At 39.1% G+C, this 124,971-nt stretch overlaps 1 long non-coding RNA gene across 1 annotated transcript; it reads right to left on the bottom strand.

Annotated features, from left to right (window-relative positions):
* Positions 1–4,451: 4,451 nt before the first annotated feature.
* On the bottom strand, positions 4,452–122,963 carry LOC116183305 (uncharacterized). Its single transcript, XR_004147905.2, has 6 exons — positions 120,917–122,963; positions 65,436–65,515; positions 53,954–61,594; positions 53,606–53,744; positions 19,387–19,507; positions 4,452–4,482 (listed from the first exon to the last, which is right to left on the bottom strand). It is a non-coding gene; the product is annotated as an uncharacterized LOC116183305 (long non-coding RNA).
* Between the last annotated feature and the right edge of the window lie 2,008 nt (positions 122,964–124,971).

Below are 124,971 nucleotides of genomic sequence, written 5' to 3'. Positions count from 1 at the left end.
GGGGAGGTGCAGAAGGATGGGTGGGGGGCAAAAGCCCAGGCACAAATACTCAAGCAGTGCTGTCAGCCCCAGGTGACATAAATCTGTCCTCCTTTCATGATAAACCAGTAAAAATGTTTCTTTCCAAAACCACAGGCTGCCTATGGGAATTCTGAACACAAGTTCATTTCCTTATGGAAAGACTCAGGAGATTTCCTTTTTCACTCTTTGTTGGTATTCTTCAGTATTTGGTTGCAAAAGCCACATTCAAACAAAAAGGTTACTGGGAAGGAGAGGAAAAGCAATGAAAGAAAAAAAAAACAACAACAAAAAAAAAACAAACCAGCAAGGAAGACTCCATTCCTAGTTATGCCAAACCAGGCCAAAGCAGGACACTAATAGGAAGGCAAATTACCTTTCATAAAACCTTAAAGCACCATAAAAAGCACCATAAAAAAAAATGTGTGGCCACACCCCACACACTTCCTAACTTTGCTTTCATAGGTTAAAGGTGCTCAGGTTAAATTAGCAGACTGGAATATGTCATATTATGAATAAGCAATGCATTTCTGACTCTTTCCTCTTCTCTGTAAAACATTATGCAATATCTTTCTGGGGAAAAACAAAAGCAGATGGTACCTGTCTTTTCTATAAGTTTCCACAGTTATAACTAGTTACTGCAGTTTTCTGCTGAGATCCAATACATAAAAAGAGCTCCTTGGTTCTCCAAGAAAAGAGAGAAATAAAATATTAAAAAAAAGTGCAACCGTTTGCCACCCAATTCAAAATTGTATTTTTCCTCCATGACAGCTTGTTTGAATTTTCTCATTGAATGCCTGTCATCAGATGTGCCAAAGAAAACCACTCTTTGAGAGGTTTGGTGGATTCAGAAGGCCCCACCCAGCACACTGCATACCTGGGCCCCAGCCCAGTGCCCTCTGAGAGGGGACACCTGTGCCCAAAAAGCCCATTGACTTTTGTGGGAGTCCATAAAGGGAACTATGTACCCAGAAGGTTTTGTAATAAACAACCATGAGTTTAGATTTAGTTCAAGTGATAAATTTCAGTGCCAAACTATAGTTCGGTTACAGATTTGATCGAATATTCACCTCTGTTGTAAGTGAAAAGACCCTAAATAGGTGAATCATTAAGAGGGAACATGAACTTGAAAAGTGTCAACCTCTCCAGTGTTAAGCCCCCAAGTGAGGACAAGCTGACAGATCTTTTGCTTGTGAAAATATCACCCAGCCTTTAGAGATTTTAAGCTGCTATTTCTAAAAGGCTTCTCAGCAGTATTTTTATGCAGATCATGGTCCTTGGGAATTTGTCAGAACAGCACAACTCCTGCAAGAACAGAAGCCTTATAAATGACTTGTGTACCTTCTTCACTGGCATCCACACAGGCAAATCCTCCTATTTCCACAAGCAGCATGCAGGAATCATATGATCTATAGGGCCCTGGATAATACTGTCAATGCAGAACTTCCTGTGTGGTGCACTTTGTTGAATCTGCTGTGGGTGGTTTCCCCAGCTGATGTTTAGTGACCATCACCTACCCCTTCAGTGACACCAGAACAAAGCTGACAGTGACTGACTGCAGATGTGACCCTCTGGAGAAAAGAAACACTACCCCGCGTATCTCTTTGGAACAAAAGGAAGAAAATTAGTGTGGTTAAAAAAAATATATATCTGTCATATATATATAACTTATGATGTATATACCATAATATATAGTATATATTTGCTGTCATATATAATGCTGCTAATATAAATATATTACTCTATGGAACTCCAGATGCTGTTAAAGAGATTAATCTATGCAGTTAAAACTGAGGAAAGAAGTGACAATTTGTAATGTAATGACCTGGTAAATAGTAAGTGTTATACCTCATAGAGGTCACAAGAGTAATTGCTCATTCATGCCTTTTTCTAATCCATTTCTGCAGATTTGACAGTGATCTGTAAACATTATATCTCTCTACAAAGTTAGGTAAACAGATTTGAAAGCCAAAGAGATTATTATGATCATCTTGTCTAACCTGAATATTGAAAGCTGTAGAATTTCCTCCAGCCATTCCCACAGCAAGGTCTTTCTGTAGCTGTTTTTTTTAAAAAGGCATCTTCATTTTATTTCAAAGAATAAAATTTGTTATTTATTTATTTTTGAGAAATGGCCAATCCATCATTGCACTTTTGAAGATTTCTCAGTGGTTATGCTAACATGTACCACACTACCTTAATGTGTAAAAAAAACTTGATTGAAATATAAATGTTGTTTGAAAAGGTAAATTCATCTAGCTGCAGCATCTGTCCATTGCAAGCCTGCTTCTTGTTAACAGAAATATCTTCCTTTTGAAGATGTTTGTGAAATGCAGCAGATTTACTCCTTCACCTTCTCTTAACAAACTGTATGGATTAACTTTGATTCTGCACTGTATAAGTGCCTTTCCAGAACTGTTTTCTGAATGCCTTCAAGCTTACAGCTGTTGCCTAAATTTTTTTGACATGTGAACATCCAAACCAGACCTTCTCCTACTCTTGTTTAAATTTGTGAGGTGAATATTATAACCAGGGAAATCTGAGGAACAGGAAAATCCTAAGAAGCATAAGGTTGAAAATGACCTTAAGAAATCCCCCTTTCCTGTTATTTTCCATGCCCCAAGACATGATCTTTTGTTGCAACATAACTGCTTTTTAAATCTTGTTCTTAAAGGCTTCTCAGTGTGGTGCTTTTGCCATCTCCTCAGGCAATTTTTCCCAGTGTTTCTCTACCCTTATCACTAGAGGTCTTTTTTTCTAATGTATGTTCTAAATAGGTCCCCTACCGGAATTTAAGTCCGTTAGTGAAAAGTCTGTCTTTCCTGGCCTGGAGAACAGACTCTTTGCTTCCTCCCTGTAGCTGTCTTTTCCATATTTAAAGACCCTGTATCTTCTTTGCCTCACTATTACAAACTGTCCCATTAATAGCCTGATATTTAATGTTGTCTAGACTGGTAATCAAGCTTGAACTCCCCTGCACTCCTCTGAAGACACCCAGTGTCATTCTGGAAGCACAATTCCCCAAGCCAAGCATGATTCAGATGAAAAACTTAAAAAAAAAACCTACCCCAAACCACTAAAATTTAAGCTGTACCATGGGGTAGCAGAGCAAAATAATTGCTTTGCCTATTTTGCAGGCTGTTTCCCTGTTTCAATCCCATTTTCCTTTTTACAACAGCATAACAGTGATGACTCGTGCTTAGCCTGTGATTCACTCTACATTTTTTCCAGGCAACTATAATCCTGTTTACTTTTCCCCATCCTGTATCTGGGGAACTGATGATGCTATGTCTATTGCACCTATTGAATACCATCTTTTGTATTTTTCTTAAAAAAAATCTCCTCATAACCACTTTGTCAAATTCCCTTTGAATTCTAATTCTGTTCTCTAACACTCTTTTATTTGCTCTCTTTTTCATGTCCTCTTCAAATGTATCAAGCTTAGTCTCTACTCCATTCTTTGGATGTTTATAAAGAGTATCAGATACCTTGAGAAACCTCTTTCAATACATCTCTCCTTTTGATAATGACCCCATTTTGCTAACTCTTCCTCAGAAATAGTCTTGCCTTTTCTTACACCATGGAGCTTTCAATTTGGACCATATTGTCTTTGCATATTCACAAGAAACATTGTCTACAACCTTACTAAAATGAAGATATATGAATTTTTAATACTTCTCTCCTTTGTGTAACACCTATTACCTTATTTTAAAAGGAGGTCTTACTGGTTTAATAGGATTTGTTCTTGACAAATCCATGGTCATCATTATTTGTCCATCTTGTAATGCATACAGATGGTTTGCTTCACAATTGCCAAAAAAGGAACCTATCTGATTTATAACTCACCATCTTCTATTTTCCTGTGTGTACATAACCTAAAGCCTGTTTGAAATTAAGAGGGCTGCTTCCATGACCATATCGTGTCTTCTGAACTAGAAATCAGTAACCTGCCAAAGCCATGGCAGCAGAATCAGGAGCAGAGCCAAAAAGCCCAGCACGTCCTCAACTGCCCTAACAAATCTATAATCACTGCACAACCTTTCTTTGCCTTATTGGTCCCACTTCCTTTTATTTCCTTGAACCATCAATGTAACATCCCTGTGGAGGTTGGTTTCTAGAAGTTCCCAGAGATTTTATAAAAAATTCATAGAGATATTTCAATTTCCAAGTAGATTTCCTGCATTATATTTTGCTCACAAGACCAGCTGCTTTCTGCTTCCTCCTAAACTGAAAATCACCTGGATCTGAGTTGTCAAACCAGTATCCAGGAACTGATTTACTTAAATCTTATGTCTCTATTTCTTTATTTAATACATAGGTTCAGAAATAAATTCTTTGACCTTGGCAGCCTTTGGCGATTATCTGGGAGCTTAAGCCAGAGAAATATATTTATCTTCACTGAGAGGCGAGAGAGAAAGAAACAACTTACCGATCAGTGTTTTCTCCCAGATGATTTCTGGTATGCTTCAAGAGAAACAACATATAAATTAATGCACACAATATTTTGAGTTTTCTTCCAGAGCATGCACAGTCACTTTTTCCACATCAAACAAAAAATATAGTCTTTGCACTTTCAACCATTTCCAACAGTACACAAAATTCTCTCACTCTTTTACTTTCTTGGCTAACACCACACTAATTCTTCCCTTTCAAGACTTATCCAAGTAATCTGTGCACTACTGACCCAGAGGCATTGTTTCTCTAAACAGCACCAATGAAACAAATTACTAAATTACTTCGTGCAGCTAAAAATACTGAATGCTGAATACCACAGCTCTGTCAAGGGTGTCACTACTAAGTTGCATCAGTTTAAATACTTCTTGGGACCAGTCTTTCTGTACTGTGGGTATTGTTAAAAAATAGATGGGGAGAAGTTGAAATATAAACCAACTTAAAATTTTGCCCCTTTCTCAAAGGGAAGAAAAATCCCACTTCAAAGGCTGTTTGGGGGTTTTGACTTTCAAATTCCAGGTGAGATTCTCTTTTCCACAAGAACGAACTCTGACACAACTGCTTTAATTTCCATACTTTGGGAATAAGCATGGAAAAGCTATTACTCAGATATTTTCTCTGACTTTTGAAATCACGGTGAGTGAGCTCAGAGATCAGATCCACTGTTGTGAACTGAACTGTACCCATGGGACTGTCCATTTCTGCCTGATCACCCCAGGTACACTCTACTGGAAGGGGGAATATCTCTGCTCCAGTAGCAGCCAACACTTCCTAATGTGACTAGGGAAAATCAACTTGAGTAACAAGGAACTATTAATTAATTTTCAGTTTGACTCATTTTAATGGAACCAACTTGTTTCCCTAATTTTCCCCATTCAGTGTCTCTGCAAAAGTGTATTTATTTTAAAGGAAATTATACAGGAATTCTTGAATTTAATATTACAAAGGTTTCATCTATTACTAAGTACCTTTTTGTTTGCTTTATTTTTTTCTTTCTTCATAATTCTCCCTATCTGTCTCTTCTTTCCTCTCTTGCTTCTCCTGACCAACTGATCTCTAAGTCTTTTAGGGTGAAAAAGAAAAGGCAAATTACAAAATAGGGCTCAGAAAAAGGGGATGAGAATGGTAAAAAAGTAGATAAACTATGCAACTGGAACAAGTATAATTGGTTTTTTAAAACTCAATTTTTAGGTAATTTACATTAAGATTAGTATCACAACTATGCTGCTAGCAAGAGGTTGCATTTTATATCAATTAGATATAATTCTTAAGTTGCTTTCAGAGAGAAAAAATATTTTAATATCTCAGACAAGCAATTGACACTAAAATGTGAATCTTGTTCTGTGACTCCAGTGTATGATCAAAGGTAGTAAATCATCTGAAACCCATTAAACACATGACAATATTTAATTTTAATGAACTACAGTTCTAGTCTTTAGTGTTTCTTAGTGACATTTATTCTTAGACACAGAAGTTTAAGGGGTGTTTGGGCTTGACTTCAGATCTTCAGCAATTTCCACTGAAATTTCTGAGAAGAATCTTAGCCAATGTTTTAAAACACAGAGGCCTAAATTTAGACTGTTAAATCTGTATTTAGCCCTGCAATGTGCTGAGCTCTTGGGCTGTGATCCAAGAAAGCACTTATGAGTTCCCATTAACTTGAAAACACTTTTAGGTCTATTATTCACTTTACCAAAAATACTGAACTCAAATACTTAAAATTATGCATGCACATTAAGTAGCCTTAGCCTTATACAGTCCCCAGTTCAGGTCAGCTTGTACCTGAGACCCTGACTCTATGCTTTGAGATACACATTTTAAAATATGGTCAATATCTGAATACATTTATAATTAATATTCTGTCCTGTTTCTACATTACTATGATATAATGATAAGAACAATGACAATGATAATTATAGTAATAGTATTTTGCACACCCAAATCCTGTTTGTGAGAAATAATCCACTACTTCTGAAGGCTGGATAAAAGTTGCACAGCAGTGGCTAAGAGTTAGTTTTCCATGTCTGGGAGGGACAGGGTGAATAGGTATAGGAAACAATATAGCAAAGGCATTTAGAAAAACTGAAACACTGAAGACAACGAAATACTGGTATAGATTGTTTAGGGAATCCATTGAACCAGGTTCGTTGGAAGCCTTTAAGAAGTGGCTAAAGCACCTCCAGGAATAACTCTATTCCTGGAGTTATAGTCAGTCTTTCCTTAAGAGGCAGGATGTACTAGGCACATTCATGAGGTTCCTTTTAGCTCTGTGCATCTTTTAAGTTTTGACATCAGGCTTGTGTTTGCTCTTGCTATGTACTGGCTAGCTTTCTATGCTGATATCATTACATTTGCCCACTTAAGACCTGTGTCATGATTCAGTTGTGAGCAAGCAGCAGGAGAAAACAATTATATACATATATATATATATATATATATATATATATATATATATATATAAGTATTTCTAGCCACAGAAAAAAAGGCTGGTACATGAAAACTGGCTAGAATAGTTTCCATCCCATTTGTCTATTTCCCAAATAGAGTGAAAGACAATGAAAGACAACATCAGTTGTGATCTGACAGGAATCCTGGTGTTTTCTCTAAAGGCATTTGCAAAAAAAAAAAAAAAAAAATCAGAATTAGAAGAGTTAGTAGCGATCATTTGTGACTGTGACAATCACTAATTATTGTGCTGTGCTGTAAGAGTTACAACCTCAATGTGCAGCAAGCCCATTTCTAAAAGTGCCCATATGCCCACCACAAGATCCCTCCTGTTCTGTGCTGTGTTTCATTTGTGCCAAAAGCCAAGCTGATGGTGTGACTGTATCCTCAACAAGGTAGACAAATCCTCATGGAGGAGAGACAAGGCTGGAGGAGCATCCATTTCAACCCATCTTTCCCAATTGATTACTCTTATTTACAAGGCAAAATTAACCAGCTATAAATAAAAAAAGTGAAGTCCTCAATTACTCACTTGTGTTGCCCTTCATAGAATCATGGAATGATTGGGGTTGGAAGGGATCTTAAAAATCACCTAGGTTCAACTCTGTTGCCAAGGCCAGGGACATCTTCCATTGGATCAGGTTGCACAGAGCCCCATCCAATCTGGCCTTGAACACTTCCAGGGATAGGACACCCACAGCTTCCCTGGGCAACTTGTTCCAGTGCCTCATCACTCCCACTGTAAAGATTTTTTTCCTAATATCTAATCTAAAGCTTTTCATTTGAACCTATTCCCTGTTGTTCTGTCGCTACATGCTCTTGCAAAGAGCATTGCCACATCTTTCCTGTAAGTTCTCTTCATGTACTGTAAGGCTGCAATTAGGTCTCCCTGAAGCTTTCTTTTTCCAGGCAGAACAACCCCAGTTCTCTCAGCCATGCATCTCAGGGAATTTGTAATATCCAGCTGAAACAAAACTCACTGTTAATTGTAATGAGGCACAATATGTGCATGCAAGATACGCTTTGATTGATTGCTACACAGCCCTTAACTTAGGGCACTTTTTAACTGACAAAATCAGCTTTCTCACTGGGAAATGTATCATGAGGGAGTTTGGAAATAGGATTCAGAACTGGCTGGAAAGGCCCAGTTAAAATCTGAACTTCCCCAATGGGTATATCATGACTTTTCAAAGAAGGAAATGAGAATATGGAGGAATGATTGGGCTGACATTTTGATTTGAGATTGCTTTTGTTAAAAAACCAAAGCCCCCCTAAACCCTCAACAACAACAAAAAAGGACAAACAACAAAACCCCAAAATAAAGCCCCACAACAAACGAACCAAACAAAAAATCCCACCCTGCTTATTTTGTTACTTCACTAAATTGGAAGAAATGTTTGATGCTTGACTTAAAGGTCTCCAAATGTCACTTATAGATAAAACCCCAAAATAAGATCTTGAAAACTCAGAAATAGAAGACACATTTTGTTTTTTCAAATTTATTTCATCATCCAGTTTTATCTCCATTCTAGAACATTGATAAATTAAAATATTTGGGTAATCCTAAAGATGTGTGCCTGTAGGTAAAAACAGACTCCATCTTCAATTCACTCTTCCTTCAAATAATTTCTCAGACACAGATCAGCACCTTAATTGTATATTTATTTTTAAACATTTCCTTATGCCTGAATTCTGGGAACAAAACATAATTCCCAAAAGACTTCAGTAGTTGCACTTAATGTATCAGGAAGAAAAACAAACAGGATCATGCCAACCTTTAATTTTTGCACACACAGTAAAAATCACCATAAACCAAAACAATTAGGCATGAAGAGAAAAGAATTCTGAAGACTTGAAATATTGTCAAGAGATCAGTGAATTTTTTTGATCAAAACTTGAAATTTGCAACAGGTACTCATGCCCAAGCATGTTCATCTCCAAGAAAGGAGGTAACAGTGACATACTAATCCTGTCTGCTGTGGAATGACATTCCTGCAGAAATCTGGGGAGGCAAAGCACAATGCTAGTGCCAATGGCATATCCAGACATAGCTGGAATTTTCCTAGAGAGGGCAGGGGGGCTGTTTCTCTTTCCCTCCACACACATTATGTAGCTATTGAACTCTGCAAGACTTGCAAAGAACACACTTTATATTATCTTTTCATTTCCATGGCATCTGTACATTTAAAGTTTCATGCCTCATTGTGTCTGCATGTGACCATCTTGTACATGTATTTAAATTGCTTCTCTTCCCTCTGATCTTGAAAAACAGAAGCAACATTGAATTCTTTTTCCATTATATATTTTTACAAAAGAACTACTGTAAAAATTAATCAAAGATATGCTGCTTTTTATTGTTATTTTTTTAATTTTTGGGGTTACTTTTCCTCATATTGCAGTGGTTTTGAAATTGAAACGTTGCACTGCTGAGAAAGTGCCATGAAAATATAACCCACTACATTCCAGGAAAATAAATAAGCAAGGCCACCCAAATTTTCAATTAGTGCTAGTGCAGTATGCAGGAAATGGCTGGAGAACCGTCAAAGGCAGCCTTAGGCTGGGTCGTGGATACGGAACAGTGACAGGAAGGTTTGAAGCAGGAATACAGGCTCAGTGTGAAGATGGCTCTTCTCCAAGGAAAACTGCATACTAATAGGTTAATACTGATTTCCTGAAACATACAGCCTGGGTATTACATGCTGGAATTTACATTCTGACAAAGGCAATTGCTGAGCCTCAAGACTTTGCTTTTTTGGTGATGAAATAACACTAGAAAGTTCAAACTGCATTATATATTTCATGTTTTAAGCTTATCAAACATTCAAAGTACAAACTGTGCACATATTTTTAAGCCACCTGAAATAGCAACAGCCTCACTAGTTTGGGAAACTAGTATGAGAAACGTTACATTTCAACAGGTCAAGTTTGTTTGGAATAATCCCAGCAAAAGATACTGACCAAGGTGGAGTAATGACACTTTTAGAATTAACCTGCCTGGAATCCAGAATTACTGCCCAATCAAGCAGATATACACAGTACCAGGAATCAAACACTTCTGCTTTAGCACAGCCTTTGTAGACAAAGTGGTACTTGGAAGGTATCTGAAGACTGAGTTGGACAATGCACTTCAGAACATTGAAAAACTGAAAATCAGAAATGAAGACACTACCTCTCTTTCTGTAAGTCAGAGGAAGGGCTCCCATTGATGACAGAAGATGCTGTGCCAGACCTTCATCCTGAAAGTAAGTGCCTAAAACAAGGACAACATTAATAAAGCAGAGAAACTTAATGAGAAAGACCAGCCCAGCTAAAGAACCCAGCCAACCTTTCCTTATAAGTGTCCTCCTATTCCACTCTCTCCAACTGATGTTGCAAGTGTTAGCTGAGGGTGGCACTGCAGCATCACAGGAGACCCTCATCCCCTCAGCCAGAGCCGTGTTCTACCTCTGCTGTCTTTATGGAAGGTGGCTGGCACAGGAGCAAAAAAACACCAGTGGAAGAGAAGAAGAGACAGCGGGTTTTTCACCGGCATCTGCGGGGCTTAGATTTTCTTTTGATCCATCTTAATATCAGCAGGTGTGTTTTTAGCATTATACTACTGCAGGCATGATGCCATGTCACAGCGAGCAGCCAGCGGCGCCCAGCTGTGCTGCCCGGACCCCGGGCACCCACTTAATTCACAGGCTGTGCCTCCATATTTATGTATGAGGTACACACCGTTTTCATTGTCTTTCAGTGCCCAGAGAACTGGAAGCCATCCTGCAAGTCTTTTTAACAGTTTTAATTGCACTAAAGTCACTGGGAAATCTGCCCAGATAGAGCTTGGAAAAACTGGGCCATGAAAGGAGGCCCATTATAATTATTTGCAGTAGGAGGCAGAAAAAGTCCCTGCCTCTCCCTAGGAAATGTTCTGTGGGATTGAATTTGCTGAAAACTACTTGGGGTCCATTGAGTGATGCACTTTCCACTTCTTCTCAGGGAAGCTGTTTTAAATAAGCTGTATAAAAATTTTAATCAGCACATGGTATTTTAAGATCTGAGTACCATCCCTACCCTGGAACCTTTTCAGTTTAAAGTCCGTAATTGTGTCTGTTGCCTATGAAGGAGAAATTAACAGAGCAGGGGAGGAAATGGAGGGAATTTGGGGAGTTTGTGTTTGTGTTCACACATAATGATACATTGTTTGGTCATATGTGATAATTATTTAATCAAATGGAATTTGCCCTGTGGTGCTTTACATGACACTGCTGCCAATCACCCCAAAGCAAATAAATCTTTCAGGTGCTGAAGGGAGTGTTTACTCGCCTGTCTTCTGGAGAGCTGCATGCTGTGAATGCCGAATGGCACATCTAACACTGCTGAAGTGATCCCTGGGCAGCTATGTGGAATGGACATCAGCTCAGGGCAGACTTTATGCATTCTGGGGAGTCTAGACAACTTTTACAGAAACTTGGATATCTGTGTAAGGCTGGATATATTGTCAATAATTGCCCTTGACAAGATACTCTGCTGAACAGAGGACACAGATTTAATGAAAAGGTACTTCGCTATAGGAGAAAGCGCCTCATTTTTTTTTTTCCCACATGAACACTCGATCCACGATAAATGTTTATAAAGTTCCCCTTCACCAAGTTTCTTAACTGCTGAAGAATAAATATTTAAAGAATCACAAATGCTATAATCAAAACCACGTAAGATGCTATAAGAGTGTCCCCTTTTGTACAAAAAAACAAAGGAGCTCAAGCTTGCATAAAACTCCATTGCCTGGTTTGAAAACTGATACACTATACAATACAGCATGTATTATCTTTGTGCAGTATTTTTATAACAATACCTTAAATGCCATTGGCTTAATTCTTACCATATTACTATAACAAATCTATGGAAGCTCTGCAGAAGACCAATGGAGAGGAGGCTTGGGGGTCGCATCTGCAGGATCTTTAGTCTCTGTTTGGTGAAGTCCTGGGGATGAGACCCATGTTTGAGATTAAGGACATGCCTAAGTGCCTCGCTGGATGGGAACTTACAGGACTGAGCCCTTTGCTGGCACTCAGGACAGAAACTTTCAACAGTGAACAAATTCCTTACATGGAACAAGTTATTAATAAAAAGAAATTAAAAAAAAAAAACCAAAACAAAACAAAAAAACAACACAAAAAGCCCAAAAACCACATTTCCTAGTTTTAATAGGTAACTTACACCAGTAACGCCCTGAGAAGAAGGGGAGCACCTGATGAAATCTACCAGCTGGTTTCAGAATATAATTATATACATAAAGTTGAACAACAAGACTTTTAGTTAAGTCATTTGGGTAAAAATCCTGGTTCCATGGAGCAAAATGGGATAAATTTCCATTTTTGACATGGGGCCAGCATTTTGTACATCAAGATAGTCATCCAAAAATTTACACTAATTTGGAGGTATTGTAACCAAACATTTTTTTCCAGGTAGAACTTTCTTAATTATTTGTCTTTGTCCCTTTTCTGTCCATTCTGTCCTACAAGTATTGGAAAAAAAAAAAAAAAAAAAGAAGAAAGGGAAGAAAAGCTCTTCTATTTAGGAAGGCAGGAAAATCTAAAGGAATTATAACCACAATACCTCAGAACTCCTGGATATCAAAGGTACTTTCCTGCTTTCCTGTCCAGACCACCATACAATTGCTCTGAATGGGGGGGAAAAAAAAAAGATAAAAAAAGAATATAATAAAAGGTGAGGGGACTGTCCTGGAGACATTCCTGTGCTCTGGCAGTCACCTGGCTGCCCACATGCTCCTGCAGCACTAGTGCAGCAGATGCACAACCAGCACTGAGCATCTCAGCTGCAGATTTTGGGCCACAGTGCCCTGCATATACCTGCACTGAAATCCTAGCCCACTGCCAGGCTGCTTGCAAACCAGCACTGACTTTGGCAGAAGCAGAGAATGATCAGAAGCAGTTTTCACCTTTGTGTTCTGTATGTTTTTAGTAATTATCTGTGCATTTATGTGGAACATTTCTATACAAGTTCTCTTTACTTCACCAAGAAGCATACCTATGTATTTGAGCCTGGGGAGAAAGAGAAACCTCTTGTTGAGGTTGACGTTTTATTATTTTTGTTTTCCTTTAAGTCTCCCAGCATAAAATCTAAATTGAGAAAATAAAAATTTGAGAGTGGGGTCTGACTTTCCATTTATGGTAAACCTAATTTTCACAATAGCCATCAAGAATGAAATAATTTTACCTTATTTTTCAATAGTAAAGAGCTGTGGACTAATTTCAAATCCAGTGCAGGAGCTGAAGATCTAGTAGGAGAAATAGATGAAAAACTAACAGACAGGTTTTGTAGGTTTTGTTTGTGAAATCACTAATGAAAGCACAGCCCCTTTGCTGAATTTACCTACTTCGTTGCTTTTAGATATATCACTATGCCTTTCTCCTCTCTCAAGATAAATCACCATAGCAAAAGATCTCTATAAAAAAAAAAGAATTGTGGTAAAAGAAAGAGGAGGAATTAGGCAAGTATTCTTCTGCAAATTATAAGAACTTCTCATGAACATAACTATTGTTTATTTGATTTACATTCTGTTTAAGCTTTCTGGTTTTCAAAGACCACCAGAGGGAGCCCAAAACCTCTCATAAATATAAATTAAGGCGTGTTGGAGTCAGCAATGAAAAAATTGGAGTAAGAATTAAGCTGTCTTTGAGTTTCAAAGGAATACACTAATTGCTCATTCACCAAGATCCACATAGATGCAAAAGTTCTGGACAGTGATGGATGAATCACATAAAACTATTTTAGAAGAATATTTTAAATTTAGTCCTGACAATTAAGAATGCAACCCAGAATAGTCTGAGCATGCCAAAAGACACACATTAGAGGTGAGGATGAAATTATGTAGGCGGCCATATACCATACAATACATAATCACTTAGGAATATACTTTTGAGCTCCACTGCTGCATCTGTTTAACACTATCGGGTGCGAAAACCGTAAATGAAATTATTTATGAGATGGAGTCAGGGCTGCTTCTCATGACTGCCACTGTTTACTTCCTTGTAAGTGCTGATGGCTAAGGTAATCCCTAGGGAAAAGCTGATTCTTTGGGTAAGAGTGTGAGGAGCACAGTGTCATGATTGCATGACTATCACAGAGAAGCACTTCAAAACCTAGACTGACATATTGTATGGCTTGCAACTGATTTGGCTTTTCATCAGCTAGTCACTGATTGACCCAGCTAAGCATTAGCTTGACTAGAAAACAAAATAAATAAGGAACTATGTGGATGGTACAAGTGGACTTACTGGACCACTCTTAGCACAGAAAGCTAAAAATGTCAAGCATAAGTTGTGATTTCTTGCTACAGGTACCTTATATGAAGGTTCTTCCAGAAGGTTGAAAAGCATCTGACTAAAACAAAAGTAGACCCCTTTCCAGGTCAGTATTTTCAGGATACACGTCCCAGTTTTATAGATATTGAAAAAAAAATAAAAATTCAATTTGCAGAAAAGCCTAAGAAGAAGATGGACAAAGGATAAGATCTGATAGCAGGACCTGACATATGAAAACACTGTTTCTTTGAATAGCCAAGTGAAATTAATGAAGATTAGATGAGCTCCATTTGCTGTAGCCAAGAACTGATTATTTACCTTTATTAGCTCTCAGGGAATGCTCTACAACACACTCCTTTTTATTTTTGGCATAGAAGGAAAAACATCTTTGAGCACCCTGGTCTAATGGAAGGTGTCCCTGTCCATGGCAGCAGTGTTGAGACTAGATGATCTTTAAGGTCCTTTTCAAGTCAAACCATGCTGCGATTCTGTGATAATATATACTTCTTTCCCTTGATGAATTGTCACAGGTTTTAATTGCAACATTTTTCAAACCAAACTTCAACCCTGGTTCTGGAGGTGCACATGAATATAATTGCCCACAGCTTTTACAGATGTAGCTATGGAGCATAATTTTCATATATTACAGCAAATCTTTCCACTTGTTTCACTCCTGTGACCTCGGCAATGGAGGAAATAGTTCTTTCCCAGTTTTAGCTCTGTAGTGCTCTGGGGAAGAAGTTGCTTTAAACAACTCAAGAAGTGCTTGACTAATATGCAGTTCTGTTTACATGCATATTACAAATAGGCTGGTCAATGCCATAAAGCAAAAGCCAGTAAAACTTGGATTTATAATATTCCTGCAGCGCACATCTTGACTACACCAGTGAGTTCTGTGACACTACTGATCTCAACAAAAAAAGGGTCTAATTCAAAAAGGGTCCAAAATGAGCACTCTATCTGATCCTACCTTACTTGGTCCATAGGATAACTCATTAAAGATGCTTAAATAAATAATAAATAAAAGGAACAAAAGGTAACATCATGTTATCTCTGGTTCACTTCCTTTAGGAGACACAGGACAGAATTGCAGCCAGTTTATTATTTGAGTACTCTGCAGATGAGGGATCAAGTAGAGATCAGTTAATTAAAAAAAAAAGAGGATATTATTAGAACATCATCATTAAAGGGGGAAATTGTTTGAAAGCCAGGAAATTCCTTGTTTAGTGTTCACAAAGACCTGACTGCTTGAGCTTCCTCATTAGGAGAGAAAACTTACTCTACCAGAGGGCACACAGATTACAAGGTGCAGAAGAGGACGAAGGAAAAATGCTCATTCTTGCATCAGGTAGAAAAGGGCATCAGTGGAGACTAAGTCCACCCTGACAAAGCTTTCTGCAAGGGACCAGTGCAAAACCCCCAAACATGCTCTTACTGCTTTAATGTGACAAAAGATAGCTATTTGCAAAATAGAAAACTAGGGCAAAAATCTCATGTTTTTCATGCAAATTGCAGACACCTTTCCTCCCCTCGGACCATCCCCAGAAAGGCTGCATCCAGGAATGCCACAGCAGGTGGTGGTGTGCCCTTGAAGGTGGGGAAGGCAGGGTGGCCACCCCAGGGTGAGCATGCAGGGGTTGCAGGCACAGTGGTTGGCACCTTGCAGGGCCCAACAGTGCTCTGCTGACTGGGACAGCAGCTGGAGTCACCTCTAAGGTACAGGCATAGTGCAGCCAGGCACGCTGGTGAGCCTGAAAGCCGGCTGTGGTGGAATGCATTAAAAATCCCGTGCCCAAGAGGCAAGTATAGGACTGTAGCTGTTCCTGAAACTCGGCTTCCCCAGCTTTAGGCTCCTTCCTCACCCCCATTCCCACGACTCGGCACAGTTGGGGATCTCTTCTGCTGCCTCGGCCAGCTGTCACTCCCTGGCCATCTCTCTTTGAGCCCATGAGTCACTTCCTCTCCTCAGATCCCACCTTTCAAAACTTCCTTTTTCCTTTTCGGGGGTATGTGTCTGAAAGCCTTTTCTGAAAGAGGGCATTGGGCTTACCATGGACAAAAGCACTTCTGGGAAGCAGCATGTTCTCCTGTCTAAGGACACATAGACACAAGACCTTACAGTCACATTCCTGTGGTCCCCATGGTGCTGGCATGCACAGCTCCACACTGACCTCCTCCAGTTCTCTGCCCTGACACACTTCAGCTGTGGGGACTGGAAGAGGGCTTCTTGCCCCATATTTTGCCTGCAGGTGTGCATAGACAGAGGGAAGAGGAGAGAAAGGAGAGGCCCAGCTCATCCCAATTTCCTTTGCTGGCACCAGCTGCTGCCTCTTGTTCACAGAGCAGCAGGCCTGGTGTTCACTCATAGCTGGAGAGAAGCAAGAAAGTAAACCAAAAATCCTTTAACTTAAAAAATGGAGTTCCTTTCTTTTATCCTTTTTTTTTTTTTTTTTTTTTTTTTTTTAATCTGTTGTGAATTCAGTTTTTCTCTACAGCTATGAAGGTTAGAGATCTGTTTCTTGGAGAGCAACAGTGAACCCTCCTAAAATTAGTGACAGTGTCAGAAACTCCTCTAGCAAGCCAGTAGTGCCATACCCTGGGAAGCTCCCAGGTCTTCATGATACCCCCCTTGTGTGGGATGCAGAGTTTATGTGTTCCTACCCCTCATAGGCAATGGGTACCAGGAAATTTAAAGGGATGTGGGTGGAGAGGTGTGTGGGGGAGACCTGTCAGGGTTTGTGTGGTGGTTCAGGCACAACTTGTTGCCTTGGAGATTTCTGTGCTACCAGCAAGGTAATCTTATTGGCTAACAACTTAGCCTGCAGGTACAAAGGCCAAATTCTGCCTGCACTTAGAAATTCAGAATGAAGCCATTAGTTTACTATCCTATTTTTCACTGTATTTTCAGGATTATACTTTTGAATGAGAGTGTTTTGACTTCTTTAGGCTTCAAACTATTTGAAAAGATGGTGTTTTTTTTCTCCAGGACCTCTGAGGCCTGATGTTTTGCCTACCTGTAAGGCTGTTATTGCTTCTTTGCCATGTGGTAAAGAACCTATTAGGACAGGAAACATAAATTTTGCATAAAAAGATTAATAAATTGCCATAAAGTCAAAATAGGAACACACTCCCTTTCAACAACACTTCTAAAATGTTTTTTATGTTCACAGGATTTTTAAAAGACAAAACCCACAAAACTCATCTTAGCCCAAAGTCTAAATAAAAATATATTTTTCAGATGCAACTTTTTTCCAACACAGTGTTGCTGTAAATTTCTTATCAAGAAGTAACAAAGAAATGGATTTCTCTTTTCAGATCAAGAGAGAAGCTTTGGTAATGGCTGTATTCATTCATCTTTCCATTCCAAACATCATCCATCATGCCTTACATCCCTTACACCGGACTGCAGAAAACATACCACAAATTCTACTTGGAATAGCAATGCATCTTGGACAAAGCTGACTAAATTCAAAATTAAGTTTTCAACAACTGCATGTTAAAAAGAAAATCAGTGAAAGAAAAACAGCGAGCTCTACTGAACAAACATCCCACAGTTAAAAAAAATATGTTTTGATTGATGAAGGAAAAAGCCATGACATTTTAGGTGGCTTAAAAGAAATTTCAAGGATCGTATTAAAAAGAAAGTTGGCATTCTATTAAAATAGAGTTATCCCAAGAGATAACTGGAATATACTGGGAAACAAGGACATAGTCTGGCTTTTACCATTTCTCAAAGCAGTTAATTAAAGTTTCTTTTCTTCATCTCATGTCCCCAGTTGAGGGAGTTTACATTCAAGATCATCAACTTTCTTGGTTGTGAAGCAGCTCTAATCCACTTACTTGATCCTCCTGCAATCAATTAAAGCCATGCTAATCCTGTGCTGGCCATGTACAACGTGGAAAACTAAATGTATCACATTATCTACAAGAAAAGTATTCAGGAATCTAGATCTGAATCCAAGACACTTTTACCTCTACAGAAAGGTCAGGATGAAATACGCTATAAGATTTATGGTATCTACAAAAACAGCAAGGTAAGCTCTAAGGAGAAGCAATATCTTTCATCAGATCAACTGGTCCAGCTGCAAAAAGCAGACAACATTTCAGGTACAACTACGGGCAACATCAGAATTTTACTTTAGATTAGCCCTGCAGGGAAAAAAAATTCCTTTAGCATTGGAAATTTACACAAATAACCCTTAATAAGGCAATTTTACAAAAACTCTTTATGAAAAACATTTTTGTGGTGTAATTAGAAATAAATTTTCAACTCTTATTTTTATTAGAGCAACCCATAGGAATTTGTATGCTAGAACTAATAATGCTGATGCCTTTATCAAAATTTATTGTATTTGTAGGATTGGAAGCCTCTGTCCAGTCTCACAGATTTTTAAACTGAGTACATTGATTCCAGAGGGTTGATGGTACTTTTCCAATGACTTAATTTCTATTCTTACAGACAGTATGAATCACATACTTTCATGAGAAAGTGTAGGTCAATGGAATTACTATGGAAAATGCAACTTCCTTTTGACTGAACTTGCCAAACGAATGTCTTCACTTACAGTACATGAATGCTACTCTAAGGGCATCTTTGCAAAGCAGTACCTCTTTGACAGAAGCAACCTGCTGCTATTCTTTCTTGTATGTGCCTGAGCTTGTTTATCTACTTCCAGTCCTTTATGCAGGCAACAAGACAGCACAAGTGTTGCCATGGGAATATGATGCTTGTGTATGTCATCCTCCCTGAATTTTGTCCTGAATTTCCACTACTGTACATTTTGGGTGGGATTCTTGATTATTTGCGCAATTGTAGTTGCCTACTCCTGGACAAGGCCATAACAAGTTCCTCCTCTGTGTATATTAGCTACCATTGCTGTACTGTATCCTATTTTATTTCTCTTTTACATATAGAAAGAGGAGTGCAGTGTAAATTTATGGAGACAAAAAAAAATAGAAGCCATATAAACACTGAGCAGCTCAATGCAATGGTATTGTTTGGTTCACAGACAGCCTCTCCAGCACAAAGGAAATGAGGTGTGCCCACACTGAAAAGAAACAGATCCCTTCTGCGTGGCCAGGGCCCTAAGGATTCTGCCTGTGAGGCTGCTGGTGCTCATGCCTTGGGCCCTGGAAGAAAATTGCTGGGACCTTCTTGTCTTACCTCCTTCCTGGGCAAGTGCAGCTTCCTCCTCTCTGGGTGGTCTTTCCAGCAATGGAGGTCTTGTCCTTCTGCGCTAGTGTGACCCAGGAGTGAACTCAGCTCATTAAATGTACTTGCTTTTCTTTTGAAAAAGAAAAGGGTAGAAATAGATAGATCCAAGTTATGACAATAATGCATTTATATGAAAAAAATAAAGACAGTGCACTTGTTGTTGTAGAAATCAACAGCATTTCACCTCTGTGATACTTCTTTTTTGAGAAACTGTGCCTGTCAGATCAAGCATTTCAAGACACGTCATTTCCAGAAGAGAGGAGTTAGACACACTCTTGATCGTGTGCTTCTGTTTATTCTGCGTAAGGGATCTAGGACACCTGTGTTAGTTTTAAAGCTACTACATGTACAGCACTTGACTGCTATATTTTGGCAAGTCCCAGCTGTTATTTCACATGTGTGAACTAAGAAAATACCCAAGGTAAACACAGACTTAGAAGAAGTACCAAAAACATTTACAATAAAGTGCAAGTATAGCCCAGTATGTTAACCTGCTAATATATACAGTGTGCTGGCCCTGATCTATTTCCCTTTAGAGAGGCAAAGGAAAAGAGGTGTAACAAAGCCTGTATGAAGCACCACAACAAGTTACCAGTTTTTTCTCCTAAGGTAGCAGCACCACCCTGAATTGCTTTTCTCTTACTTCTCTTTCCTCACAGTTATTACTAGTCAAGCTTACCCAAATGCAGGCAATGCAGAATAGAAACATTTTTTTCTGTTAATTTTGCACATCTGACAGAATTTAATTTAAAAATCAGTTTAAATCCAGATTACTTACATGTGTGCACATGCTCACACTCCCCCTCTACATACACAATGTTAAAAGGACATTACAGATGATAATTTATTTTGCTCTGCTCTTGCTGCATTTCATAATATCCCTTCTCTCTTGAAATACTGCCAGAGAAGATTGTCTTTAATAGACTTCAATGGTGTCAAAAGAAACTCAGGAAATGAGGACTGAGGTGAACCTAAGGTCCACTGTGTACCACCAGGAGTCTGATTATACACACTGCTTTGTACAGGAGGCAAAGATCTGCACCCCTGATGTCTTGCCTTCAAAATCCAGTATTCTGTCCACTTTCTGTCTCCTATAATTAAAGCCCATTATTTTGACCTGCTTGGTTTCTTGTCCAGAAGTGATGTTCTTTTACAACCTCCTCTTGCTCACGCTCAGTTTTGAGTTACGTCTCAGAACCTCTTAGATTTCATTAGAGATGAGTTTTACTAGAAAAAGAGGGCTACTTTATTTCCATCATTTCCTGTATGTGGGTCACATCCTTGTAAGTACAGTCATCATCTCTGTAAATACTATCCTTAGAGGTAAGCTTTCCAGCTGCCTCCTGACATGTCCTGACGTAACCACCCTGTAGTCTGTGAGCCGAATCTTCTATGTGGCAAACAAATAAAAAAATGAGCTATTGATTCAAATTAAATGAGTCAAACAAGGAAATTCAAGGCAGCAACCTGAACCCAGATTAATGTTTCCTAATTTATTTAAGCCTGGAGCCTAGCAGATATGAAAAGCTGTAGTAAAAAATCTTAGCTCTTCATTAGTGACAAGACTAAATTTTTTTATGTGATTTCAGCACTTTGTGTATCCAGGATCAGCTCAAGAACCAAAGGAACATTTCCAAGTGTTTTAGCTCTCACTTGTTTAATTAGTTCCTGATGTAAATGAGACCTGTTCTTACGAAGTTATGCAAGCTTGCTGTGTAATAACCACATGCCATTTTGTGATTAACTAATTTCTTGCTCAAAAGCTTTCAGAAGTAAAAGACAAGTATTGTATTTGTCCCATGTTTGACATGGCAACTTTCAATTGAAATATCATGACCCTCTAATTATAGGTGCTTCAAACTCAGTAATGTTTTGCTTACATCACTCACTACTTCCATTCATCATAATCCAGGATTGTTCTAGTTCACTCAGCAGTAATTCTAGCTGGCTTTCATCATTCCCATGGAAAACATATACGAACAATTAAATCTCTCAGCAGAAGGAATCAAACTCATCTGGAGATTTATGAAAGCATTGCAAAAAAAAAAAAATCATGTATATATTTATGTGAACAATAGCAATGAATAATTATGTTAAGTATCTGATAACAATACGGCTCATTTTATCAATGGTGAAACACTGATTTGGTTTGATTCTGGAGAACTTGCTGCATAACCTAAAAAGAAGGAGAGGAGGAGGAAAGACAAGGAAAAGGTTTATGTGCTTATCAATAGAAGTTCATAGAAAGACCCCTATCCAGTGCAATCTAGAAAAGATTAATTTACTATAGTTATATAACCATGAAATATTTAAGTATATATTTAGAAACAACAAAGTACATCCCATTATTTTAAGACAATGAGAGCAGGTGCCCAAGGCAGAGAAAATTTTGCCTTACTCATTTCTTATCCTTACAGGTTTGTGCATGCTGACCTCTGATCAACAATCTGCATTGTCCATTCTGCTCCACCTGCTCTGATGACTTGTTTGAAGCCCTGCAGAAAATTTGTGTGAGGGCAGGCAATGAAGAAAGGTCTCCCTGCCCCATGCTGTAACCATGAGACCACTCTTCTATGTAAGAGCCTGAAAATATCACAGTATCAGGTGAGAGGTACTTTTATAGCTTTCCATGTATTTTAGTCAACATAGCTTTGCAATACTAGAGAACAAGCAGTAAGCATAATGGTTTGAGGGCTGATAGCTCTTTATGAAATATTCACATCAGGTTTATACTGACTTAAGGTTGTCTTTACAATCTCCCAATGTGTCCTTCCAAGCCTTTAAAGAAAGAAATTAGGTTTAGCATTAGCTTCCTAAAGACTACAGTTGTGTTTTTATAAAGAGGGAACATAACTGATGGATAGCTCTCTACGTGTAGATAATGTTAGTAATTGTTAGTGGTGCTCATTTTGTATATGCACATGCAACATGAAGTAAAAGGAACATGAGAAAAGAGGTGAAACATGAAGTAAAAAGAACAAAATAAAAGAGAACAGAGCTACAGAAAGAAATTGGCAAGGTTGCAAGATGTAAAAAACCACTCTACAATACAGGGCATACCCAATAAAATAGCAAAACAAGATTTGATCAAGCTAGTGCACAGGTCTCCATCCTATAGATTTCTATACAAAACAAAACCTTGTGATGTGGTTTTCCCTCGTGGTAGAAATTTTTATAACTCACCAGCAAAAGACATTTTGGTGTAAAAAGGTGATACTTAGAGTCACAGAATGATTTAAACCTTCAGAGGCAGGGCTGATGTTAGGACAGATTTAGTGTTTGCTCCTGAAGTTCCTAAACCAGGGATCACAGGCTTATTTTAATTCTATCCTTAGATAATCTGTCAGTACTTCAACTACAGCATATACAAAACAACTGAAAATGGATAAACAGCTTAGCCCTCTTCGGGCTCCCAGTGGTCCTTCCATTGACTTCCAGGATTGTTCATCATTTGCTCTTTCTAACGCTACAACGTTCATACAGTTAATGATATATTATCCATGCTTTGATCCTTCTAGCTTACAGATATAATGGCTGAGAAAGAGGAATTGACTTTAATTTTCTGCTTTGCATGACATGACAAAAAGATGCCTCTAAGGACAAGTAGGCACTAAGAAAAAGCTGTTTTGGAGATACAAAGCCTTATAAGGACCTTTTCAAGGAGTGAGATCCATGTGGAACTATCAGTGAGAGAGATTAGCACTGAGTAGGGCAGAACAGGGATTATGAGTTAGGAAAAGAAAGTGCAGAGTCTTAAAAGAAACAATCTATCTTTATTGCCTTTTAAATCAATTAGGGAGCAGACCACCAGCATTTCTACATCCTGCTTTTGCTCATGGTACTCATAGATTATTGAAATGTTGACATTTCACTTATATTTGATAAGACTATTTTTTTAAAAAAAGGACATTATTTTTAGATGCGTTGCTTTTTTTAAGTAGTGTTGTTGCAATGATGGTCTAAGGGTAAAACCAAGGTCAGATGTGTACAGAGAGGTATTGTCTTTTATTAAATTAAAACAGTTGAAAAAATAGACAAGATTTAGAATGTGCCATCATATCTGGTAAAAGGAATAAAACATCCTCAATTTCATCTAGCTAAACTGTGGAGATGAACTACAAGGTGACAGTCTTGTTCAGGCTTACTGGGAGAAAGAAGCATGCAACCTGTCTATGATCTGCACTATTCAAGAGAAGCACCCTTTATGGTTCCTGACTGTGATGAGTTTGGGGATTGATGTTCCCAGAGACTGTAAGGTACAGGAATGTTTTTTCCTCTTTTCTGAGTCTCATGTGTGACAAGCAGCTTTTGACAGTATTTTTATACCTGCAGTGGGAAGTTAGGAGGCAGAGAGGCATCTTGCTGGCTGATGCACACATTCAGGATGGATTAATTCTTTGAAAAAAAGGAGACCTGGAAGAACAGAATCACTGTCTTTATAAATCCTGCAGATGGCATTACTCAAGTAAGCATGTTTGAATACTGCATGAAAAGAAACACATACCTGAATAAAAAATATCCAAGCAAAAAAGCTCCTAACAGTTGGTGTCTTCTACTTTCTAGTATATTTTGCCTTGGATTCAGCTACACTTAGTAACTGTATATAAAACAAAGCTTTGTGTCCTGAAAGCTAACTTCATAGCCTTGCTCTGTAAAAGTCAATAAATAAATAGGAACACTAATAAAAGGTTAGAATTTGGATGAAGAAGTAGGGATTTAATATATGGTACGTAAGTATAGTCTTAAAAATAAATACTGTTTGGAGACTATTCTGTTCCCATTCTAGTGTAATTTACAGAGATGTGATCACAAACATTTCACAAGGACACTAATCCAGCCAGGCAGTAGAAGCAGTGCTCTCTGTGAGCCAACAATGTCTGAAAAAGTAAGTAATGGCAAATGTTGTGCATTAGAAATCAATGCACAAATACTGCAGTTCTGCAAAATTATATGCCAACTGTGATCAGCCTGGAAATGTGTGGACAAAAAGGGCTAAAACTACAGAGAAACTAATAATTTCAAAAATTTCTCATGTGTTTATATAGTGTTAATTTTCTGGAATGCCTACCATCAGAAAAGATGGAATTTTGCAGAGGATAAAAAAATACTGATTATGTCATTAGCTTTTAATATTTCTTAGTGTTTGTATCTTGATTGACTGGCATGTGGAGAGATAATTGCAGAGTATTCAGCTTCAGGGTGGGAGATGAGCACAGACACGCCTCTCTGGTTGTGGGACCTATCTCATGAGGAACAATCAAAATGACAATATACACCTGTGGTTTCTCATACAATGAATGAGAAAGAGTTAACAGCACTTGGGAAAGGCTCCTTTGGGAACTCTGGCAGGCTGCTAGATTTTTTTCAGATTTTCAGATCTTGGAAAGTGTCTTAATTCTCCTTTGGCTCATAGTGTAGCTGTTCAGTAATGATTAGGCTGGTCATCATCTCCACAAAATAAAAAAAAAAAAAAAAAAGGATGTCTACTTTTGCTTCAGAGTGTTGAAAATGCTCAGAAACAATAAACAATGATTCTTTTTTCTCAAGGATTACACTTAGGCAATTAAATTTATTTTTCCTTTAAATCTTTTTAGGTAGATAATATTATCTTTCTGTAAAATATATACATACATCTATAGTGTGTGTGTATTTATGAATATAATTATAATTTATAAAAATATAAATGTGATTATAGTACTGTAATTTTTATAATGTTTAATAATGATATGCAGTGTTAAATTATACCCAGCATTTCTTGTTCCTCTAAGACAGAGAAAAAATATGGACAAACAGCCAACATATCAGGCCTGTTGCTTGCTATTGGTGGTACCTTGAGAAAAATTTTGCTATTTCTGAGGCTGAGGCCCTTTCCAGAAGCCAGAGACTTCTGGAGACTGAGGCTACCAGGGCACTCAGTAACCACTGCAAAAGCTCATCTGCCCCATTCAGCCCTCTGCCACAGGGACCCCCAGCCTCAGGTGAAACCAGACAACCCTGAAAGGGGGTGTGGAGCAGCACAGTGAGTGATGGAGACAGCTTCAGTCCCCACTGGCTGCTGCTTTTCTATGGAATCCTTTTCCCTGGGTCATTTCTATTAGCCTTCAGGGATGTATTGTAATGCCAGTGTATGTAAATCACTACAGAATAAACCACAACTCTTTGGCATCCTGATTTTTATGAGGACCAGGCTTAAACTCCATCCATTCACACACCTGAAATAATGTGAGCATTTGGTTGCCTGCAATGTAAGTTTTGTCCTCAATTTGATTTGAAAAAAACCTCTTGCAGTGAAAATACATGTGCAAGCTAGGTCATGGTGCTGTTCTGGGGGAAATAGAGAATCTGAAAACAAAAAAACCTTTTGCAAGCTAGGAATTATTCCATTTACATATAAAATTCTCTTAGTGGTAGCTTGTCGGTCTGTGAGTGTGTATGTGGACATGATACCTTGGCATAATAACTGAGTCCAAACACATTTTTATCATATGCTTAGCTGCTGAGGTGATTTATTTTCTGGATGTCATGGTGTCATTAGCAGGTTAATGCTGGGGGTGGCCAAAAAAGGGGTCGTGATGTGATCTCTTAATTACTTGCCGCCTTCCCAAAACTTTCTCAAGTCTGGTGAAATCACAGGATTGCAAGGAGAAAGGTAAGCTTATATCCAGTGAGGCAAGGGAATGTCAAGCCCCAGGGCAAAAAGTGTGCACATTCATCCTGTATCATGAATCTGGGAGGGAACAGTGCCAGACCCTCAAGTCATTCTGCTGTACAGCAGGCAGATTACTCTTAATACAAAAAATGTAAACCACGATAAATGGGAGCAGATTTTAGCTATGATAGTCCACGTAGACTTCAATGAGTGAGTTAGTTCTTTGATGGAAATCTGAGTTATTTGCATCATTGACAGATACATTTCTGTTCATATGGCTGATTTTATAAAAAGTGATGATATAAATAAAATGTATTGCTTCTCCAGTTCAGACTCCTGTAAAGAAAACATGTAATTCTTCATTTTTTTTTTAATGAAAAAAGCAGCTCAGGTCTATGATCTTTAACATATATGAGTTTTATTCTATTTACTTCTTCTTTAAAAAGTTGTAAAGCAAAAGAAAAGTCAAATACCCTAAGTCAGAAAATCCAAAAACCTAGCCAAAAGAAATGTATCTGTCCACTTTTTAGTGAATTAATGCATTGTCCAAAGACCATGTGCTTTGTACATACATAGGTCTTTCTTGCAGAGGTTCCAGCTGTGCAGTGTAGAACCACCTGGAATAACAAAGGAGCCACCGGAATTACTTTTTATGCATATACAGCAGCCAGGATTGGGTCCTAGCTACATACAAGAAAACTTTTGCTTTTGAAGATGTTCCCAGCCAGCAACTCCTTTATGAATAGCAACAGTTGCAATTTAAATACTTGAATTGTCTCTCACATCTGTTTGTGTCCAGCACACTGCAACTGGTTCTCTTGATTAAATCTACTGCATGACAGGAAAACCCTATGAAAGAAAGTCTGTCCCTAACATTCCAGTTAGATGGTAGAATTTTATACATATTCCTTTCTCTTAGCTTTCAGTACAAATCACATTATTTGAGTTATGGATAGGTCCGAAGGCCTAAGGGAGCCAAATTTCTGTCCTCCATTACCCAATAGAAAATGGGAAAAATTAAATGTACGCAGAGTGGTGCAGTTAGGCAACATCACATCTGAATCCTCCCCAGTAATTCAACAGAAAGATTTAGGGGAGGGAACAAATAGGGAAATTACTGTGCTACAAACCATTTTGCAAGAGTTTTACAAGAGCATAGGCCATTAAATAATGATAGGAAACTTGACTGGTGGCTGGCAGGAATATTAAGTGCATCTATTTTAATGCCTGTGTACTTCTAAAATATTCCAAACTGTACTCCCCCTTTTTTTTCCCCTTTACACTCAGTATAGTGACAAAGCCACCTTTTTTATTAAGGAAAAAAAAAAAAAAAGCATTTAAAATGTCTGTTTCATGACTTCCAGAGTCAGGGCATTTTTTTCTACTTTTTAATATGATTAATAACTCTAACAGGTATTTTCAAAGCCAAACAGCTGGGTTATTGCTCAAGAAACAGCTGTTTCATTGCTAAATATATCCTTATTCCACCAGCCATCAGCTTGCTGAAGCTTTGCTGGTTACTTGCCTTTAAACATTTGCTGATAGTGAGAAAGTCCTGGTACTTAATCATAGCTGGTGCTACAAAAGCCGGAGCTACTTTGAAAAAATAATACACAGAGAAAAACTTTGGCAGAAAGCTTTTTTCTTTGAGGGTGGGGAGGGTTTTTTTTAGTTTCAATGCCACACATTAGGTTGCAACCAGATGTTCACGTTATAGATCCTGCTTGGATTAAAAAAAAAAACCACACACACAAAAAAAACCCCTTTTCATTCAAAAATGTCAATATCGTTTAACAGCAAATGTAATATAATTACAGTATTCAATAAACATTTAACAAGACACAGACATTTTCTGCAAGAAAATATTACTAGAGTGAGCCTTTTAGCAGTTTAGCAGTTAAATTAGTAATTTCTTTTATAACATCTGGTGAGCAGTCTCTAATTTCTAAAGTTTTGGAACAAAGAGACATTGGGCAGATTTTGAGTTATGAATAATTTGCCAGTTGTTTACCTTTATGCCAATCTAATTCTCCACTGCATAGATGCAATTGAATACATTACAAATGTGTTTTCCATAAAAATCCCTAAAATGCAGGAGGGGGAAGGTAGAGAACAAGTTCAAGCCACTCTGGCCCTTCATGCCTGTCCCCATCCTCTTTCCTCTCTCAACATGTGATGGAGCCTCAGTAACCCACTCTGAACTCCCAAAATTCAAGAGTACCTCTGTGCACTGACTCAAACCAAAGCAGTTGACCTTAGTAGAACCTTTCCATAAACTGTGTGGATTTGGGATCAAGTCCAATGAGAAGCCTTCATGGCAAGAGATGTCTCTCAGGAAGTGGGAGAGAGGCAAGGGACCATCTACACGGAGGAGGACAGCCCCAGCCACCTGCTAATGTGCTTCTGGGCAGCTGGGGACACAACCCATGGAGTAGGAAGGTTTCTTCCACATGGAGATGTTGCCAAACCAATAAACACTTTGCTGTGCTGAGAGCTTTCCCTGGGTACCATTACTCCCTAATAACCCAATACTTCTTGCTCCATGTTTTTCCTCACTTGGCTGAAGATCTCGGATGAGTTTGTGGCAATTGCCCTCCCCATTGCAGCTCAATGCTTGCCTGCACCACAGCTGCAGGGGCTGCAATGACCTGGGCCAGCCCAGCACATCTGCTGTGCCAACTTCTGTCTACCATGGGGGTTGGATCCATCCTGCATTACATCTTTTGTGCTGCATTACGCAGTCCTGTGTGTTGGGAGAAGAGCGCCAGCAAGTAACAAACCTGCATCCAGTGCTCCACAAACCACATGCTGGAAACTGTGATAAGCATTTCTCTAAGCTGTGGATTTCCAGAACACAGCTAATTTATTGCCCCTTATCTTGAATGCATGATAATACAGAAATTAGTAAAAATTACTCTTTGTCATCATGTCATCCATCAAAGGTACAAGATTTTTGTATGTTTTAGATGAAAGGTTTAATTATTAGCCTATTTCTGAGTGCCATAATTTTTATTCTTTAATTCCAAAAATTAAACATGCAATATTTTCCAATGCATATGTTCCATACATGCTCATAAAACTTCTGGAAAAGTTTTGTCCATAAAAATGATCTTTTAAAATATGCCTCTTGTTTTTTAAAGTATCAAAGTTGAAAGCCCAGAAGAAAATATCTTCTTGTGGGTGCTTTTGTTGTGTGCTGCGGCAAAGTGTGACTGGATCCCATTTGCCTTGTGTTGTCCATTCAGTGACATCAGCTGAAACTGGTGCAAATATAGGCCAGAATGTTATCTGATGCAAACCACAATAGTGAATTTTTAACCCGTCAGATCCTTTCCTCTTTCTGCCTGCTTATTTTTTTTTCCCAAAAAAAGTTCAGAGGAGGCAAAAATAAAGCACACATACTTGTGGAGCTTTTGTGCCTTGCTAGATCATCATCTAGTGCACTTCCAGTTCCCCTGCAGGTCATGCAAACATAAACAGTCCTTAAAGAGGAAAGAGAGAGAAAAGAAGAAACAGAAGCTTAAGCTAGGCTTTGTTTTGCTCTCAGTAACTCACTTCCACATGTGAGAAGTGAACAATATTTTCTTCTATAGCCTTAAACCCCAAAGCAAAGCTACATAGCAGAAAGAAATAACATGTTTGCGAACACCAAGCAGCATCAGAAATTAGAGGCAGTACAAACCATTTTCTCTCTGGAGAGCAAAACCACTTTGGAGCAGTAGGAAAGGGCACCCTGAATTCAAAGTCTGTTAAAGCACAGAAGGACTGAAGAGAATTTTGTGCCTTTCATGGTAGAAGATCTGTTGTTTGCAATGGTAAAAGTGCACAGTTTGTCCAAATTCTGCCTTTACTGCAGATGGCTTTTGCTCTAATGACTTTAAGCAGCCTTTGTGGCCACTGCAGGTAACACAACTCAACCTTCTCATGCCTTTAGGAGTGCACCTCATTGCTACCTACTAGGCCAAGAAACAGGAATGCAAATGGAAATAGGCAGAGTCAAGGATAATTAATTCAGTGAGATGAGAGACATTTTAATGGAGAAGGTGATTTTTTTGGAGTGGTGACAGTTATGTGAGATCCTTTTTTCTTTCCTTCATGATTTGGCATTTCTGTGCTGCAGAGCAGCAGAGCATATCTGGGATGTGACTCTCTGTGGTAAGTGCTCCATCCAGCTGCAATATAAACAGAGCTTTTCACGGCACATTCTAAAGCTGTAACATTAAGGAGAATAATGGACGATGCCTTTTGATATCTTTGTGTAAACGAAGAATTTTATTACAGTGAATTACCATGTTAATTTATGAAAAGTAAATAAAACCAAGTGCAAAACTGATTCAATGTATAACCTAACTTTCTTGGTGCCTAATGAGGTGACAGTGATGGAATCAAAACAAATATCTCTATGTTTCATAAATGTAGGGAAAAATACTTCTGTGTTCAATCACTGCCTGGAGTCACTGACAATGCTGGCACACCAACACCGCAGGTTTTAAAGTAACTAAAAGTCACTTTGTCTACTGGCTGAGGATACAGGCGAACTCACTGAGGGCCACCATGGGTAGTAACATAACAAGGATGCAGGGAAATGGCAGATAAGGTTGAGAAGCAGTTGGACTATACTACACATAATATGTTTGGCCCCTGGTGTTCCCCCATTCATCTATAAACTATTGCAGAAGTAAAACTGTGCAAAATGCTTCATTATAGAGCACCTCCCTTGGGCCAGAGCTTTCCTTTGACTTCCAAGATTTTTTTTGAAAAAAAACCCAAGATTTTTAGGTTTTTTTGGAAGAAGACATCGAAATCTGGGCCCATGGCAGAAAAAGGGTTACCACTATCCCTAACCCATTATCCGTCTCCAGGTGGCAAGTTTCTTCCTGTGATGGTATTAACTAGATGCAGGTGCCCTGATAGGCCAGTTCTCCAGAAAACTGTGATCGTGGGAAAAATTGCAACTCAGGGTAAACCTTCAGCAGGAACATTGTCCAGACCTCTCTGGGACAACTTGGATAGACCTTTAGCTCTTTACATGTATTCTTTCAGATGTTCAAGGGGTGTATGGTGTGCTGATGTACTCCCTGCTAGGAGAGCCTGAGGAGGAGACTCCACCATAGCTGCACACTGAAGAGTATTTCTGTGCACAGATAGGAGCTAGCAAACTTGGCTCTTCACAACCATTTCCAGTCCAGTTCCATAAGCAGCCATGCAATACAGTGGAAAAACCAATACCCTACCAATTAGTAAACAACATCTGGATAAATTTATTAAGGCTCCAAGAGATGTGACTTGAAATCACCTGAATTCTTATGTCTGTGGATTGGACCTTTATGTTCTTAAAAGCCACCTGGAGAGCAGCCATTTGTGTCTCCTACACCTTCTGAACTTTTCCTGGGAAAAAACACAGAAGGCATAGCCTCCCTAGCAACGCTTTTCCCCCTCTCTTTTTTTCACAATAGAAATATTTGCAGTGAAAGTAACTTTTTTTTAATGGGGAAAATTAATAGAGAAACTTGGGGATCATGGCAGAGTTTGACATGGCAATTCCAATTGCCCTCTACACAGCCAAAGATTAATACCATATCAAAAGCTGTCAGTTGGCAGCAATGACAAAAATAGAGCTGGGAAAGAGTCCACTTGTCACTGTCCATGCATTTCTTAGTCTGATCAGGGGAATCCACAGTGTTGGCAAGAATCTAGCAAACAGTCCAGGGCCTTGGAGCCTTGGACTCAGCCTCTTCTTAAGCTGCCAAGACATAATCACTCTAACATCCTGGACAGCCTAACCCTGCCTCCTTTTTAATAAGCTCATATATAAGAAACCATTTATAGATAAAATAAAGGAAAATTATTGTGCTCACTTCATATTCCTGAAAAAGGAAATAGAAGCAAAGTAAATTAAGTCCAATTTGCATGGACTTTTGGACACTCTCAGTTTTGGATATAAGCTGTGGAGCAGACATAGAATGTTGTAGCCTTTATAGTCAATATTTTATTAAATTTTTCCTTGTAAATTTTTGTGTGTCTTTATTGCATTCATTCAATAATGGGAGAACTTTCCTGTAGCTAATTCGTTGCCTTGAAATTTCCCTTCTTGTTAACCTGTGACTGCAGTTGAATGCAAAGAGTGTCTGCCATGCAATACAATAAGGGTAGATTCAGGTACCAAGGTGACTGTATTTTTTATTAAAATACCATTTTATATGCTCAGTTTCCAACTGATTACTACATTTGCAACACCTAATTGCCACCAGTATCTACAAATACTTTGCATTTAATGAAAATATCAAACTACGTTCCTTATTTTGGTTGAAGCAGTAGGTTGTATTACACAGTGTAAAATCCCATTTTATGAAATTTCATAGAAATACAGATATAAATTTGCACTCTCCATTCTTGTTTGAACTTTATACTCTCTATATTGCAGGACTTTAATAATTTTTTCATGGTAAGTCTCAAAATATTTCTGTTGCATCAGGGAACTAGGCAGTTCCATTGTGGCTAATTTAACACCTGTAAATTGTCATGGCTACCAACAGAAAGCTTTCTAGCTTTATGAGGTAAGTATCTATTTCATATTTAAAAGCAGTTGTAGATCTGAATCCACTGGTTGCATCTTATATTAAAAATTCTATTAACTTTGTTCATCAACCCACCATTAGGGAGCACACAAATTCTCACACTTTTTAAGGCCAGAAGGTAAACACTTTGGTCAGCCAAAGCTGAATTTCCTCATACTCTTCTACATAGATCCTCACCTAATAATGGCTGAATTGGAATTGTTTTAAAGATTTAAGACATTTTGCTGCTTACAAGAGCAAACAAGAAAATAGTTGAGCTATATGAGGATTTTATTTGAAAACTTGGTTAGAACGAAAATCTGTGTCATCTTTGCTTCTGTCCATCATTCCACAGCTGCATCAGACTTCTGATAAAACCCAGCAAGGATCTGGAGGTCATCTTATGTGCAGCCAACCACTCCTCAAGTATCTTGTTAATGCAGCTTTAGACTCACTTGAGGCAAAGAGCCTTGTCTACATCAGGTATGAAATGGGCTGGTGTTCACAGCCATGTCACCCAGGCTGCAGCCTAATGGAAGGCATGACTCATGGACTTCAGCTTGCCTTATAAAGCACACACAATTCATAGCAGTAGAAAATAAAGATCATAATTATTCAAAACTAATGGGATAGGCAGATGCCATAAAACTGGGATTTTTAGTGCCCAAAGATATCCTTTGCATATCTGCAATGTGAGTATGAAATTCCATAAGTGATGCCTGACATAACAGCCTATCCATTTTACAGGGACAAAGCTGGAACCCAGCAGCTGGAGCACCTGCAGAGGTGAACCCAACGGGTCTCAGTTTCCTCCTTATTCCATAAGAATTATTCCTCAAGAAGGCAATGAAACTCCATAATTTGCAGAGACAGAGAGCCTTCCTCCATTTCTTAAGCAAAAAATGAAAAAAACAAATAAGGGTAAAATCACCAATAAAAAAGCTTTCTAATTCAGTCATTTAGTTTTGGGCCAAATTCTGGGTTACATTTAGGGGATATGACTGGTCAAGTTCATTACTGCAGAGGTACTTGGTATAAAGAGAAGTGTTAAGAGGACATGAAGAATGACTGAAAACACAAAACAAACTCTATCAAACCCTCTAACCTCTACTTTGTGCTTTGGCTGCTTCTCCTGAACAATTTTTCATCTCCATGGGTACAAGTACAGAGTCCTTTCAAAGGCTACAAACATTTTGCAAAGGGTGCACTTGGAGAAGGTTGTAACATAGCCAGATATATTCACTTCACCCTTCTGATTTAGTGGGAATTGGTCAGAAAGGTCTCATGAAAAATATACAACACTTTCAGATGGAAAAAAAAAAGAAAAAGAGCTTGGAATACATTGAAAGAAGAAATGAGAATGTGGGAATACAACTGCACTGATCTCTTTGATAACAAATCCAAGTAGGAATGTTACTTATCTTTATACATGTGACAGGACTGTGGGATTTCCTTTTTAGCAAGTTCCTTCAAAAATAGGAAATTGAGACATAAAATATTGGTGCTGCTAATTCAGATGAGGAAGGTTTCTGCCGGGCCTTACACATACTGTATGTATCTTGGCAACATTGAATGGAAATTAAAAAAAAAGCATGGGGAGATGCTTTTTGCAGGACACAAATGCAAGTCTGCCATTTCACTGGGTTTAGTTAGTTCTGCAGATTTTCTCTATTAAAATCAAACCCAAACAAAAGACCTAATTCTTCTTTCATTTATACACATATCATGTAAGTCATAAGGCAAATCCACTGAAGCTAGTGTTTGTGAGACTGAAACCAAGTGGTATATGCACAAAAGATGTGCTCAGGTCCTGTGTACCAAATCAGGACTCAGGTCTGGAAGTATTTGTGTAATATCAACTCTCTATATAAACACCTATTCATTCCTGACATAGAAGAAAACCTCAGCCCCTCCAAAAAACAGAATAAGATCCTTTCTTTAGGATTACACAGAATAAATCCATAGAACAAATATTGGTACAAAGGTGCATTACTAATCTTACTTTCTTCTACATTTCCTCTCTTCTGTTTTCATTTGTTCTTCATTGCTTTAACTGTTGCTCTGCCTTCTCCTTTTCCAGGTGCAAAGTATATGTCTGATTCAATGAACTTGCATTGATTTTGACTTCTCAAAAATAAATTTATTTTGAAGAATTTACACTGACAAAGTTTCTTTTGTGTTCTTATAAAAAAACCAAACCCAATAGTTGTTGAAAATCTGAAAAGCTTTGGGTATGAAAAGTCAAAAAGATTTGGTGTACTGAAAGGCAATAAATATGCATTTCTGCGCTTTTTTTCCCCAAGAAAACCTGAAAGAAGATGGAGATATATTTTATGCAATAGGGATTCTTAAGAGTGTACATGTAGTTACATTGCTACCTTTTCTGTGACAGTTTGGAGACATGAGTTTCTTTTCAATATTAAATATTTTTTCTTTGTGTATATAGAAACCTTTATTTAAGTACTAAAAAAATAGCAAAACTAAACTAGCAAAGATCCTATCAGGAAAAGAAAAAAACTGCGGAAGGATTCCAAGTCGCCTTTCACGCAAGGATAGCCTGAGATGCGAGCCCGCTGAAGATGATGGAGCGGGAAGCGGGAGCGGGGCCGGAGCAGCGCAGGGATGCGGGCCGGGCGGAGCGGCCCGGCAGCCAGCAGGGGTCAGCCGAGACCTCCCCAAAGGGCGCTCCGTGCCCGGGGAGCGGCCGGGACAAGCCATCCCCAGGGCCGGGGGCTGGTACCCTGCTCTGCAGCTATTTCCCAGGCTGCTGCCTGCACGGAGCGCTGACGCATCCTTTCTATTCCCTCCGCAGTTATGAAGCGATTCCACTCACAAGGGTTACTCTCAAAGCATCCACTCGCAAGAGTTTCACTTTGTGCTGATACAGCACGGCAAAGTTTGTTTTTTACTTTTTCTCTTTTTTTTCATACCTCTACAAAGACATATATCAATCAGGCTGCTACTTCGGGAGTAGTCCCACCAGCCAGCAAATTGATTGTGTAGGGAATATGTCTATATTATTCAGAAACTTATTCAGAAGTTACGGATATAGCAAGACAAAAAAGCATTCCAGAAATTATGGATATAGTCATACCAGGTGCCAAATCTGTGCTTTCTTAAAAATTCAGTTCACATGTAGCTTACTTTGTTCCAGATCAAATGCTTCACTGAAGTAAAACTAAAAAAGAAACACAGCTAGCCAAACAGCCCGAGATCACAACCCTACAATAACAACCCGGGACACACACACAATAGAAAAGCAAAGCTTCTGCAGCAGCAAGGAAACAGACTTCAGTCTCAAGCTTCCAGGGGGGTTAAAACAACAGCGAGTTAAACGTGCAACTTTGCATAATAAGAAAATAGCTCAGTCTTATATTCCACGAGTCAAGAGTTGCAGAATCAGAACACGAGGATTGTGTGCTGTAACAACCTGCATTACAAATCCTGGGTTTGTCTGCACGTGGAGGGACACGAGGGTTTGGCAACCCCAATTCAAGGAGAGGACCTGAAATTGGGAAGAATGCTTATGCACACTAGAACCTAGGAAAGTCCCTGAGACAGAAAAATAGAAACCAGCATGTATATAAAGACTTTCCTGAACCACAGCCAGTGTCTGTGGTAACGATTAGAGGACCTTAATGATCAAGCTATTTTAATTAATATTCAGATGGTTTTATTTTTCATGGAAAGAAAATACAAGCTTATAAACATACCCCAACATAAACAGTTTTGCCTTACATAAATAATTGAGTTTTTGAAGAAGGATTTCTTTCCTAAAATTTTTTTATCAGGACAAATAATAAAATAATACAAACAATGCCTCTGATGATCAAGCAAATTGAAAAAATTAATTAAATGAAAAAAATATTAATATTTTTTCTTATTTTCTGACTGACCATAGAATTGCTTGTACTTGGAAAAAACAATTCACTTACACATTCTGACCACAATGTAGAACACATACATATTCCCTCCTGCAGGGATACAAACTGTTTTTCTTATTAAATGCAATAGCTCTGTAAATATACTAACACACTTGTAGTATAATGAACTTTTCCACATTCTACCTTTTTTCCTGCTCTGAGTTATAATGACTACTTACTCTGAATAAAACACTGCTTACTATGCAGCTTGTTTGTACAGGATAAAACAATATCATATTTATCTAAAACACAGTTATAGCTTTATTCTGTCTTAACTAGAAAACCAGTCATATAATTATTTTAGAACAGTTTATGTCAGTGTTGGAGACAACAGAAGATGACCTCCAGATCATGAAGTTCTGTCTCTGTAAGTGCTCATAAAATGATGTAATTCAGAAACATTTCTGTCTGTTCCTCAGGAGCAATGGTTGTGATCTAAATTTGAGTCACACCATGAAAATCCAGAATTTGTCAACAGAAGACTGGAAAAAAACATGGCCATAATTCTATCAATGTAGCAATGGCCAACCTAAGGGTAGGATTGGATGGACCAGGCATTGACTTGCCAAGACTGGACATAAATTCAAAGCTAATCACACTAAGTAGATTAAAGAGTGGGGTGTCACTCTATGTTAAAGTTACAGTGAACTGAAAGTAATTCAGGTTTTTTCCAATAGCCATTCCCCATTTGACACATACATATATGTGTAGATTTTTTTTTTTTTTTGTGCTACAGGCAGTGAATTTCCAGGAGGAGAATATGACCTTCAGGTTTCTTGTCCCCTGCAGAAAATGTGGGCAGACAAGACAAGCTCTCTAACATCCTTGGAGCACTGCCATAGATCTTTCATTCTAGTAACAATGTTGAGAAACCAAGGTCTAGATGGCATTTTCCTATAAGTGAGCCAGTTCCCTCATGTGGGTCCCTCAAACATGTTCCAAATCAGAGTGCTATTTTTCATACAGACACTGCCTTTTTCCACCAAAGGCAAGGGCCCATGACCAGAATACTTTTAGAAGGATGTGTTTCATGGGAGGTTTCAAACATTTTTTTGGGAAAGCTTGTTTGCATAGGAAGTGGCTCAAAATTGAGGAACTTTTCACATAAAATTCAGCAGACTTGAGGAGTTTTGGAGGACTTAAGTCAGAGTAGAAACTTGTGTCAGAGCAAGATTTCAAAGAGACTGCTGTGCACAGGGTTTGTAACAGGGTTCAGAGGCAGCTGAATGGTTGAAGAAGGAAGTTTGTTTTTTTATTTTAACTGCTTGGTCACAGCAGCACTGCTGGGGAGAAGCACATCCTATCTGCTGCCTGCGATGTGCCTCTCTTCCCAAACACGGCACAAAACATGTCAGTCGCTACTGGCAAAAATTATGAGTTTTTTCTTCTACTGGAGAATTCTGTTGTCTCTTCTCCACACTTCTCTGCTTCCAACTCCCTTACACCTTCCCTCTCAGACCCCAGCTCTCTTAACCCTTCCTTCGACACCCAGAAATGCTTCTGTTCCTTGTGGTAATACCTTCTCATCATAGCTCATTGCAAAAAAGAGGTGGTGAGGAAAGAGGAATTGCAAACACACCTATGAAATTTTCAAAGATAAAAAGATCTCAAAAATTTCAGCCAATTGTACTTTCCTTTTTGCTCAAGGCAACAGCTCAGCTGACTCAAGCTTTTATGAAGCAGGAGAAGTGCACAGCTCAACAACGCCTGCACATACAAGTCTATATACACACACTTGTGTGTCTGGATATTTAAAAAAAAAAAAACCTGCTGCCTTGCTTTCCTCCCTTCCTTTTCTGCTGTCAGTGCTCCTAGATATGTTCCTAGAAAAGCCCTGTTTCAGACTGACCTCTGCTTCCCAGCATCCTGACAAAGAAACCCTGCCTGGTGGCTGCCCAGAGCTGGAGTAAGGAGTTGTGCCTCCCTCTAGACAATCCAGATGTTTGGAAAGCAAGCTGGCACTAATGTTTAGAGATGCTGTTCATAGGGCTGAAACAAAGGCACCTAACAAAGAGGACACGGTGTCTGCTGGAATGTTTCCTGCATTAAAATTGCTGCCCAAGAATCCCAGCAAGAGGTCTATCTACAGCAAATGAAAAAGAAAAACAACCAAGAGCTAAACAATGAGAGTCAAAGGCATGCAGCATCCATGTAAGCATGGTTATTGAGAGAGATAGCAAAGCCATGCTGCTACTGGAGCAAGAAGCAACTCCAAGGGACTTAACAGCTGTCAGTGCAACAAGTTGGGAAGTTCTGCCAGGCAGCCAGATGATGCTAGGGAAATGTATCCAGTATAGCTCAACATCAGGGACCCTTGGTTGCCACTGAAATGTAGGAAAGCTCTGTGCTATTATGGACAAAAGGCTTTTGGGGCTGTATGTACACCACCCTTCTTTTCAAATAATTGGGAAACATTCTTGGAATGGTGGGGTGCTAGAAGGGATAAGCCATGAAATACAACTGAAGAGTAACCTCAGCAATTTGTTTATATATTTACAAAAAACATATGTCTCTTATTAGAGCTTTTTATTATAAGAGCATTGTTTGAGACCTGGGAAACATATACTGAAATTAAACCACTGGATATTATATTTATACTGTGATATATATGTGGGAGGGGGGGAGTTTTCCTATAGGTGATAACTCTGAACCTGCTCCCAGTTACATCCAGGCAAAACTGCCATTAGCATTAATAGGAGGAGAACTGACCTGGTAAGAGTCAGTCAGACTTCCTCTGAGCTCAGCAGGGCCTGAGTGAAGTCCAAAGGATGACTCGGCTCATGGAAGCTCATTCAAACCCACTTTTCCTGAATATGATCATAAATCACTTGCGCTCCTAGGTCAGCTTCAAGGAAATTTGTAACCTCTTATGCTTATTTGTGTCTGGCTGAAACCAGTGATACCCTGTTGGTACATTAGGACTAGAGTTTGGTACGTTTCTTTTATCCAGTTTCTGTTTTATTCATTAAGGACACAAGCATCTATAAATGCCAGGTTTTTTTCTGTTTTCTGGGAAAGGTCTGATTTTTGAAAGCATCCTGCTTTTGCTGCTCCTATTCAACTTTTCTGTAGTGATTGCTCAGCACCTCCAAAAATCTCACAGGCTCAAGCTGAATAAAGTTTGCAGAAAACAACAACCTAATTCAAAAAACCCCACAACTCCATCTGAAGTTTTAATATTCTTTTCTTTTTCACCCAATGCTTCAGCACATGCTGAAGTGCTTTGCAAGGAATTGGATGTGTCTAGTGCCAAGTACACCTCACAGTGCTTTGGTGGTGGATGCTGAAGCCTGAACTTGCAAGGGCTACTGTGGGGAGTTCTGCAGCACAAGAGCTGGGCAGCAAGTTGTCTGCCCTGCAACAATTTGATTTTGTATCAACTTACACAAACTAGGGGCCTATGTATAAGTAAATAGAGAAACAGAGACAAATAAAAAGGTCAGTTTGTATTAATTCAAATTGCCTATATCTTAATTATTTGAGAGCTGACGTTAAAACAAACATAAGCCTAAGAATAGTTTCAGAGGATTAGACCTTAAATAGAAACAGGTAAGTAGCACTGAATAAGTTATTTTCCATAACTATTTAGACAGTCAGCAGCTCAAAACCCATCAGTAGGTAGAAATTTTTGTTGGCGGAAACAGCACTGAGAGCTGTCAAGCTCAGAACTTTATGTTATAGCTCCTGAACTGTTAGGTTGTTAAGAAGCTCCATGGATTTTTAGAGGTATTCTAGGATAACATGAAGAGATGTCCTAAATCATATGGTTAGATGAGAGACTACCATATAGGAGCATATTTCACCTGCACAGCCCTGGACACAGGAGACACCTTAAATGGATCCTCTTTAGTAACTGCAATCAAAATTATAAACAATAATTTAAAAACTATTAATAGTTTCCACTCATTATTTCAACATTTTTCTTAAACTGGCACAGTGAAAATTTGTCTCATGTCTTATTTAAGCTAGCAACATATCTTATGTGCCTGTTCTTCTAGATTACATTTACATATTTATGATTACATTTCCAGACTCTCCAAAAATGGCTCTTCTGACTCATAAGTTTCAAGGAAAGCTTGAGTAGCAAGAAAAAGAATTTTAAAATAGTACTCTTCAGAGACTTTAAAATATCTTAGGAAAAAAAAAAAAAGGATGGTGAGTTTTCTAAGTTGTGTCTCTAGACCTCAATGCATTTGAGCCCCTTACATGATTTTCACACAATGTTTTTCAAAGTTACAAATTATTAGAATCTAAATTGAGAGCAACTCTAAAGCATGGTGTGTAAAAGGCTCTATAAAGTAGGTTAGCCTATTTTTTTTTAACCTGAAATTTTTTTGGCTTCCATAATCTGTGCTTGGAAAACATTCTGGGAAAGATGAAGTTGGCTGACTCTATAGCCATGTGTTGTACAAGCAGGCATCACACAATCATGTACAACCAGCACTCCTAACAGTCTTCAGCTTTCAAAACAATAACCCCTACTAAGGGAGTGAAAGGAGCTGCTCTACTTGTGTGGAGGGAACCTAACAAACACCCAGGAATAGCTTTGATACTTTCCAGTTTATGGACACCAAAAGCACAATTAAAAACAAATAAAATGCATTGAAACTTTACTCACAATGTAGCCCTGATTATGAGAACCTTATTGATAAGAATGGAAGGAAGTACATGTAGTTTTGCTTTGCTGAATGGAGAATAAGCACTGAATTCTGATTCCTGTTAAATGGCAGGAATAGCACTCCTGCTATTCAGAGAAGATGTTTGCATCTGAACCTCATGATATTAAATTCCAGAACAGGCTTAATTTTTGACCCATACTCATTCATAGGAAACTCTGAGCATACATAGCAACCAAGCAGCTGGCCTTGGTGCTCATCTATGCCTTCCATTGACTGGGGATATGTTTGAAAACAGCACAAAGAAATACTGCTTTTGTTCTTGTTTTTAAACTTCCAAGTGGTCTAGACACAAAACAGTACTGTGCAGGTGTGAATATGAATGTATGAGGGCACAGGGTCTAACAAACCATATAACTGGGCAATGGCTTGAGGAAAGTTTTGTTCCTATGAGCAGTAGCCACCATCTCACGGGCTCTTTTTAACAAATTACATAAGCAAAGCAATACAGTAGGTACAGCACTTTTTTGTTTTGGAGTATCCCGGAATATGCCTCAAAATAAGCAGCCTTTAGACTGCTGACAGGCAACTCAGAGTATGACGGCATACTCTGACCAAAAGCAGAAAGGTTAAACCTGTTACAGAAAACAGCCACTGCTTTCAGATCAGTCCATCAGAAACCATCTCTGCTGAGCTAATTATTCTACCTCCACTGAAATTGATGAAAGTCTCTGATGCACTTCAGAGTCACCAGAATAAAGCTAAACATAATTTTACCTCTGCAAATCACATCCATTATGACCACATTTCACAAAAAGGGTTTTGCTCTCTATGCCAAGGCATCTGCACAGAGCTTAGGGAATCCAATACTGGGCAAGCTGAAACACATTTGTTTTATTTATATTAAATCTACTACATAACATCTGGGCTTAATGTAGAAGTACATCATAGCAGACAAAAACACTGAAATCAGAAAACAGCCCCTAATCTACCCTAGCACCTTCCCTGTGCATAAATAAATTTGCCATTTACAAAAAGGCCGGTCAGAGAAATGAGTATAAATGTCCTAGGCTGGGTTTGTCAAGCTGAAACTTTTCAAGCCCTTTGAAAATTTGTGGCCAGAAGGCAACAGCATGATCAGCAACAGTGCTTTCCTGCAAAACAGCAAGCCTAGGACTTTACTCCACAATTTTTGTAGGAAATGTAATAACTTGTGGTAGAAACAGAGAGTTTAGGACTTTGCAGTAGGTAATAGCACTGTTATAAAAATATTTATATTTGTCTTGAAATGAAACTACAAAGCAATGAATTTCAGCATTATTGATTGGAAAGAGCCTTAACAGTCTTTTTTTTTTTTTTCTACTTGCCACCTTTAGGATACTTGGTATTGACCCATTCAAAAAGTCTATCAACAAAGAACACACCTGCTGTGCCAGCTGATATGCTGAGAGGCTTTTGAAACATGTTTAAACTGTTTTCTACCTGCTCGTTTTTAACATTCATATTAAAAAGAAGAAAAAAATCCAAAGTAAGAAACAGCTTGCCATTTAACTTCCTATTTCAAAATTCTTGTCTCCATGAGAGAAACTAATTTTCCTGCACATTTTCTTTGGCAGAAAAATAAAATATTTCTGATTCATATTCCACACATGTTAAACTGTGATTGCTAGTATTGTTCATTGTAGAATTACAGACTGCTTTTAATACTTAATGTGATTTAACAGTCTTGACCTAAGCATGCTCCTTTCTGTGAAATACATTAGCATTGAACTGATTTAGAGTAAAAAGGTTTAGTGTTGTGCTTTTTTTGAACTAATGTATCTGGGGTTTTTTTGTTTCTTTGTGAAACAATAATTAATAGAAATAGCAATAACAAAAACAAACTAAAAAAGCCAAACAGAAACCCCACCAGAACAACTAAAAGTAATCAAAACAACTGAAATTTACACACTGATTCATGTCAGGAGGTTTACCTCAGAGATAACCAGCTTTTCATTATTTCAGATGGATTCCAAGATGGAATAGTGTAGAACTGGAATCTTTGGTGGTATGACCCAGACTTTCACTTACTTCTATTCTCTTATAAATTTCTACAGTTGATTAAAGTAAATTTCAGGCTTCCCAAACATTTCCATTAAAGTTTCTTTGTGTTCATGTAATGTTCTTTATGCAAATGCCAAACCTCAAAGTATATTCTGAATCAGCTGGTTCAGGCAGCTTTTAAACATTTCTTTGGGCTCAGGTCTATGAAGTCCCCAGCACTTATCTGCAGCTCACTCTAAGGCTGCATTAACCAGATGTTGTGGGCAGCACAAGATTGAATAGTCAAGCCTATATTTCTGGTACAGCAGTGGAATGAAAGGCATGGTTAAAACCCCAAATGGTTAAAACCCATTTCAGGAAGTTACGGGGCTATTTTGGGCAAAAAGACAAGAAAATTCTATAACACCAGCCTATTTTACAAAGTCCCATTAGATCACTTAGAAAACTTTTTGGCTCCTAAGAACAAACCCTCGGAAAAGAATCTCAATTACCTTCAGATGCACATGAGTAACTCATTGGTTCCAATAAGTACCAAGCCTGTGCACGTGCTTTTTGAGCATTTATGAATGTACCAGGCTGAGATGGTGGCAGATTTACATGCTGGATGCAGTTCTGCTTTTTGGTAGAAGGTGAAGGAAGATGAACACCTCCCACTTCGGAAACAACAGCTATTCCACGAGCACAGGAACAGATTTTCTCAAGGTGCATTCTGGTGGAGAGGAGGAAACCTCAGATCTGCAGCACTCCTAGTTTTCTATAAGACAATATACATTCATTGCAACCTTTAAATCAGTGGCAGAGCAGCTTTGTTTTGCCTGAATGATGAATGAAGATTGTTATTTCTAAATCACATGTTAAGAGAGTGAAAGTGTTATACACTTTCTTGAGGTTTGAATATATTTCTGGACTGAGATCTTAAAGGCACTGGCAATGCCAGAAAAAATTAAAGAGAGAAAAAAATAGAAAACATTTTGAATATTTTATCATCCTAGCTCAAGAGAAATTGACTCTTTGTTATTACTTAAATATTTGAAAAATGTTAATTAAATATTTAATATTTGAATATAATGATGTATTGTAAGAACTTAATAATGAAATTCCCACTGGTGTTTTACATTAAATCTGGTTAATTTTCCCCAAGATTTCTATGCAGGTCTGCTGGCATGATGCAGATGGATTTTAAGTCTAATCAGAAAAAAATAAAAGGGTCAGCAATTGCTACAGTAAAACTTAAAAGTAGGAAGAACTTATTTCTAAGTTCTAATGTTATGTCAAGGCTACTAAATAAATCAGATCCAGGGAATATTCCTGGCCTGAAGGCCAGTCTGACTGCATCTGCAGTATTTGGCCTTGGCACTTTCTACCACCCCACCTTTGTCCTTTGCACCGTGCAACGATGTCCCTAAGATATAGACACAATTTGAGTGGGCTTTTGTTTTTGTTTTTGTTTTGTTGATTTTTTTTTCATCCAGTATGCCTGAAATAATGCTCACCAAAACGGTGCTTTGATCATGTGAGTCTGATCTATATGTTTCATGAGCACACAGAGATGTTGTAGGGTGCAGAGTCTGCTCAATCCCAAAGGTCTGTCCTGGCAAGAAGTATTTAAATGTGGCTCAGGCTTTTCTGTATTCCCTCTTGAAACTGATTTCTGCTCTCTGCTTTCCCAGTGCCAGGAGTAAGCATTGCCTTAGAGAGCACCATGTAGCACAGGTCAAAACAACCAGGGAACATACTCAAAGTCGGGCAGCACGGATGCTCAGAAGTCAGTGCCCAAACACACTCCCTGGACAAATTTTATTTAGCAACAGAAACAAAGGCCAAATGTCTAAAGGAGCTTTACCACACCCACAAGAACTGTGGGTTGTGATAAAGGTCAAAATACCATTTATGGAAGCACATTTGGCTTTTTCAGCAATTTTGTTAGAGTTACAGCCCAGCTCTAAGGAACACACAACCAGCTGTTTGTGAAGGAAGCCCATGTGCCCTGGGGTGAGGAGAAGGAAAGGGCCACCCAGCCAGGACACCTTCCTGGCATTGTCCTGCTCTGCTCCAACACAGCTTCTGCCACAACTTCTCCACCTGCAAATGCAGGTGATGATCCGTTCTAAGGGGTTGGAGAAGGGGTTGGGACTGTTTCATGATACAAAGAATAACATGATAGAAAAGGAGGCACTAGGAGTTCTGAACATTAAAATGGTATTTGTGACCAGTGACAAAATTAAAATAGATTGTAGTTTGCTTTCTGCAAGAGCTGTAACTAGGATTCTATTTGATTTTTTGTTCATGTATGGAGCAATATTTTACCTCTTGAGGAAGGGGCAAGAAGGTGCATTTTCCATTTTTATACTCATATATCTGTATCTATCACATAACATTCACACTTTGTTTCTTTTTTGAATACCAGGTCAGCCAGTAATGCTAAACCTAAAAAAGCATTTTTTTTTTCTTTTTTGTTAGATTTCTTTAGTGTAAAATGCCTGCATAGTCACCAATTAGTGTTGAAACATCAGGAGAAAGGTTTTAAAATCTCAGGTAGGAAGAGAGATCAACAAAAGAAAATGATCCAGGGCCATCCTCAGCGCTGATTCTGACTGTGTGACTTAAAGCATATCACACTGGTTAACAGTTTTGAAAGGTATTTAAACTGATAGCTCCAATCAAAAGCAGTAACTTCAAAATAAATTTTTAAAATAGAAAAAATTTAGGACTTTCACTGAACTAAACTTAGATCTTAAATCCAAATATGAGTTCTAAAATGCCCTGAGTTTTTTCCATATTAACTCAGGTTAGTATGAGTTATGCTACTGCAAAAAAGGAAGATTTTCACAAAAAAATTCTATACGTTGTGGTTATATCCACAGTTATTCCCTAAAATTAGGGGAATTCCTCGCAATAAATAACACCTATAAAGTAATAGAAAGGCAGAAACTTCTTAAAATAAGTCAGAGGTGAATTGTATGGAGTACTGTTAAAGTATAATGGTAGGAGTCCTCTGTTCCATTTTTTCAGCTTAAAAATGAATAATGAAAAAACTATTATATTGACAATATGTAACACTTAAAGCAGATGTGATACATTTTCACTGTGGTCAGAGAATGGTCTACAGGTAGATTGGCTAAAAGTATATCTTTGCTTACTATTATATCTTTTCTTTTAGTTTAGTGATATATTTTCTTCCAAACATTTATAAATAAGTTTGTTCTGTCAGGTTTTTAGGATTTTTCTGAGAAGTCTGAGGCGTGGTACAGCAGTTTTATCCCCCTAAACTGAAGGGAGCTGAAGAGGTACAACAATTTTCTCCTGAATGTGGATTAGGTGGCACCTTCTGTGTAATTTCCTTCTTGTCTGTCTCACTGAAGTGGTTTGACCGTCACATTTTCTCTAAATGGGACTCCAAATTCTGGGCTGCCTGAGCTTTTTCCATGGAAGGACTAAGGTCTATGGGGGCACCACAAATGTTGCAAAATACCCTTTCTTGGAGCTTCCACCACAATGCAGCTAGGGGGATTTGGACACACCACTTCTGATGATCGAGTGGGAGGAAAGAGGACCTGAAGATTTGTGAAGTCAGAACAAGCTGCTGCAGGCAAAGTTGTTCCCTCTTTCTACCTCAATGATCTGCAATTTCCGAGAAACTTCCCACCACCCCACGAGCTGAAACATGAACCACACTGGGCTCTTTGGGCAGCCACAGTGCCATGTCTGGACCCTGAACACTTGGGCTGCCCCTTGATGCACCTCCAGCATATTCAGCCAACTCAAAGACAGCTGGAGGGAGACATGCACAGCAGCTGATGGGATATATCCAGCTTTAGCCCATTTCTCATCCCAGACTGCCCCAGCTGATGAGAGGCTGTTGAGGTGAGCCACACACATCACTTTCGTCCCAGCTACCTCCCTCCAGCAGGTTTATCCATAATGTTCAGGGGCTTTCTTCAAAGAAATTGTTGCCAAAGCTCTTTCCATCATTCAAACAACTCATCAGATAATGCCTGACTCATAACATATCCAACCCATTAATTTTGCTTTTAAGTGGTGTGACCATCTCTAAGAGTACACGGACTGCTCTGTCTCACAATTAAATGGTAAGACAACCTAATAGGGCTGCATTTTCAAAGTGTAACTTTGGCTTTTTGTTTAAAAGAACAACACAAAGCCTTTTAGCTGTTCAAACTTGTCGCCTTTCATGACTGTGTTCTCTAATCCTCCTGTTATGAATGAGCAAACAGGAGAACTAGATCTAAATTCTTTCTAACTCTTGTTATTTTATATACCTTTAATTTCTCCCCATTAAAACTTGAGAGACAACCTTTTTACTGTCCTTTTTCAGGTGGAAGGTAATGCAAGTCTCAGAACATCTTGGGAGGATCAGGGGTCATACATGTACAAAGTTCACTAAGAAATGCATAGTAGGACACATTCTGACAATACAGTGAGAAATTTTTGAAACTTTGTTGAGCTAAAGCAGAAAAAGCCCTCCACCTCATTGGTCTCAGCCACAGGACAGCCATTCCAAAACCTGTTGCCCTTTAACAACTTATTTTGTTCTGGGACAACATCCATATTTCATTAACTCCTATTTGTCATTTCCATTGTCTGCACATTAGGATACACTGTACACCACAAAATATCTCTTTGTTGAGAAGCAGCTCAATTATTGCACTATGATACTGACAGTGTGGCACATTTCATGGCACATTTTTTCAATACTTAGACTTAGGTAATATTTAAAATTTCTACTTTGCTGATATTGAATCTTCCCATTCCAGAAGGTTGAAAATTACCAGAGGAATCATATTTACAAGTCTGACTTTCTACAACCACATTTTAAACAACAGTGTTAATTTTATTTATTTCTCTATGTTTTCCTGTATAACTCAAATTGTGATCAAGAGAACCAAACTTTTAATATGAGCATTCATTAACATTCTTTAGTATCTAAAGCCATCATTTTTTACACATTTTACAGTGATTTACTTCAGGGAATAATGCAAAATTACATGCAGAAGAAAATGCTGTTTTTTAATATTCCTTTAATTTCAGAGTTTTACTGAGGTTTCTGGTTCTGTGTGTTACAAGATCTACAACAGTGACAATACTAAAATATTTTCAAATTCCCTAGTTACATTCAGATTTTTACCAGTTTACAAAAGGTTCCTCAGAGTGAAATCTAAGAAAGTACTTCAAAAGAGTAAAATAAAATAAAATACATTCTGGCTGGCCGTTGTTATCCAGATAACAAAGAAACAACATTGTTTGGACAGGCCAGTGGGTAAAAGTAACTGAATTTCTGGGGCAGATTAAGTGCTTAATACAATACATGATCTGTATCAGCTTTAATTTGTAGAAAACATATAATGAATCCAAAATAATTTTAAAGTAAATATATTAGAAAGCTTATGGAGATTGTCAAAAGGCTTTTTTTTAAATTAAAGACTGCATAGCTACTCTTGCTTCCAAACATCACATGAAATATTTTCCTACTTCAAGGACACAAAAAATTGAAAGTAAAAATGTTCTTTATGGAGTAAAACACAATGAATTCTGCAAAGACCTAGAGACTGTGCCACTTGAGGAAAAAATGAGTACAGAGGTTACAGTTTTATTGTTAGTTTGCATAGAACTGTATTTTACTTAAGTCAAAATTCAACTTTGTGCAGTGAGGGAGACCTAAAGAAAAGCAGCCCATTTAATGTGCACACTAACAGCATCCATAGAAGAGAAAGAAAAAGACTGAGGATGAAAGAGCACTCTGCAAGATGTGTGGCACTTGGGGAGACTGCACTGTTCCTGGGGAGAGGGTGACACCTCTGCCAGCCTTTGCTTCAAAGAATTGACTAGGACTGGCCTCTGCTAGGAGCCCTCAGATGTCCTGTCAGAAACCTCCCCTTGCCCTTCCAGGTGGGGCAGGTGCCTCCCATGGCCTTTGTGCTGTCTTCCCTCTCTGTGGAACAGGCAGATGTGGTGGTGCTTCTATTTTCTCAGCTCAGAGCTAGGGGCAGGACCCACATCTCTGGCCAATTTTTGCCTCCTCTTGGGCTTCACGCTGTTCTGGTTGGACTCAGAATTTAGGAAAACTGGTGGAACTGGGGCAGGTGGTCTGCATCCTAACTGGAAGACAAACGCTGCCAAACAATAGCATCCATGCATGGAACTGCCTGGGCAGAATTGCTACCAACCAGGTTAGCCAACCTTTGCTGTAGAGGGAAATCTGAATCATCTTTCCAGGTTCTACATTTATAGAGGAAATGGGAAATTATTCCAACTGACATGTAGAAAAATTGAAGCTCTAACTTCAAAAAAATGCCAGCCAACCCAAAAAGCACCAAGGAAAATAATATCAACAAGCTGGTTCACAAAACATAAATGTAGCAATTTCAAACAGGAAACACTAACAAATTTGAGTTAGTACAATCAGAATCACCACCAGCAATCAATATTGATATGTCACAGCTCTTTCCACATGACAACATTGTGTGTTTGGCTTAAACTGTAATTGCTCTCATATGAGGAAACTCAAAGTAAGGATGAATGACATTATGAAATCTGCAGAATGCTTTCAAGACATGCCAAATGGATCAATGTCATAAGAAGGGATTGATTTAGACAAAAAGATTAACACCCAGAACTATGAAGCACTGTATTTCATATCCAAATAAAGAAATGGAAGATTTAGTAAAGCAAATAACTGCAGAAATCAACACCTACTGACGAAGTTAAGATATACAAGCAAAGATAATTGATATGAGCAAAATTTTATATTTAGATTCAATTAGCCAGTTAAATAAATGCAGCACAGACATCACTGTCAAACTAGGACACCTTCTTTTATTGCTCTTGTTTGGCTTGTTTGTCACTATTAAGACAAAGTGCAGATAAGCACAACACAAGTATCACATGATTTGATATTACACCAGGAGAATCACAGATAACATAGAGCTCATGTGCTTGACAATTTGGGGTACACACAAGTACAGATGAAGATATTGGCCAAGGTTGCAAAAAATAATCAACTATATATTTGGCAAAGAAATGGTCTGCTGCTAGCATCACACACCTCACCCTTAAAGAAGAATCCTCACAGATCTTAACTCCAGCTTAAGTCCAAATGCATGAATCTTGAAATATTGAAGGGCTCTCAAAATATGAAATGAATTTTAGTGTCATAACAGGCAACAAATACACTTACTGGAGTAAACTGCATTTGTTCATCGAAAGTTTGTATCTTGAGAACTAAACTACAGATTTTCAACTTGATTAGCATTTCTATTTGGATATATGGACGTGAAGGCTGGAAATGCAACAGAGATAAAAGCACGTGTCTGTACACTTCTGAAGGCAAATAGACATTTAAGGGAACAAAACCATGGCAAGCATAAGGATGAATCTGTTGGCTTAAGAGAAAATTTATAGGATATACATGAAGAATGAATATAGAACATCTGCTAGGAGAGGGATATACAGGGGAGCAGGGCCAGAAAACATTACTCAACACAAGGAAAATTCATGGGACTTCATAACAAAAAGGACAGAGATCAGCCAGAAACAGACTGGACTAGCAGGGGCCGTGCTCATGCCTGTAGCACATCTAAAAAGAAAGGTTCACCTTTGATGTAGGCTTAGATGAACTCTGACTGGACTCTAGTACTTCAAAAATGCTTGCTTGTACATTTGTTTCTAAATGAGAGGAAGAATAAAAGGGCTTTGATAGGGCAGTGGCTGTAATTGTGGTTCTTATAACTTTACTGACCAGTGCTGTGAACTCCTCCCTCTATGTTAATCCACAGCCAGGAATAACTACAGGTACCAACCCCTCCAGTCACCAAGAACTGCAGCTCTCCCCTTTGTCCAACCCTTTATGTGTAGCTCTAGCCCATGCTGTTCACATCTGAAATATCATACCCAGGAGTAGGTGGTGGGAAAGCCCATCTTTGCTCCCTTCCTCAGAAGAAATGGGAAGGCCCATGAGTGAGCAATAAGCCAAACAACTGTATCACTCATGAACCACACTGCTGGGAAGCCATAGTTCCTCCCAGTGCACCAGAAAACTTGCATAGAAATTGTCACTGGTTGATTTTCCAATGAGAAATTTTCCAAGCAAAAATCAATCTGACAAACCTTGAGGCTGTTCTTGCAGAACTTGTATTATGCAGTATAGGAAGAATGAGGATATTCATTTAAATCCTCTTTGGAAAAGCAGCTTCAGTTCTACTTCTTCAGAGGATAATGGAAGGAACAAACTCTCACTGTCTTATGGAAAAAGTCCCCAGGCTGTGCTTCTTCTGTGAACTGGACACTGCTGCCCAGAGGAGTCCTAAATTTGTGGATTTGACCTCAGCATCTTTCTAACTTCACCATAATATGTCAGTGTGATTACATAAAACATATCCTGGAGCTCCCCAAGGCAACACAAATGACAAACCTACTCTAGTCTTCCTATTTGGAAGAGTGTGATTGCATCAGATGAAGCAATTTGATATTCTAACTAATTTCTAAAATTATGCCTGGAGACAGGATTTTTGAGTGACTACTCTCTCATTTACATGAAAATTCAGGATAACAAAAATAAAATGGGGTTGTAAAACATGCTAACAGTTTAGTTCATCCCTAAGAGAGAAACTTGCCAGTATGATTGCAAAAGAATAACCTGCCATAATTTGTCTTTAAGGATCTACACCCTTGTTGTGGTCTGAAAACTAAGGCAACCAGGACAAAACTAAGGCATTTGTCAGTTTGAAAGGGTCTCCCCTCAATACAATCAAGAAAAAGCCTCTCTCTGAGGGTACTTTTCAGATTCCTGCCCATGTTCTTCACATACTAACCTGGGATTATTACTTGTACGTTTATACATCGAGGGACCAAGTAAATATGTCTACTATCTTATTTTTACTGTGACTGACCTCCAAACAGAACAGGAAATCTCTTTGTAAGCAAATTCCCATAACCAGTCCCCTTGCTGTTTAGTCTGCATTGGATTTAGCAGTGACTTGCTTGCTTCTTTGATTGGCAACCATAGTACTATAAAAACAAATGTACAGAGCTAATCTCACCAGAAAAGCCTCCCAATCTGCAGACTCTTTCAGCTTTATTTGGACTGAAACTTGATGATAGCTCCACTAGACAGGAAACACTCACCCCTCCTTTCTAATATGGCACTACCAGGAGGACGCATTTTCTCACAGACCAAGTAGCAGAGCTGAGAGCAGGGGAGAGAGCAGGAACACCAGAGACCTCCTGTAATACGTCTCAAATTCAAGCTGTTGTAAGACAGCAGAAGCTGACAACACTATTTATTTAACCTGCATTTAATTCTTTAATTGAGAAAAAGCATGGTTTATTCCATGCTTGAAACTGGGTGAGATATGGAGAAAGCAAAAGCATCCCAGGCATTTTAAGCCCACCACAAAGTAGAAGCTGGAAGGAGCAGACACTTGAACAGCAAACCATTTATTTTGTTTTCTCACCAGATATAACACACTGCTTGTTAATAATGCTTTGCAATCCTATATCACTAGGAAGCCCCTCCAGGTGGTTAGAACTCTGCCTTTGGTGCAGTAAGAATTCACAGATATGCAGAAGGGCTCAATCTGTACAGCTCAATATGTACAGCACTCAACACTGACAGAAAATCTTAAGATAAACATACATGTGACAGAAAAGGAGTTGGAGGCATTATCCTGCTTTTCTCTAGTGTGTCTACCAAGTCGTGGTATTTATATGATGTGACCACATATTGAAAAGTCAAAGAAACGAAATATTTATTTTTGAGACCAAATAAGAGATGCCACCTGGTTAAACTATCACTAAACAAAGGAGCCACCAGCAGGTGTGAAGTGCAAGTCTTGTCCTTCTTACACTTGCATCATGTGCATTTGACACTGATGTCAAAGTCAAACCTCACCAGCCATCCCAGCCAACTGCTCCAGTTCCTTAGAATCTTAAAATAACCTGAGCTGGAAGGGACCCATGTGGACCATTGAATTCCAATCCTTGGCCCTGCACAGGACACCCCAAGAGTCACACCATGTGCCTGAGACCATTGTCCAAATGCATCTTGAACTCTGTCAGACTGGTGCTGTGACCACTACCCTGGGAAACCTGTTCTAGATCAACCACCCTCTGGTCCAAACATAACCTCTGCTACATACATAACATTGGGATGTCTGTTGGAAAATTGTGGATTTGCCTCCTCCTGCTACCAGTACAACCATGGTTAAAGAATACATCTAAGAACTGGAAACTATACAGGCAAGTATGTGTGTGTGTGTGCACAATTAATCCAAGTCTGCATGGCCATAGAAAAAAAATTCTTCTACTCTTTCTTCACCAAAATAAAAAATGGACCACTGACAGATTTGAAATTATGTAGCCACCTACCTGTGCACGAGAACTTGAATCCAAAAGAGTCCTAGCCCTTTGAGAAAGGCAAATCACAGCTCCATATCTGAGTCATTTGTACTCCATCTGGGCCTGTTAAATGCTGGTGCCCAACTATACCCAGGCTGAGGTCTCTTTCCTAAAAGCCCAACAGGAAGGACACAAATAAAACTTGTGTGAGATTCTCTGGCTTTTTTTAACTGAAGAAGTGGAGGTGGCCACTTACTGTGAAGCAACAAGGTGCTAAATCCAGGAAACACAAGGAAAGCCATCAGCTCGTCCTTCTCCCTCCTAACCCCAGCTATATTCTGACTTTTTATCTCACCTTCCTTCTGCTGACTCTCCTACCTGCTCCATTTGGCACTTGCTTTATTGTTGAACTCCAAGATCTCATTTGACAGGGTGAGAAGCAGGAAGACGTAAATGCCTCCATCCCATTCACCTGACTCCTATTACTCCGGAGAACATTTCCACACCTGTTTTCAGATTATTAAAAAGACACTTGAAGAAGTATCTTGCTGGCAAAAAAGTAGCTATCTCACTTTGGTCTGCACCTTCCTTTGGTGCAGGGTGCCCACATTAGCTACTTCTTGTGGACATCAGGTCCTGTGCAAGATGGTCACAGGCTGATTTTACAGATCAGCCACTGAACTTCTTCTCTGAAAAAGAAAGAAAAAAGGTTAGGCTTCTTAGTTTTCTGGGATGCCTGAAGAAAGTCTTTGCTGGAGCTGGCACCAGCTCATCCCCACCAGCAGGGCTGCTCACAAGGCTTTCTCCCAGCCAGTTCTGGGGGTGGCTGGATCCTTTCATGGGATGACATAACTCACTAAACCTGCAGAAGGCTACACCTGCCAAGGGTGTGAGGGGGAGCCTTTCTGGCATTTTAGGAAGTTGAATTGCCTCAGCAGAGGCCAGTGATGCCAGAACTGCCACAAGAGAGGGCAGGGCTCGTGACCGTGGGGTGAGAGAGAAGGGCCTCCCCATTCTTGGCAGCAGGGATGGCTGGTTTGGCCATCCAGAAGCACAGCCTGAGAGTCCTGCCAAGTGCCTGGATCACCAGGCTGGAGGCAGAAAGCTGCAGTGCTCCCAGACCCTCCCTGCTGAAGCTGGCACTGTGCCTGGCACCCCAGGGTGTTAACTGGGACAGGGAAGCAGAACTGCTGGCTGGACAGCAGGGCACAGGGACACTTGCCAGCTGGGGCAGAGCTCCAGGGACATCCCTCACACAGCCAAGAAAGGCAGGTTTGCGTCCTGCAAAAGAGCACCAGCCTCATCTGGGGAAACCCTCATGATGCCCTAGACAGATAAAAATCCTTTCCTTTAGCTTGGAGCACAGGAGTAAGCGGGAGTGTCCCTTCTCTGGCAGAGAAAGGACCTAATGTCAGGTGCCCTCTCACTGTGGAGAGCTTAGACTGAGGTTCAACTACTATTTCCAGCAGCTGCACTACTTTTGGGGTTGTGGGTTTTTTTGGGGGGCTTTTTTGAGGTCAAGGGGCTATTGGGGCTTCTCAAAGGATATTTGTCAGAACTCCCATTGGTGGATGCCGTCAGGGGTTAAATATGAGCTGAGTATCTACTTACTGAGCTCAAGAAGGGAAGAGAAGAAAGACAAAAAAAAAAAAAAAAAAAGAAAAAACAGAGGCAGTCCCAGGCATGCCCAGGAGCAGACCTTTGGGCACCTCAGGAATTTTACTGGCAGGAACATAGGCACTTGCAGACTTCAGACGCCTCTAGGGTTAGGCAGTAGCTGAACAGGGGTTTTGTGGATCTAAATATTGGCCACAAATGCCTACGAGGCAGTTAGGCAGAGCTTACATGCCTAAACCTTTTTTGTGGCTCTAGCCCTAAACTAATATTATGGAAAATACCAGCAATTATTAGGGACTTCTTATCAGATTGGATACATGTTTCCTTTGCATAACTTTACCATGGCCTCATTTATGTGGTGCTTGGAGAGGATGAATACCTGTTCTGCATGAGTAATTATGCCAAAGGCTCGTGTGAGGGAGGTAGTTTTTGACCGCTGAGTAAGGCCAGCTACGTTTACCAACACAGCTCCAGCACTCACAATTGGTCTTACCCCTTAATCTCCCTTGTTGCTTCGTTTGCCTGATTGCAAACAGATCCCAGAATATGCAGTTGCACTGAGATGATTGATGCCAAGATGCTGCAGTGAAAAGGAAGCATTCTTTTAAGTGTTATCACGTTCACGAGCGTAAGCAAAGCCATGTCACGTGACAAAATGTAAATAGAGCATTTCTTAGAAAAGCCATTTATTTGCCTCCATGATTTATTATTCAATGACATGTAGGCTATTTTTTCTTTGTTACTGGCACTCATGTTCATAATAACAAGGTACTTGACTTGAAGGTATTTGGCCAACCTTTCCAAAGTGCTATGTAAGCAGTAATCAGAGAGAGCTAGGTTCGTGAGTCAACAAATTGCTCTCCCATGCTGATCAAACAGTCTTGGCATCTCTATAAAAAAAATAAAAAGGCAGATTTTGGGCTGGCTTACCCAGTTTTCTCTCTAAAATTATTTATTGTATTTGCATTTGGCAGAGTTCAGGCTTAAAATAACCAAGAGTGACAGTTGTTTTATTAATAAAATTTTGCATGTGATTTTCATTTATGTTTAGAAGGATAAATGAGACAGCAAGTTAGCTGCCAAAGTTTTTGTTGCCATAAATTTGGTTTCATTTGCTCAACCTAAAGGCAAAAGATCCTCTAATTTTACACTATACCTCCACAGCCTGCAAGAGAAAGCAGCCTGATAATACTTGGGTCAAAGCTAGTCAGATTAGTAGAGCTGAGGTTTATTGTGAAAAGATTGTATTCCAGCCTACACCAGGTTATTACTGCTAAAGCAAGTTATAACCAGATAGACTGCACAAGCTGCAGGCTTTACCAGGAGGAGGAACTCAAATCTAAGTGGGATTTTTCCTCAATTTCCATCATATATGCTTACAAACCCAGGTCCTTAATCCAAAACATATATTCCCATGCTCAATATTGCTTCTTCACTGTGTAAATGAATGGGATTTTTAAAAAAAATCTTTAGTTGTGAATCATCTCTTCCGTGTGCAAAATGAGTAGAGTTGTGTGAATAATTGCATTTATTTCCACTGTGCTGAATTCAAAACATTTTGGAAGCTTGCATTGAACAGATGCAACTTCCCTTTCTCCCCCTACTCTTAATTTTTTCCATGAAATGAAAAGAAGAGAGCCTCATGTGCACTGAAAAACTCCTTCTGACCCCCAAAATGAAACACTTTGTTTCTGGACGCACGTAGTAAAAGCAAAGGAAATTAAAAGGCTAAATTTCATAAAGGAAGAAACAGCGTTCTCCCCATTCTGATTCCGTAGCCAGTATGCAAGAGACAAATACTTTGGTATCCGGAGGTCTTTGAAGCTGACATCTCCGTCCCCTGGAGATGTCACATCATCCCTCAGCTTAAGGGGGATCACCAGGCTGTGGCTTTCCATGCAGCCAGCCTGCTGTGCAGCTTTTCTCTGTGCTGCCTGTTTTGTGGTGCCCCAGACATGGAAACAGCTCCCAGGGAAATTACTGAGGTGTCACTGCCTGAAAAAGCTGCCTCAAAAGCAGCAGGTTATCCTGCTGCAGACAAGATGCTCCCCCAAGGTACAGCTCTGCAGGTGGAAGCTCTGCCAAGCATCCTCCTTTTGGCTTTGTTTTGGTCTGTCTGTGCACTAAGCTCTTCCCTGAACCCAGAGGCTCCTTTATTCTCAGTGAGGGAGCCCTTCCCATCAGGCTACACAGTTATGCTGCTTTTTAACCAAAGGGTTACTTCACCATTTGGTTTCTACCAAAAGGCTGTTAAAATATTTTCACTTATTGCAGGACCACAAACATCTGTTAATTATGGGTCTGGGGTTTATTTATTTATTTATTTTAATAGCTGGGTCTTATTGACCTTCACTTAAGCACTTTTGAATATTTTACCTCATATAAAGACTGCTGTGTTGAAAAGTGCTAACAATTACCATCATGGGAGTCTTGGATTCAAAGACAGTTTGCAGACCTCATTAAGCCAAGGGGCTTGCCAAGTCCAGTCTTTTCAGTTCAGTGGAAGCAACACTTAAGTCCCTTCATGTAGCAAAGCAGCTGCTAGCAATGGAGCCGGCCTGGCATGGGCAGAGAGAGTTCAGCTCACCCAGGGAGACTCATCAGTCCTGGTACCAGAAGATAGGGAGTCACTCTGGAAACAAAGGGAGCTGTGAGAAGAACCCTAAAAAGCAGCAGGATGGCTTTTTTGACATAGGGCTGATCAGTGAAGCAAAGTCAAGATCTCTGGGCTAGACAAAAGCCTCCTGGTTGTTTTGTGTCACAGGAAACATGACTTCTATCTTGTGTCTGTGTAGTTACAGTGATAAATCTTAACCAATGCAGAGCAAGACTGGTAAGGTTTTCCAAGCCCAGCTAGTGATGGGCTAGCACCCTAGGAGGTCTGCATCATGCCATTGAGAATTCTTGTCTTGTATAAGATATTTGAGAAAGCGGATATTTGAGAAGTTTTAAAAAAGTAAGATAAGCAAAATCAACTCTTCAAAGAGAGGTAAGATGCTTTAGGCATTCAACAGATTGAAAAGCCAGGCTCCATATTTGCATACTAAACATGGAGGTAGGAGAATGCCTTGGGTTAGACAACAGTGATTCTGTGCTTTTCAACTCTGTGTGTGAAGGATTGACTACAGGCACTCAACTACATCAGTCTGAGTGAGGCAGATCAATCTTACATTGGAATGTAAGATCTTCACAGGAGTATGAACAGGGCAAGAGCAGTTTAGAAGCTTTCAGTCTAAAGGAAATGAGAAGCATAGTGGCATTGGTATTCATCAGGGAACTCAAAAATAAGAAGGAAATTGACAGACCTACAAAAGAATTGAGGCTTCTGAATCCAGCACTATTTAGGCACTTTTCATCTGTGAGGGAAAGGAAAAGTTGTGCAAACACATGACAGGTATCCTGATTCCCAGGCCAGTGCTGTCCACAAAGTCCATCCTTCATTCTTTGTGTTATTTTCAGGTCAGGATGTTTTCAAATGAGTATTTTCAAAGGACAAATCCTCTTTCCTCTCTACTTCCAGAGAAGTTACAGAGATGAGCACTCATATTTGCTCAGCACAACCCCTCGGAATTTGTTTGCCCCAAACCCACTCTATTATATTAAGGATTCTCCCTATATTTGTATTCAGCTATACATCCTTGCAAGTACTATTTCAGTAAAACACCCAGAAGCTGCGCAAACACGGTGCCCAAGTGTAATGTAAGTGAATACCTCTCTGTGGCATAGCTGTTAACAAGTTTTATAGAAATAAGAAAATAACACAAGATTCACTCTGGAACAAAACTGAATGATAAAGTCCCTTAGTGAACATTTGTGAGACATTGTTTTTGCCTGTAATTTACAGCTTCCTAGTGTTTATCTCTTCAGGTGGGATTTTACAAATTAACCATGTGTAGAACACTCCCCACTTCACAATTCCCTTATCTTACTTAAATAGGAGACAGAGAGCAACTTCTATACATGCTCACACCTAGCTAATAGAAAACAGTGATATACTGAAAATTTCCTTATCGCTTCCAGTTTCCACACAGGTGTTCTTCGTGATAAAGTACTGAATGATATAAACAGTGATTTCAGGTAAAAAGCAATAATTAGTCAAAAGGAAAAGGAAAGAAAAAAGAAAAAAAAACAAATGACAAATTAAACCACCTTTCCTCAGTAGGATTTAGCTGAACTGAAAATACTGAAAATATTCAAATACAAGACTGTAAGTGTGAATTTTTTTCAGTGAGGCACATAATTCCTTTAGTAATTGCTGTCACCTCTCACAACCCATAGGCAACTTCTCTTTCATTTTGAGATGATCTTGATGGGCTATTCAGAGATATGATAAGGAAATGTATGATATTCCCTTTGGTGTCAGCCAGTGCAGGTTTGTCTCCAGTGGGTGCTATCACAGATAGGGTCTACAGTTATTCCTGAACAACAGTGGTAGGAGAGTTATTCTGGAAGAGGAATTACTGAGAAAGCTCTCTCCATTTTAGTTCTTCTGGAATTGTTCTTTCAGATGTAATAGAGAGCATTTCAGTGTATTTAAACCAGCTAAACTGTGGTTAAATAGCTGTTTAAATAGCTAAACTGTGTTGCTGCTATTGTGCAATGAGTGTATCAAATACCTCAAGTCCACAGAAAATTGTGAAAATTTGTGTTCTACACTGCTTTTGATTATTTTAATTTTTGTGTTCCAAAGAAAACCTTTATTTTATAGCCCTTACTAATTCCTTCCAAACAGACCACTAGAGGCCCAAAAAATAAAAGAAAATTCACACCTGCTTTTGTAGAAGTGCATGGTCAAGTTTTTGCTACTGTGAAGGCCACTGCTTTCTGGACAATGTCACTAGAGACAAAACTGGAAACTTGAGCATGTGATGATGTTTTCAAAAATCCATCCTGTCTCAGTTTTCCACCATTTGTATTAATTATCCAATAATGTTATGAACTAAGATTAGTAATTCATAAACCCCTCAATAAAATGTAGAATAACAGAGTATCAGTCTAACAGAAGAAGGAATTCAAACATACATTAAATTTCACAATTTCCAAGGTTGTGTCACAGGCTTTTTCCAGAGCAACACTGACTATGCTCTCTGTCAGGACAGGACTCTGGATTTGCATCTGTTGTTCATGTGGTACCCACAGGGTTCAGTGGCTGCACTCAGCCAGGCAGATGTCATCAGGACTGGACAAGAGTACCAGACTCCTCAGTCTAAAGGACAGCACTGCCTTTTTCTTATCAATTCTTCTTAAAGTTTCTGCCAACTTATAAGGAATAAAAGTACTTTCAAAAAGTGGAAATTTTGTTTTAGGTGGAAAAGTAATGCTTTTTCCCAGTGGCTTTTAGATTATTTCTCTAGAACCAACAGAGTCCCATTGAGTAGGGAGATCCATCTGGGACTTTACATCAGACCTATCAAATTTCTCTGTTATTTCTGTCTCATATGCTTTCTGTAGTGGTTTTATATTCTCCACATATTGGTGTCTACTGAACTTCTGAAACTTGGAATTAGATACCTGGTTAATAAGTTGTTGTTGTTTTTTTTTTTTTTTTGTTTGTTTTTGGGGGTTTTTTTTGGTTTTTGTTTTTTTTTTTCCATTCTCTTTCCAAAGGCCACCCAAGAGTTAAAAAAAAAATCTTCAATGTTTTCCACAGGTCGGGTGTTTTCTGGGTAGGTTTCTTCTGGCATCTACAAGAGGTACCAAGATAATGACAGAGATTTCTAGGCTCAGAATGCGTGAATTACTAATTACTAAATTACCAGTTTCTCAGTAGGAGATGCAGGGTGCCACTACATAGGCACAGCATGCTGCTGTACAGCTGAACAGCATCCTTAGCATATCTACCTAGCAAATATTGCTTTCTCAAACCCTCAAGGCAGATAGGAGTAGGAATTTAGACCAAAAGTGCCACTGGCAGAACATCTATTCCAAGGGCAATTATACAGAGTATCAAATATATTTGATTATTCCTAAGCATTCTTGATAAGCATCAGATATGCTTAACACTTTCCAAGAAATCTTTTCACAGGAGCAGGACCCCATAGGTATAATTTAGCCTACATAAACCAAAACAGAATAAAACTCTTGGAGCATCTTTGCATTCTTGAGATCTGTTGCACTGTTTTCATTTGGAGTGGCCACAAGCAATCACATAGGTATTTTTTACTCTTGTTGCAGTTCTTGTAACATGAGTGTTTGCTGTGGATTATGCCTCACACTCCAGCAGCACCAGTATTATCTCATGTCACTGACTCTTCCTTACTTTGCTCAGTCAGGGTCCAGTTGGATGCCACCATCTGTCAGAGTCCACAAGGAGGCATGGGGGTCTGAAAGTGGATTCTCATGAGAAAGACAGCAATGTGAACAGGAAATGTCCCATCAGGAATCCTTTCTTGGGACAGGCTCCTGTGGAAAAGAACAAACCCTTATTGTCACTATTGCAGCTTTAGCTTTATATTCTTGTGCTCATCCTTTGATTCATTCTCTCAGCCCCCACTCTATTCCCATCTGATGGATGGGAAACAGGATATTTTGTGAAATTCTTTCCTTCCTGTGTGGGTCTACATGACATCTTTAATTATCAACTCTCTGCAATGGAAATGAACAATTAGAAAGCACAACTATCCTGCCGATGAGATCATAACACAGTGGTTTTTTTAACAGGTATTTAAGGCATCACTTTCTGTCATTGATCAGAGATCATTGATGTTATTATTTAAAAATATTACACACCAAAAAAAGTCTTAAAACACTTCCCTACAGAGCCAGTGATCAGGAAGAGCTTTACAAACATTGTCTGTCTTTGTGTCCCCTGAAGAGTTTGGGTTTTTTTTGTGATGCAAAAGGGAAGGAGACCTCTGCCTTCTTCCATGGACAAAGCTCCAGCCAGGTGGTACCTGCCATTTTACCTGGAATGAGTAGGAATACTTGTTTATTTAATAACCTTAATGCAGGAGCTGATCAGAGTGATGTGTCCTTCTTCAGAAAACCCCAATGGCTGAAAATATTTTTGTCAGGGTGGGATTTCACACTATGGAGGCACAGAGATTAGCACTGCCTTGGAAGAAGACCACAGTATAGACAAATCTGGCATGCTCAGAGGATCTGGAATTGATCCTTCCTTGCCTTGTCCTGTAGACTGGTGGGTATAAATGCTATCAAGCCTCATCTGGCAGGACTGTCCTTAAATGCCAGCAGTCCAAGTGATAGCCCTCAACTTCTGGATGTCCTATTGGGTTGGCCTATTCCTCTCTCCCAGATCTACTACAATGAAATTTTCTTTTCCCACTACTGCAACTGTACAGCCCCAGGGGACATTAAGATCATTCTGCTTTCTGATTTTCCTTCCTTTTATTTCTTTGCTACTTTTTATTAGTTTGAATTTCTGATGTTCTCCCTGGCACCCGGGAGAATTCATTTACACCACTACAGAGCAGCAAACACTCATTTTGCAAAAACAAACAGTAGCAACACAAGAAGTTAGGTCAGAGAAATCCAGGGTTTCTGAGCCAGTATGACATTCCAAAATTTGGGGCTGTGAACTAAGAAAAGTGCAGAACAAAGTATAGGGTTGTGCTTTTGCTAAAATATCTGTCATTTCCCAAAGGTGTCTGAAGGGTGGTGTGAAAACCCGTGTAGGATCTCACCAGGCTGTACGTCACATCTGAGAAGACACAGACAGGAATAAGAAGATTTTCAGGCTGAGCTTGTGTGCCAAATCTCCCAACTGCTATCTCACATTGTCACAGCAACAGGTTTGTCTACAGCTGCTTCACAACACAAAGCAAATGCAGGCACTGCCTCCTCATTTTCATACAGATCTAATCATGAAACAAGAATGTGCTTGGTCATATTTGTGCTGGGACTGCATGTCCTCAGCAAAGTTTACACACCCCGATAAATTGGCTTACAGTTGAAAATAGAAACTACTACTGTAATAACAGAACATTAATGCACATTACCTCTGAGCAAAGATTGCCAGGCTGTGAATATTGCTAATGGCAATACTACACATTAATACACATTTCTCTGAGCAAAGATTGCCAGGGTGTGAATATTGCTGATGGCATTAAGGGTCTTTATCTCATCTTGTAAAGTGTTATCAATCACACTACAGGTGTTAAGCAGGTAAAAGCTGTAGTTTGAGGCAATAGATAAGAACTTTTCCCTTGGATCTTAAGCACTCTTTCCTACTAGACCTTTCCTGAGAGAAAGTATCAGGATATCAAAGGGGAAAAAAATACATATTTTTAGGCCTTGGGGCATAAGAGGGAAGAGATTTTGTAGATAGTTTTAGGAGAAGCATTATCAGCCTCTCAGAATGACTTCAAATAGCAATCTCTTCCCCAATCACAACCAGATGTTTATTATATTTAATGAAGAATTTTCTTTTTTTTTTCTTAAATAACAATATGCTAATAATATTAAAGCTATGTCTTGTGAATTTGTGAAGTGTATGTGGAAAGAGAGGCAAGCATATTTGAGCTTGTCATATACCATAGGCACCCAAAATAAATGGGTGGCTACATTACACTGGGGCTTGTTTGATGTACTGGGATCTAATGCACATCTCTTGGTTTGCTCCCAGCAAGTGTTATGTGTCTTTAATACACAGAAGGTAAAGAAATAAATTTCAAGGCTATAACTGAAAGCCACTGTAAAATTCCACTATTACTGCCATGCTGTAAAGTACATATGTTATTGATTCCTCTGGCCTCTTTTACATGGGAGGTGACTTGGTGGCTTGGGGCCTCAGCTTTTTTCTGAATTCAGACTCTGCCCAAGGAATTTGTTGGCCTTAATCTGAGTCTCATTTTGGGTACAGAAATAGCTACATTTATAGCAAGGAAAAGAAGATACCTATGCCTGGTTCTAGTTTGAATCACAAGTTTATATTTTTGGGAGCTGAAAATCTGTAATTCAGAGCAACAGGTTCTTTTTTCTGATAAAAAAAAAAAACAAACATTTTTTTTTACAACTTTATACATTTTTCCTACTCCAAACAAAAAAGGGAATGACCAAAATGAAAGATATATGTAAGAATTACAAGTCCTAAGCAGCATAAAACCAAGGGGAAAAGTAAAAGCCCTTTTCTCTGTGCAATTGATCAGAGGCTTCAATTCATTTTTGAGGCAGGGAAACCCTTTGTCAGTCATTTTAGAGTCTGGGAAGAGAGGCTGGGATATACCCAGGGACCTTACTCGGGGTGGGCACTGGAAAGCAGAGCAGAAACCTGGCCCCACATTTCCAGTTTTGAATTCCAGCTGCCCAAACTGAACTCTAAACCATGGGAACTTCAAGCCAAAACCAATCCTGAAAAGAAAAAAGAAAAAAAAATAAAAGTTCTGCTAGGAAAGATATCTGCAAAATTCTGTGCATATAACCTGATATTTGGTATCTGAGCTATCTACCTTCTAACACAAACCACTACAGATGAAATAACCAATCTCCTCACACACAGGTACATTTTTAAATGAGCAGATTTTGTCAGATTTCAGCAGAACTTTAGTGTACTACAGGTAGGTTCTAACTGTAGGTTCAGTTAAAACATTTTTAATAATTATCTCATATTGTAGTGATCATCTCCTGTGGTCACTCAATTTTCACAGAGTGTTACAATATTGTTTTATCTAATGGTCTAAATCTATTAAGAAAGGCAATGCTCCTGGAAAGGTGAGAATTTTTTTGTGCCTAAACTGACAGTAGATCAAAACTCAAACGCTGACTCTGAGCCCTTGGTATGCTGGAGAAAATAGCCCCAGACTTGTGAACCCAAGCTGTGCCCGTGCCATGGTGTGGTCCAAACGTGGAGGAGCTCTTTCCAGAAGCCCAACTGCAGCACTAAGGAATACACACCAGTTAATTTACCCCGTTTATTACCCAAACCCAACAGTAGTTGATCAGCCTCTGAAGTGAAGAACTCAATCTCAGTTACCAAGATTGACTGATTGGAGTAATTGAAGCAATCTTATTTAATGTTTGCCTTAAATGATCTGGCAATCTGATTCAGATAAGATTTCAAACAGTCTCTGTGCTTTTGATCTCAAATTAGCTTCAGGATTAACTCAAGCTTGGTTCAGACACAGTAAAAAATTCTTTTAAGTATATCTTACACCACAGCCATGCTCAAGCCCTCTTCCTGATTCCACCAGATTAATTAAAGTCTCACTTCAATCTGGTTGTGCTAGTGGCAGTCTGTACTGTAGGACAATGCTGGGAAGCTGAGGGGAGATGTGAAACCACTTACAGAAACTCCTGTGGCTGAAGAGCTGCTGCAGGAGGGAGAATCCTTGCTGCCTCTTCTAAATGGTGTGAATGATTGTCTCTCTGATACACAAAGAAAAGTTTCTGTGACCAATAAGATCAAGAGATAACATGTCCTTCCAGAAAAAATGGCATTAAATTAGTTTATACAAGACAGCAGACAAACCCCAATTCTACCAGTGAAAGCTCAAAGTGAGCCTGAGCCTTTAAGGAGCTTTCCTTCTGCCTTCTGTTCACAGGACGTTTGAGACAGAAATGCTTCTAACATTTTGAAGGCATACTACACAAGAGGTATAATTTCTTGTAACATAAAAATATCTTTTTTGTTGTAAGTATTTGCTTTTAACAGCTCTGTTCCTTTGTGCATTCCTTTCCCAGGCACAGTACAGGTGCTTCAGGGCAACTCTAAAGACAATTTTCAACAGTGGCTTGGGAGCATAACTACGGGTTTGCTAAACAACATAGCTAAGCAGACAGACAGATAGCTGTCAGAATCAAGTTACTGCTGTAACTAACCTCATATAATAAACTCTCCAGGCAGCCTATTTACAATTTGAGGGGAAAATATACCTTTGAAAATTGTTTTCTAAAGGTATTCTGGCTCACATTTCTCTGTTCATGATTAAGCTTTGTGGTATTAATTCCATTTTTTTTTAATCTAGGGAGGTATCTAGGCTCAGCTTTCTAGAAGTACCTAGGTGTGAATAGCTGCAGATGTGCACACTGGTACCTCAGGCTTGCCGAAATCCCAGCCTATGACTCGCAGCTCTCCATCATTTGCTCTTTGCTGCTGTTGAAAGGGACAATAAACACTTTGAAAATATGCTCCTAAGTAGCAAGATTACTTCAAAAGGTGAGTTTGAGGTTCTTAATTCCCTTAGAAATGCTCCACATTTTTCACCTCAGGTCTACAGAAGTATTTGTGCATCACCTAAAACCACAAAGCCTGATTTTGATTAGGCTGTGGGTACCACTGCAAGTTATTGCTTTAAGATAGCATCATGAAAAAACTTCAGTTATAACTTAATTAATTCAAACACTATCGTTGCTTTTGAATGGAAGCATTTTATCCAAGCAAAGGATCACCCCTGAATGACTGTATATGTACTGCAGAACCACCATGGCTCTAGGGTTCAGCTAAGGTCTACATTCAAAGTTACTGCATTAACACTTATGTTATACTGCTGCCTACAGGTCCATATTTAAAATTAGGGTGTTATGCTAACTTACATTTAAACAAGGCTCCTGTTCCAAAGCTTAGGAAACAAGCAAGATAAGAAAGATATGGGAGAAGTTGAACCCATTTTACTTTCCATGGTTATGTTTGTGTATGTAATTGAATGCATTTCTTCCACTGCCCTGAAGCCACCACAGAGGGGCTGGTTTTGTAGCAGAGCTACATTTGGGAATGCAGTTCAAGAGGAAAACAGGGATTATGGTAGTGCCTGTATTAGAGGTGCTGTGGAGGAAAGCATAGGGATATCTGGAATGGCAGCCCTCAACTGACAGACAGGTCGGTATCTGATAATCTCTCCTGTGGTGTTTGTTGCAAACTGTGATTTCCCCTTGTGGAAACTGCACATTTTTAAAAGCAAATGTATATGTATTTTGAGGTTGGACACAGAATATAAGGACTGTCTTTTCCTAATTTGTGGTTTAAAGATCCCTTACAAGTAGCCTATAAATCTCAAGAGCTTGTCATGTTGCATCTCACTAATATATTGAAAGAAAAATGACATATGCCACAGGTTTCACCAAAATAGAAACATCATTCTTGCAGAGGCTGGAGTGGAAAAGGGTAGTTTTCCTTTCCAGATCATGTGCATAGTTCTTTGGGTAACCAAATTAAATTGCTACACACATACTTTGAATTTCAAAATACTTTCTGAATACAGGAAGAAGACATTTCAACTTAGTGCCTGTAGGGGAGCCAGACGCATCTGCAAGCACTTCCTCTTCTCCCTACAGAACTGATTGATCTTGGCAACTCAGGATGCTGGCAGTTTCAACTAAAGCTAATAGCAGCTAAAATTATTTTCCTCCATGTTCTGTAAACTACACTATTTCTGCAAAAGGAGACTCCTTCATTTGAACAATTAGCAAACAGACATTTCCTAAGATCATGTAAATTAATAGAAATGTTAGCATTTAGCACTCAAAATCCTCTGTACCCTGGAGGCAGGATAAGGTATTAGTCAGGTCTAATTAAAGTTGTCTTATGCCAGGCAGTCCCTGGTGACTGCCACAATACTGTTTCCTATGTAATTGTTGGTCAATTTGTTGCAATATATCATCAGGATTACTGAAATATTAGTTATAATTACAACTTCAGAGTCAATAGCAGTGTCACAGCAAGGGTAAGCAAACACTAGAAAATTATGAGAGATGGAAATACCTTTCTAACAGCTACATCATATTAGTAGTACAGAGACCACCCACTGTAACAGCTAGGCACAATGATAAATTCCTACTTGGAGAAAGTGGAGTTGGATATTTTTGCCTTAATGTTCTGCATTCATCTCAGTGACATCCCCTATAAGCTCCTCTTTGATTCCTGCCCACCAGCTGTGGAGCATGCATGTGAGGTAGTTTAAACTTGCTAAAACCCTTACAATCTGCCAGACTAAATTTTACAGCTACCAGTGTCAAACCATCTTCACAGACCATCCCTAAGGATGCCTCTCCCAAAGGTCTGCAGGTCATTTTATGATGGCTCTTTGGCCACCCCAAGTCCCATTTTCACAAATTATCTGGGGGATCAGGAGCCCACGGCCTGTCAGACAGGTACCAGTTCTCCATTCTCCAAAGGCCACCTCTCCAAGTACTATTTACTTTTTATTCCTAATATGTTGGTGGGTTATGACCTCTTGGAAAATTGTCCCTTGTGTATTTCTGAGAATGCCAACACAAGGAGAATGGAAGAAGTGTGATAGAAGTGTCGACTGCTTTTCAAAGAAGAACATAGTATTTGCAGTTCCTGTTTTGACTCACATGAGAGATACTTTTTGAAACCATTCACCATTTCAAAGGATGCATTAATTTAGTGAAAAAAAAAAGAAAAGAAAAAAAAGAAGTATTTTTCTGTGAGACAAGTCCAGGACTTCCAGGAAATCCAAATAAAAAATACTTCTGATAAGAAATTTCAAGTTTTACTCCAAGTTCAAGGTGTGTTGGGAAATAGACTGAGAGTTCAATGTGTGGAAATATGACCTGTAAAGTTCAGCATATACTGCAAGAACCAAAACCTAATTAGGGGAGTTGGTCAGGCTTTTAACTTATCTACCTAATCTCCAACCACAGCCTCAAAGGTTGAAAATGTGACTGCATCTTCTAAACCAAGAAACAGGTCATTAAAATTCAGGCTGTACAAGTAACATTGCACTCATTTAACAAAACAAGAGTTCAAAACATAAGAAGTTTAACTCCACATCAGAGACATTTCTGGAAACCGCAGACTTAACGAACTATCTTCCCCTCCATTGGTTTCAAATGAAACAGGCACAGAGGCTTTCTTTGGCACAGCCTAACCCTGTTCGACCAGGTGTGGGTTTCAATTAAGTTGCCCTCATGCAGGAATTTGAAGACAAACATTTGTAAACTTTTTTTGGTTTGTTTGTTTGTGTTTTAAAAATGTACCCTCAGTGGTCACCCTGCTGAAACCAGCCTGGACAGCTGGAACAGCAACCCGGAGTCAACCAGCCGAGTCACAGCCCTGGCTGAGTGTGAGCTTGTGGTCTGCTCTCACAGCCTGACTCAGTGGAAAAAAAGAAGCCTGTGGAAGCTCAAGCTACAGGGAGATGACAGGTGACTTCTGTGGAAAAAAAAAACCCAATAGCTGTAGTCCCACACCCATTTCTGGAAACCTGGCACAAGTCATTTGTGGGAGAGAAGGTATCGTGCAGAGCTGGCTGATAGCGGAACAAGTCCATTCCAAAACTGTGCAGGTTTTCCAATTTTTTTGTATGGTCTTGAAATGAAAACAAAAAAAAAATAAAATGAAAGGGTGTGGAATTGTGTTGAAACATCTATTTCTGAGTTAGAGAGATTGTTTTCAGATCAGACATAACCAGAGACCTCAACCTGGGATACATAAAACTCTCCATTCATCAACACCAGCACCTCTGAAAAATGTTTTGGCATCTAAGAAGCAGAATATTTTAGTTAAATATATTTCATCAAACGTGTTCTGACGAATTCCAATCTTGAAATGTCATTGTGTCACCAGTTTGTGGAAAGATCAGTGTTTTAAAAAAACTCATAAAAATAAAGGACTGGGAAAGAAGCTGAGGAACAGTCAGTCACTCAAAAGACATTTGTCAGCAAAATTAAATATAAGTTCAGGCATATTCTGTTTCATCACATACTGTTCCTTTTAGGGGTGAGGCACTTAAGTAATTTCTCTATTTTGGAATGAGACTGCAAGACAAACAGTTTATCTTCAGTTTGGCAAAAGAAACTTACATTAACGTCTATCAAGATGAAAGTGGTGCAAACCAGAATATTTTACGGCTTAAATAGTGACTCTGTTCTTCAGCTATGTGTAAACTATTCATCTCACAGGATGCAATCAAATGTCACTGTCTCAATATGAGTTCCCAGTAATGTGGAAAACACAAATCCCTGTAATGCACACATACATATACACGTACACATATATATAGTACCTATATATACATACACACATATATAAATGTAATATTTTCATCTATACACACACACGCACACATGGATGCAAACCACATCTGGAGTTCCATTAAAATATTTCTCCTACCTCCTCAATAACCACAGTTACAGTAATCCCTAGAAGGAACAGAGTAGGGCTAAGGTCAGCCGTCTCTGATCACCAGTGTTTGTAGAAAGTGATTTTATGTTTCATTTGCACTAGAGACTGATATCAAGTTAGAATTCCAGCTCAAAAGAAATTTTATGGAAGAAAAAAATCTTTGGAAGGTTGAAAGATTTTCCCAAAGGAAGATTCAGGGAATAAATGAGAGCTTATTTCAAGACTTTTGCAAGCTGGAAAACAGGGAGGAAATTCCCAATCTTGCTCCTCAAAACACTGCATTATCACAAGAGAGTCGATATTGTATTTTTTCTGCTAAAATTAAAATTTTTTTTAAAAAAATCAGAGGGAAAACATAATGGGTAAACTCAGCTCTTCAGTGAAAATATTACTGTTTTTTCATTTTAAGAGTCTTACCATCTTTTCACCAAGATGATTCCAAACATGATATACATTTTCCATCAAGTTTGAGAGAACTTAATTTCTATGAGAGTTCATAGTTTGGGTTTTTATTTATTTTTCCCCCCAGATGTTTTTATTGAAACAAATTTCAGCCTATTCTAGCTTGAATTTTGGATTCTCTCAAAATTCAAATTCAAAACTTCAAAGCAAGCCATCTCCGCAACCATTACTTTTATAGGATTTTGATCAAAGCCATGGAAATTCCTGGTTCCACCCTGCAATAATGAAGTTGCCCAGGTTTCATTTGAAATCCAACTCTGAGGAGCTGACTTACCCATCTGGTTTGCAAGAATCCTGCTGTCTTCACCTGACCCGAGAGCTTCTCCGCATAGCAAAGCTCTCCTCCAACTGGAACGCATCCATGCAACACAGTCCCTATTCCCTCGATGTGGGGGGGCACCAACATTTGGCTGTCAACCTTCTGTTTACCAACTTTCTCCAAGTTCAGAAAGTGCCTTCTTTCTGCATCCTGAAGATCAAGGGTTTTTTGTTGGTTTTTTTTTTTTTTCTAGCAATTCACTAGATAGCTGTTTGCCTAAAGAGACCCTCCCACTGCTCTTTTATCCTCTGAAGGCAGGCCAATTTTCAACTACAGCCTGGTGGTTGCCTGGGTTAACCTCTGCCTTGTTTCATGAGGCTTAGAAACCCCAATACACCTTTCAAATAGCATGTCTGATCACTCTGCTCTGGCAGATAAGCAGAAAATGAGAATGAGCTTCTCCAGGTAAGCGCCAGCATGAAGCTACCATCATCTTCCAGGGGGAATGCCTGGCAGGCAGGCATGCAGGCAGGCAGGTTTGGAGATCAGTTATGATGGGGACACAGAAAAGGCAGCTGTGTAACAGCACAGTAACAACACTCTTTCAGTGCTTCTGCCAGGCAAGGCTGTGGTGCTTCCTTCTATGGGGAATTTGGGACAAACATCTTGAGAGTGCTTTTAACACTTAAATGTATGTAAGACTGCTGGCTGCTGAAGATGAAATTAACCCTACCTTGTTCTATATAGTTTATATTGAAGTATTTTAGGTTTGAAACTTCATGTTTCAGTTCAAGGCCTTTATCCTGTAAATTTTCCTACTGTTGGTAGGATTTTTCCATCATGCTGGTAGTCTCTTCCTCCTCTCTCACTGTGACCACATGCCACAGTCCTGTGCAATAACACACGCAAAAAGCATGGGTTGATACAACTTGGTTTCTAGTTTCTATTCTTTATGTTTCTTTATGTTCAAATACAAACTTCAATGCACAGAAAAATTTGGGTCTTACACTTGGTCCAAACTGTTTTCATCAACTAAATTGTCCTTTGAGTGAGGACAATTGGAGTGACATCCAGAGGAGCCATCTGAGCTGTCCAAACTGACTCTGGGGATCTAATTACGCCTCAGGATACCTGGCTTTGTAAGGCACAAGCTTTCTTAAATCAGGATGTGTTCAAAATAAGTACAATTGAAAGAAAAAAAAAAGGAAAAACCCAAACCCAAAACATATAAAACAGAAAAACCCCAACAACTTTTACTTTGGCAGTTTAAGTGATTTTTTTTAACTACAAAAACACAGGAGTTCAGAATTCACCACCAAATATCCACTCTTTAGGTCTCCATTCTCTTGTGTGCCTTTCACAGCTTTCCCCAAAACCCTAACCAGACATGTAACCATTACCTGCTGAGGTCAATGGGATTTAGGCAGATCCATGCCCCTGCAGCATGCAGCAGCTCAGCTGCTCAGATTCATTCCACAGTGTGGCCTGCAAAAGAAATTGTTTCAAGGCATACAAAGCATTTGCTGCCTGCTGCTGTTGGCAGGGAAAAACTGCCGTGGAGCTGCTGCCAGGGGAAGAAAGAAATAAAATCCCCTCAGGAAAGAAAAGAACACACAGGTAGAGAAGGGGGAGTAGGGTGGGAGGTGTGGGTTCCCCCGTGGGACCCAGCCTTCACTTGGAAATAAGATGAGCTTGCTGTTGGCACAGGGCTTGGCCAAGATCCTTCCTCCTGCATGCACCTGAGCATCCCGATATGGGGATGTCTGCCACACACTGGGGGTTCCTCCTTGCCCCTCAGCCTTGGGTGATTGGCCTCCTTGTGAAAGTCTTTTAAAAGCAGTGACCCTTACTCTGGTACCTGGCAGCTTGTTGCCTAATGGCACAGTGAGGAGGGCACCCAAAATGCTTCACTGTCTGGGAACAAAAGTGATTGCATAGGAGCACAGCCCTTCTGCAAATACCTGGGTGGTTCTGGAAGTGTTCCCTGGGTCTGGACCCTGTTCCCAACCCAAAATACACTGAAGTGCTTTCTCACCCACACTGATTAGCTGATACCCATTTATGGTACAAGAAACTGGACTACAAACTGTGAGGCTACAATTTTTAAATCTTTAAACACCCTTCTTATCCCCATGCAGCCAAATCTGTTTGGAGTGGGATGAAACAGCTTTGAAAAGGGAAGGAAGCCACACAGGGGCAGTAAGCCGAGAGATGGAGAGCAAAAGCCATGGGAAAGGTCTGGGGCCTGATAGTCCTTCCCTTGATCTCAAGTCTTAAATTTTCTTTTGTATCTATGGTTTCTCCAGCTAATGCAGCAGGTATACCCATGCTCGTTACCCTGCTCACATTATAGTTGCAGGAATCACATGAGAATCCATATTTAAGAGCTTTAAATGTTAATGCAAAAAGAAAAAAAAAGGCTAGATACACAATCTTATTTTTCTTCATTCATTTTGGGGTCATGCATATATGAAACTTCCTCTTCTGTAACTTCTTTCAGTCTCTCTCAGAGCCCTCCTGCAGATAATCCCAGCAGTAACAAAACAATGCTGTCCTTGCTGAATGACAACCCCAATACTTGTCACTCTGCTGAGTGGGTGCCTAAAACAGGCTCTTTGCCTGTCAATTCATTATTTTCTCATCACTCTCTGAAAAAACATTGCACCTTCCAAAGAATGAGACTGAGTATCAAAAAGGGATATTCCCTAGCAGAAAATTTTACAATTCACTTCAGTAAACCATAGATTAAAAAATACCATTTTTATTACCTATCTTATTGAAAAGAGTTTTTCAAACTATTTTAATGGATTCTTTGCCCCAGAGTAAGTGTCAGTTCCAAACTGCTTTGTTTTATGCAACAAAGCTCACTAAAAGACATAAAAAATTACATTAAGTTTATAGCTAGTTTACACACTAGGCATATTTTCCAACTAAATTCTCTTTGATGTGATAATGCAATGCTTCATTTTGAAGCAAGTTCTAGAACTACTACTACTCAAAAAGTGTTGCCCAATGTCACACAGAGACTGTATTTTTCAAATAGTAATTCATAGCTTTTATTTTAAGGACATGTTTATAGAGGTTGAAAGGAAGTTCAGATAAAGTTGTTGCATTGTGGCAATATATGAAATGAATTGTTTTAATAGGAAAGAAGTTTAAGATAATCTCTCGGCCTTATTTCCTTTACTGGTTAAATCCCTTCAGTCACGTCTGTGAGAGCAATGCTGGCCACTTTTGTTTATTTTTCTTTAACTGAAAATTTTTAAGCCTGAAAGTAAAGTTAAGGAGAAAAAATTAGTCCAAGGGGCTTCATGCTATGCCAGCATAAGTCCCTTTCCAGTTGCAGATGCCTCAGTAAGCAAGTGAAATGATGATTTTTGCCTTCCTCCCTGAATTTCTGTGTTCCATTTGCTGTACCCACCATCTGGAAAGGGAAGATTGGCATTGCTATGTGCCAACTCCAGAGATACATAAAAGGAGGATCTAACTTAAGCCAACCAGAAAAATTGTAAAGCTGATGAAAACAGGACAGGCTTGACAAGAAAAGAAGTACTCTTCAGAGGAACTGTCAGGAAGAAAACTATAAGTGAGGAGATTGTACAGCACCAGCAAAAGTACAACACTACCTTCTTAAACCATAAGATAAAGGTTAGGATTTTGGTGGTGAAGTCAGAGCAGAGGTCTGAGATCCAGAGGCTACTGTCAAGCAATATTTCTGTGGTCTATGTCTAAGAAGAGAGTTCCCATTCCTGGATGACTGCCAAAGTTGTCCTTCTCCATTGGTTTCTTTTTTTTCCAGCAGAGAGGGCTAGACAGTTAGATATATAGTTACTTATGATTTTTTTTCAAATACCAGAAGTTAAAAATATGAGGTGGACTAGCCAGAAGACAACAAGTTTCTACTGATCCCTTACCTAACAGACCAGAAACCAGGGACTGTTTCCAGTAATGTCATCTATGTTTTCTGGATTTTAACTCTCTCAGGTCCAGGATAGAGGCCTGAACCAAAAATCCCTGTTTCCCACACAAGTGCTCCTCATGGCTGAGGAGTCTGAAGGTGCAGTGCTGCATCTGGGGTCTGAGGTTGCTAAATCATCAGTCCTGGAGCTCACTCAGGTGCCTGTTTTATGCAGACATGTCACCAACATGCCCTACACCCACCTCTACAGAAAGGCTCTGGCAACATGTACATCTGTCCTTCTGCTTGTCAGGCACACTGGGTCACCCTCAGGTTAGGAGAGATCCCTGCAGATACTAAGGACTTCCATGAGCCACTTGGACCATGTAGGGACAAAACCTTTCCTCATAGACTGTTCCTTATCTCAGACACAGCAAAACATTATTAGCTCAGCTACTGGTAGCCAAACCTGACTGAAAGGCTTTCTGCCAATTTTCTTGTACCTGGCAGCCTCTGCCAGACCACTCACAATGACACCCTTCAACCACAAAACATGCAAGTCATAATGCACAATGCACTTGAGCATTAACAGAGGTGTTACAACATGGATTTACTTATGCCCATCACACTCTCAAGGAACCCTTGCAGACGTCACTGGGCTTGGAGGGAGTTACAGTAATACCAAGGAACAAACAAAAAAACCCACAGCTTAATTTCCCAATATCAAAGGGAGAATTTGCCGATAGCACAGCAGCAAGCCACACTGACTGTGAGCAAACAAGCTCAGTTCTGCATTGCCTGTGTCTGACTTTTGTTGAGGCACCTAACTTTGATCTTTGATAAATGAAAATGTTGGCAGGTAGCTTCTTTTTATGCTGTTTCTGGAAATCCTGCACATTTGAAAATCTGGTGAGCTGGCCTGACTAACACATTCACGAATGCTGACATTTAGTTCACGGTTACCACTGAGATATGACCTGAGTTATTTTTCTCAAGACCACAATCACATCCAGATCTGAAACTGAATTGATTTTAACATAAGTGAAAATATTTTTGTGTTTAGATACAACAGAGAATATTATGTATACCTTTGTCCAACAAAAGGACAGTTTATGTCTCCAAAGTTGAGAGATAATGCCCTGTGGTGTCTGTCTTCAAAGCACCTAAGTGTGAAAGCAGACACTTCAGTTGCTTTAGCCTAGCAGCTGCCAGGGACGTACAGTATCACTGCTGCACTGGTTCATTCATTACAACCTTTCCAGCTCACTTCTGAAAGGGCTGTAGAAACAAAGAGAAGCAGACGTGCCAGGGGACACATTTGCAAGGGTACAACTTATACAACAACTTCCTTGTTTTAATTATCTAAGTGGTAGGCGGGTGGAGCACCTTCATAATTTGCTTTTCTCTTTTATTACTGAAATAAAATATCTGAAATATCTGAGGGTGCTGGGAGAGAGGTCACTCTTATTGCATTCCTTTGTGGGCAGCATGGCTTTTTCAGGGACACCTGTCCACATGAAACTCTGTAAACGCTTTCTAACAGGTCCCCAGGTAGTGGAAAGAGCACAGCTGCTAAAGAGCGTTAATGGCAGGACAGCTGCTTGGCTGACAGAATTGGAACCAGCATGGTGCATGTGCTGGGACTGTAAACAGGAACAAATTTTCCTAAAAGCTTTATAAGTAAAAATGTTTATTTTTGGAATATTAGCAAAATAAAAGGAGTTACGATGTTCCTTTAATTTTAAGTCAAAACATAATGACATGCAGCTTTTAAGAAGGTTTATTTTACAGCAAAATCTCAAATTGAAACAAGGTGGCTTTGAAACACCACATTCAGAAATACCATAGATTTCTTCCTAGATGTATATATAAAACATGCTTGGGCATTTATTTTTTGTCCTTAATGTGTAATAAAACTGATCATGAAATTCTGCTTTCCACAAAACATACGTCAGGTATTGGGGAACACCCTTCTGTCTCCCAGGCCTGCCACTGATAGCAAAAGCTTGGTGTGTGGTGCAAGAAGGTACAACAAGGTATCTGGAACAGGCTATTCCCGTGCTAAAACCATGAAATACATATCTTGTTTCAAGGACTGGCACCAAGATGAAGACCCCTGACTTCCAGACTTTCCCCAGCCATAGCCTTCCTCTCTGAGTCAGAGCCACCCAGTGCCAAGAAGGTGCCCTCTTGTGACAACCTCAGTGCAGGCTCAGAGATGGGATTTTGAGCCCAGACAAACACCAGCTTCAGAATAGTTGCAAACAACTTAAATTCTTTTTGGAGTATTAGCAAACAACACATTCTCTTTGGGAAGTTCACCTGAGGACAGCAGAACACAAACTGTTTGCTACTAACCCCACAGCACTTGCAGTGCAGCACACCAGCCTGAATGATGAGCAGTACTTGCCTTATCCTCTTGAAATGCCATGCCTATATTTTTAGGAATGACAAAATCAATCTAGACATTATCATGTTTCTCAAAGTCTCCCAAAGTCATTTTCCGTTGTACATGCTCCACCAGCATCTCATGAAGGATGAAAACAGTGTGTCTTCCACTTGTACATAGCTCTTCACAGCTTCTCCTCTTGAATTTGAAGCTATGCTTGGTTTAAAGTTATTAATTGCCTTTCTCACAGCTGGCATCAGCAGCCTTGCATGTTGACTCAAAGTGTGATGTGATAATTAGGTAGGGTGAGGAATCTTTGTTAAATTTCATTCTTTGGCACTATTTTGCCTTTGATCTTCACTGCTCTTCTTCCCAGAAGTGTTACAGCATTCCAGCAGAAGACAAGGGTGGGCCTTTCATCCGCCTGGGGGAAAAGCTTTGTCCTGTGCCCCACGGCACTCTGCTCTTAGTCTTAAACACCCCATTTGGATGACAGCTATGTGCTTGCTGGAGCGCCTGTGAGGGGCCTATAGCCTGAAAAGCACGTATGGTGCATCCTCCACCAAAACAGAGATCACATCAACAAATTAAAATGAAGTAGGAATGAAGTTCTGTAATGAAATAAACAAGCAAGCAGGCTTTTAATAATGCTGTTTCTCCATTAACTTGATCAAAATTTTGTATTTTATTCTGCAGGCTAGGAAGGTCCATGGCACAATAAATTTAAAAGCCTGTAAAACCAATGCCTACTTCTCTCTCGGACTCCAAAGTTGTCCATATTCCAGAGTCACGTAAGCAGTTAACTTCAGCATTCACTAGATTTTAACTGGCCAATTACAAACCACTTAAGAGATGGTGTGGAAATAGTTATATAAACTCAGGAATAAATCCTAGAACATTTATACAGTTATTAATCACTTTCCCAAATGTTCATTCTTGGGCTTTTGTCACTTATCTTTTCTTGAGATCTGGCCTTTCTACTTGTCACAGCCTATTCCTGTCCAGATCTTGGATGGCAAGAAATGCAAGGAGACAGTGGGCACAACTGAATCTCATCAATCTTGTACCTGCCATATTGTTAAGAACACTGGGCTTTTAGCAGCACATAAATGCAAGCTGAAGAAAAGCATCTGCCCCAGGAGATGGGGTAGATAATTGGTAGAATTTTTGCAGTATGCATAGAGCAAATAAATGAGAGGATGCTGGTTAGCGACTCGTTTTTTCCACCCCAGGAAAGATATGATTGCCTGTTGCGCTGTGATGTGCGTTGAACTATGTCCCAGAGCTGTTTTGGTACTAGAAATTATGCAGGGGTAGGACAGCTGCAAGACAGGTATGTAACTGTGCACTTGACAATGACATTCATGTCAAAGTGAATGTATGTGAAGAAATCAACTCTGTGTTGTGTCATACATAAGGAGTTACTCTTGAAAGATGCTTGCCCCAAGCTGTTATCCTCACAGTCTCTTGGTCTTCCAAACTGGGGAGACTGAGTATGAGCTCTGTTAGTAGGTTTTGCTTGCTGGCACAGCTCTTTTAGTGGTGGTAATCAACAGAGCTTGTGCACATCATCCTCAGTTTCTTCTGGGCAAATGTGTGAAAGTTCCAGTAGATTTCACGTGACTGCTGGGAGGCTGATGCTGGAGCAGGAGCAGATATCTGGCTGCTCCATCTCTTATCTGATGGCTAGCATGTTTCTGCTCTTACCCCAGAGAGAGTTCAAAAGAATAATTCCCTTTAGGGGTGTGAGACCTCCCTTTCACACACAATGGACTGAGCCACAGTGCTTCTTTTTTTGCCCTCTTAGGCCAGTCTGCCTTCCCTCTCTTCCACATTGCACTCCTGGCTGCAGCTGGCCCTATCCAAAATTCAGGAGGTGGGATGCAATGCAGCAGCTCAAGGTTATTGTTAATCAGCCGCAGCAACAGAAGTATAAAGGTGGAAAGAGGCAAAGAAAGCCCCTTTTTTCTCCTCAGAGTCTAAGGATTATGCAGGGTACGCAATTTACAGGGCATGTCTTTTTGTGGGTTAGGTCAAAGAGGTAACCCAGTTCCAAAATGCAGCAAAGAGAACTCAGTGCTGGGTCACATTGACACTGGGCTGTCCACAGGCTGTAACAAGTCAGTCCTTCCTGTTCTGTGGCTTAAGCTTCTGCAGTAAGTTTTAAAGATGCTTCTTTCAGAGAGTGTCCCCATGGGAGTGAGACAGGCAATGCACTCGTCTAGGCAAGACCCAGCAGCACTCTAGGATGATCACTGTTTCCCAAGGAAGTTAATTTAAATACATTTTTCTAAAGTATGGTTTCATTTTGACTGAGACGCCATACATCCCAGCTAACTGCACGTCTTCCTGGCTCACCACTGTAGGGGTTTTTCTGACATCTCCAAACTACTTCTACTCCACATGCCACCAATGGTTGGACTAATTTCCATGCCTTTAGTGAATGGCACTTAAACCATTAATTTTCCTATTGGGGCTTTTGTCTTTGTGCTTTTAATTTTCCAGGAGGGTCTCTTCAAGCGTCTGTCAAACTCCTGTTACACGCAGCAGAGAGAACCAGACATAGAATAAAGGGCTCATATGTTCCATGTTCTATTTTAAGCACCTAATGTTCACTGGACTGTGAGTCCTATACACATGAAAGAGAGAAGACAATTTGCTGGTAAGAAAATGGCCACCAGAGGCTCCAATGGGGCTCAGCCCAAGATTTTTATGAACTGGAAAAGGTATAAAAATGTATTTGAATATGAGTGGAAAAAGAAGTAATCAGAATCTCTTCTTGCTTGTGACAACAGTGGGTTCTGAAACAGCTGGTAGATTTTTAGATTCCAATTTATCCAGGCAGCAAAAAGTGAGATCACATGGCAAAAAATATGAAGCTGGCTCTACTCCAGCAGAAAAATTAGATTTCAGAGATGGCAATTCTTGAACAGAGAATACAAATAGAAGGGAAAAAAAAGAAACCTGTCTGCAACTGAACCCAGTTTCAGTTGCAGCAGAACACTAGAGGACACATAAACAGACCTTGAAATCTTGCTCAGATTTACCCAAATATGGAACTATCTGAGAAAACTGATAGATGACAAAATAGTGGGAGCATAAGGCAGCAAGGCTGTATAGCAAGAAATGGTCCCTGTAGCTTGAAACACTTTGCTAGCCAGTGCTGACCATGACCCTGCCCAACAACTCTGGGCATATGCAGCACTTCCTATGACAGGATTTCCTCAAGCTGCACGTGGGTTAATTTCAGGACACAAGAATTATATCTGAACATGCAAGAGTTTAGATTGCCTGGGTCTACAGTAGGCACCAAGCTCAACATTGGCTGCAGTTTTTGACTATGGGAAAACCAGTGGAAAATCATGATTTGAAAAGAAAAGGTGTGCTAGATTGACAATTACAAGAAAGAGTCTGTGTAAGGGTTGGAGGGATGTTTCAGCTGAATTGTACCTCTGACAAACAAAAGAGACATAAAAGTATTGCTCAGAATAATGAAATATGCATTGGGAAGTTGGTTGCTCATTGTTGCTCATGGCCTGATGGAACAGTGACAGTGTAAAAAGTTGAAGCACTGGAAAAATTAAAGATGTTCCAGAACTGCTTATATATCAGAAAGTGTAACATTTAAATTGTTCAAGGAAATTATTAGTTCAAGTTCTGATAGCAAGATACAATCACAACTAACAACTGATGGCTTGAGACATCAGGAGCTCTACGATGGAAAGAAGGCTGGTGCAATTTTAAGCAGTGGATTGAAAATATTTCATTTTTTTACTGATAGGAGACTTAGGAACTTCAAATTGACTGTAAACTCTTTACTATCTTTGTTAGACACACATTTTGAAAAAAGTGAAACTATATTTATTTTTTCCCAGATACCAAACATATGATCTGCAAGGCAAATTTAAGTGAGGCCCATAGTGCAGGCATATGCATTTCAGCCTTCAAGGAAAATCTGGGGTAACAAACGAAATTTGGTGGGAGCAAATCTAAGTTTAAAAGCCTTGTCTGGATGAAATACAGACCATGAAATGTGTTCTTGCTTGAACAACTGCTCAGGATGTGACCCCACGGAGAGAGTGTAACAGCCTGTGGGTTGTGTTACAGCTATAGGATTGCTGGGGTTTTAAGTGCTATTACTCCATTGAAAAAAAATCATGGGACTGAGAACTGTGCTTTAAAGGCTTAAGCTACTCAGGCAGAGACTCCAGGTCTGGGTTGGGACTCTGAGGCTGTCATCAACATTAGGCACAGCAAGTTGAAAATGCATATGGGAGAAAGTTCTAGAAATGGCTTCAGAGCCTATAGTCTGAAAGCCAAAGTCTAGTGTTGAGATGCTGCTGCTGTTCAGGATCTCACCACTGACATACAGCATGTTCAAGTGCCTCCACCTTCAATAGGGTTCACGTTCAACAGCTGGAAAACAGAAAACTCATTGAGATGCCACATGAAGCTACTGATAGGTGTCAATAGCTCTGATTTTTCTGAGTGTGAAGTCCACTTAATGCAGAGTGGATGACTACAATAACTTTTGGATTAGGCTTTAAATAAAATCAGTATTACTTCTGACTGAGTAGCGAAATTAAATTTTTTTATGGAGCTCTCTAATGTGTCACTATTTTAAACTGATCAACTTGTAAAGAAACCATATGGGAATTTCTTCACACAACTTCCCCAGTCCCCAAAAAGCACCAATTTGGAAAAAAAAAATCAGTTTTTGGTTTGGTTTTTCACTGGTGTTTTTTTCTTTTTCAGGAAACAGTCACTTTAGATAAATTTCAAAATGTAGAAAATATTAACAAAAATTCTTCCAGAGCAACAAAATATTTTTTAGTTTTTAAAAGAAGTTCACATGCTAATGTCAATTAAAAATTACTATTGTTTGAAAAATCTTCATATCTACCTAGTAGTTATAGTAGCAAAGTAAGTCCACAGCCCAAGGGGAAAATTTTGAATGGATTACAACTGGGATGAAAGCCATGGGTACAAAACCAGTCTGGGAGACAGGAAAGCAGTTCCTGGTCCAGTATGAGCCTGGTAATATCAAGCAAGCTGCTGCACAAGCTCAGACCACCCCTTTTTAACACTTAATGTGCTGTGGTCAGAAAGAGCAGGAATATTCATGTTGGGAAGCTGAAGACATGTTGAACATCTATGGAATGGCACAGATAAGTAATTGCTTATTCTCATAGAGTGAAAGAATTTACTAGTGAGGTAAGGAAAAAGGAGGAAAAGAGACAATTTAGAAAATGTGAACCCATAACTGTTTTCTGTACTGATTCATTTTTTTTTTTAAGCATTTGAATAGGACAAAGGAAGGAAAGTTACATACTGCTATGGGTAACAAAGCCAGCAGGAAATATGGTTAGCAGTCAAAAGAACATACACAATAACACCCAAGTTCACACACAAGAACAAAATTTATCTCCTCTTCCCAGCACTGTCAGAAAAATATAGGGTCCAGTAAAGAGTGTCTGCATTACCAAAGTGCTCATATAGGAAGGGTTTAGGAAAAGTATCACAGCACATCAAAATCTGAAGGAGCAGAGGCAGACGTGTACTATGGTTCAAGAAAGTGAAGTTGAGATGAAAAGAGAAGTCCTCCTCATGTCAGTCAAACAGAGAGGGTACAAGCCTCAGCACTCACATCCAGACACCTACCTGATCTACAGGCTCCACTCAGCAGTTATAAAGGCAGGGGCTGGGCTGTATGCATGGTGTCTGAGGGCAGCACATCTGTATCTAAGTACAGGCAGTCTCCAAGTCCTGGTTGCATCAAGAGGATGGTCTTTGGAGTCACCTTTCTTGGGTACTTCTGTCCTTCAAAATTGTGGCGTACATTTAGTGAGAATTGATTTTAGATGAGCTGTATACTCTCAATATATGGAAAATACAGTGTAGATGCAGGTTCCAAAGAGTCCTAAAGTTTAAAAATACTTAGGGTCAAAGATCTGTTTCAGAGCCATACATATTAAATAGATATGAGCCATAGCTTGCATATGAGCAGCCTGCGTGAGTCTTCATTCAGGTCATAGATTTGATGAAAACCCCATTACTTTTTTTAAAAAAATCTAATCATATTTCTATGGTGTCAGTTTCTGTAGCTTTGGAATTAGGCTTCAGTCCCTTTTTCTTTTAAAATTATCTCTGCACTCCCTGCCTTTAACTGGATGAAGAAATGCTGGAATAGAATGAAAAATTACTTCTTTTGAAATGTTTCCAACCCAGCTAAAAGCTGTCCGTATGAGAAATCTTTCAAGAAAATCTGTCCTCATCTTATTTCCAGCTGGGTTACATCCAGTTCCAAAAGTACTTGCTGATGGTGGGAGAAAAGTATCTGGATATGGACAGTTATGTTATTTGAGACTCTGAATTTTGGATTGTGAACACAAACAACTCTAGAAACACCAGAGGGATGTGTTAAGGACAATAACAGAAGGGAGAGATGAATTGAGACAGCTTCCTCTCCTGAGGGAAGGCCACCCAGCCTCTCCACTCCTGCTATTACTGCCCTTAGCACTTCATAGATGCTTTTCCTTCACTTCCCAGCCTTGTTTTTCCCTCACCTCTGTTCTCAAAGGCTCATAATCCCCTACTAGCTTTTCTTCATGTTTCATACACCTTTCTCCTTTCTTCATGTTTTGAAAGTGAAATCTGTCATTCTCAGCACAGAGCTACCCTATTTCCTTCAAAACACCTCCTAAAGCTCTCCTCTGCCATCACACCTAGGAAAACTTGGGAAGAGGCTCCCAGGGTGCTGCTCCACAGCCCAACATACAACAACCATCAGTGTAGATGTACTGTTTCCCCATCTTCCCTCACCTCTTGCTAAGCACTTATTTGGCAAGCCTGAAGGAGGCTCTGTTTTCTTTCTCTGTTTATACAACACTGAGGTTCTTATCTGTGGCTAAGTCTCCTTGATACTATCATCACACAAATAACAACAGGGAATGGTTTAAAAAAAGCCAAGCAAAAGTATAAGGCTTAGTTGTTTGAATTGCTTTCACACAGTGCTAAAAAGTCATTATTTGATACTACCAGAAGTGATAGAATCTTGTTATTATTATTTTCTTACATTGCTGTGTTGTTCCAGGTTTTTTTTTTCAGCAATCAATGTCAATTCTAATTCTCCAAACAGGCAAAAACTTGGGTGGAAATCCTGTCTCCACTGAAGTCAAGTGACGGATTTCCATTGGCCTCAATGGGCCTGGAATTCACCCGGTCACAACCTAGAGAAAGAATATTTGTAGTAGCAAACCAAATAAATATATCCGTGTTTTTCTGTGAAAAATCAATTTGAGACCCCTTTTTCCTGGCAAGAGTTATGCATAGCGATATAATATGAGATACAGCAGTACTTGGAACAGGAAATGACTGTGGACACATTGTCAGGGCAGTGCTATGCTATGCCAATGGCTGAAGCAGAGAAAACTCCTAAGAATTCGTTAAAATACTCCAGGAAGTAAAATAAAACAAAATAAAAAACAAACCCAGAAATAAAATAGAGTGCACAATGAAAATACCAGAGTTGAAATTTCTGTGAGCTTGAGAGGAAACAAAGAGATGGGAAACTGTATTGAAAGAAAAATAGTACTGCATGGGAGTTGCCAATGAGGTGCCAGGTGTTGCCCTTTGCAAGGGAAAGAAAGCATCTCGACAGAGATTGTCAAGAACTACAAGTAGCAACACAGCAGAGTACCTGAGGGAACAACAATCCCACAAAATATCTTAATGCAGAAATTGGGTTCAGGATGTAACAGCTTTATTAGACATCCAAAGAGTGATTTTCCTATTCTATGGAATTAATATAAACTGAAGCATATGTGTGTGCACTCAACAGATCACATGAAAGAGAAAAGGAATCTCTCATGGATTATTAATTATGTGCTTGTTGTCTAAACATGAGAAACTAACCCTTAAATGTAGGAGGCCTATGCCAGAAGTATGAGAAGCAGAATATGACTGTGAATCAAAGGGCATAGAAGATGCTCTCTACATCAGATATCAATGGTATTTTCAGGTATTTAAAAACCTTGCTTAAGAAACAACTACTCATGATGTTAAATCAGACCATTATATAGCAGTGGGTAGTTAGTCGGTGAAGTGAGAAATAGCCCAGAAACATGAAATTCCAGAAACATGAAATGTCTGTGTACAAAACCAGTGACTTTATGCCTGAATATGACTAGAGGCATTCTGCTTGTATACATGTGACAGCCACATCAGTTCAGGATTTTGGGGGAAGTGACTGACCACTTCCTTTCCAGCTCACTTGTAATTCAATCAAAACATTTCTCTCACTCATTTCCTGTTTGTTTATTTGCTTGGTGTTTGTTTGTTTGTTTGTTTTAATCAGAAGATTAATTAACTTTTCCCACTGAAAATGCTTACTTTTTGCAGTAGTTCTAGCACTACAGAAATAAAAATATTTCAGGTGAAAAATTTTATAATTGCGTGTGAGAGAATAACTACTGTAACACCAGCTTCCAACGGAAATACTGAATTCCCATGGCAATTTAAAGTAATTTTTGGAACATGAGACACATTCTTGTAACATGAGCTACACCAATGCATAGTTTATATCACATAATAGGGAATATATTTGTACAGCATAAGAACATCATCAGAATCAAGTGTTTAATCAAAAGTGTAACTGGCAAGGTTCCAAACTGCATTCCAACTGATGGTCATTTGTGTCATATCAGTCACATTCAGTTTGTAACATTCTTATTCACTGCAGTGCATGTTGCACAATTCTAAATGTTCCTCATTCCAATGTATTGTAATGAGTTTTCATTTTTAATACTTCCTTACTTCTTCTGGATGTGGTATTACTCAATAGTTTCGTATATATGTTTCTAACTTTTCAGAAAATTTTCTGTGCATTTGTGATGTATTTGATGTGAACACTCTAGAAGAGGGATTTTGTTGGCAGAAACTCAATTTCTGGGCACAGAGTCTGTGGACAGATATGTATTATCAGTGCAGACTAGATCTGTTGAGGAAGCAAGCCATACTCATGTGCACTCCACTGTTACACAACAGTCCACATCATCATCCAAAATGAACTTGAAGGGCAAACGGACATGCCACATTTAAGGACCAGAGAAATATATCTTTTACCCCAACTGCAATATTTTTACTAAAGTTTTGCTCCCTTTCTTAAGCTGTGGCTCATATATACCTGGGTCTTCACAGTTGTGCACACTCCAGAAGATTCAAGCTTCCTTGAATTAATTTAGCTTTTAAAATATTTTGTGACATAAGAATATTTTTCTTCAAAATATTTCATAATATTTCAGAAAAAAATATTCAATTTTCAAAAACTTTCAGAATAAAAATACAGAAATGTTCATGAAAGTGAGTTACGTCTGACTCTTAGATTTTCTTTTCTCTTCCTCTCCTTAACCAGATCAGATGGAGGAGAAAACCCAACGTTGATTTTTTTCTTAATCTTAGGAAAATTATTTTAAAATTAAATAGAAGAACTGAATCAGAGCCAATCCTTTTCCTCCTTCCTTGCAGTCCTTTTTATCATCACACGTTCCTTGATTCAGACTGTTGTATCACAAGCTTAGCTGATGTCCTGGTAGCAGCAAGGGTTGTGAAGAGGTACAACCATTGTCAAAGAGAACTGTGATATTGCCTTTATGACACAGAGACAGCTTTATTTGCAAATTGGGAGAGATTTAATTTATGAAAGGAAGTGGGAGAAAGAATAAATTATACAAATAAAAATGCTACATTGCTACTATGTATGTAGTTGTATCATAAGGAAAAGCTCCTCTGGCAGTGAACTTTCCAGGGTTGCTTCACACCAGTAAAAGCAGGAAGATAACCTCAGGCAACAAATTAATTTATTTTTATTAAATGCAGCCATTCCTCATTTCCTATGTAAAAAATGAATGCTATATATTAGCTGTAGAGCTTGAAGTAGGAGGACTACTAAGAATACCAGAAATTTTGTAAGCGCATGCTCCCAGCTTCTAGGTTTTTATTCCACAGCACATGGAATGGGTGGTTGCTTTATGATGTGAAGAATAGAACCAAGCTCTCACAGCAATGACCTGGGTTATACTCACTGAGCAGGCAGCACCAGCACAGTACTTGTCAAAATGAATGCAGACACCCATGAGGTGCAAGACCAAAGCAACAGAAGCAGAAGTGAGCTTAATTCCACCACAATAAACCTCAGGATGTTGGTACACTCCAGGACATTCTACACTTGGTGTAAAAACTGGCAGAGGGGATGAGGAACCTGTTTGAGGAATAATGACAGATCTGTGCTAGCAACAGGACATATGCCAAAATAGCTTTGTGGAAGCAAACAATGCACATTGTGCAGGGGTGCAAAGGCAGATGAGACCTTGCAGGTCTACAAAACACAACAAAGTAGTCCACACTAGTGGTTACAGAGATTAGAACCCAGATGTCTCACTGATGAGATCGTTTGTTTTGATTGAAAGAAAGAGAGGTATGAAAATATTTTATATTTGAAGGGCCTGAGTATACAATATAATAGATACTCAAATATCAAAATTGTTTATTTCAGTAAGCAGAACAGAGGAGGGAAACATAAAAGAAATGTGAGCTAATGGGGAATAGCTGAATTAAAGAAACCCACAATCTAAAAAAACCTTGTAATAGCCTTATGTAAGAAGAAACACTGTTCAAAGCTAGTTTTATCTCTTATTCACTTAGATATTTTACACTCAGTTCAGTTATTTTATTTTCTTTCACTATTCCCTGGAGAGAAATAAAAGCATATTCCTGGCAATTGAGTTTTTTGCAGGATAAACAGATGAGCAAAGCCATTTCCTTATGCAATCCTAACCACATTTTGTATGGTCTTTTTCAGACACTGTACAAGAGAAACTGTATGTACAACAGAGGGAAAGTCTCAACTGATGAGCAAATAAAGACACTCTTAGTGTTACCAATCCTTATGTTGAGATTTCCCAGCCCTGCACCACCAAAGCTTCTATAATCATCACACTATTTTAATTAACATACTGGCTATTTAAGTTTACATATCAGTGAAAGAGAAGAGAGCTGTGATACATAGCAAAGTAGAACTCCTTCCACATGGCATCAGAGTAGGTCTAGCAAAGTAAGACCATTTATGAAGTCTTTGAAACACATGTATAAGAAGTCACCCTAAACTAACATCTCATTCTTGAACTTAGCTCAAGGTGTGGGTTAAGAACATACCCAACAGTTTTCACTTAGAGCCTTTGCAAATTCAAAAATGGTGAGTCATTTTCAACAGTGACCATGCTCTGATTGCGTGCAAAGAATACAGTGACATAATGGATGACTACTTTAATCTGTATCATAGAAGACAATGGGAAAAAACCAGAGGGCTGCTGACCAAACAGTGTTTTGAGAACATTTTTTGATATCAGACACAATAATGATAAGCAGGTTAACAACATATGACGAAAAGATAGTTAATGTCCTAGAAGCAGAAATATTTTATTAAGCTATAGATTAGATAACACCTTATTCTCAGCTGGTTTGTTTGTTCTAGTATCACCACCTGCAAGCCATGGCAGAGATGGCATGAAGACCTTGTGAGAGTTTGGTTACCCAAATATTCTATTTCTCCCCTTGCTCCCCTTGGTTTTTTTGGTGTTTTTTTTTGTTTGTTTTTTTGTTTTTTTTTTTTTTTTTTATTGATAGAAATACCACATAGCTACATGGCAAGTCTTTTGCACTATGTTTAGGAGAGAAGATTACTTGCCAACACATTCCAATTTTTATTCAGACTCAAGGCAATTTCTGTAGAATGCTGAGAAGATAAATGAGAGTAAAAGTGGATGGAGAGACAAAATAAGATCTCTTATTGAATATGTTGAATGGGAACCCCTTAGCTAGCACAAATCACTGCCTAAGTCCTAACTCCAACTGTTATTATCTTTCAAAGGCACAATAGAAATTCACATCCACAGATATGAAGACAGAACAAATGCTCATTTTTTAAATAAGTGGGTGAGAAAGCAGCCCAAACCCTTCATTTTCCTCCTCATCCTACAGACTACAGAGCTACAAATGTCCCTGTGTCATCCTGTCAATACTGATGTCAGTGTGTACACAAACACATCTGTCTACTTTATTTATTCAGTCATCAAAATTCCAAGTCTGCAAGCTAGTCATAATTATGCCCTCCAAAGAGGCAGGCACCTGCCATTTACTCTACCTTTTCCAATTACATCTAATTGAAGACTTGAGCTCAAATAGAGGAAGAGAGACAAGAGTTCTTCAAATTGTCTAAACACTCTCTGTTGAATAGAGAGGTCTCTTACCATAGCTCAAAAGAAGTCCTCCAACATGACTGGCATAATAAAAGACTGGAATATGACATGCATTTTCTTCCTGTAAACGCCCTACACTATGAGGATGATTTTTGCACAGGTGATGGCTCACAGCTAGAAGAAAAACCCCTCACCCCTACTCCCTCATCACTGCTGAAGTTAAGCCATTAGGGGATTTATTTAAGTATAAGAACTTAGTTAACTTCCAGTAATTTTCTCTTTTCAAAAGCACCCAGATGATGGAGAACAGCACATCAGAAATGGGAAAAAAAAAATTAAAAAAAGAAAACAAGTTTGTATGTGATGATACAGATGAAATGACTGATAGTATATTATCCTCTCCGAGTACAGCTGTAAACTCCTTGGCAACAATAACCTGATAGTTCCTGTGCTAGAACAACCTTCTAGGAATTGAAGAAGCCGGGGAGAAAAAAAAAAACAACAACAACAACAACAACAAAAAAAAAAAAACCAAAAAAAAACAAACAGCCAAAAAAAACCCAGCTGGCTCCACTTATATAAGGGATGTAATTAAGCCTAAAAGAGAGGATGATTTCAGCCTGTGTGCTCTGCATTAAGAATAGGTCCCTGAGAGTGTTGTTGAAAAGGTACTTTTGGTACTTGTGTGTGTGCACACGTGTCTTGGGATTTTCCCTTTCCTCAGATAGTGATGCAGAACTTTCCATCAAGAGCAAGTAGGAGGCTATCATTTGGAGAAAAAAATGGAAAGAGTCAAAGAAAGAAATCCTTCTATCATGAGAAGAAAAAAGTTGACCATGTTGGTTTGCCCCTCAAATTCATAGACAAAAAACCACAACTAACATATTGTTAGTAAATGAGACTGCTTATGCTAAAACCAAAATGGCCAAGTGGCAAATGTCTCACATTTGTTAAGGGGGAACTGGTGGTAAGTATGTGTAACAGGAAAAGCAGAGGTGTTAAAAATATAACAACCCCTCATCAAATTCATGATGCATCCACAAAGATGCCCAGTATAATCCTTTACTTCATTTATAAGCAAAGCTAAAATACTATTTGTAATCTGAACAGAGGCTATTACTGCATCAGAACTTTCTAGGTCCATTACTACCTTCCTAACTGCAGAGTGAACCTGTAGTTATCATACATCTTATTTTAGTAAAATGGATGCTGATAGACATTTTGACATTGAGGGCTCTGTACATATAAAAATCTATGCTAGATAAATGAAATATAAGCTTTATAATGGAGCTATCTTAGCTGTTAGAAAGCCTAAAGTAGTTAATGCTGTTGAGGAAAAGCAAGGAAGAGCTCAGCTATTTTCATTATTTTTACCATCTGCTGTAATGTCAAGGGACAAAAAATGGAAGATTCCCTTTTTCTGTCTTTCCACCCATTCTTTTACTTTCTACAGAGAAATGTAGTCATCATCAAACCATCTCACAAAGTCAAGGCCACTTAATCATATACAATTATATATGTCTCTCTTCTGGGTTAAGTAAAGGTGGCCTGTTCACCTGGCCCAGATCAGAATTTAGATCCCAAAATATGGGCTATTGACACGGCATGAAGGATGAACCCTTCCCACCCATGAACCAATTCCACTGTCCAGCTAACCACCACCGGGAAGGGGTTCGTTTAATTAAGAGGGTACAATTGTACAAGTTTTGCTCACAAAAATATGTACAATATCGACAGAGGCAACAGGGACTCTGTATGTCAGGGCCCGGGCAATCCTCCCTAGCCTCACTATAGAGAGGCCCAGGGGCAAAAGCAATTCAGAGTTCTTATTGAACCACTTTCCTGTAGCCCCAATGGGAAAGCCTACATAATCAATCTCTACAGCATTAGTAAGAACTTTTATTTGTGAATGAAGGTGCTGATATTTTTTAGCCTTCTCAGCAGCAGCTTCCCTTAATGAAAAGGTATTATGTTCATATCTCGCTGTCATGTTGACCACAAACGCCTTATTACTCTTCACAAAAATTAAGTCCGGTTTAAACAATTCATTTACATCATCTCTCCAATGTGGCTCTTGAAATACAGTCCAATCCTCTCACTTAGCCTCTTTCAGACTTTCAGACTTTCCTGGACATTCCAGAATACCATTCATCGAAGGGTTTTGTGGAGAGTGCAATGTCACAGGCAGGAACCTCAGGGACAAACACACTGCACTAACACCACCAGCAACTAGCTAAGCTGTGTGGACCTGCTCCTTTTATCTCCTGCTTTGAGGGGCAAGAAACAGAAAAGAACAGTTCATTTGCTTTCCTAGCTAGATGCTTCAGAAAAAGAGGTATCTGCCAGGCCACAAAAGCACAAGAAAAGAAGATATATTCTGTGGGTTGTAAGTGTATACTTTGAATTTTACTGTGTAGCCTCCTTTTGAAAAATATAAAGAGGATGAGAAGAACAGATGATTTGTCAGTATCACTTGAATATCTCTCCTTATGTTCATCTCTAGTATTTCTTTTTGTAGCACTGCATATTTCTTCTTGTTCTTTATTTCTCCAAATATCACCGTCTTTCAATAGTATTTCTAGCCAGTTCCTGAGCAGATGACACTGCCTCTCAGACAATGGGATCGATATTCAGCTAATTATTTTCATATGTAGATACATATTGGCAGTGATAGGGGTTGCCAGAATTGATGGTACAAAACATGTAAAGAATGATGCTCAATTCTTTAGGATTACTTAACTGCTCTAAAACAGATGAATGACCTGGTTTTGATTTTTATAAATAAAACAGATCAATAAAAAGATCACTCTACTGGCCAAAGATTGCAAAATTGGTGACCTTAATGGAATGACTTGAAAGATTCACTTGGCTTATTGGCTTCCCTGCCTATTCATTCATTCATGCCTCTGGGAAACTGAAGCATGATTTCACTAAATATGTGTCATGGTTTGTGTGCAGGTGTAAGGGGGTATATGCATGCAGTAAGCCTGCACTCTTTCCTTCACCTTGGCAGCATCACCCTCCCTTTCTGTTACATTTTATCAGCCTGACATGAAGAATAAAGACACTTCACTCTCCTTCCCTGACATGGGCAAAAAGCCTTGTTTTTTGGCAGCACAGGTTAACCATGTCCACAATGATGACCAAATCCAGGGATAAGCTGAGAAACTATACTCAAGCTTTTCTCTCTCCAGCAAAGGTCTGAGCACAGATCCAATTTAAGATGAGGGGGGCAGGGAAGAAAACTAAACCAAGCCAAAATGTGTTTAAAGTACATAGCAAGTGATGCAGGTAAACCAAGCCGACGTGGCACATCACTGCTGCACTGACTGAGAGATATGAGATTGTTCTGATGGGTTCAGGACTCTGCAGGTGTATTTCTCTCACAACACTGAAAACAGATTTCAGACCTGTTATGCATAAATGTTATACAGAGCTAATTCCTACCTTTGCAACGAGAAACACTGCAAGTAAATTATATATTATATTAATGTCCATTATTAGATCCTCTTTCACACATGTACCACAAATGTACAGCCCAACAACACACTGAACAATAAGTAAAGCCAGAACTCTTTATAGCTCTTGCATTAATGTATTTAACACTTTGCTACTTACTGCACCTTACCATAAACTGGCATTCACTGTTTCACTATTCCTTTTATTTCATAGTCACTGTTAGTTGTTCAATTTTAACGTAGTTTCTTGTTCACATGCTTCAAATAATTAGGATAATTAACAACATTTGTGGTTTGCCTCCTATATGACTTGGCTTTTTCGTTGCCTACATTAAAGAGGGGAGCTCTGTTCATTCTTTTTATACATTCATGATCTATAGTTCAATTTTTTTATTCAACATAGCACAATTAACAGAGCTTTTGTAGAAGCTTCAACAGCCCCACAGACACATATTCTGTGGGTGAGACTGCATTTAATAAAGAGCAAACAGAATAAATAAAAGGTAGGCAGGGTAAACTGAACTTTAGCCTCCAAAGCATGTTTTTACTCCTAGAATGGGACAAACCCCTTTCATGAATGTGAAAAGGGAAAGGAAAGTATGGAATGTTCCTCGGTGCAGAATGAGGTCAGAGTGCTCCAGAGCTCACTGGGGACTCCTGCTGAGGGCTGCCCTCAGAGGGAGCAGGGAGCCAGGGACACTTGCATCTCATGGACAAGAGAGCCTGGGTTCACAGGCAGACCGAAGATGTTACTTCCCATCAAAAACAACTCTAAGCTATTGAAAAGCTATCTAAAAGAAAGATGTGGCAGGACAAACACAGCACAAGCTCCATGTGAGGCAGAGAACTGCTGTGATGATGCCAAGCTGCATTGCCATCAGGCTCTGACAAGAAAACACCTGTCATATGGAGGTAGTTTAAGAAGTTGCCTCATATTGTTACATCCAAATGTACAGTACTGCTTAGGAATATTAATGTGTTGGCTCTGTGCAGCATTGTACTATGTTGACATAACCTTAGTTTTTCCCTAGCTAGATGAGCTCTCTCTTCCCTCTTTAGCCTTTTTCATGTTGCTTCAGATTTAATTTGTTTCCCAAACATTTGTTTAAGGAGCTGAATGAAATGGGGTGGCACACTTTCCCAAGGCAGTATTGACATTCCAAGTGTGGTGAAATGGTGTAATATGCAAGAGAACACACTGCAGATATTCAGTATAGCAAAAGGCAGGTTTGTTTTTTCTAGAAATGTTTCATTTGTTCTAGCAGGTGTGTCTGATACCTTTTGCATAATGATAAACCCACACACATTCTTCATGCAAATAGTGACCCAAGAATTACTTTGAGTTGCTTCAAGTAGTAAGTGCGTGTAACAACCTGCACATACATACACACTGTATGTTTACAGAGTGTTCATGCAGTGCAAGGTACACAGAGCCCATTGTGCCAGGACAGGGACACATAGGGCTGCTGGAACAGAGGTGCCATACCATGGTCAACACAGTCAGGATCAGCAAAAATTGTCAGAAATCTCTTCAGAGACACTGGGAGAGTCATACATTTTATATATATTTTTTTCCTTTCTGCAGCCAGAAGATATTTTTCTCTCATGTGTGTTATTTGAAATGTGTGTTATTCAAAACAGTATCAGCTGTTCCTGTTCCAAAAAATTTTGGGGAGCAAGGTATGGGAGCAAACTTGGAGGCTCACCAATCTGGACTTAACATGATGTGACCACTGCACACTTGGGTACCTCCACATGTTCTATTGACCGGCCTTGGAAACTCAGCCTTGGTCAGCAGAAAGTTTCTCTTACCCTATCTTACATCTGCTAGCTCCATCTTTCCTTAAATATCCCAGATGCTGTGCCTTGAAGGTCAGTAGAAAACTTCCTATACCAGTTCTCACCATAAATCTGGTCAGATTATTACTAAGAGCTTCTTCTTTTCTTATTAGTGATTTCACTTCACAATTGAACCCAGTCCTGATAGGTTGATGGACATTTTCTTAATAGGAAAAATAAATAAGAATGTTAGTCCAAATTGTTATTCTGGCAAATGTGTCTGTGAGCTAGCTGGTTGACAATTCTTTAATCCACTGTATTTGAGGGAAAGTAGAAAGGAAAGAAATAAAAAGGACGCATTTCAGTTTGTGGCAATGTCCTAATGCACATAGGTCTGCTTTTTCAACACAGAATTACCACTCTAGATGTAACTCTGATATACTAAAGTATTAAAGTATATGAACTTTCTACCTCAAGCCAGGAGGTCAAATCAGCACCCATGTTTGATGCAGAAGCTTCACAACATCACAGCACTTGCTGAGCTTAGAGATTGTGAATTTCAACAGATGAGAGGCAGACATTTGCTTGCATCTCTGTTTTACCTGCTCTTTGGTGTCTACAAATTCTGTTTGACAGTAAATAGTTTAGCTTCACCCATTTGATCTTGCACTGAAATGAACTGAAGTGCTGACTTCACTCACCTCTGGGTGTTAACTGGAGCTGTAACCACACAAGGACCAAGATCCTGATATGGTTTCATAGCCCACCTCAGTGTTTTCGATGCTTTCAGGACAGTCAAACACATAGCTTTAAACAAGGTAAGTCATCCACAGTGCAGTTAAGTTTCCAGGTTTGACTTTTCATGGGAACATGCAGGGAGTGCCTGGTCAGCAGAAATGTGTTTGCAGAGGCTGGCAGCCCTGCACAGAGACACGGTGTCTGCGTGAGCACCAGCCTAGCAGCAACAGCCCCAGCCCCCTCTGCCCCTGCTCTGCTCCTGTGCTGCCGGGAGCCAGGGAGGATATGGGAAATGGACTGCAACTGCAGGACTTTAGGAGGCTGTAAATGGAAGGTTCCCCACCCGTACTGAGGTATGGTCCCTTGGGAGATTTACTTTCTTTTCAATGGGGTCATGATTTTATCTCATAACGTACTTACCACTCTAAAACCTGCTAAACTGCACAGATATTTGATAACCAGATAACTGACGGTGTTTCATGCAGAGAGTTCATGTGAAACATTGGACTCCCACTGCAAGTCAGTAAATATTTTATGCCCATTTGGGAACAGCTAGAACATACCATAGTAAGCAGGATGAGTAAACCAAGAAAATTCACGTGGACCGCCTGGGACAGATTCTGACCTCTGCATCTTCTAATCCCTCAAATGTGTAATGAGTTTTATCTTTCCCCATGAGCAGTTTCATTCATTTCATAGTGTTTAGTTTTAGTAAAAGCACTAGAATTTGTTTCATTATGACTAAGAAAAGTAGCTAGTAATTGTCATCATGCTTATCACTTTGGCATTTTAGCTTGAGTTCCTACTAATAAAGAACTATTTGAGATTTTAACAGAAATGTAAATGTTGAAGTTTCACAGGTCATTGAGTTTTATAATATTGAGTCATTGGGCTATTATACATTGATCGAGCAAATAGCAAATGGTGCGACTTGCCAAAGAGCATTACTCAAATATTGACCAGGAATTGATGACAGTCGGCCACTCTCCAAGGACTACAAAAGTTAACAGGAAATTTCTACCTGAGGCAATTGCAATCTTCTGCCTTAAGACAGGCATGTTTTCTGGGTTCCTTTTTGTTACCATCTTTTTTAGTCTCTTCTGCTATATCCAAACACTTTTATCATAAACAGAAATATGCTTGGAGTAAATGCTTGCATTTATGCCAATTTTTTAGTTTCTCTCTCAGTCATCTCTTGTTTACATCAGTCTATTGATTTCTTTAAGTAATCATAACTATAATTCTTCTTATATTTCAATATTATTTTATTATGATAATATTAATTTTATTCAATTATATAAATATATGCTTCTGCCTATAAAGGGTAGATGCAAGAACATTTAGCCTGAGAGTAATACAGAGATATTGTACAGGATCGTGTAAGGAAAGCTAAAGCTCTGATAAAATTAAATTCAGCCAGGGATATTAAGGTCAACAAGAAAAGCTTCTATAGGTACATAAAAAGAAGATTTGGGAAAATGAAACAGAAGACCTGGCTACCCAGGATACAGAGATGGCCTCAGCCTCGACCAGCAAGTGATCCAGCCACCCTGCCCAAATTGTAGAACCCAAAGGCAGGGACTGGGAGAGGGAAAACTGTCCACCTTAGAAAATCAGATTTGAGGGCATCTATTAAACCTTAAGGTGCACAAGTCCATGGGACTTGTGACAAGATACATCTGCAGTTCTTGAAGGAACTGGCCAAGGAAGTGGCTAAGCCACTACCCATCATATTTGAGATGTCATGGCAATCTAGGGAAGTTCCCACTAACCGTAAAAGAGGAAACATTGCCATTATTTTTCAAAAGAGAAAAATGAAAGACCCAGGGAACCACAGGCTGGTCAGTCTCACCTCTGGGCCTGGCAAGATTATGGAGCAGATCTGCCTGGAAACCATGCTGAAGCATAAGGAAAATAAGGAGATGGTTGGTAATAGCCAGCTTTGCTAAGAGCAGATCAAGCCTGACAAACTTGGTGGCCTTCTAAGGTGGGGTTACAGTGCTGGTAGATAAGGGAAGAGTGACAGACATCATCTACCTGAGCAAAGCATTTGACACCATTCCACATGTAGCCTTGTCCCTGAACCAGAGATATATGGATTTGTGAGATGGGTAAGGAACTGGCTCAAGGAGTTGTTTTCAAAGGTTCCCTGGTCCAAGCCTGTGACAACTGGAGTTCCTTGGGGCTGGTGCTGGGACCGGTGCTGTTCAACATCTTTGTCAGTAACACAGACAATGGGATCAAGGGCACCCTCGGCAAGTTTGCCAATCATTCCAAGCTGTGTGGTGCAATATCTAAAGAAGACCTACAGGAGAGATGGGACTTTTTCAAGGGCTTGTAGTGATGGGTCAAGAGGTAATGGGCTTAAACTGGAAGAGGGTGAGTTTAGATTAGATAATAGGGTGGTGAGACACAGGAACAGGTTGCCCACAGAAACTGTGAATACCCTTCCCTGGAAGTGTTCAAGGTCAGGCTGGATGGGACCTTGAGAGGCCTGTTCTAGTGGAAGATGTTCCTGTCTGTTGCAGGGAGGTTAAAGCTAGGAGATTTTTAGGGTCCCTTCCAACCCAGCACATTCTATTTTATTTAAAAAAACAGGAATGCCAATATATGTAGCGTACAGCTTAATTGTAAAAAGTGATTTGTATACAGTACAATGCACCTTATCTTGAACAAAGAATGCTAAAGTACAAGCTTCTAGTATGATCTTATTTGATTTCATTTCTCCAGACTCATAAGCCTGATCCCAAAGATAACATTTCAGCTCAGAAAGGAGAAACTGCTGTTAAAAAGATCTTGTATTAAACCCTACTTTTTCCTGGGACACAGGACACCCTGTAGAAATTTTAAAACATGGTGCTTAAGTAAGACCCTGATGCAGTTTGAGGTAGGAGCCCACTCTGTTTTTCAAAATATACAGCTAGAGAAGGTTACTCCTGGTCTGTCCACCTGGCTCAGAATCAGTGACCTCACCCATATCCACAGAGAAATGGTCTTAGTTCTCCTCACCATAAAAAAAATGTGAATGAATTCCCTGAAGAACCCATAAGGCAGTCTGGGAACAATGTTCTTTCCTATGGAAGTTATTCCACATTACTTGGAGCAAGGAGATATTATCTTGGCCAGAGAGAGTGCTCTTGGGTAGAGTAAACCAGTGCGTCAGTCCCTGTTCTACTGCCTATTTCACACTTTCGTGCTGTATGTTTAATAAGACAGGAACTGACATCAAAGTATCTTCTCTCCCATGTGTGCTGTTAACATCAGATCATAGAATCACATTCAATCTCCTTCCTCATTTTAATTTCCTTCATTTTTATTCTAATGGATTTTGAACTAGTCCATAAAATTCAGCCCAATTTCAGCAGAACAGCTGTGAGGATGAGGAGACACTGCAAGAGGTCACCCAGAGAAGAGCTGTGGATGCCCCATTCCTGGAAGCAGCCCAGAGCAGGTCAGATGGGACTTTGAGCAACTTCCAGTATCACATATAACAAGACACAGTGCCAAAGTTCCCTGTGGCAGAGGAGGACCATGGGTCCCTGCACTGAACACATGCCTATTAAGCAACCTTTCCACACAGACTGTAGCCAATTAGGTATTTGGATAGCAAGCCACAGGATCAGGTCCTGCCCACCATGAGCCGAAGAGAGCAGCTTATTCACAAACACACAAGCGGTTTAAGCACAAGACAAGAACCAATTTGCTGGTTAGTCTGACTGTGCTGGAGGCCCTTGGCCAAAGCCAGGTCTTCAGCAGGGACCAGCAATCAAAGTAAGCATCTGGACTTCCCATTACACTAAATGAGGGAGTCTGACCTGCTGCTCTTCCCAGCTGCTGCCACACCATCAGGTAAACAAAAGGAGCTCCTCCAGAGCCAGCTACACCAACATACCTTGAGAAGTGTTCATTCACCACCAAGCACACAAGTCAAGTCACAGAGCAACTGCAAATAAATACCTGTCAACACCCGAGCTGTGAATATCTCATTGCTATCCTTTGTGTAAAATGCCAGGGGCTTTCTTTTGTATTTTTAGAGATTTGTACTCACATAATTCTTTCCCAGCCTTCCTTACAGTTCTAAGCTGCTGTCTAGAAGGGGTTATATTCTGCTCCTGATTTGGGAGTAGAAGTGTTTCTGGAATAGCTTTTGCAATTTTCTGCCAGCAGAGGATACCCAGGACCAAAGCTTCCCACAGACTTGAATGCAGATCCTGCTTTGAGGCAAAACGTTCTGCTGTCTTTGAACAAAGAGCACACAAGTCCTGATGTCTCACTTCATTCATCTCTATAATTTGGGGAAATACATAAAGCTACTTTTGAAGCTGTACCATTTTCATTTAGGCTTGCAATGTTTTCCAGCAGCAGGAATTTTGCACTGCCAGTCTTGAGGTTTTAAGAACTACTGCACCTTGCCAAGAACATTTTTCATGACACAGGCTCATGATGGATAGATCAATAGATTCTTGAATCCTCATATCCTTTTCAAATTACTACCTGAGATAGCTACCTGAGTAGGCCATCTTATCTGATAACTTAAACAAGCAACCTGTCCGCACTTTAATTGTTATTGAGGATTAATGTTGTTTATAAAATGAAATCAATACAATCTCTATTGCTTATTAACTGAAACATTCTAGGCTCTGCTTTGTTTGCTTTGCTTTTCAATTAGTTTCTATTATTTTCCCTATTGGCTTTTAACAAATAGCTGTAGAAATAAACTTAATGGTTGTGAAACTGTTATCAGAGTCAACAAAGTCCCTTAATGGAAAGTCTTGTATATTTAAATGTAAAAAAGAATCCACTGTTTAATCATTTGACATTATGAGATAAGTTTATTACTATACATCTGTTCTGTGCTGGGCCTTGGCTTGTTTTTAAGTTAAGCAATTAAGAGCTCTTAAGGGTTCTCTAAAGTTCAGATGTCAGAAATGTTAAGTTGGTTTCTACATTTAAGATGAAAAAACTCTACAGTCTAATAACATTTGTTTAAAAATTTCAAAACTGAGAATGGGCCAAAACTATGGGATTCCTAGGAACATAATAAATACAATCCATTTACACTGCAAAAGTGTTCTTGACACTGTGCAACAATTAAGTATGTGAAACATCTTAGTAACACTGCTGATGCTTCCTCTGTGATCCCAACATGCAAGTGGACTGCTGCAGTTGGCAGGGTTTGTTCCTCCTCCCTCAGAATGGAAGGGTTGAAGGATGGTTTCTCAACTCTAGATGTACTCCTAAGTCTGAATAGGATCCAGAAGATAAGCAGGTGAATGTGAAGGAGGGGTGGACAGGTAGAGTAGTTTTAAGGGTCCTGAGGGGCAATGATGTAGGTGACAAGTCTCAATATATAGCATGACAGTAGCATATCCCATTCCAGCTAGCGTCAAGACAGAAAAAGAACTATTTTCTCAGTCATCACTTTTTGCTCTTTGAACAGAGAAAACTTTCCTCCACATTACTCACCATGTAGGTGACAGAAGTGTGTTTGCTAAAGGGCTTTTCAAGCAGAAACTCTCAGTCTATGGGAATAGAGTTCCACCACACTTGCTGAGTTGTACCTTTATGGATCTTTCCAGCGCTGCAGTTTTGCACATCACTACTCATAGCCAGAGACACCTGCAACCCACACGCTCTTGGCACGCTGTTTGTGGGCTCTCAGCAGTTTAGCTGGATGTGGTCATGAAGCAAGCAAAGTTACAGGAGAGTGTTACATAACAAAGTGAGAGTTCACGCAGGCCAGCAGCTTTGCCGCCTGCTGCTGCTCAAACCATAGGCACCAAAAAGAAGTGGCACAATTCCTGCAGTTCTCTACAAAATGATTTGGGTTTGGCAGCATCACTTCTAATTTGTGTTCAATGACATGAGTGGAGAGCTGGTAAAAATGCAAGGCAGGGTTAAACCAAGCTCAGGAAACACAGAAACTTTGGGATGTAAGTGTATAATCCCCAGCACAGATCACCATTTTGTTCCTGGGAGTGCACTCAGAACTATACACAAGGAAAGAGTTCTAAAATCCACTACAAGCAGCGTGGAAGCTATCCAGTGCAACTTATCTCAGGAAGTGTTCTGTGCTCCCCTGGCTTCTAATAATTCTGCTTGCAATCACCAGAACTGTTCCTAGCCTTCACACAGCACAGATGCATTCCAGGGTAGGGTGAGGCAAATGGTTATGAAGCTTACTCAGGTGCCATTTATTTCATGAAAGTTTTCTGGTTATTATAACCAAATGTCAATTGTCTGTAATTGTGGCATGCAATGGAAAATCCCTGCTTAGGACATGTTCTGCCACTTGTTGGTGAAGTACACTAACCCTCAACAATGAAGCAACACTAAAAAAACATGGGTTTGACATGTAAGCAGGTCTAGGAGTATAATTAACACATATTTATATTGATTTTTTTTCTTATGGTTTTGCTCTAAACCATCTTGTATTTTAAAATAAAGGTTCTGTGCAGAATTAAAGAATTCTTCCTATTCAGTTCATTTACTAATCTAATTACTAATTAATAAAATGTTCTGCTTTAATAGCCTCTGTTTTGACTTATCTTCATAAACACAAATAAATCTTGCAGTGATCTTGCAATACACGAATGTATCAGTGGCTTATAAGTAAGGATCAGAGCATGGAGCAAAACTTGAGCTCGTCCCAGATGCTCTTATAAGACATTCTCTGAGCTTGCATTCAGAGGTTCAAAATTAAATAATAACTACTTTAAAGGGGATTCTACTTGAGAAGAGAGGAGTAAAATTTGATGTCAGAACTGTGACTGATCATTGGCACTGGGTGCATGGGGCAGGGAAGATGACTCAGTGTTTTAATTATTTTTTTCTTTCCTTTAAAATGAAGCAAACATATGGATTTTACATGTATTTACTAGCCATATTATTTTGTTGAATTACAAAAGTGTGGAAATAGCCTGAGAATGCTAAATTGATAAAGTAAGTTCTTAAAGAAAACTTTAAAAAATTTCTAGTAGCAAACTTTTTTTAACATTAGAGACTGTAGAAAATAAAAGCACAATGGCAGTTTGCATTTTAAAATTGAGAATGAAAAAATTAATATCAGAATCTAACTTTTGGGTCAGCTTGAATATAGATGCAGTAGACTTGCCATCACTTGCAGATTAAAGTTGCTGCTGATTTACTTTCTGAAAAGATGGTACAGTTCAAACAGTCACACTGGGCTTGATGCAGAAATCACATCACGTGGTTTTATGGTTTGTTCTATGCATATGGAAAAATATTATTTTTATCTACCCTCAAAATCTTGGAATTTTGTGGAAAGAAAATAAATTAATAGTATCTCAGCAGTCAAGCAATCAGGGTAGATTATGAGAAGATGTACTTGAAAAATTAAGAGGGGAGAGGAAAGGGAGGAATTTCCGCAAGAATTACATTAGCATGCCAAGCTGGTCTAATATTCCTCTTTAGTGTTTGTATTCTCTGTGCACTGTATTTTTTTAACAGCTGGCCTACTGTAGATGAAAACAGACACAAAGAAAATGTGCAAAGCTTCCCTGAGCTTGTGCCTGAAGAATTATTACAATTCCAAAATTATCTGTACAGATTTTAACTGTCACGCATATGACAAACACCCAGATTTTATGCAGGTTTTTTAGAAAAACTGAATTAGGCTGCTTTGTAGCAGTCATTCCAGTGATCATATCTGCGCTTTAAAACACATTCATGTAACTTCTTGTAACGAGAAGTGACATGAATATAAGACTCAGTGGGATTTCTAATTTTTTTCCAACCACTGATTGATCACACATATATCACACATATATACAAAGAAGAACAGAAATTATGGAACAAGCCTAATTAAAGGTTTACTAGGAATAAAGGTCCATAATTCTTAAAAAATGTGTATCTGTGTATGCAGCTCTATAAAAATATAATTGTACATGCTGGTCATTTTGTGAAACCACTTAATTTGCAAAATTATTAAATTCTGGGTATTCATATCATTAGCAAAAAAGGAATTATTATTGTGTTTATTGGCATAATAATACATAATAATTTCTTATACTTGCTTGTAGAACTGTACAACAATTGTACAAACATTATTCCAGGGATTAAGATTAATTATTGTCAGGATTAATATTTTCACAGCTTGAGCTAACATGATTTTAGCTATTGTATTACAGCTCTCCTCTTTACCATCTGCATCTTTTCACTTCTTTGGACTCCTGTGACTACATTTTAAACAACCCTGACCTTTGTTAAATTACTTGGTTAAGGCTGATTTAGGGGCACAGCTTTATTTTTATTAATATGCACGCCTGCAGGAAAATTGGAGAAATGCTCTTCAAAACCAGCATTTTATTTAGTAGACAGAAGAACAAAGTATTATGGTTTTGGCACAAATATGCAACTCTTCACTCATAGAATGGAGAATAACTTGTTAGCAGCTCTTCAAAAAAAGTTATAAACTGCAAGGTGAACTTGAAATTACAGTGCTGGACCTGTGAGCAAGATTAAACACGGTCTGAAATTTCAGAGAAGACATTTTAAGAAAGCGTCTTATAATGGTACACCTCATACAGACAGCACAAAAGTGGTTTCAGTTCAGCACCTAACTGGCAAACCTGCAAATTATTTTCAGAAAGCATTAGTGGTTAAGAGTTGCTGCAAATAGGAATAAAATAACATGAGAACTCGACACAATATACCCCTAAATAAAGTGAGAGACACTAAGTGACCATAAATGCAAGCTATACTACCAAACTTACAGGCAAAATGTATTTTTCTAGAAAATAGCCAGAGTTACATACTGGCTTTCAGAGAATTGTCAGGATCAGATCCCTGTTGGTGTCCCTGCAGGGCAGACCCTTTCCTCTCTAATCAGCTTTTGCAATCTTTGCAAACAGAAAGAACCACTAAAATCACACAACCTGCAGAGGAGAGGCACAGAACACAGCAGCTCGAGGGATTATGCAGAACAGAAAGTATCATTCAGATGTCTAGAGCAGATGCAAATATTAATTTTATGGGCTTTTTCTCTTGAATGGTATGTGTCTCTATGCTTAAAATAAGTAATGTGTTCCAATTAATATTTTACATAACATGAATAGTTATATTTGATGTATTTCTAATGTAAAAAAATCTCAACAAAACTTAGAAAAAGATCAGTTGGCTCATGTTTAGAATGACAACCCAATCCCCGCATTCTCTCTCTGGATCCAAGCTTGCTCAAAAGGTTCTCAGTATTTTTAATTTGGTTTGATTTCTGTCCCACTCTCCTAAAGAAAAGCAAGTAAAATGGGATGTCACAATACACACAGACACCAAGTCCAGTTGCAGTAAGTCAGCATCCATCCTTCTGAAAGTATCAGAAATGCCTGGTAACAATTAACCAAAAGTTACATAAAATGCTAGTATGCATAATTAAAGACTCTACCGAATGCTTGGGAAAACAGTGGCCATTTATCACAAAAAGCTATAAATAGAAGGAATATAGAAGAAAAAAACAACTAAACCTTCTGAGAAGGTCTATTTAAATGCCTAATTTCTATCTTAAGCTTTGTTTATTTGAAACTATAGGGTACAAAAGATACCTTACAAAGCTGATTAAACTTCACCATAGGTCACACACCCAGCTGAAAAGGGTATTTTTTTTTTTTACCTCCCAGATCAGTTCTCATGAATATTACTTTGCAATAACATCTCTGGAAATGACCTAGGAGCCAAAGAACCCTGCAGCAAGAAAGGGTAATATCCTCTCCAAGCAGACCCAAGGATCCTTTGGTGAGATGCCAGTTCTCAGGTGGAAAGTACCCACATTTTTCTGGATTGGACTGCATCTCCAACCCCTTCTCTCTTCCTACCCTCTGGCTCAGTAAACCATTTTCTCCCCAGTGCTCCCTCCACAATACTGCCTGTGCCAACACAACTTCAGAGCTTCCTGGGGCAGTGTTTTGGCTATGTTCTCGAAGGCTCAGTGCTGAGCCATGGAGAAAGCAGCTCAGGAGTGGCTTTCTGGGGAGTGACTGTCATGCTCAGCACTACCAGGGCACCTCGAGTTCTGCACTGAAGAGAAAAACTGTCTTCTGGGTGGCAACAGTGAGGAGTTGGTGCCTTGCTCCCATCCCTCAAACTTTGTCATGGGTGACCATTCAAGGCCATTTCTGATGGACCAAATGGCAAGGGACCCAAGCAGGGTTTTTGTTTCACCATTAAAAAAGCCCTGTACAAACCAATGTGACTTTTTTCCTCACATCATGCTCTTGCATGCCTGAACACTGTTGAGGACACTGCAGGACTGGATCCAAAGAGAGTGAACACAATTTATGACCTAGCAGAGGAAATAATCATTGTATTACATGTATTGCTGGCACTAGCCTGGAAAGAGCATGAAATAGAGAAGACTCAGTGAACAGGACAGTGAGAGCACTGGAAGCTACAAAGGTCAAAAGAAAAATGGCAGGCACCAACAGTAGTAGCAAGCTGGAAGTGAGAGAGGACAACAGACAACATGTGCATTTGTGATGTGCTGTGGCTCAGAGAAAATAATCCAGTATGGTTTTATGGTGTGCATACTGAAATAGTATTGCTCAGAACAGACACAGAATAGCATGAGCAAAAGGAACCTGATTATAGCATTTATCTAGGAATTTCTGCCTTGTGGACAAACAGGGAGTAGTTAAAAGAAGCCAAACTTTTATGGGTTTGCCTGACACACAATTCAAAATGATTGAATGCAAAGTCTAAGACTTGTATCTGCCTGACTCCAAATACAATCAAAACTGATGCAATGTGTGCATGCTCCTCTGATCTCACTAGGATATATCATATCCTTGAGGTCAAGTGCACATTGCTGTGCTGTACTAGGACATGGCCTGAGACATGGAAGACATGGAAGTTTCCTGAAGAATATGTATGAATCCTTTACTGTGACTTAAGAAATTTTTCCACTGCCTGGATTTCTTTCCCAATGCCTCCAGCTAAATCAAAAGCAGAAAGGAGACAATTTTTCAGGAGCTCTTTCAGCACATTATAATTAGATATCATTTCATCATCTTAAACATCCTTTAGTCAAATAAATGCTGATTTGAGCTGCAGCATCAACAACTGCAATGAACTGAAGCTATATAGAAATCCTCATGCACTTTGCTTCAAGCCAAAGTTGTGTATTCCCATGACCAGGGCCAGGGCTGTGACCACAGGGTCTAGAGTGTCACCCCAGCTCTTGCCATGTCTTCTGGCTGGGGCACCACAATGCCCACAAATTTTTGTTATTAGCATTCTCACACATGTTTCTGTACCGACTAAGTCCCATATAAGTCTCTTGAGTGATGATAATTAATTATGGTAACTCCTGCTTAAACTTTTTTTTAAAACTTTTTTTTTTTTATACTCTCTAATAATATTGGCATAGTAAGCTATTAAAGGTACGTTATTTCCAATTATCTGATACAGAATACCATGTAGAAATACCAAGATCAGAGCTAAAATCATTCCCCAACTTTTAAGTCCTTCCCCATTGTATGCATTTAAAATATACTTGGACAGAAAAAACCCTGGTTGCTATTGTATAGTGAATTATTATTGCACTAAGGAACACATTGGTGCTATTGCTAGTTTGGTAGATTACTACTACTTGATCTCATAAAGGGTTTCTACAACAAACTCCTCCTGAATACCTTGGAAGTTCACATAAAGAACTCCTGCAGGATTTGAGCTCTTACTGATTTTAAATACCTCTACCATCCTCTGTGTCTATGTTGGAAACAAAACAAAACCATATGAGAGGAGGACAGCAAGAAATAAAAGTGAAAGGTGGAAAATGATGGCCCCTACAGACCTGTAAATCAGACTGCTGTTGTATGCAAACACATAGAAGTAGATAGAAAATAACATAAAATACAGCTTGGGTTGTTTAAAATGGGGCAATGACTTTTAATCTTTCTCTCTAAACTGCTTTTCTTGGAAATGTGGCAGATTTATGTCAAGTCCTGTAAGACATCTGATATAGTGGCATAGAGGAGCTTTCTGTTTTAAACCAGAGATGTGAATTAGCAGAATTATAAGGCAGATAAGGAGATACAGGGGATATGGGAGTATCCAGTGCTGAAAGGGAATATTAAGAGAAATCAATAACATAAAAGAAGTTGGAGAGGCTGTAAGAGCCCTGATAACTGGAATAAAATTAGTGAGAATAATATTTAGTGATTCAAAGCAGAAGAATCTCTACTTGGCAGGTGACAAATATTTCTGCTGTAAGGTGATTTAGTTGAGTCTGCACCCACACTGGGATGTAGGGGATTTGCCTGGAGCTCCCCATCATCTGCTGCTTCCTCTGGCCTATGCACCTAGATTTATCCAAGGAGTAATGGCTGTAAACTGGAAGAGGCTAGGAAGATTTTAGGTAGATTTTATAAAGCAATGATTTACAGTGAGGATGATGAGGCACCAGAGAAGTTGCCCAGAGGAGCTGTAGATGCTCCATCCCTGGCAGTGGGGGCCAGGTTAGATGGGGACTTAAGCAACCTGGATCAGTGAAAATTGTCCTGGCTCATGGCAGGGGGGGTGGAACTAGATGATTTTTAAGGTCCTTTTCAAACCAAACCATTCTATAACTCTATGATTTCCACCCCAAAGAAACAAGTTGAAGGCACTGGAGATCTGAAAGGATGAAAATAAAGGAAGAATGCTGAGAACCACTCCTTTTGCCTCCCTTTATATTTACATATGCAGAATGGCAGTGAGCTGCCAGCATGAATGACCATGTGTTCCACTGCTGCAATAGGAACATGAACTTTCTGGTCAATCTTCTCCAAAGCCATTTATTGCCTTCACAGTAATTTGAATTTGCAAGTTAAGCTTGAAATAACGTATGTGAAAGTGTGTTGTTCCAGACATCAAAGTTAATGCATCCTGGATTTCCATCTGTATGGTGTAAGGTTAGTTCAGGTTCCAAAGAGCTGCTCCAGCAATCCAACAGGGCACCACACCCCAGGAGACTCTGCAGGGTTTCAGTCTGCCTCCCTGCCAACTGCTTTTTGGGGTTCACATGCATTTCCACGGACTTTTACAGACCAGCTCTGACACTGAACTTCAATGTTCAGGATTCTCTATGTAGGTTAGTGGCTGTGGCATGAGCTAAGAGATCACCAGAGCTGCCAGGCAGGTCACCTGTGCATACAGCTGGGAGGTGTTGTGCAAGTACCACTGGCATGGGCATTTGCCTATGCAAATGTAGACACTCTATGGGGTTCATCTACACACAGGCAGCTCTAACTGTCAGTCAAGCCCTAGAAAAGCTGTACAGGTGGGTTGGAACAGGGCTATTCCTTTCCAACCACTGACAGAGCACCTATGTCTTCACTTAGTATAACTGAACACAAAAGGAAAAAAAGCCCATATAAACTAATAAAAAAATGTGAGTCTGCATAAAATTTCCTAATCTGTTTCTTCCCAAGCTCATCTCTGATAGTTATCTACACATTGGCCATGAGCCAGAGTGGGTTACACATTGTGAAAGACATGCATACTTTACATACATTGCATTGCTACATACAGAAAACAAGTTTCATGCCCTTTCTGCTAGAGTCCAGAAAACAACATTTTCTTTTTCCTAAAAGATCATAAAACTCAAGAAAAGGTATCCTCTTTCATAATGTGGGGAACAAAAAACCTCAGCAAGTTTCTTAATTAGTGAGCCAAATTGAAGATGAAGAAAAAAAGTGCATGATCATTGCCCCAAGTTCAAAATATTTGTATTTCCTAAGTCAGTTTCATTTTTTTCTTTTGTTGTTGGTTTAGGTAGAAGGGGAGGTCAATTTAAATTCACAATTACATTTTTTCCTGAAAATATTCTAATGAGTCATTTTAACCAGATAAGAAATTTCCCAAAACATTCTTTGACTAAGAAGTGTAAAATTTTTTACCAACAAGAGTTTGTCTGTCACCCAGAGAAGAGTCTGTTCCAGTTTGTCATCCCAAGAAAAAGACAGTTTCTTGAAGAAATTCCAGTCCAAATTATCAATTATGCAAGTCCTGTGCTTTTGTAATGTCCATCTCAGCAGACTGCATCTAGGTGGAGATTAATTACTGACCTAAAGAGCTTGTCTCTATAGGAAACTATACCTAAAACTACACATGTAAACATCACTTCAGTCTATTAATACAATCTGAAATATTTCATTGGATAAATTGAATAAATTGCTGTCATTATCTTTTTGCCTGAAACCTTCTTCTAAAAACAAAATTAAATTACCGAATAAAACACATCCAATTACAATTTTTTCACTCCTAATCTTTCTCCCCATGACTAAGCTAACACATGCCTACAAAAGTTAGCCTTGGGCTCTGTTGTACAGTCACCTCTTCTGTGTTTCAACTTGCTGAGAACTTTTTTAAACTGGAAAAAATTTTGAGCTAGAAGAAGTTACTAGGGTTACTCTTTCTTGGCTACTGTTGATATGAAAAGAAGAATTAGGGTAAAACTATTCAGAGAAACAGACAGAAGAAGCTGTGGATCTAATCTAATCCTTTGTCTATATAAGACCATGTTAGACTTTATTACTGATGTTCTGAACTTACCCTCAGTGGCACAGGGGTAGCTAATAATTCCAACCAAAATGCAAAGGAAAGGTGAGCCAGGCATGACAGTAACAATTGCTAGTAGGACTGCAATTAGAATAAAGCACTTATTTCAGAAAACAGATGTGTCAAAAAAATCTAGCTGATGGTCAGCACCAGAAATGATTTTTCAAAAGTCAGAACTGCAAAAGAACTTCTGGGTGTCCATAGCCTTCTCATTATTTTTCCATTTCAGCCTTTTTTTTATGCATTCCTTTCTCTTATATCCTTTAATTCCTTTCAGTCTCCTGCTCCTTCCTAGACTTTAGCCTAATATGTACTGTTCTCTGACCTGAATTCCTAGACAGACCCTCTCTTGTTTTTTTTGTTCTTTCCTTTCCATGCCCTCAAAATTAACAATTTGGGTTATTTATGAGCCCTGGAGAATCAAGATTTATTAAAATTGTGGTTGGGCAGTACCTGAAGCTTCATTAGCAGGATACTGCTCTGAAGACCAAGAACTCTACATCATTCTAGTATTAATTAATTATATTTTTCGGGTGCATCGTTTTCTGATAAAAAACAGAAAGGGTTAGATTGCATGGTCAAAATTACTAAATTACATGAACCAGGTGCTTCACCTCTGGCTATGACATCTGGCTATGAAGTGATGTCCTCAGCAAAAACTCCAGGTCAGGAGTTCATTAAATTAGACACTGACCATTGTTTCTAAATGCTTTCCACCCAATCTTTGATAGTTTGGGACTACCTCTCTTAATAAATTTACTGGCTTGGTGGACTGAAGCTAGAAATGCAAAAGCTTTCCTGGATAGACACAAAGTCAGTCTTCAGCATCACTGAGTACAATGAAACAGCAGCTTGCAGAAGTGTCTTTGACCCAGGAGTTTGGGTTAAGCTGTAGTGGAAGGATTTATATCGTGTTAAGGACCATATAGCAGAAGAAGACTAAAGCCAGTCTAGATTGGGATATTTTATCTTTACCAGAATCAAGTGATGGAATTAAAAAAAAAAATCCCTTCAGGAGCCAAAAACACAACCCTGAACCACTTCTGCCACTCATAGTTGGCAACTTTAATATGTTTTCATCTTCAGTTCCCAGAGAGCAGCATCTCACGTGCATTCCCATCAATGAATGGGAATGCACTGAAACTTTTCAATTATGAGTCCTTAAATAAAAAGTGAACCCTTAAAAATTGTGAGCCTGACTAATACACTTGATTGAATCAGGAGTTATTAATCTGCAATTCTTGGGAGTTTTACTTCTTTCTACTAACTATTTGCAGCCTTTTCTGAACAGTGCTGGGTATTTATTTTTTCCATTTGAACAAGGTCCTTTAGCAGTGCTACAAGAAGCTTCTCCCACTTTTCACATATTCCATCATTTTTAGATAACCCTGTGCTGGCTGCTGCTTCTTGTGCTGTTTTATTAGACCCACATATTTGGAGTTTTGGGCATCATGCTTATGGTGCCTTTTATTAGTATAGACCAGAGAATCACACAGCAATGGAAATCAGACAAAAGCAAAGGTGCTTGTCTAGAGTTCTTCATGCTGGCTTTACCATATATGCTGATACATATGAGTTTTCATCCCTTTAACAGCAGGAGTAGGAAACCACTCTCCACCTGTATTTGATACAAACTATTGCAAAAATCACACTGTAGAAAAGATTACAAAGAGCCTGGGACAGTGTTGGTTTTGTAGTCACCTGGTGCATGCCACATCCACGTGTGATGTGTACTTGGTTAACTCTACTGTGTCTCGCAAAGGCTGAGAGTTAAGAAACCCTGCCCTTGAGAACATGTTTTAAGATAAAAGGGCAGCATAAATATACTGGCAGATATGTTAGAAAGAAAAAAATGCTACAGCTGGCTCTTTAGCAGCCCAGAACAATATAAATGTTCCAAAGGAGACGATGCAGGTCCAGCTCACAGCTGTGCATCCCTCCCCTCTGCAGCACAGATGCTGGCTGCTGTGGAGAAGCAATAGGGCCTTTGCTACTCATGGAGGCTGTTGCATTTCGACAGCAGGACACAACCTGTTTACATATATCCTGCAGGAAAAGAAGGGTTTGCAGGCCAGAGAAACCACCAAACAGCTAAGCATGCTTTGCCTAGAAGAGTGCCCATCTCCAGTCCATGCATCCATGTGTAGAAAGTCAACAAATGCCAACACCTCAAGGAAAGAGTGAAGTGGTGCTTTTGCAGAGGATTAGGAATGACCATATGACTTCCTTTGGGAACATTTGCACACACTCAGGACCACTCCACAAAGGCAAATGCATATTCATCTTTTACCGTGTGGGCTTCAGTGGAAATTCTCCTGGTTTTGTCAATCACAGCTCCATAATGAATAAGGGAGAGGATGGATGTGCCAAATATTCTGGCCACATTCTGGTCTTGCTAGCTCTGGCCAATACAGAATGATACTAAGGTGTCCTGTATTTAAGTGTGTGTGGACTGAACAAGCATGCAATGTAGTGGCAACAAGGGCTGACAAAATATATTTTCTCCAGTCCAATCTATCAGCCCTCCCTCTGTATCTGGCTCTCTGTGTGGCTATTTCTTAGTAAAACTGTTCTGGAGAGCAATATCTTCCTTTATTTTTGGAAAATAGTTTTATAATAATATTTCAGTAATTAAGGACAGAATTCAGTTAATAGTTGGAGAAAGCATTTTAATTTTTTTCAAACTTTTTAGATGAATAGATGTCTTTTAGATGGAAAGATGGTTTTCAGATATCAGCAGTGACTGCACATTTGAAGTTCTGTTGGGCAACTGATTCCACAACCCCCAGTCATGATTAACCTGCAATCAGGGTAAGACAATTCAACTAACCTACCAAGGTGGATCTTAGAAATGATCAGAAACATTAAACAAAAACTAGCGGTGGCTAGTAATGGCCAGACAACACTAAAAAAAAGAAAAAAAATCATTAATAGGAAACAGCTAGTTCCACTAGAACATTGTTCTTTGACATTTAGCTTTCACTAAGCAGAATATATTGGAAAGGACACTTGGGCTCACCAAGCTTAGAAGTAGGAGCCAGACCTCAGAATTTTGCCAGTGGGATTCAAAAACCAAAAACAGCAACAGGCAGAAACCAAGAATTTCAAGTCCTTTGCCCTCAATGTTCCTTCTTTGTTTAATTTTTCTGTCCAGAAAATCAAATAAACAAATGATAGTTTTGAAGCACAAACAAACAAACAAACAACCCCAAATTCAGCCACAATGTTCTGCAGGTGACCTTCATGTGCCTTTTTGTGGTAATCATCTATGTTAACCCAACTGTTAGTGCTGTAATGACTATTTCACCTTCACACCATGCAAGATGTCTGGAGTCCTTTGAAACAGATTAGTCACTTGCACCTCAAGGGCACTATGATGTTAATTGTATCTAGCTGTATTTAAACATTGAAACTTCTTTTTCATCCAAAGGACAAACAACAAAAATAATTTTTTGCACCCTGACTCACAAGGGAGAGCCACTTTCTGAATCAGTGCTACCACCTTTGGGCAATACTTGACTCTTCCTGGCAAGTTCTGCTTCTCTGTAACTAAATGAGTGCCCCAACACCAAACGTTTCTGAGAAGGAAGGATCAGATCACTGAGGAACAATGAATTTAAAAAATTAAGAAACAGAAAAAATAAAAATAATAAAAAAAGAAATCATAGTTTATAATAAGCACACATTAAAATAACATTTCTGCTCATTTGAGAAAGTGTGTCTGAACAATTTCAAATTCTGAAAGCAGAGAATGGGAAAAAGAAAGGTTCCAAGATTACATAAGAATCTGGCCAGTTTACCTGTGCTCTGCTTCTTCTAGAGACGAACATGTGGAACTTTCCATCAAAGGAAATTTCTGCCCCCTCTTTTGGTTCTCTCGCTTATATCCTGCTGTTGTAAGGAAATGTCACCCTTTCAAGTTTTATGGAATACCTGGTATTATTCCTCCAGTTGGGAATGGATAGGATTTTCATAGAATTTCAGCTGTCAAAATACTTGATTACTACAACACATAAGTGCTGAAAGAAGCCAAATGGAAAGTGTAGAAGTTTCCAGTTTACATACTGAACAAATAAACCTCACCAAAACTGGTTTAAATCAACGTTCATTTTTGTTATAACCACCTGTGTTTGTTCCATTTTACATATCAATTTCAACTTTCCTATTGGAAAACTACAAAAGAAAAAGTATTTCATGGAAATACTTATTTATCAGCAATTCCCAATTCACTGATAAAATAAGGGATAAAAACTTAGCATATGATTACAGCATTAAACGTCACAAAGTGATGAACCTAGTGATAAGGGCAAATAGGATCCTAAGTTCTGTTTAAACATCACACTACCAATGAAATCTACAGGTATGAAGCCCTTTCTTGGCTGAATGCTGTAGGGCAGTGATTTTTAATTTAAACCTGGATTTTTTTCCTTAGGTTGGAGTGATTACCTGTATTGCAAGGTTCTAGTTTTGATAATTGGCTTGTGATCATTACTGGCACAAGTTTCTCAGGGGATTGAAATTTCAGCAATACTACACTGAGAATTTATACAAATATTTGATAGGCTGGCAAGACATGTGGTAAGAAGAAGCCAATGGATGTAAGACAGCCTAGAAATGCAACATGATTCGTAAATGGAGGAGCAGCAAGAAAGAGAATTAAAAACTCCATTTATCTAATAATGAGCGGCACCAGTAGACCCACTTGTTTTCTCTCTGCTTTCTTCCAGCCTTTCACTCTCCTCCTATAAACAAACACCACCCCATCATCTTATGTAACAGACTTTGTCACAGTCCTAAATATTTTAATATATACATAAATGCAGAGAAAACTTTGTTTATTCCATTCTGCTAGCAGAATCCATATACTCTGTTTCCATATCTGCTTCTTTGAACTTTTTTCCGTGTGATCTACTTTTCTCCAATATGCAGTTTTCTTGCACAACCATGTCTTTCTTCCTTTAGAAGCTCTCCTATTTGTAGACATGCTTTTTAATCCTTTTTCTGCAACTTCCCCTCATAGTCAAGTTCTGGAATGTTTCTTTCCCTCTGGGCTTGGTATTTACCTATCTCTTCTCAGAGGCAGGGAATACTTCATCTTCCCCAAATGCAGGACACCAGACACATGTAGATATGAGAACTATACTGTTTCTTACAGGAAAGTATTCCCAGGCTGCTAAGTAAATCTCAGGGTCCTCTGTAACAGAGACTAATGCAGCCAGTATACTAAAATCATAGTAATTCTCCAGTAGTTCCCATCTAATTGGAATTATCCTGAAATACACACTTCCAAGCTTAAGTAACAGAAGATGGTCCCAAAGATGAGAGACAGGAGAATTTCCCCCTGGCCCAGACCCCATTCCATCATTCTGAAGGAGCCTTCTTGATACTGCAGATGTTTCATGCTTTAATATAGCACTTTTTAAAATAAAGCGTCTTCTCTTCATACTTCCACTTCCATGAACCCTGAGCAAGATTATATGAAGAATCAGCCAAGAATCAGCCAAGCTTTATAAGCCCCACTGTAAGAAAAGCACTGCAAGTTTATCTCAGATTTGCAGGGCCAGCTCATGGCCCACTAGCAAAACCAACCTTTGCTTTTCCCTGTCTGTCAATTTCTCAAGCTAATTCATCAAGGTTATTTTCATTTTCTTAACAAGACAGAACTGTTACAGCAGTGAAAAAGCTGTATATAGGTATTTTACTTTATTTTAATAACAAACCAAGAAAGAAAGGGAAAGAGGAAATGAGAAATCATTTGTCTGAAAACACCCAAATCTGAAACAAAAAAATTCTGTAGAAACCAGCCATCTTTATTTTAAAGTGATAAAATATTCAGGACTGCAGATGATACGCTTCTCTTTTCCCTGTGGCTGCTTTTAAACTCTGAAATAAGATTAGATAAAATTTCTCAAAAAAAAAAAAAAAAAAAAAAAAAGCAAAATAAAACCACCCCACTCCATATTCACAGTTTACCCATACATCAACATTAAAACACTCATGGTTTTTAGCCTGTACCTATTACATAGGTTAATAACTCATCTTCAGAGGATTGGAACAATGGCTCCTTTTATTTTTAACATGTTTTAGCACCAGATTCATCTGTGGGGGAATTGCTGGGGAATTAATTTTTCAGAATCTCAGCCAGAGAAGGGCAGGGGCAGGGAAGGAGTGCAGGCTGAAGAAGAAGCTGACTCTGCTTCACTGTCTAGTTCATGGCTTCCATACGCTGCTGGAGGATTATGTGGCTATGGAGGATAAACCACACTCTCCTAGAGGTCAATTCACTGCTGAAAATTTCAGCCATAAATTCTATGTAAAAAGTAATGTTAAACACAACTGGGCTGTAATTTTCTTGTCTACTCAATTACAGCAAAAATCAGAGGACACTCCACCCATATGTTGCAGTAGATACTAACTCTGTGTAACATGCTGAATTGCAAGTTTAAATCCAGATATCTGGGGAGAAATCTGGACAGCTCTTCCAAACTTGCTAAATAGTTTGTTTCAAGAGCAGAGAGTTAGGTTGGTTTTGCCCTGGGAAACAATGTTTTGTGACACCTTCCTACACAGGTAACCTGTGTGGTAGCCTGACCCACTGCTGGTGACAGAAATCCAGTCCTTATGGAGCAGAATTTCAGGAGAACTCATCAGATGCTTCTGGCAACTATCTGCCAACTGTGCTGCATGTGGACAACCTCATTAAATTCAATTAAGCAACCTTGCAGTTGCAAGCAGGGCAGACACCCCGGCTGGGATTTGAGCAATTGGGATCTGTACTGCATCTACCTCCGGTCAAGGCCAGGATTTGGATTCGGCACCTTTTATAAGCAGCATATGCACACACAACAGGATGCAAGAGTCCAAGTTAACAGTTGTATTCCTGGTTTTTTTATTTTACCTGATGGCTGATGAGTGCTGCTTTTCCCATTGAAGTTACACCTTGCAGGTGTCCTGACTTTGGTGGAAAGCAGAATTGGATGGAAAACCAAATGTAGCAACAAACCATGGAACCGTTATTCACTGTCTGATGGCAAGGAATAGGCATAGCTGCCTTGGAAAGTGCACACCTAGCCACATAATTATTCTACAATTGCTTCTTAATGCAAAGGATAAAGCCTTTCACCTCCTTTCAGCCTTTTCCCATGGCCAACACTACTGTTCTGTAATAACTCATCTCTGAGTAACTAAGTAAACAGCATTACAAAATAATTTCTGGAGCCAAATATCTGATAAAGATGATTAATGCCTCATGAAATGCCCAAGTCATATTTGCAATAATTGCAATATTTGAGATGGATAAGAGGAGAGAATTATAGGATTTGCTGTAAGGCTGAATTATCTACAGGAAGTTCATGTGAAAGTCACGCTACCATCTAACTCACTGGTACCTGCCAGGCACACTCCTTAACAGCTGGCTTATTTGTTTTCTGGATTTTAGAAGTAGAGTTAGAGTTTTGAGGTAGATTTTTTTTTTTTTTAAGCTACCTTCATAAATACCCTGATTCTTGAGAGAGACCATATTGGTCTAGAAACTGCTGCACAAATACAGGAATCTTTCCCAGTGAACAGAGTTTTGGGATATTCTTGAATGGCTGCCCAAACCAAAGTTTCACAATGTTTGTTCAAGACAAAGTTTGCCAGCAAATACAAATGTTCTTTCAAAGAAAAGTGATGTATTTCTTCTTCTGAACAACTCACGTGGGTATATTCTGTAGTTTCCCAGCACGACAAAAATCTAAATTTTTGGCATGTTTTCTCCATGCTTTGGAGGAAAGAAGACTGAAAGGTACTATCTTAGAGGGCTTCAACCATTTCACATTATATAGTCCATAAACTGTGAAGACAATTATGGATAACTTCTTTTTTGCCTGTGGTGGGATAAAGAAACTCTTCTGTTTATAATAATAGATTTTCTTGGTAACCAGCTAATACACAATATGGTAACATTTGATGAAAGAACAATACAAGAGATATTACTGTTGGCAACCATCTACGCCAGAGCTCTCATATTTATTAAAGCAAAATTATTATTATTACTACTACATCATTTTGTTAATAATGACTGAACACTTAGTAAGGATTGTTAAAATCTAAATTCACAACTGGAGTTGTTCTGACTGGACATAACTGTTTTGTTTTTGCTTTCGTGATGCCTTAAGGTTCTCTCTTATAGTCAGTCACTTCTCTGGTGCTAATGAAAAGGCTTGCTGCAAATACACCAATTTAATTATTATTCTGTGACCACTCCTATACCCCCCAGCCCCAAATTGCACCAACATGAACACCAGTGGCAAACAAGCACAAACAGGGCATTAAAAAGGTCAAAGAAAATTAGTTTTCAGCTTTAAAAAGGTATTTCTGTAAAACTCTTCTCTGCACCTGCTGAGTCCTTGTAGCCCATAAAACTTTTTGTACTCCTGCAAACTGCTCATTTCACGTGCAGAGGCAAGGAGGAAATATCTGGAAGAGGAAAGCTGGCACTGAGGAGGATCCTTCTCCAGCCATTTGTGTCTATCATGTGAAAACTCCATGCTGCCTTGAACAAAGTGTAGCAGAGAAAGAATGTGGACAGACTTTTCCCACCATTTCCAGAGCAAACAAGTAGAAACAGGAAAATGTCTTGCAGGCCCATCTGAACACAGATGGGTGCACAGGGGATATGGCTGAGCCACCACACTCTGTTTTGTGCATTCAGTTTTTATAGCAAAGTCATCTTTTTCTTAAGGTGTACTGCAATATCCAGTCACTTGCAGCTACCACCAAAGAGCCTGGTGGTTTAGCACATTCAGACTTACATCCAGACTCTTTTTACCCACCAGAAGACTCAATAAGTAACAGAGACACCCTTACTTGAGCCCTTCCTGTGACTGTAAGGTCCTGGTGCAGGAGATGGAGCACACCGTGCTCCAAAGACTCAACACTGAGGGTAAGCACAGTTGCCAGTGCTTCTCTGCCCAGTCACCACAAGTGCTGTGGCAGGAGACACCGACAGAATTGGCATGGCCTTCATCTGCTCCTCTGGTGGACCTCTCCTTGGTTCTCCAGAATGCCCTTGAATAAATCCCGCTTCCTCCCTTGTTAGCAAGGAGGGAAGCTGGTCTGAAATCAGCTTAGTCACGATCACTGATGCAGTTGCACAGCACTTACTGAAACAAAGAAACCTTTTCTACCCACACCCAATCTGATATTACACTACCCTGACCTATAACAATACATTTTTGGAAGTACTTGTCAAGAGTGACAATTTTCCTAACAATCACTCTGACAGAGGAACATTAGAAAACAAGCAAGCACAGAAACCTGCAGTAAATGTGACTTTGGAAACTACAACATTTCTTTTATTTACAAGGAACAAAGGACCTCATGTGTGTCAGGAATAAATAAAAATCAGCCTCCAGCTTTCACAAATGAATAATCATGTGTAGAAAACATAGCGTTTTTGTTAAAAATAAAGATGCAATTTGCAATTAACTAAGGAACAAGAACTATTTCTTCTAGAGCCAATCTAGTGAGGTTTTTAAAACTGGCATATTCTGATCTCATCTGTTTCCCTATGGGCAAAGAAGCTGATCTTGAGCTTTCCTGCTGCAGATCAAAGTGATGGCTACAAATGTTAGTAAAACAAAGTCTCCCTTAGTGTAAGGCAAAACAGGATAAAAAGCAAACAAGAAAAAAACTTCTGCACAAGGATATAAGACAAAATGGGAGAGTACTTCTGCCATGCTAAGAAAGATGAACATCTACTAAGTCTTGGATTTCAACAAATACAACATTATTATGATAGGAGACTGGTTACCATATATGCGTCAACTCTCTGGGGAATCTGATTTTTATTTTCCTTCCTGTTCAAGGGACAGTTGTTCATATATTTATTTGCATTGACATAATGTGGAGATGCAGGCTGTGATCAGAGGTCCATTGTGTAAGGTGCTGTACACACAGTTTATCAAAACAGCCTCCGCTTCAGAGACCCTCCAGTCTAAACAGGGAAATTCTAGAAGTCCCGAGGGGAAAGAAAGCTTGTAACGTTTCCAAGAGAGAACCAGAAAGTCTTTGGAAAAGCATCTTTGGGTGGCATTTTAGACTAAAAGGAAATCTTGATGTTCTCATTTCAGCGATATATTTCCTTGGGTTTGTGTCATTAGAAATCTTACCTGTATTTTCTCAGCAATTAGATCAAAACCATCGCAGATAATAAAACTGAGGTTTGAAGTTTGTGCCCACTGCAAAACCTAACCAGAGTACCTTTCTATCAGAGAATCCATTGCTTTATGAATTCTCACAATTCCTTCTCAAACATCAGGTACCAGAAAATCCTCATTTACTCCTCATCTGCAAATATTGCAAACTAACTCCTTCTTACTCCACTACTTGTTCCATTTTTCTTGAAGATCAAGGGAACTTGGAAAAATACAGAAAGGTGGTCCACATAAGTGTCTGTCTCTGTCACATGGGGGACAGAGAAATAAAAATTCTGAAGGCAAGTCCACTGGTGCATTTTCAAAATTAAGTCCTGAAATATCTTGAGAAGATACTTTGAAATTAATATTTTCAAAGAAAATTATTCCCAGATTTGTTTATGTAAAAAAAAAAAAAAAAGCAAAACAGCAGAAACAGGTGTGTTCCTATTCAAATTATCTTGCATCCATTTAGAGACAAAATTATTAAACATACGGCACAATGAAATGTCACCCTCTAAACATAAATATGCACTAGAAAGAGAATTGTGGGCATTTTAAGCAGGAAATAAATAAATGGCGGGCAGGAGACAAGGAGTTTAGGGAAATAGCTTTACTGGGAATGCGGCTGTTTGAGGGCATATTCTTTCTTCTCTGTTCTAGAAAAGAAAAGGATGAAGCAGGGAACACAAAAACTCGAGGGTAATGCTTACCTTCATGTTCATACAGAATCACGGCATCATGAAGCCCCTTGTCTTTGAACCTCCTCTCTTTTTCCAGCAACAGCACGCTCCCTTTGGTCTCTGAATGGACTTCAGGATTCTCTACAAGTCTGCAAAGAAAGAGATGGATAGAATGAAGAGATCCTTGCTCCTCGGCTGAGTGGTTGGTAGAACTTCATCACTTAAAAATTATTTCTCCTTAAGGGACTTTAGATATGCATTAGACTTCTGTCCTACATCTTGGCAAGCAGCAGAGATCTTTAAAGGAGCGTTACTTCTGCTGGGATGTGCTGGAGGACAAGGTGAGCAAGAGGAGAGAGTGAAAAAGCAGCACATTTCTTGCTGGTTATCCACACTAGGCTGCACCCTCTTAGCCTTCCTTTGTGAACATCAGTAAAACACATTTATATTCCATAGAAATACTGCTGCTAGATCAATGGACAAAATTCTGACGTGGAAATGCATGGAATTCTTGGAATTTAAGGGAGAAAAAATTGTTATAAAATTCACAAGTATAATTAACTGGTAGAAGATGTAAATGTTATCCATTTTATCACTTACATAGTTACATTCTGATCTTATGTTTCAACAGTTGAACACAGCAAAAACACTTCACTAAGATCAGATTGCAAGTGTTGTTTTTCTACTAAGCAAATAATGGCACAATCTACTTTGGCTCTGCTAGCTGTAAAAAAGAAAAAATTTCTTTTTTTTGTACAGCATCTTCTGAGTTACAAAAATGTTAATCCCCGATAGAACTGGAGGACCTAATTTTGTAAAAAGCAGAACATGCCTGATTTAGTAAAGGGATTTCTGTTCTGAAGCTTTCAAATCTCTTTTTCACCCTCCTGTCAATCACTGAAGTGAATCAACCTTTTAGTGGAAGCAACGTCATCTAATCTAGAGAGAGAAAAAAGGGTATAAAAAACCTAGGTCAGCAGTATGGCAACCCATTGTGCTGTGTTCCAGACACAAGATTCATAAATTCTTTAGTTGACAAATGACCTTAAAAAGTACATAGATGTGAAGAGCAAAGGCAGATGAGAGCCCAAAGTATTTGAAAGAAACTGCAAGTCAGGGACACGGTCGTAGGCAGGCTAACCTGTCCAACTTCACCACTGTCAGCCTCTGGTAGCCTTCCATTTCAAAGTAAGGAGGAGACTGCAGAGTTGTTGGACAAAATCTGCTAAAGCATTGTCAGGTAGGTGTTTTTATAAATAAATTCCTAGACAGCAAGTGTTTTACCAAACATGGATGCAATACTCCTTCAAAACAACTGCTGTGCCCTCGTGTGAGTGAAGTAATTCTTAAGACAGTGGCTTCTACAAGTGTTTCTTTTTTTGTTTTGTTTTGGTTGGGTTTTTTTTGTTTTGTTTTGTTTTTTTGTGTTTTTGTTTTTGGTTGGTTGGTTTGGGTTTTTTTTTAACTTAAATTCTGGTTAGCAAAATGAGTCTAAAATATGCTGAATTCTTAAGCCATTGCCATTTAAGTGGAATGATTTGATATAGAGATTTGATATAGAGCAATAAATTATGGAAATTTTTTAACTCACTGGAAAAATCACTGACACTTTAACCAAGCACTGAAGAAATGAAAACCTGGAATGTCATACTTTTAGTCTTTATTACTTCATCACTCTTCATCTGACCATGTTATCTGTCCCTGAAGCATTAACTGGATCTGCAATAAAATCTATACAGTAGACAAAGAGGTTTCTATGCTTTGGATCAGCTATTCTAATCTAGGAAATTCTTTTTTTGTAGTGAAGTTTTAAAGCTTTGAGAAGCATTCAGCATTTGTTATAACTTATACAGGAATAAACTTAAACCCTAAATTCACTAAATGAAACCTGTCATTGCCAAGGACCACAATGAAAAGAGATATTTATTCAACATGGTTTCCAGTGTCAAGGACTAAGGTCATGGTTTATGGTTGTTTCTTATGTAATGAACATGAAAGATGCAAAGGATTCCATTTTAGGACAGAATTAAAATGAGCTACTTAATATACTAAAAGCTGGTGAACACTGTGTTACAAGTCCACAGTGTTCCACAGTGTCAATTGCTGCCTAAGCCATTAAAGAAATTAAATTGATTAAGTTTGAAAAATAACCTGTGAGCTACTGAGAAAAAATTTCTGTTGCCCCTCAAGACAACCTGTGTATTACTACCTGCATGAAGATCAGGGTAGCCTTAAAACCTCCCTTGGTTGCATGCTGGGTGGGAACATGCACCTCAAGCCTTCTAGCCTAAATATGAGGTTCTTATGAGTTTGAACCACCAAGTGAAGCTCTTCACTTCCTCCAGCTTCACACAAAGACCACATAAGGCCACAATTTTACATTCTCTGAGTACCCACAAATCAGGCCAACCGTAAAGCTGGCCTAAGCTTATGCAAAAGGTGCAAGATACTACTGCTCAAAACTTGTAGTCTGCATGGAAATAAACTGTTATCTGCCCTGCTACAGATAGCGGCAAAAGTTTCCCACCTGCACATTTCCTGCATGTTTTGTTCTTGCTCTCATATATCTTAACCTATTACATAATAATTGATTAGTACCACCAGAGAGATAAAACAGCTCTTCCCTGGCAAGTACAGGAGAATTGCAGGGATAATTAATTAATGTTTTATTATGCAAATAGATATTTCTTTACAGCTGGAATTTTTCATAGCATTGTAGAAAGACTTAATCTCTGGTTCGGAAATCTCACAGCCACAAACCACAGGAGGCTGGAAGTGCATCACTGCTACTTGCCCTCTCCATACGCTCTTTCCTTAGACATCCACATTTAAAACTGTTGCAGACAAGGTTCAGGGATATAAGAAAACTTAGTCTGGCATGGCACAGCCATTCCTTTGTGTAAGAGAGCACAATTTCAGGAGGACATTTTTACAGTATTTACTTTCTTTTCTTCAAATGCCAGTTCTGTTACATTGCTCTTCCATGAAGTGTAAAACATGCAAGTGGATTCAGAGCTAGAGGAAAGGTTACTGAATAGGAAGCTTGATCCCACCAGATCATATACAGCTAAATTCTTGATTCCAATAATGGGTTGAATTCAGCTCCGGGGAAAAATGGCAGCATAGATATTATGACAAAAAACAGCCCTAGGATCCTACAATGAGGAAAAAATGAAGGAACCTGAAACAGCATATGTAGAAATGAAAACTGGGCACTACTCTGGTCTGGGGTTTTTTTAATATTTAATTCCCTCCACATAAAATTTTAGGTATATTATAATAACAATCCATCAATAAATAAGGATTCTTTTTATTCAATGTTTTCACCTTCTGAGAAAACCACGGCCTGGAGTTTAAAGACATTTAAAATTCCTCCAGTGGGTCATCTTTTCTTCTCTGTCAGCTGCCACAGTCACTTCAATTACTGGCTTGGATTCTGCATGTTTCTGCAAGCAGTCCAAGCAGTCTCTAATATTTCACATTGGTAAGTCTTTGCCTAAAGCCTAGTATGAAAAAGAAGGGCAAAGCAAAGCTGGAAGACTAGGAAAATATTCCTCCAATTTTAAGAAAAAGAAAAGCTTTTTAGCTTTGATAAAAAATTGCCATCCCATTTCTATTAAAAAAAAGGGAAAAAAAATCTGGAAAACAAAACTGCAGACGTGTGTCTCAAGCAGTTACTAAAGGTGCTTATCCAGGCTTTGAAGAATGGTTTTCCCATGTCTCAGAAAGTCTTTCTTCCATGTTTATTACAGATGCCTAATAAAAAAAGAGTTTTGATGGTACTTTTCCCTGGGACTAACTTACTTTTTCCTGTGCACATTTATTTTAGAACACGGGAACTTATCTTTGAAAATTCTATTTCTCCATCAAATTTAGCTAAAACAGTGAGTTCAAAATTTTCCAAGAGGATTGTTCAGATTAGTATAGCACATATGTCTATGGGCCCACATATGTGGGTCCACAGGAAGTAGTTTTGGCTCAGTTCTCTAAGAAATACAGAAAGATAATAAATCCATGCTCAAAGGTAGGCTGAGAGTCCCCTGCTAAACTAGGCTGAGAGCATTAAATGGTCAGGCCAGCAAAGA

This window comes from Lonchura striata, chromosome 2, assembly GCF_050655825.1.
Source record: "Lonchura striata isolate lonStrDom1 chromosome 2, ASM5065582v1, whole genome shotgun sequence".
In the NCBI taxonomy this organism is placed as follows: Eukaryota; Metazoa; Chordata; class Aves; order Passeriformes; family Estrildidae; genus Lonchura; species Lonchura striata.
Note: the sequence above shows the minus strand (reverse complement) of the source record. Positions and strands in the feature narration are given on the sequence as shown.